The sequence below is a fragment of the Bufo bufo genome, chromosome 10, assembly GCF_905171765.1.
Source record: "Bufo bufo chromosome 10, aBufBuf1.1, whole genome shotgun sequence".
In the NCBI taxonomy this organism is placed as follows: Eukaryota; Metazoa; Chordata; class Amphibia; order Anura; family Bufonidae; genus Bufo; species Bufo bufo.
The window spans coordinates 131,657,135-131,761,303 of NC_053398.1; the positions used below are offsets into that span (position 1 = coordinate 131,657,135).

Genomic DNA, 104,169 nt, shown 5'->3' on the forward strand with positions numbered 1-104,169 from the left:
CACGTGCTTGGCAGTTACACACACTGATAAGAAACAATCCTTATAGCGGTACACCAGTTTCTTGGTGCATTGCCCATGACTTCTGGCACCCAGAGGACTATACTGCACCACAGGTCCTCTGGTGGGATGACTTTGTGCCACCAATACGATGTTCTACTTGGAGTCTAGTCTCTAGGCCAACACATGGTCTACTCAGCCCCAGCTCACTAGGGAAACCACATCTTGGGAGCCATGCCTTGAAGTTAGTCTGTACTTGCTGTGAGCACACTTGTGGCACATGTACTATCGATGTCTCTGTACTTTCCGTTGGGCAGGTAAAGGGAGGGGTAATTCTCTTGCTCAGTCTCCCTCACCCCAGCAGGATTTGGATAGGCACAGGGTGCAGTGACAGTGCTCCACTACTGCTGGTTTTTACCTGATCAAACCTTTTCTCTTTGAAATCCCTTTGGTGCCTCAGTTCTCACTCTTCTGTTCAGTTCCCAACTGGGTCTAGCTCCATTTTTCGCCTAGTGGTACCAGTTAAATTGGGCATCTTCACTCCACAGGCTTTATTGCTACCGGCCTTACCATATCTTGCAAGAACTCTCCCTCAGACAGCTGACCAGGCCTCCGATTTTTCTCCAGTGGGTTCTGACTTGAGTCAGGTTCCATCTCTTACACGATCCTCACTCTCTAAAGGTGCCTAAACTGGACATATGAAGACACAGTACAAACTCCTCGCAGCAGACGTCACGGCTCAGCTCATTGGCGCCACAACGTCCCCTCTTGAGATACCAGTGAAGGGTTCCAAAGTCAACGGCCCCCGCAATCTGACATTGCCCCCTGGAAGATGGCGGACAGAAACTGCTTCCTGTTTTCTCATCGCACACCTAACAGGAGGTGACATGCCAAACAATACCCCGCACATATAACGTGCAGTATACATTAACACAACCCAAGGCATTCATCTGCAAGAATGGGTAGAAAAACGTGCCTCCCACGATGCTCCGACTAGTTGGGTGCGGTTAAAATCTCAAAAGAAAAAAACATGTGGAGTTCAGGGTGTTTCTTTTGTTTATTTAGGACAAAGATTTTAAATAAACTACAACTGCATCGAAAACACCCCAGCAAAAACAAATGTGTTATTTGGCGCATCCAAATATACCCTTAATCTACCTGCACACAAATCTGCTGAAAAAATGTCCATAAATCTATTTATCATTTTATAGTTTTTTTATTTGTTTCTGTTGTGGATTTTCTTTTTATTTTAACACTATATTAGGTGCGGAATCTCACAAAGAACTGACACGCTGTGGTTTTTAAAATCCACAGGGCAGGCCGATTTCGGCGCCTACAAAATACGCAACATGTGCATGACATTTGGCAGATCTCAATCACTTTGCTGCTACTGGTATGTCGTTGCGTGAAAAAGTGCACGTAATCCGCAACATGTGTAGGTAGCCTTAGGCATATTTCCCACGAGCGATACGGATTGTGTCAGGAAAAAAATCATAGTTTTGCACACAAGTTTAATCAGTTTTGTCAGATTGTATCTGGATTGAAAGCATTTTTCGTGTGTGAAGAAAAACTGAAGAATAACAATCTACATGTCGTAGCCACCATTAATGAAAAACGCATTGCATCAGGATGTCTTCTGTTTTTTCAGGCAAGCCTCATTCACTTCTATGGAGCCAGAGCTGCGTGAAAAATGCACAATATTGAACGTGCTGCCATTTTATTTATTAATTTTTTCCCGAATGCAAAGTGATGTGTGAAAAACATGTGCTGTGCGTTCAATACACGTATTGCATCCAGATGGAAAATCGCTCGTGCGAAAAAGCCCTTAAAGGGGTTGTCTCACTTCAGCAAATAGCTTTTATTATGTAGAGGAAGTCAATACAAGACACTTATTAATGTATTGCTTTATTTGCTGGCTGAATTCATTTTTCCATCACATTATACACTGCTAGTTTCCATTGTTACGACCACCCTGCAATCCATCAGTTGTTGGTCGTACTTGCACACTATAAGTAAAAGCGCTAGCTTATTGGCGCTTCCATGGTCCCAGCCACCAGAGAGCCCAGTGATTTTTCCTATAGTGTGCAAGCACGGCCACCACTGATGGATAGCAGGGTGGTCGTAACTAGAGATGAGCAGATTTCAAAAAAATTCGATTTGGTTCGATACGAAATTAATTTGCGGCGAATCGCATTAAAAAACGTCTATTTCCTGGCTGCAGAGAGCCTTTATAGAGGTATATAACACCGTACCTTGCAGTAACACGCATAGGGAGTCTGTTGTGGTAGTGAAATAATACTGTGAGTATGACATGCAGATGACAGGCGTCGCTCTTAGAATCACTGCACACTTCACTTATTTGGGCAGTCACGGGGCCAAAACTGACCAAGCCTTAGGCCTCCTGCACACAAACTTGTGCTGCCCATTTCCATATTGTGGACCGCATTTGCATATCCGCAATACATGGGCGCCGTTCCGTGGGCATTCCGCATCACGGATGCGGACCCATTCACTTCAATGGTTCCGCAAATCCGGAGATGCGGAATGGTGCGGAACGGAAGCACAGAAGGGAACCCTACGGAAGCACTACGGAGTGCTTCCGTGGGGTTTCGTCCCATACTTCCATTCAGAAAAAAGATAGAACATGTCCTATCTTTTTGCAGAATGGGCGGATCGCGGACCCATTAAAGTGAATGGATCCGCAATCCGCTGCGGCTGCCCCGCGGTCGGTGTTCGTGCATTGGGGAATCTCAAAAAGTCCAGCAGTGTTGAATGTTCTGCTATTCTGCAGTCATGCCTGTTTTGCGAGTCTCGCTGCCACCCCATTCAGTTCTGCTATGCATTATCCATTATGCAGTATGCATTTGGAAGATGTGGCTGTCTCCATTTTGGTCGTGCACTCCTAACACACACATCTTTCCACAGGATGTTGTAAATTAGGGCAATGCATAGAGCCATAGTCTTCTCCCCAGCACAGAGAATGGCGCAGACACAGTGGGGGTCATTTATTAAGACCATCATTTGATTTGATGGTCTATTTTTCTTCCATTGATGTGGCGTTGCTGCTGGAAGATGCACCTCATTTATGTCGAGATGTGCGCCTTGACATGAATTAGGCGCATCTTTGGTAGTCAGGGCGTCTGGCTGAAAAACTACACAAGCCAGTAGTTTTTTTGGCAACTTTTATGCCTTTTTTTGCAGTCATAAAATTAGTAAATTTGCCATGGCTGGAGTCTGGGTCCTGGCCTGGTCCCCGCGACTCCCTCGACACTCCTTTGTGTTAAATGTATCGTAAAAACGCCAATGTGACAAATATCGTTGCATAGGCATTTAAAAAGTTGCAAAAAAGGGTCCACAAGACACTTTTGCACCAAGACCACCAGCTTTTTCATTCATGCCTCTGACACTTCTTTGTGTTGAATGCAGCTTGAAAACACCTGTGCGGCAAATATTGTTTTTTGTGTTGCAAAAAAAGGGGTTGTGCGACAATTTTACACCATAAAACTGTTAATAAATTACCCCCAGTATATATGTGGGGGTCTGCTCTCCCAAACTTAAGAGGCCAGTTGGCACAGACAGAGATATCATATTGAGTAGGTTCCCATCCAGGTTGAGGTCACCTTGACGTGGTGGATGGAGTAGGTTGCCATCCATGTTGAGGTCACCTTAGTGTGGTGGATGGGCACAAATTATTTTGATCAAAATATATGAATTATATAAAGTACTTCCTATTCATTTTAGTGAATATAGTATCAGTTTTTATATTCTGAGGGGCACATTTACTAATGGAGTTGTGACATTTTTAGACTTTCCTGTCTGGTCGTGTGAGACAATTTTGGTGGATGGCCAGTTTGGCGCCTTGTACACCAGTTGGGCATGACAAAGGAGGGGCATGTCGAGGGGCCGTGCTGGGGCTGGGACTCCAGCCCCGGCATGGAAACAGGCGCAAATGTAAGCTAAAAACTACGCCAGCCAGGGGCTAGCATAGTTTTTACTCCGGGCTCACAGACTGCCAAAGACATGCCTAATTTATAAATTAGACATATCTAGCAGCAGCACAGAGGGGGAAACTAAGACCGGTGTAAAAAGCCTGTCTTAGGCCTCTTGCACACGAACGTTGTGTGCCCATGGCCGTATTGCAGCCCGCATATGGTGGGTCCGCAATATACAGCCACTGGCCCGTGTGCACTCCGCATCACGGATGCGGACCCATTCACTTGAATGGGTCCGCAATCACGGAGATGCGAAACAGAAGCATGGATCGGAACCCCATGGAAGCACTCTGTCCGTGCCTCCGCACCGCAAAAAAATAGAACTTGTTCTATTTTTTTGCGGTGTGGACGAATCACAGACCCATTTAAGTTGAATGGGTCTCGATCCGTCCCGGCCGCCGCACGGACGTTGCCCGTGCGTTGGGGGAACGCAAATTGCGGTCCCCAATGCACGGAACGGATGCAAAACGTTTATGTGCAAGAGGCCTTAGTAGATGTGCCCCTATGTTTGCAGAGTGCTGTTGCTACACAGCGATCTTTGGTCGCCCAGACTAATACTACTTCCACTCCCATTCCCCTGCTTGCAGTCAGGGGTCCTTACATGAGGCACTAATGAGCCCTCCACTCCGGTCCCATCCCTTGAGGCCTTGCTTGGAATACTCCACGGTATGCAAACCAACATTTCGATATGTTTTCCTGCCGGCTTGCACGAAAGCGCCCTTAGAGTTAATTCTCTTTTTTCGATCTCTTCGATATGTTGATATCCGCCGGCTCGTCTCCAGCTCTGCTGAGATCCGCACATTAAACAAACTTCAGGAAGACTGCTTTATACTTCCAGTCGTCAAGTTGCTTGTTAAAATCAAACAGATTTAGAGCATCTTGTGAGGGCCCATGAAAAGCTGTTCACATCTCCTCGCCTTCCTTTCAGCCGAGTAATTTGTGCAGTCATTGTGAAATAGTCTGAAGGAGCCGAGGATGAATCTGTTAATCTACTGGAAGCAGAAAATGACAGGACATATGTGCGAGTGCGTTATTAATGCAAGGCGGCTTCGCGGAGGCTGCGAGTCAGCATTCTATCAACAGCGCGCAGATATTTAAACCAGAAGCCATTACAATCCAGAGTCTATGGCTCTCTATTGTATAGATAGAAATGATGTCCTGCTGTCCTCTCACCAGAATGTTAATTAAATCCTCTGAAATATAAGTAGCTCAATATCTGCCGGGTTATGGGGAGGTTAGTTTGTCAACCGGGAATAAAAACATGGCCGTATTGCTACCTAAATCTTATTCTAAAAAATGTGTCAAATTAATAATGAGATGATTTGCAGAAAATATATTATATTGCTGTAAACCTCCGACGCTAAGTGCTTGTGAGCTGACAGGTGTGTAAGTAGCTAGTGAGGGGGGTTCATCTCAGCTTGCTTTTATGTATTAGAAAGTGGCAGAGAACAAGGTCACTAGCAGCACAGAGTATTTCAGGTACCTAAGTTGTCACTATTCCACCAAGTTCCAGACTGGCTCTAGCTCCATCCCCCACCTAAAGGCAGCCAATAAATCTGACGCTTTCACTCAACTAGGAGCACAGAGTACTTCAGCAGAGGAGATACTGTAGACCTACTTGGTTGTGACAGGCGCAGCACTATGAAGTGCATTTTGCGCTGTGGCATTAGAAGAATTTTGATATCTCTGACTTTTAGTCTAACCAGACTTTCTATTACTCCATAATTCCTCTAGCGTCGTTCTATGGAAACAGTAGGTTTAAAGAGCACACCAAATGCTTTAAATAACTTCTTTATTACCTTCAACTTTTCTTCATATATAACACTGCCGCCTCCGCTGCAGATAGTCCATGTACATAACATGTGTTGAAAAGATATCACAAAATGGCGGTATGCATAAGATGGTGGTTCAACTGTTTAATCTTGTCATTCAACATAAAATGGTGGATATATTTCTCTCTTGAGTACCTGTACTTTCACTTTAAGTTATTTAAGCACTTTATTGTGATCTCTCTGAGAGGTATATCTGAGGTTAGCCAATAGTTCACTTGCTCTACTTGATTTTCAGTTTGCTCTAGCCTCTATGCAATTGCTTATGATCTGGTATGAGCAGTTCGCATTTGTATGCAATTTGTTTGGATTGTATGATTGTATGGCTCAGTAGTTCGTTTGTATGGTTGCAATTGTGAACTTTGTGGTTTGCATTTTAATTTGTAGTTTGCAATTGGTGGAACTGTAAGTAAACACATATATAACTAGTTCAGTATACAGTTCTAGTCACTATAGTAACAGTAAGAACATTATATAACTGTTTTAAATACCTATTTTGGCCTCTCTGCTTCCATAAAACACAGCTCTTAGTGGAGTGAATGTCTGTTCAGCTTCTCTCCTCTGGTGTAATGATTCTAGCAGCTCCTGCTAGGGGAATTCTCCACACAGGCTGTGTGTGAGGCTGGCTGTGATTGGTCAAAACTCTTGCTGTGTGTGAGGCTGGCTGTGATTAGTCAAAACTCTTGCTGTGTGTGAGGCTGGCTGTGATTGGTCAAGACTCCTGCCCAGCAACAACAGTTTAACTCTATGCTTTCTGTTGTTTCTGCTGTGTCATTGAGCTTACCTTACATTATATAATGAATCTTAAAGGCATATTATCTTTTTTGCTTCTGTGAACAATATATATAACAGTTATATGACATCCAAACATGAAGTCACTGTAAATAACACACACAAACATAGGAACTGTATTAAGGTTATTTGCAGGTTTAGCTGTATAAACATATAAGCTATACTAGCAACCTAGGACAGGTCTAGGACAGCTACATTGGTGGATCACTAGCAGCACAGAGTACAGTATTTCAGCGGAGGTGCCTAAGTTGTCATTATTCTACCAATTTCCAAACTGGCTCTAGCTCCATCTTTCATCTGATGGCAGCCAAGAAATCTGATGCTTTCACTCAACTAGGAGCACAGAGTATTTCAGCAGAGGAGACAAACCCATTTGGTGGATCACAAGCAGCACAGAGTATTTCAGCAGGTGATGATAAACCCATTTGGTCAGAACAGAAGTAGCTATTCCACTGGCTTTATCTCTTCTACCTCACCTAATTGCAGCAACTAAATCCAGCACTTTCCCTCCACAGCACAGAGCATTTCAACATAGGTGAGAAATCCTCTTGTTGGCTCACTAGCAGCACAGAGTATTTCAGCAGAGTAGAGAAATCCCCTTGGTGCCTATGTTGGTGGAGAGAAGGCGCGACAGGGTCAGTGCCATGATGTGAGGAAAGATCGTAGAGTAAGGGCTCATGCACACGAAAATATTTTTTTCCCGTGCCCGTTCCATTTTTATTTTTATTCTTTTGCGGACCATATGCGAAACCATCCATTTCAATGGCTCTGCAAAAAAACTAAGATACTCCGTTTGCATTCCGTTTCCGTATGTCCGTTCCGCAACAAAATAGAACACGTCCTATTATTGTCCACATTACGGACACGGTTAGGCTACATGCACACGACATGTTAGGCTACATGCACACGGTCCGCAAATTGCGAATCCGCAAAAAAAACGGATGACATTCTGTATGGCATTCGTTTTTTTGGCGTATCCATTGTAATAATGCCTATCCTTGTCCGCAAACTAGAAAAAAAATAGGACATGCACTGATTATTTTTTTTTTGCGGGGCAACGGAACGGACATACTCATGCGGACAGCACACAGCATTTTTTGCGGACACATTGAAATGAATGGGTCCGCATCCTATCCACAAAAATAATGGAACGGACACGGAAACAAACAACGTTCGTGTGCATGTAGCCTTAGGACTGTTCTATTGGGGGCCAGCTGTTCTGTTACGGAATCCACATGGACGTCATCCGTATTTTTTGCAGATTCGTGTTTTGCAGACCGCAAAATACATACGGTCGTGTGCATGAGCCATAAAAAAGTAGAAGGGAAACTGTTGGAGAGCAGCACAGAGCATTTCAGAGTATCCTTCCCATCTGTGCCATTACATTTATCTATAGATACTCAAAAAAGCACAAATATGCAGAATTCACAGAACATAAGATAACTGAGAATTCAAAGTCAGTTTGACAGGCTGCCATAGATCAGGAATTATTGCATTTAATGTATAGAATAGGAGGGATGCAGTAGAGCAGAGCCCGTGTAGGATGTTTGAAGCTTCAGTGACTCTGTGACTAAACAATTGCTCCACAGTGATTAAAGTCGCTGCCAAGACTTTCTATTTCTTGGTTACGATTACAAGAGGAGGAACGATTAGGAGCAGAACTTGCTGATATGGGAGGAAAACACGGCACATAGCGATGGAACAAGAGGAGTTTAGATTTTTGAGCAAAGATGTGCCTCAATAAAACCCAACTGGGAATGAGCAGAGACGGTAGAATTTCTGCTTGTTTTGCAGCCGCAGTGTGTCCTCAGCAGAATCACGGCTGTAAAACGCAGCATCTACAGGGTAATACATTACTGAGTAATTCACATGTGGTCCTATAATACTGAATCCCACAGCTGGCCCCCAGCATTTAGGCGAAGGGTTTGTGTGATCCCTCAATAAAAAATAATGTTTTATAGGCAGTACGCTATAGATCTGGTCCAAAACGGTGACAGATCATTTACATTTTACCTAAAGAATGGGTTATGGATGTGGGTTACCAGCAGCGGCCCCCACCAATCTCTGCCATGATGATTAGCTTACCTCTTATCTCTATCTATTTGGGCCATGTACATAAGTGATCATCCATGGAGCATATTTGCTGCTTCGGTCATAGAGAGGGGTCTAGAGGGTTGTCTGGTTTCAAGTAAAAATGGGGCAATGGCTGCCAATGCAGTAAAATAATAAAAGGTGTATAATTTACCAATTGGATCCAGCGTCGCCGTCCCATTCTGCCAGATAAGCTTGGGTTAAAAGGATTCTGCCATGACAGATGTAAGAAATGAAAGTCACACATAATACAATACATGATATTTTATTTCTAACAAAGCGAGAACCAGCCCTGTACCTCACATGGATCCCATTGCTAGATACTCTTCAGGCTGGCAGCTCAGAGGTGTGTCCTGTTGCAGGGGCTGTGTCCTTTCTGCAGCAGCTCTATCTCTTTCACAGCTCAGGAGGCATGTCCTTTCTTCTGCAGCTCTTTCCATTTCACAGCTCAGTAGATGTGTCCTTTCTGCAGCAGCTCTTTCCCTTTCACAGCCCAGGTGGTATATCCTTTCTGCCGCAGCTCTCTCCCAATCTCAGCTCTGGGGGGCGGGGCATGTCCTTTCTGCAGCAGCTCTCTCCCTTTCACAGCCCAGGTGGTGTATCCTTTCTGCCGCAGCTCTCTCCCTATCTCAGCTCTGGGGGGCGGGGCATGTCCTTTCTGCAGCAGCTCTCTCCCTTTCACAGCCCAGGTGGTGTATCCTTTCTGCCGCAGCTCTCTCCCAATCTCAGCTCTGGGGGGCGGGGCATGTCCTTTCTGCAGCAGCTCTCTCCCTTTCACAGCCCAGGTGGTGTATCCTTTCTGCTGCAGCTCTCTCCCTATCTCAGCTCTGGGGGCATGTCCTTTCTCAGGCATGTGTCATTTCTGCTGCAGTTCTCTCCTATAATTCAGCAGACATGTCCTTTCTTTTGCAGCTTTCTCCCTTTGACAGCTCAAGAGGCATGTCCTTTCTCAGGGAGTGTATCCTTTTTGCTGCAGCCTTCTCCCTATCTCATCTCAGGGGTCATGCCCTTTCTCATGAGGCATGCCCTTTCTGCTGCAGCTCTCTCTCTATTACAGCTCAAGGCTTGTGTCCTTTCTGCTGCAGCTCTCTCCCTGTAACTGTCACATGCCTCCTCTGCATGGCTGGTGGTAACTGAAGGATGGAACTGAGCATGTGCAACCACCTCAGTAGGTGGACGTGCACATTACTACACAGATTAAACACCAGTGGGCGCTATTATAATGAAGTAAAGAGAATATCTCACAGCTGGAGCCTATTTGTAACTGCTAGTAAATTACATAAGTAACTAGATATCATCCTGAATTATAGTAAAATAACATTTAATGGAGGCAAAATACCTTTAGCCAATAAAAAGAAACATTTTTTGCTTCCCTGTCTACAGTGTTGCTTTCCATATTTCTTAGACTTCAGCCATCGGGAACATTTCTGCTGTGTTTTCAAACTAAACGGCCCCTTTAAGACCTGAAATGGGAAAGTGTATCATAGGGTTAACCTTGAGCTGTCAATCATGAAATGCCTCTTTTCATCCTTCCCTGCAGGATTAAGATAAACAAATCACACTTATTTTGTTCCAAGTCCCCCGTACGCCAATCGAATGCACAAAATATAGGAATGTCTCTGGATTCAAGAAAATGACCCCAAAATGCCAAGGAATGTCCTATCTCCTCAGACACTATTCCCTAATCACAATAATGCAGAGTATCTGCGGAGCGGGAGGGGCTCTTTAACACTTGTCAGGAGCTGTGCAGCCGTCTCTGTTTGACTACGTTTTATATACAAAGCTGTCACTTTATGTTTCAGCTCCAATGTCACTTCTATCATTTCCAGCAAGATGGCAAATTCTGCATCTGAAACACAATATCGATCGTATTTACATTGAGTCAATCAGACCCCAAATCCCATCTAACACCAAACTAGGCAAACATATTTTCTCTTTATTTCACTGAAAGATCCAATATCTATTCTGGAGGTCACCCAAGATCATTAAAATCCTGCTTTACAGGGGGCTTATCTACTTGCATCTTCCAGATGCAGCCTCTGGACGGTAGTATACAGCATGGTTGAAAACTGCGCAGCAAAACTGGATTCTATTTTATTGGGAATTCTGGTGGGTTTCTAATGTGATACTTTCCATGTTTCCTTGTTTGAGATCTTATACTAAATTAACATGTATAATTCTAAATGTTCTCTTTACCCTAGAAAGTTTTAATTATTATGTCACCCTCTGTACAAGAATATATACTACAATACTACCTCCTATGTACAAGAATATAACTACTATAATACTGCTCCTATGTACAAGAATATAACTACTATAATACTGCTCCTATGTACAAGAATATAACTACTATAATACTGCTCCTATGTACAAGAATATATACTACAATACTACCTCCTAGGTACAAGAATATATCTACTATAATACTGCTCCCATGTACAACAATATAACTACTATAATACTGCTCCTATGTACAAGAATATAACTACTATAATACTGCTCCTATGTACAAGAATATAACTACTATAATACTGCTCCTATGTACAAGAATATAACTACTATAATACTGCCTCCTATGTACAAGAATATAACTACTATAATACTGCTCCTATGTACAGGAATATAACTACTATAATACTGCTCCTATGTACGAGAATATAACTACTATAATACTGCCTCCTATGTACAAGAATATAACTACTATAATACTGCTCCTATGTACAGGAATATAACTACTATAATACTGCTCCTATGTACGAGAATATAACTACTATAATACTGCCTCCTATGTACAAGAATATAACTACTATAATACTGCTCCTATGTGCAAGAATATAACTACTATAATACTGCTCCTATGTACAAGAATATAACTACTATAATACTGCCCCTATGTACAAGAATATAACTACTATAATACTGCTCCTATGTACAGGAATATAACTACTATAATACTGCCCCTATGTTCAAGAATATAACTACTATAATACTGCTCCTATGTACCAGAATATAACTACTATAATACTTCTCCTATGTACAAGAATATAACTACTATAATACTGCCTCCTATGTACAAGAATATAACTACTATAATACTGCTCCTATGTACAAGAATATAACTACTATAATACTGCTCCTATGTACAAGGATATAAATACAGTAATACTGCTCTACACTCACCTAAAGAATTATTAGGAACACCTGTTCTATTTCTCATTAATGCAATTATCTAGTCAACCAATCACATGGCAGTTGCTTCAATGCATTTAGGGGGGTGGTCCTGGTCAAGACAATCTCCTGAACTCCAAACTGAATGTCAGAATGGGAAAGAAAGGTGATTTAAGCAATTTTGAGTGTGGCATGGTTGTTGGTGCCAGACGGGCCGGTCTGAGTATTTCACAATCTGCTCAGTTACTGGGATTTTCACGCACAACCATTTCTAGGGTTTACAAAGAATGGTGTGAAAAGGGAAAAACATCCAGTATGCGGCAGTCCTGTGGGCAAAAATGCCTTGTGGATGCTAGAGGTCAGAGGAGAATGGGCCGACTGATTCAAGCTGATAGAAGAGCAATGTTGACTGAAATAACCACTCGTTACAACCGAGGTATGCAGCAAAGCATTTGTGAAGCCACAACACGCACAACCTTGAGGCGGATGGGCTACAACAGCAGAAGACCCCACCGGGTACCACTCATCTCCACTACAAATAGGAAAAAGAGGCTACAATTTGCACGAGCTCACCAAAATTGGACTGTTGAAGACTGGAAAAATGGTTTCTTGAACATGACAATGAGTTCACTGTACTAAAATGCCCCCCACAGTCACCAGATCTCAACCCAATAGAGCATCTTTGGGATGTGGTGGAACGGGAGCTTCGTGCCCTGGATGTGCATCCCTCAAATCTCCATCAACTGCAAGATGCTATCCTATCAATATGGGCCAACATTTCTCAAGAATGCTATCAGCACCTTGTTCAATCAATGCCACGTAGAATTAAGGCAGTTCTGAAGGCAAAAGGGGGTCCAACACCGTATTAGTATAATGTTCCTAATAATTCTTTAGGTGAGTGTAAATACTATAATACAGTTCCTATGTGCAAGAATATAACTACTATAATACTGCCTCCTATGTGCAAAAATATATCTATTATAATACTGCCTCCTATGTGCAAAAATATATCTACTATAATACTCCTCCTATGTACAAGAATATAACTACTATAATACTGCTCCTATGTACAAGAATATAACTACTATAATACTGCCCCCTATGTGGAAGAATATAACTACTATAATACTGCTCCTATGTACAAGTATATAACTACTATAATACTGCTCCTATGTATAAAAATATATAACTACTATAATACTGCTCCTATGTACAAGTATATAACTACTATAATACTTCTCCTATGTATAAGAATATAACTACTATAATACTGCTCCTATGTACAAGAATATAACTACTATAATACTGCTCCTGTGTACAAGAATATAACTACTATAATACTGCTCCCATGTACAAGAATATAACTACTATAATACTGCCTCCTATGTACAAGAATATAACTACTATAATACTGCCTCCTATGTACAAGAATATAACTACTATAATACTGCCTCCTATGTAGAAGAATATAACTACTATAATACTGCTTCTATGTACAAGAATATAACTACTATAATACTGCTCCTATATACAAGAATATAACTACTATAATACTGCCTCCTATGTGCAAGAATATAACTACTATAATACTGCCTCCTTTGTACAAGAATATAACTACTATAATACTGCTCCTATGTACAAGAATATAACTACTATAATACTGCCTCCTATGTACAAGAATATAACTACTATAATACTGCTCCTATGTACAAGAATATAACTACTATAATACTGCCTCCTATGTACAAGAATATAACTACTATAATACTGCTCCTATGTACAAGAATATAACTACTATAATACTGCTCCTATGTACAAGAATATAACTAGTATAATACTGCTCCTATATACAAGAATATAACTACTATAATACTGCTCCTATGTACAAGAATATAACTACTATAATACTGCTCCTATGTACAGGAATATAATTACTATAATACTGCTCCTATGTACAAGAATATAACTACTATAATACTGCCTCCTATGTACAAGAATATAACTACTATAATACTGCTCCTATGTACAAGAATATAACTACTATAATACTGCTCCTATGTACAAGAATATAACTACTATAATACTGCCTCCTATGTACAAGAATATAACTACTATAATACTGCTCCTATGTACAAGAATATAACTACTATAATACTACTCCTATGTGCAAGAATATAACTACTATAATACTGCCTCCTATGTACAAGAATATAACTACTATAATACTGCTCCTATGTACAAGAATATAACTACTATAATACTGCCTCCTATGTACAAGAATATAACTACTATAATACTGCTCCTATGTACAAGAATATAACTACTATAATACTGCCTCCTATGTACAAGAATATAACTACTATAATACTGCTCCTATGTACAAGAATATAACTACTATAATACTGCCTCCTATGTACAAGAATATAACTACTATAATACTGCCTCCTATGTACAAGAATATAACTACTATAATACTGCCTCCTATGTGCAAGAATATAACTACTATAATACTGCCTCCTATGTACAAGAATATAACTACTATAATACTGCTCCTATGTACAAGAATATAACTACTATAATACTGCCTCCTATGTACAAGAATATAACTACTATAATACTGCTCCTATGTACAAGAATATAATTACTATAATACTGCCTCCTATGTACAAGAATATAACTACTATAATACTGCTCCTATGTACAAGAATATAACTACTATAATACTGCTCCTATGTACAAGAATATAACTAGTATAATACTGCTCCTATATACAAGAATATAACTACTATAATACTGCTCCTATGTACAAGAATATAACTACTATAATACTGCTCCTATGTACAGGAATATAATTACTATAATACTGCTCCTATGTACAAGAATATAACTACTATAATACTGCCTCCTATGTACAAGAATATAACTACTATAATACTGCTCCTATGTACAAGAATATAACTACTATAATACTGCCTCCTATGTACAAGAATATAACTACTATAATACTGCTCCTATGTACAAGAATATAACTACTATAATACTGCTCCTATGTACAAGAATATAACTAGTATAATACTGCTCCTATATACAAGAATATAACTACTATAATACTGCTCCTATGTACAAGAATATAACTACTATAATACTGCTCCTATGTACAAGAATATAACTACTATAGGGGGCGGAGCCTGGCTGCAGACCTAGCAGGACACATGTAGGAAAGCTCTCCTCCTTACCACTCTGCTAACTGGTAAATTCAGCGGTCTAATTTGCTCAAGAATGGGAAAAGTCGGTAGATATATACCCAGAGAGAAACCTGAAGTCAGCAAACCGGAGCGCGGTGCCTCAGATATGGATAAATATCTCAACAAGAAAACCACAGCTCCTGTGCCGGCCGGTCCTAAGATGGTGCTGCCGGAACTAGATGACTGGGGCAGGGATTCGGAGGGAGAAGATGAAGCTGCTGCAGAGCACACAGCAGGCCCCACATCACAAAGTGCTGCCCCGATATCCAGGCAGTTCCTGCAGCAGGCTTTATCAGCAGCCCTGGCCCCAGTGGTTCAGGATCTGCAGGAGATTAAAGCTGACCTGAAGCATATCGGCACGAGGGTGGAAACACTGGAAAGTAACCAGGCGTCCATCTCGAATTACATCAGAGCTGCAAGCAATCACACCATGGCTCTGGCAGCCTCACTGGACACTGCATACTCCCTCATAGAAGACCAGGAGAATCGGAATAGGAGGAAAAACCTCCGGATCCGCGGCCTGCCTGAAAGCACCCCACATGAAGGCTTACCAGAAGCTGCCGGCGCCATCTTCTCCCTGCTCCTGGGAAGCTCCAGAGCGGCCGAGATTCAAATAGAAAGAATCCATAGAGCGCTCAGGCCGAAGCCAAAAGAGAGAGAGAACCCCAGAGACGTGGTATGCGGTCTCCTGAGGTATGTGGACACTGCTGCCCTAATGCAGGCTGCCAGAAATATGAAGGAGATCATATATGAGGGGGCTAAAATCTCTATCTATCAGGACCTGGCATCCTCCACATTGAATAAAAGGAGGGCGCTGCGGCCCCTCACTGACCATCTGCGCCATCACAAGGTGCCATATAAATGGCTATTCCCCTTCGGCCTCACATTTGCTGTAGATGGGAAGCGCTGCACCATTCGCCTGCCACAAGATCTCCAGGCGGCCTGGGAGCTGCTGCAAACAGATCCACTAGATGTACCATCATGGCTGCCGTCTGCTGAGATTGGAACACAGCTGCCAGATCTCCCAGAGGCCTCAGGATGGCTTAAAGCTCCACAGAAGAAGAGGAACCAGCACAGATCAAGAGACACTTGAAGTCCTTGGGACTAAACAGACGTCCTTGCTGAGTCTCTGTTGTGTTTTTTCACAAATATCATAGAGGGACAGGTTCTCATGCGCTTTGTTCAATCACAAGTCCGCAAGTATACCTGTCTGTCATGTGCAATGTATAGCTCCTGTTCTTGTTGTAACCTGCGGGGCAGATATTCTGCTTTGCAATATAAATTTATTTGCATATTTTTCTAGACCAAATATGTAAGGTGCTATTTCGCACCAGTTCAGCAGGTGGCGCAATGTGGACACCATTATGAAGATATGGTTCCACTTTGTACCCCCCCTACCTACCAGGGTTATCTTGGCACAGACCTTGTACATGTGCCTGATTAAATGGCTGCTCATGCCCGCTTCACTGCAGCTAAGTGACCTGCTGCGGTGTTGCTGGCATGGGAGTCATTGCACTGTTATACTTGTCATGTTGACAGAAACTTCAGTTATGATGTTACTAGTTCATTCCCCAGATGCGATGGAGGTGAATAATTTGAGCTTGCTGATTCCAAAGACACCAAGTTTTCTCAATGTTGTCGACAATTAAATGTACAACGTACAATGTAAGGGGCTTTAATACCCCACAAAAGCGCTCTCAGGTCATCCGTCTGCTAAAAAAGAACAACACAGATATTTGCTTCTTTCAGGAGCTGCATTTTAGAGAAACAAATGTACCTAAAATTCAGAACCCATACTTCCAACACTGGTATTTCAGTGCTTTTGAGAAAGCAAAAAGAGGAGTGGGTATTGCAATTTCTAGAAAAGTACCATTTACATTGATATCTACCCTGACGGACCCTGAGGGCCGCTTCATATTTGTGAAAGGCCTCATTGGTACACAAAAGGTCACACTCGCTAGTTTGTACAGCCCTAACCGTGGCCAGAAACAATGGATCAAGGTTACACTAAGTAAACTAGATCTGTTTGCAGAGGGGATTAGATTGATCGGGGGAGACCTCAATGTCACACTGAATCCTTTGATTGATGCTTCTGACGGCTCCTCCCAATTGACCCAATCAGCACTGGGGTGCATCAATAGGTACATATCAGACATGAACCTGCTGGACGTCTGGCGACTAGCCCACCCAGATACTAGGGACTTCACCTTCTTCTCGGCCCCACATAAATCACATAAGAGGTTAGACTATATCCTACTGTCCAGTAATGCCGTAGATATGGTGGACTCGGCTGACATAGGTGTTGTGTCCGTCTCTGACCACGCCCCAGTCTCTGCTGCCCTCAGATTTTCCAGCTTGCCTGCCTCAGTTAGACAGTGGCGCCTAAATGAGACGCTGCTAGATAGACAATCAGATATCTCAAACCTGAAACAAAAACTAAATGATTTCTTTAAGGATAACGCGACACCAGGTATGTCTCAGACGACAATTTGGGAGACACACAAAGTAGTTATCCGTGGGGAATTGATAGCCTTAGGCAGTAAGGTCAAAAAAGAGAAACAAAGGATCCTCCAAGATCTTTTGGTTCAGATAGCAGACAAAGAAGCGGTCCATAAAAGGTCCAGAGCAGTTAAAGTTCAGACTGAACTGACCCAACTAAGATCCAAACTAAAAGACCATTTAAACATCCAAAACGCAAAAGCCTATCAATATGCCCAATTTAAACACTACTCCCACGGGGATAAAGGATCTAAATTGACATCCTCCCTTATTAAACAAAGGAAGGAGTCCTTGTTCATACCCAATATTAAATCTAGCAATGGAAATATGCTGCATAAAACAGCGGATATAGCAGAGGAATTTCAAAAATTTTACAAGCAACTTTATGGCCTGACAGACCCCAAACATCCAGATCCATCAATATCAAATGCAACAGACCTGTTTTTGAGAGGTCTCAATCTACCCCAGATATCTTCCCAAGAAAGTGACACCTTATTAGAGTCAGTTACTGAAAAAGAAGTGAAAAATTTACTGTCCTCCATGCCAATGGGTAAAAGTCCTGGCCCAGATGGCTTCCCAGTGGGATACTACAAAAAATTCTCAGATATACTAATACCCCACCTGGTAACGTGGTGCAATGCACTCCTGGATGGTGAAACCCTTCATAAACAATCACTGGAGGCCACGGTAACCATCCTCCCCAAACCAGGGAAAGACCCCCTTCTTTGCGGTAGTTTTAGGCCAATCTCGTTACTTAACGTAGATATAAAAATATGGGCTAAACTCCTAGCGACACGCCTGGGACAACTTCTCCCCAAGCTTATACACCCGGACCAATCTGGTTTTGTTCCAGGGAGGGAAGGGAATCATAATTCCTGTAGGTTGATCACAGCAATACAATGGGCTAAAAAGAAAAACCTCCCCTTGGCGCTGCTCAGTGTGGATGCGGAGAAGGCCTTCGACCGGGTGAGCTGGGACTTTATGAAGAGGACTTTATTGAAGTTTGGAATCCCGACGAGATTTCAGGAGGCAGTCATGTCGTTGTACAAGGACCCGAGTGCTAGAATTAGGGTCAATGGCACATTGTCCCCATCCTTCCCTATTTGTAACGGGACACGTCAGGGCTGCCCCCTATCTCCTGCCTTATACATAATGGTCATGGAGACCCTTCTTCAGGCCATTAGGGATCATGTACACATACGTGGTGTGAAAACAGAAAATAACGCCATAGAATACATTAACGTGGCATATGCTGATGATCTACTGATCATGGTCTCTAACCCGGTCGAGGCCTTCCCGCATCTTTTGGCATTGTTCGAGGAGTATGGTAGGCTATCAAACTACAAAATGAATTATTCCAAGTCAGAAGCTTTAAATGTTAACCCTCCAGCGAGCTCAATTGCCATTTTGAAATCGAACACGCCATTTAAATGGCAGTCCTCCTGTGTCTCCTACTTAGGAGTTAAAATCCCTGCTTCCACGGAAGATTTATTCAGACTTAATTACACTCCCCTATTGACAGAGGTACAAAACCTGCTCCAGTCGCTACGCCTCCCTTATTCTTCATGGATGGGAAGGAAGAATATCCTAAAAGCGTTTGTCCTCCCCAAAATCATGTATATACTACAGATGTTGCCAATATTTTTACCTAACTCATATTTCACCAAGATTCGCAGACTTTTTTCAACTTACCTATGGGGCGGTAAGAAAGCTAGGGCTTCTCACCAGAGACTGATACTGGGGCGTGGTCACGGAGGTATAGCACTGCCGGATGTCCAGACATATTACAGGGCCATACACCTGAAAAGGTGGTTGCAGCTCCATTCCCCTGTCTACCGCACATTGGGAACAGACCTGGAGCTAATGCAGCTCACCCAACCACAGAAAGCAGCCCTATGGGGTCAAGCAAATACGTCACTCCATTCACATGTCCTTCTAAAGGGTACTAGTCTAGTCATTAAGCAGCTCAACAAGGAATATGGGCTCCTACAGAACCCCCCTAGTTTAATGCCAGCAGATCTCATACCACACTCGATTCAATCTTCAGGATCTCATGTTTCGCAGATTTGGCACAGATTAAGAGGTTTTTCTACAGCTGAATTTATAAAAAAGATAAACAACACCTTGCCGGATCAACATCCCCTTAGCTTGGCCTGGGGTACGTTTAACTTCTTAGATCTAATATCCATAAAGTCTGCAGGGAAACAGCTAACCACTCAGAAGCCATGTGTAATGTCCGAGACATGGTTTGAAAAACTAGCAACCCCCTCTTCACCCCAACGCAAACTGATATCAACTATATATTTGGCCTTGATCACACCAATACGCCGTACGACCCCACAATATGTTCAAACCTGGGCTAATGACCTTAAAACCAACTTTTCGGAAACGGATATTCTCCGTATGCACGCAAACTCGCATGGCTTCTCACGATGTGTGAAGATCCAAGAACACTCTTATAAGGTCCTCACACAGTGGTACCTTACCCCTAAACAATTATTTCTCAGTGGTTTGAGCGATCATGATAAGTGTTGGAGGTGTGGGGAGGAGAGCGGCACTCTTCTGCACATCTTTTGGTCGTGCTCCAGAATAAGAGGATATTGGGATGACATCTCACAGGCCATTAACAAAATACTAAACACTAACCTGACATTAACTCCAACATTGGTTCTTTTATGGCTTCCAACAAAAGAATTGTCGCCAGCAAAGAACAAATTGGCCACACACTTGATTCAAGCTGCACGTCTACTTATTCCCCAAAAATGGTTGAGTAAGGATCCCCCCACCACCTCTCAGTGGTTAAGCAAATTGGATCATGTGCACCGCATGGAAGAGCTTGCAGGTTGGGAACTTAGGGCACACGAGAAGCACAAGAAGCTATGGGCCCCCTGGATTGCATATAGACACGCGACCAATACACCAACACCTTAGCGATCTCTAATCGACAATCAAACTTGAAAATGTCCCCCAGATGGGACTGACACATTAGTGAGTATAGAAGGTGTTTAGCCTTATCTCTCCCTTTGGAGTCATCATAAGATATCTTAAATAACCTCCGATCGCATATGTCCAGTTCTAAGGACACATTCACCCCTCCCTCTCCTCACCCCCCCCCTACTCTTATGTTTGTTTGACCTAACTACCTCAGGTCTCATGTCAAAAGTTAAATCAACCAGTTCTAGATGACTGTGCCTTGAAGATCCGCACTATATATATGTCCTATGTAACATATGCATTATAATGTCAACTATGCTCTAGACATGTCTGTACTCATTCATCTTGAATTGTGCACTATGTATGACTACAATTTTTTATGACTTGCTGTTTAATAAAAAGAAATTTGACAAAGAATATAACTACTATAATACTGCCTCCTATGTACAAGAATATAACTACTATAATACTGCTCCTATGTACAATAATATAACTGCTATAATACTGCCTCCTATGTACAAGAATATAACTACTATAATACTGCTCCTATATACAAGAATATAACTACTATAATACTGCCTCCTATGTACAACAATATAGCGTTTATACTACTGCCTTCTTTGTACAAGAATGTGTGCCTTATAATAAACTCTATGTGTATGTAATATATTTTATTTAGCATTCATTTCTTATCTTCCAGCATTTAATCCAGGAATGTGTTTATGTTTTTCAGGAAAAGATTGGTATCTGATTCATCTACAGCTGACTGTCACTGACGTCAATGATGAATCCCCACAGTGGACAATGCAGCCATATCCTTTCTTGGCCACCGTGTCACCTCTGGCCACAGCTGGAACATACGTGTACAAATTACACGCCATTGATAAAGATGAAGGTATCAATGGAGAAGTAGAATATTTCCTTTTGGAAGGTGAATACTATGTTTGTCTAAACCATATGAATCCATAACAGCTAGAATTTTAATACTGTAGCCATGATGGGCAAAAGCTTAGTGGATGTGGATGTCCCGTGGGACACTGCTAGTATGAGGAGGACCACACACAGTATGTACAGTAGTGCTTTATGTTGGTTGTACGTTTTTTAAGAAATAATAAAGGTCTCATTGATGCATGGTCTTGAGAAGCATGTTAAAGGGTTTCTATCACTTCGTTTCACCTATTTAGCTTTCAGACACTAGCGATCCGCTAGTGTCTGCTTTATCTAACCATCCTAATATAAGAGCTTATTGTCCTGCCGTTTAGCTAAAAAAATAACTTATATAGATATGCAAATGAGCCTCTAGGTGCTATGGGGGCGTGATTAGCACCTAGAGGCTCCGTCTACCTTAACAAACTGCCGCCGCCCAGCGCGTCCCTCCAGCCCGCCCATCTCCTCCGGAATGCGATGCTCCTCGTATTCGGCGCATGCGCAGTGAATGTCTGATCGCTTCCCTGCTCAGACATCTCCACTGCGCCTGTTCCTCGGAGCACTATGACGTCATCGGCGCAGGCGCAGTGGAGATGTCTGAGCAGGGAAGCGATCAGACATTCACTGCGCATGCGCCGAATACGAGGAGCATCGCATTCCGGAGGAGATGGGCGGGCTGGAGGGACGCGCTGGGCGGCGGCAGTTTGTTAAGGTAGACGGAGCCTCTAGGTGCTAATCACGCCCCCATAGCACCTAGAGGCTCATTTGCATATCTATATAAGTTATTTTTTTAGCTAAACGGCAGGACAATAAGCTCTTATATTAGGATGGTTAGATAAAGCAGACACTATCGGATCGCTAGTGTCTGAAAGCTAAATAGGTGAAACGAAGTGATAGAAACCCTTTAATGGAAATGTTTTTTTTTTTTGTTTTACTTGCATGTTTTTTTAAGAAAGTTGGCGAAATTAGGTTCATTTTGTCATAGTCACTTAATTTACATAATTTGGGGAAAAAAACTTGTTAAGAAAGAATTCCTTCTAAACCATTTTTAACTATTATACAGGCTTTATCTGCAGCCTACTGACGTTGATTACTTTACTACAGGTGGTGACACAAGGTTTGAAGTGGACAGAAGCACTGGTTGGATACAGACCACTGGACAAGTCCTGGAGGAAGGTGTCGAGTACCTACTCACTGCTCAAGCAGCTGATATATTTGGAAAGAAAAGCCCCCCTGTTTTAGTATCAGTCATTGCTGGTGAAAGACCCCCGCAGTTTACAAATATCTCTTATATAGTCTATGTACCGGAGAACACTCCTGCAGGACATGTGTAAGTCACCAGAAAAATATTATTTTCTAATAAAGCAAAAGGAACGACTTGTAATTTATTTGATATGATTTATCACAACAAGTAGCGAGAAGTGACAGCCTGGATCACAAATGAAGCTCTCAAGTTTCAAGTCTATTTAGATGACCTTTAGATATTGAAATTAGTTCACAAAAATGTCACTGTTATAATACTGCCTCCTATGTATGCAGCCAGCCTGTCGCGGGGGCAACACGTGAGGTGCACGGTGGACCGATGAGGGGCCAATAATAACACACAGTTCATCAGTTTACTCCCGGTTAGCAGAAAGCCTCCCTGGGCCGGCAGCACAGTGTTGAGGTGGACAGCACGAGATCCTTCGGGGCACGCTCTGTGGTAGGAAGCATCAGCCAAGATGGTGGTTGAGGTGCCCTTGATGTTAGGGGTGCTTAGGGTGCTTGTTGCGGCTGAGTCCCTTGATGTTTTTTGTCGTGACGCCAGTACCGTAAATGGTGGTACAACCAATAGTTGTAATAATGAGGTAGACAGTGGTAAGATGCAACTCACAACTTTTACTGTTGATGACTTTGGTTGCAGCGGTACAAAAATGCAGTCTCTTGATGTTAACAGAGTTGATTCTGCAAATCCACTGTTTCTAGGCTTTTCAGGTTTGACTTGGAGCAGTGGGTTCGGTGTACCTTGTTCCTGTTGATGTTCTCAGTCCTATTCCTTGTCCTTTCCCTACAAGCTGAACATTGGGACAGGTAAACTCAACTGTCTCTCAGAAGTTTGGTGTGGCTGCCAGAAGCTAGAAGTCCTCCACCATGCGCAAAGGTGTCTGTGGCCCTCAATAATGGCTCTTATCACCAATGATTCCTTAGGGAGCTTGTTTCTATTCCAGGGAGGCAAACTCTTCTCCTACTGGTCAGGGATGCAAGTCTATAGTCCGGCCACAGAAGGAAAACGCTCTTCTGCGCCTCACATCTTGGTACCACCTCATGGCGAAGTTGGCTCCACTCACAAATCTGTGCCATGGAGTCTTCACTCTACATTCTCTCCCACTAATCTGATCTGACTTCCTCAGATCTGCTCTTATCTCCTTTTTTAATTCGAATCCCATTCTCATCTGACTAACTAGGCCTGACCTAGGCATATATATATATATATAAGACCTAAGTTTTATCCCCATCTAGTGGTGGGATGTATAAATGACACCTAATCTGCCTGGTAACAGGGATTTTGCAGATACATTAGTACAAAGTACCACAATACAACATAATGCAATTGACAAGGTAAAAAGTGCTTTTAAGCAGTGCCCACACACACGTAGTGGGACGCTGCATGTACAAGAATATAACTACTATAATACTGCCTCCTATGTACAATACTATAACTACTATAATACTGATCCTATGTACAAGAATATAACTACTATAATACTGCCTCCTATGTACAAGAATATAACTACTATAATACTGCTCCTATGTACAAGAATATAACTACTATAATACTGCCTCCTATGTACAAGAATATAACTACTATAATACTGCTCCTATGTACAAGAATATAACTACTATAATACTGCTCCTATGTACAAGACTATAACTACTATAATACTGCCTCCTATGTACAAGAATATAACTACTATAATACTGCTCCTATGTACAAGAATATAACTACTATAATACTGCCTCCTATGTACAAGAATATAACTACTATAATACTGCTCCTATGTACAAGAATATAACTACTATAATACTGCCTCCTATGTACAATACTATAACTACTATAATACTGATCCTATGTACAAGAATATAACTACTATAATACTGCCTCCTATGTACAAGAATATAACTACTATAATACTGCCTCCTATGTACAAGAATATAACTACTATAATACTGCTCCTATGTACAAGAATATAACTACTATAATACTGCTCCTATGTACAAGACTATAACTACTATAATACTGCCTCCTATGTACAAGAATATAACTACTATAATACTGCTCCTATGTACAAGAATATAACTACTATAATACTGCCTCCTATGTACAAGAATATAACTACTATAATACTGCTCCTATGTACAAGAATATAACTACTATAATACTGCCTCCTATGTACAAGAATATAACTACTATAATACTGCCTCCTATGTACAAGAATATAACTACTATAATACTGCTCCTATGTACAAGAATATAACTACTATAATACTGCCTCCTATGTACAAGAATATAACTACTATAATACTGCCTCCTAGCTGAGAGGACGTGTGTAGGTGGTTCTCCTCATGTCAGGAGCTAGCCCAGGGAGGGGTCACCCTGGGCGGGGATACTCCCCAGGCAAGGCCCCTGCTCCAAGGCCTACTCTGGGAAACAATTCCCAGACATCTCAACCTGTGGATGAAAATCCCAAAGTTCTTGTGAAGAAAATGAATGTCAGCGGTAATGTCGTCAGCGGTCCAAGTCAAGGTGTCAGCAGTCTTTATGGAGGAAGAAGCCAAGAAGTAAAGAAAGTAACAGCAGAAAAGAAAGCAGCCGCAGTAAGTAAGAGTGTGATGAAGCCATCGACCAGTGTGAATGTGCAGCGTCCAGAATACCCTGAGGGAAGAGGCCAGCAGATTGTGCAGGAGGTGAAGACTCCATTGCGGCCGGAAGGTGTGCAGCCCTCACCCTCCCCATGCAGACAGAGAAGAACTTCTCTGGAGAGACAGACCATACAGCAAAATCTGCAGCAAAATGTCCTGATAACTTCTGACCGTACGAGATCTGGGAGCAGCAGCAAGAAAGATGCAAAAAGTGTGGATGAAACCAAAGAAGGTAAAGCAGGAAGGTTACCAGGTGCAGCCACTGGAGAAAACCTGGGAGCCGGTCTCCAAACTGGGGATTGTGCCCCCACCGCAGTGACCGCAACAAGTCCAAAGCCACAAGTGTCTTCACCAGCAGTGCAGAGACCTGGGCTGGACACAAGCGGGGCCACTACACCTGTGAGTCCACAGCCTGCAATACCCAGCAATGGACAGTCTGCTGGAGGGGGAGAGCGCGCACCTGAGCTGAGCCTCGCTGACAAAATCCCAGCACTGGTGCAGAGAATGGAGACTCTGAGAAGAGAGAAACTGCAGCTTCAGAAGCAGATAGACTGCATGTACAAGCTGAAGGCAGTAAACCCTGACCACCAGGAGCTGCACGACCGCAAGCTGAGCTCCCTGGCCATACAGCTCGCTGACACCGTAAGGGAGATGGACTCTGTCCTGGAACAACTAGGACCAGTTGGAGAGACTTATAAGAACCAGCAGCGCTTTGTATCAGATTTTTTCCAAGATGGCGCCCGGCAGTCCCATGGAAAACCCTTACTGCAGCCAGCAAGTTTTTCCTTTAAAGAAGGAAGTCTGTACAAAGGGGAAGCAAGCGTCCAGCAGCAGCAAGCACCTGAAGCAGTTCCTAGCATGGCACTACAAGTCCCAGCATCCACTACTCTGCAGGAGGAATGTGGCCTGTTACCTGAAGGTAACCCTGTAGCAGCAGTGCAGTCACCACAAGAGTCTGGGGGCAGCACTGAGCACATGGACTGTGGACTCCTAACAGAAGGTAACAGTGCAGCAGCACATGAAACTGCTATTACTGAACCAGGTCCTCAGGACTGTGCTGTGCAGGGCGGTACTGCTGAGGACATCCATGTACAGGACAGTACTGCTGAGCATATTCAGGTGTCTGAGGATACTGCTAAGAACATTCAAGTGTCTGATGATGTTGATGATACTGTGTGTGATAATACGCTATGTGATACTGCTCTGTCAGGGGAGGGTGCACCACAGTCTGTTTGGGATCTGGGATCCTCTGGGGAATCAGGCCAGTCTGTGGATCCCTCTGTTAATGTTGGTGACACTGATGGTGTGGAGGGGTCAGTACAATCTAATGTACAGGAGTTTCCCCCGTTAGTTACACAGACAGCACCAGAACCCCCTAGTACAGGAGGCCAGCAGCCTACACAAGGCTCACAAGGACAGCAAAATAGTGGACCTGGTCACACCTCCTCTGGGAATGCCTGGAGCCGTGGCTCACCATCATTTAGGTCAAACACCAGTTATACCGGCCAGGCTTTTAAGAGGAGGAACGTGGTCAGGTTCAAGCATAGAGGTTCCAAGGAAGAGCTGCCCGATAGGAGGTATGTCATCAGAGAGCTGCTATGTAAGCAAATGGGCTTCCAGCCATCCAACATCCTGGCTGTCATAAACCTCCCGGACAGGCAGGGTTTTGACATCAGCTTTAAGCTTATGTCTGATCTCGATCTCTTCTGGGCTAGCTTCACCAGGTTCAGGGAAGAAGAAGGCTGGAATAAGTTCAGTTTTATCCCCATCTCTAAGCCAGATACTGTTAACGTCACCATCATCTTCTGGAATGAGTCGGTTCCCCACCAGGACATTGTAGTTTGGCTGAGGAGACATTGTGACCTTATGTCCGAACTCACTAAAACCAGAGATGAAGACGGTATCTGGACTGGGGGGTGGAAGGTCTTGGTGAAGCTCCATCAGCACCACAATATAACCCAACATCTGCCCAATTCTTTCTTCATTGGCAGGGAGAAGGGTGTGTGCTTCTACGCGGGTCAGCCTAGAAAGTGCTTTAAGTGTGGGAAGACCGGTCACTTAGCGAGTGCGTGCACCATGGTGAAGTGCAACCTGTGCGGTGAGATTGGTCATGTCAGTGCCAACTGCCAGGTCATTAGGTGTAATTTGTGTGGTACGATTGGTCATTCCCACAGGGACTGTCCCATCGCCTGGCACAACATAAGCAAGGACTTTCCTGATGATGACTTACCGGAAGGGATAGATGACCTAGAGGAGGACACGTTGTTATCGGGGTCAGTACCAACAGGGCCAGAGCCTCAACAGGACTTACCAGACAGTGATCCAGTACAAACCCAACCCCAGTCGGATATCTTTGAGGGGAACATGGAGGTGGTCACACAGGCTGTAGACACAGAGGCTGTCTCTTCTTCTGCTCCAGTGTTCACCACTGGGGAGAATAAGCAGCCTAAAAGAAAGAAAAAAGATAAGTCCAGCCGTAAGCCTGAGGGTGAGTGGACCACTGTCCGAAAGCCAAGTAAGGTGAAAGTGGACAGTAGACCAGATGGGACAGTGACCGCCAATAGATTCAGTGTCTTGTCGGAGTCAGACGCAGAGGCAGAAATGGAAAGTGAGTTAAAACGTATGATGGCCGAGTATGATGAGGACCCAAGTGATGATCCTCCTTCTAAAAAGAGACCTTTTCAAGTTGAGGAACAGTATGATTCAGACATGGAAACTGGTGGGGGTCAGCGGGAGTGCTCAGACTCTGATATATGATGATGGGGTCCATCTCTCTGTTTCTTCCACTTTGTTTTATTTTAATGGCTGATTTTTATATTAAAGTCATTTCCAGCAACGTAAATAGCATGAAAGTGAGGAGAACAAGGCATGCTGTGTATGAACATCTGAAGTATCTGGATGCCGATGTCTTCTTCTTGCAGGAGTCCCATCTAAATACTTTGGGTCTAGTACGGGAGGCAGAGAGAGAATGGCAGTCTGGTCCTTCCTTCTGGTCGCTGGCTGTGGAACCATATGCTGGGGTCTCCATACTGTTTAACACCAGGGATGTGACCATACATAGATTAACGGAGGTTTCCATGGGAAGGTGTCTGGTCCTGGAGGTCACAATCCGAGGTAGAAGGCTCCGATTCATCAATATCTATGGTCCACAGACAGTGACTGAGAGGACTGACCTTTTTAATGAGGTAAAGCCATACCTGTTCACATCTTTTCCTGTGGTCATGGCGGGGGACTTTAATGCTGTTATGATGCCCAGTGACAGACCTACTGACAGGCCGCTTACTAGAGATTCTAAGGTCCTGAACAGGATGATTCTTCAGGCTGGTCTGTCCGATGTGTTTGCATGTGGTGGTAGAAAGCCAAAGTTCACTTATTCTTGTGCTGGCAGAAGTAGTCGGATAGACTTAGCTCTGGTGAGTCCTTCTGAAAACATCAGTGAGAGGAGAGAGAAAGTTGTCCCTTATTCTGACCACCTAGCTTTGTACTTCTGTTTGGGAGCCACCAAGCGCCCTGATCTCGGGAGAGGGTCATGGAAACTCAACTCCAGCCTCTTGGATGATCCTTACATCCAGAGTTGCATCCACTCCCTTCTTGAAGATCAGCTAGAGAGAATGGATTTTTACGAAAACGTGGCTGACTGGTGGGAGGACGTCAAGGATGAGATCAGATCCCTCTTAAAGAGACTGTCTTTAAAAAAAGGGAAGAGTAAATATAGCCAGTATCTCAAGCTGCGGAAAGAATTGGAGTCACTATATTCGGCAGATGGGGGGGACCAACGAAGGATAAACCGACTGAAATCTGAGATGAGGCAGTATCAGTACAACAGGTACACCTCCCTGGTTCTTGAACGGGATTATGGGACCTTAGGGTCTCCTGATCCCTTTGAGAACTGCCGGGAGCGTGTGGCTAATAAATCTGTTGCAGGTCTCACTGATTCCCAGGGTGTTTTGCAGGAATCTCGGGAGGGTATCCTGGGGGTGGTGAGATCCTACTATGCTGACTTATTTCAGAAGAAGGTTTTGGATAAAGAAAAGATGGCTCAATTCTTGGAGGCAACTCCAGGCCCTGATACTAAAAATTTGGACTTTTCTCCTTTAACAGCAGAATTAACGGTGGAGGAGGTTAAAGAGGCCATTGATCAGTTACATCTGAAGAAGGCACCAGGTCCAGATGGTATTACCGCAGAATTTTATAAGAAGTTCAGAGACCACTTAGCTCCAATCCTCGTGGACGTGTTCAAAAATTGTCTAGAAAGTCACCTGATGCCTCCGTCCATGAGGGTGTCCTCCTTAATTCTGCTGTCTAAAGGGAAAGAGCCTAGTGATATCAAGAACTGGAGGCCGATTGCCCTCTTGAATGTCGACAGGAAGATTCTGGCGAAAATTTTGTTCTCTAGGTTAGTTTGTTTGTCCCAGGCACTGTTGTCAGGCTGTCAGTTCGGCACAGTAAAAGGGCGGAACATCTCTGGAGCAGTCATCTCGATAAGGGAGATGTTTGAGAGATGTAAAGCCCTGAGGTGTGGGAGATATGTTGTAGGTCTGGACCAGGCTAAAGCTTTTGACAGAGTAGACCATGAGTATCTATGGGCCACTTTGTCAAAGTACGGTATTCCGGGACAATTTATCGATTGGCTGAAGACTTTGTACAGAGAGGCAGAGAGCTTTCCTCTGATCAATGGTTGGCAGGGGGGCACGTTCAGGGTTGAGGCAGGGGTGAGACAGGGTTGCCCGCTGAGTCCACTGCTGTATGTGTTTGCCTTAGACCCTTTCCTGAGGTCACTGCAGGAGTGTGATTTTCAGGGGGTGCCGGTCCCCCACTGCCTGCCCCTGAGTGTTGTCGCCTACGCGGATGATGTTACTGTGGTGATATCTGAGCCTCATGAGGTGAAGATGTTGTCTGCAGCCATCAGAAGCTACTCGGAGGCCTCAGGGTCTCTGGTCAACCTTGAGAAGAGTCAAGCTTTCTGGACACTAAGTTCTGATCCAGACTTTGATCTGCCACAATTTACGAAAGCCTCCATCTATATTAAGATCTTAGGGGTTAAATTTGGGAGGGACGATAATGCCAGGATAAACTGGGAAGATAAATTGGAAGCCGGAAATGCAAAGGTTCAGCGATGGAAGAACTGGAGGCTGACCTATAGAGAAAGGGTCAAAATGTTAAAGACTTATCTGGTCCCTGTCTTCTTATATATATCTATCATTTTTCCTTTGCCAGAATCTTTCTCGGCTAGGCTCTTTAGCCTGTTCTTCCAGCTTCTTTGGGGGAACAGGTTGAACCTAATAAAGAGGGGTATAACATACCTGCAGAGGAGAGAGGGTGGGCTGGATATGATAAATCCAAGGGTGTTCTTTGACTCCATGTTTCTAAAAGTCAATTTTGGTGGCCTGGACTCGGAGAACAGCTCCCTGTGGGTGAATAGTGTCAGGGATTGGATATTGCCTTTTGCAGAATCTTGGGTGCGAGGCGACAGTCTCAAGAGGAGGAGAAGGACGAGTGACTACCTCCCCCAGTACCTGGACTATGCCCTGAAGTGTGTCAGGAAGTGGAGGCTAGAGAAGTCTTTCATCATGAGTAAGACCAGGAAAGAACTATACAATAAGATATGTAGGGACTTCTTTTGTTCTCCCCTTGCTCTGAGGGATTGTCCGACCACCACACGGCAGGAAAGTCTGAGGTTCCTCAATGGGAAGAGACTTCCTGCTAAACTGTATGACATTGCCTGGTTGTCACTACACGGGAGGCTCTTTGTCAGAGGTAATTTGAAGTACCTATCTCAGTCAGATAGGAAGTGTCCTCTGGGATGTCCACAAGAAGAGACCATGGAACATTTCATAATGGAGTGCTCGGGAGGAAGGAAAATATGGACAGAAGTCTCTGGCAATTTAAGAATCCCAAGGTTGCAGTCCCTAAAGTATCCTGAGATTATCTATGGTATTCCATCTACTAATGGTAACATCGACAAGGGTACGCTATATATAATAATATCCACCATTAGGTATTACCACTGGCATGCAAGAACTCGAGTGTCCCTACACAGTGAGGCCTTCCAACACACAACAACAGTCAGCCAAATACTGTCTGAACTCAGGTGGATCAGGTCATTGGAGATAAGTAAGAACCAGAACAACAAAATATTGTGGAGAAATGTACATCTGGATTAGAAATGGTTCTCTTATTGTTCGGTTGTACTATAGGATGTTTTTTTAAGTTAAAAATGTTTTTGTGTTTTCTATAGTGGAGTAATCATTTACGAACACTGAATGTAATTTATGTTTTTGAACTGAAGTGAAACTTTGTTCATGTAACTGTATTTGTCTTGTTTTTTACAATAAAAATTGCCTCCTATGTACAGGAAAATAACTACTATAATACTGCTCCTATGTACAAGAATATAACTACTATAATACTGCCTCCTGTGTACAAGAATATAACTACTATAATACTGCCTCCTATGTACAAGAATATAACTACTATAATACTGCTCCTATGTACAAGAATATAACTACTATAATACTGCTCCTATGTACAAGAATATAACTACTATAATACTGCCTCCTATGTACAAGACTATAACTACTATAATGCTGCCTCCTATGTACAAGAATATAACTACTATAATACTGCTCCTATGTACAGGAATATAACCACTATAATAATGCTCCTATGTACAAGACTATAACTACTATAATACTGCTTCTATGTACAAGAATATAACTACTATAATACTGCTCCTATATACAAGAATATATCTACTATAATACTGCTCCTATGTATAGGAATATAAGTACTATAATACTGCCTCCTATGTACAAGAATATAACTACTATAATTCTGCTCCTATGTACAAGAATATAACTACTATAATACTGCCTCCTATGTATAAGAATATAACTTCTATAATACTGCCTCCTATGTACAAGAATATAACTACTATAATACTGCTCCCATGTACAAGAATATAACTACTATAATACTGCCTCCTATGTACAAGAATATAACTACTATAATACTGCCTCCTATGTACAAGAATATACCTACTATAATACTGCCTCCTATATACAAGAATATAACTACTATAATACTGCCTCCTGTGTACAAGAATATAACTACTATAATACTGCTCCTATATACAAGAATATAACTACTATAATACTGCCTCCTGTGTACAAGAATATAACTACTATAATACTGCCTCCTATGTACAAGAATATAACTACTATAATACTGCTCCTATGTACAAGAATATAACTACTATAATACTGCTCCTATGTACCGGAATATAACTACTATAATACTGCCTCCTATGTACAAGAATATAACTACTATAATACTGCTCCTATGTACAAGAATATAACTACTATAATACTGCCTCCTATGTACAAGACTATAACTACTATAATGCTGCCTCCTATGTACAAGAATATAACTACTATAATACTGCTCCTATGTACAGGAATATAACCACTATAATACTGCTCCTATGTACAAGACTATAACTACTATAATACTGCTTCTATGTACAAGAATATAACTACTATAATACTGCTCCTATGTACAAGAATATATCTACTATAATACTGCTCCTATGTACAAGAATATAAGTACTATAATACTGCCTCCTATGTACAAGAATATAACTACTATAATTCTGCTCCTATGTACGAGAATATAACTACTAAAATACTGACTCCTATGTACAAGAATATAACTACTATAATACTGCTCCTATGTACAAGAATATAACTACTATAATACTGCTCCTATGTACAAGAATATAACTACTATAATACTGCTCCTATGTACAAGAATATAACTACTATAATACTGCCTCCTATGTATAAGAATATAACTTCTATAATACTGCCTCCTATGTACAAGAATATAACTACTATAATACTGCTCCTATGTACAAGAATATAACTACTATAATACTGCTCCTATGTACAGGAATATAACTACTATAATACAGTCTCCTATGTATAAGAATATAACTGCTATAATCCTGCCTCCTATGTACAGGAATATAACTACTATAATACTGCCTTCTATATACAAGAATATAACTACTATAATACTGCTCCTATGTACGAGAATATAACTACTATAATACTGCCTCCTATGTACAGGAATATAACTACTATAATACAGTCTCCTATGTATAAGAATATAACTACTACTATTATACTATAATGCTGACGGTTTTAGACAAGAATAGAAGCCTGAATTGGAAGGTGAAGTTTCACACCTCTACAGAATGGTGCATGTACTTTTCCTGGCATTGGTTAGATCCTGCATATTAACGTCTACGGTATTCTAAGTTTGCCTCTCCTGACACATCTGTTTAGTAAATACTTCTTTATGTAATATTAGTTCAGAATTTTATTTTCTTAGAGCTGTGCATTGTGCCTTCCTCTGTTATTTCTACTAAAAATGTATAAATAAATTGACATCTGGGTTTTTCCAACTGGGGGTGTGTCCTCACACATATTATTAATATTATTATTATTATAATACACAGTCTGACATTGGTCAATCACTTTTGATAGTACCAAACTGTGGTGGCTCTCTTTGACAAGGGGGAATAGTGACAGTTACTTTTTCATGAACTCCTGAATTTCTAGGAGGAATAACAGTGGAACTGCACAGTGCAGAATTGTAAGTGAAGATGCTCCAGAATTGTCATTTCACAAGGATGACAAGTCTGGAGACTTGAGAAATCCTCCGTACTGATGGACCGGACTAATGAACACATTTAAGGCAGTGACCATATTTTCATTTATTTGCAGTAATTCTACTGACCACTTTTTCTGTATTATTTTGTTATATTTATTATATTATATTATTTTTTTTAATATATATTATATTATTCTATTATATTAGACTGTTGGCAGTGACAGCGAGGTCTCATCAGAATCGCCCTTTAAGCTACAGCCTGGTCAGCAACCCATACAATTTATTCAGTATTAACCAGCAAAGTGGAGACATCAGGTTGACCAGAAGTGTGGACTTTGAAACCGAACCCAGCCAGTTCCTCTTACTGGTGAGAGCAAGTGAAGACTGGCGGCCGCTGAGCAGCTCAGTGGAGGTAAACGTTCAACATGCATGTTTGCTGGCGCGATGGTATATGATATGTACAGTAACATGTCTGCACTAGGTTTTTGTGGTTGTTTCTATGGCTTTTTTAGTGCTTTAGAAGTATTGGGCGGGAGATGCATCTTTATAGTCTATATCAGGGATGGCCAACCTACGGCCCTCCAGCTGTTGCAAAACTACAGCTCCCAGCATGCCTAGACTGCTTACGACTATCAGCCTACAGCAGGGCATGGTGGGAGTTTTACAGCTGGAGAGCCGCAGGTTGGCCAGCCCTGGGCTATATAATAAGTTGAGTATTATGTTCGCACTGGTGAGATGGATCTGCTAAAGGCCCTATTACATCTGAAGATTATCGCTATGAACGCTCGTTAGCAATGATCTGGCATTGTAAATCCGCAATTACACGTCCGTGGCCATTATGTAATCCATGAAAAGGTGGTCAGTGATGCATCCGTGAAGCTGCCTGCGAACGATCCCTGTGTGGTCCGTTTTATGCTGTCCGTGTGTCATCCGTGTTTTACTCACCCTGCACAGCTGAATTTTTTTCCCCCAAAGCATCTCTTCCTAAAGATCCATGAAACACGGATGGCATCCGTGTTGCATCCATGGTTTTCACGGACCCATAGACTCAAGACAGACTCATGGACGGACAAAATAGAGCATGCTTTCGTGCTAAAAACACGGACCCACGGACCGTGGTAAAACACTGATGTGTGAATACAAACATTAAAATGAATGGTTACATGTGCTGTTCGTAGAGAACATGTACAGCACACGTAAGTGAAACACTGGCGTGTGAATGAGGTTTAATACTGCCGCCGATTACACGATGAACTTTCATCGAATATTTAAAATCTTTTAGCAGGTTTAAAAATCCTCGTTTGTTGGCGGCAGATTGTGCCATGTAATCAGCGCTCTGCTGCCGGCAAAGAGTGATTCAGTATGAGGACGAGCAATGGAATAAGCGATCGCCCTTCTTCATACTGTGGAGGAGATTGCAGCATGTAATAGCAGCAGTTTCCTCCTCTAGCGAGCAGGCGATTGTTGATAAGGAAGCGTTCCTTCCCGACAATCGCCTGCTTCAGCTGCAGGTGTAGTAGGACCTTCACGGAACAGCAGGTCTTATACAGCACTGTCAGGAGGCAGGGAAGAGGGATGGATACAGAAGGGTTAGGAAGCTGATGTTGAAGAATGATGTCACTGAGCTGGTGACGTAGGAGAACTGGAGAACCAGCAGAACTGTAAGTGCAACCAATTGGTAGTGTAAGAGAGGCAAAGATGTTATAAAAGTCAGTGGTGTTGCATATATGTTGCACAGTTGTTGGTGCAGCAGGCCTGATGTTGCATAGCGAGTAGTGTAGCAGAGCTGACGATAATGCAGAGTTGATGAACACACTGCCGTATCAGAGTAAATAGGCAAGCTGATAGCTGGCTAGCAGGGACAATTAATACTCCCTTAGTAAGTCAAGTGGCATATGGCAGCCCAAGCCAGGGTTAAATGACCTTGTGAGATGACATCACTGCTGTGTGTCAGGTTGCCATGCGCAGGGGAAGTAACTGAGCTGGGCCAAAGATTGGAGAAAGGCAGCATGCAGGGTAAGAATCAGGGCAGGTGAGTAACATTGAGTAACTGCAACTCATAGTATAACTTCTTTTGTACTGATTCAGACTTAAATCCTGCATTATACTCCAGAGCTGCACTCACTATTCTGCTGGTGGAATCACTGTGTACATACATTACATTACTTATCCTGTACTGATCCTGAGTTACATCCTATATTATACTCCAGAGCTGCACTCACTATTCTGCTGGTGGAATCACTGTGTACATACATTACATTACTTATCCTGTACTGATCCTGAGTTACATCCTGTATTATACTCCAGAGCTGCACTCACTGTTCTGCTGGTGGAATCACTGTGTACATACATTACATTACTTATCCTGTACTGATCCTGAGTTACATCCTATATTATACTCCAGAGCTGCACTCACTATTAACAATAATAATAAAATGTATTTATATAGCACCACCATATTCCGCAGCACTTTACAAATTCATAGGGTTCATGTACAAAACAAAAGTAGCTGGCTAATATGCAACTGAAACACTAGAAGTCAGGGCCCTGCTCGCAAGAGCTTACAATCTATGAGGAATTGGGGGTGACACATAAGGTAGTTGATTGTGATAAGTAGGATTTGAGCCATTATTGAACTGACATGAGTGGTGCCGGCCAATCTGCTTGGGGTTTGGGACTACTAGAGGATCGAGTTTAGGCCAGAGGAGTTGGTGGGGGAGAGGTTTAGTCTGGGAAAAGTCATTTTAGGTAGCATGATAAGCCTGCCTGAAAAGATGTGTTTTTAAGGCACGTTTGAAGGTGGAGAAGTTGTGAATTGACCTAGTATTCCCGGGCAGAGTATTCCAGAGAGTAGTTCCAGCTCGAGAAAAGTCTTGAAAACGGGAGTGAGAGGTACGAATTATGGAGGTTATTCATCTTAGGTCGCTAACAGAACGGAGAGCATGAGTAGGGTGGTAGATGGAGATGAGGAGGAGATGTATGGTTGTGCAGCATTGTGGAGAGCTTTGTGGGTGAGGGTGAGAAGTTTGAACTGTATTCTGTGGTGTATGGGCAACCAGTGAAGTGACTGGCACAGACTAGTGGCATCAGTGTAGCGGTTGGATGGATAGATGAGCCTGGCTGCAGCATTTAGGACAGACTGAAGGGGGGAGAGTTTAGTGAGAGGGAGACCGATTAGTAATGAGTTGCAATAGTCAAGACGAGAATAAATCAAGGTAACAACAAGAGTTTTTGCCGTTTCCACCGTAGGAAAAGGGCGGATTCTGGCGATATTCTTGAGGTGCAGACGACAAAAGCGTGTAAGTGATTGAATATGGGGAACATAGGAAAGATCGGAGTCAAATGTGGCCCCAAGACAGCGGGCATGTTGCACAGGAGTTATCATAGTCCTACAGACCGAAATTGAAATATCAAGTTTAGGTGGGTTAGTAGATGGGGTAAAGACAAGAAGTTCAGTTTTTGAGAGGTTCAGTTTTAGATACAGAGAGGACATGATGTTAGAGACAGCTGCCAGACAATTACTGGTGTTTTGGAGTAAAGCAGGGGTGATGTCAAGGGACAAAGTGTATAGTTGGGTGTTGTCAGCATAGAGATGGTATCGAAAGCCAAATCTACTGATGAGGAGTTTATGGTCTACGGTATCAAACTCCTGCAGAAAGATCCAGCAGAATCAGTAGAAAATAGTCACCATTTCTTTTTGCTGTTAGGAGATCGTTAGACACTTTAGTAAGGGCAGTTTCTGTAGAGTGACGAGGGCGAAAGGCAGATTATAAGGGGTCAAGAAAAGAGTTTGCAGAGAGATAGCTAATTAAGCTACAGTAGATAAGACGTTCAAGGAGTTTAGAGATGAAGGGGAGGTTAGAAACAGGTCGTAGTTAGCAGCACAGGTCGGGTCAAGAGATGGTTTCTTTAGTAGTGGGGTTATAATAGAGTGAAAGAGGAGGGGAAGATACCAGAAGAGAGAGAGAGAGGTTAAAAATTGTAGTTAGGTGAGTGATGACAGCCGGGGAGAGGGACTGGAGGAGGTGTGATGGAATAGGATCGAGAAGAAGAGAGAAGCCTGGAGACTTCATCCTCTGTTATAGGGTCAAAAGAGGAGAGAGAGCATGTGGAGGAATTGGAGGGAGGAGGATTGAAATTATTTGGGGACTGGGAGATTATTTCCTGCCGGATACTGCCAATCTTGTCTCTGAAGTAAGTGGCCATGCCATCAGCGCAGAGGTCAGTGACAGTTTCGGGAACTTTAGGGCTTAGAAGGGAATGAATAGTGTCAAAGAGTCGTTTTGGGTTATTTGAGAGTGAGGAGATGAGAGAGGTGAAGTATTTTTGTTTAGCAATGTTGAGAGCCGAATTGTATGTTTTGAGCATAAATTTATAATGGAGGAAGTCTGCTGATATTCACGATTTTCTCCATAAGCGTTCTGCACATCTGGAGCAGCGCTGGAGAAAACGTGTTTCAGGTGTGTGCCAGGGTTGCCGTGTTCTGTGTCGAGAGGGTCGGATTGATATCAGAGCAAATTCATCTAGGGTGGTTTTGAGGGTCTGGTTGTAATGATTTGCAGCCGTCTGGATTGGGGAGGGAAGAGATTGGGGTAAGAGCTAATTGTAGGGTGTTAATAAGTTCCTTGCAGTTAATGTGTGTAGGTTTCTGTAAGTGTGAAAAGTAGGATTGTCATGAGAAAAGTGAGAGATCTTTATGGTAAATGAAAGAAGATTGTGGTCAGAAAGTGGGAAGGATGAGTTACTAAAGTTTGAGACTGAGCAGTGACGGAAGAAGACTAGATCAAGTATATTGCCCTGTTCATGCGTGGCAGAGGAAGTAAGTTGTGATAGGCCAAGAGAGGAGGTTAAACAAAGAAAGTGAGCGGCTGATGGGGATGTAGGATCATCAATGGGGATATTAAAATCACCCATAATAAGAGTTGGTGATTCAGAAGATAGGAAGTGAGGAAGCCAAGCTGCAAAGTGATCCAGGAATTGGTTAGGGGGAGGCTGGGGGACGATAGACAACTGCAACTCTCTGGGGGAATAGATGGAAGAGTCTAATGGTGTGAACCTCAAAGGAAGGGAATGTGAGAGAGGGTACAGGGGGAATGACCTGAAATGTGCACCGTGGAGAAAGTAATATGCCTACTCCTCCACCGTGCCTGTCATCAGGTCTGGGGGTATGGGAGTAGTGAAGGCCACCATAGGATAGGGCAGCAGGGGAAGCAGTATCAGAGGGTTGAAGCTAGGTTTCTGTAAGGGCTAGCAAGTTCTGAGAGTGTGAGAGGAAGAGATCGTGGATTGTGGGTAGTTTGTCGCGAACCGACCGTGCGTTCCAGAGTGCGCAGTTAAAAGAGACTGTAGAGAATGTGCAGTGAACATTAATCAGATTTTTGGGGTTTCTGTGTGTGGCAGAGGAGAAGTTAGCAACAGAGGGAGGGCCAGGATTTGGTGAAATATCCCCTGCAGCTAGTAGCAGGAGAACAGAAAGAGACAGCAAGTGGTTGAAAGATTTATGTTGGTGTTTTTTATGCTGCACCGTGGAGGAAGATGGGTCAGGGTAATGTATGAGGGTATAAAGTGTATGGGAACTGAACAAGGGTGAGGGAAGGAGGGAGGGACTGATGTGGAGAGAAGGGACAGAGGGTGGAAGGGGTGGTTGATTTTGAAAGTAGACGAGATGAGAAGAGCAGCCAGAGCCTGAGTTATACAATATTGTAGCATACCTGTGCTGCGAGTAGTACACATATCATCTCCGTCTCCTGCTCTATTCTGCTGGTGCAGTCACTGTGTACATACATTACATTACTTACCCTGTACTAATCCTGAGTTACATTCTGTATTATACTCCAGAGCTGCACTCACTATTCTGCTGGTGCAGTCACTGTGTACATACATTACTTATCCTGTACTAATCCTGAGTTACATTCTGTATTATACTCCAGAGCTGCACTCACTATTCTGCTGGTCCAGTCACTGTGTACATGCATTACATTACTTCTCCTGTACTGATCCTGAGTTACATCCTGTATTATACTCCAGAGCTGCACTCTCTATTCTGCTGGAGGAGTCACTGTGTACATACATTACTTACCCTGCACTGATCCTGAGTTACAGCCTGTATTGTACTCCAGAGCTGCACTCACTATTTTGCAAATTGCCAGAACAAGCCCTTTGCAGACACCAAATAGGCAGAGATTTCAGCTCTGAAGTGTAAATGTTGTTTTGAACTATAATACAGTCTGTAACTCTGAATAAATTGCTAAGTAATTTAATAGATTTCCAAAAAAGTTCAGCTTTTCATGTAGATAGAAAGCATGTGGCTCTTAGTTCATGCTGGGAGTTGTAGTTCCCCAACCGCAAGAGAGCCACAGGGGACATGTTTTAGAACTTTCATTCTTATAAGCTGTAGCCTTCGGGCAGAGTGTGGGAGCTGCCCCTGGATACAGACACTGGCATGTACTATACATGTATTAAAAGGGCAAGTTTATGACCCAAGCATAATGCTGATCTGTGGAGGGGGATTTTATGACTGAGCGCGAGAGGCGGGAGCACGCTGAATCATTTTTATATCAAGATATTAGTGTCCGTTTTATTGCGCTCCGCTGAAACTCTTACGTGGTTAATGGAAATGTCTTGCAGGTGGTGGTGGTGATTATAGACATAAATGATTGCACCCCAGAATTTCAGCAGACAATCTATAGCAGAGACGGCGTCCCTGAGACTGTGCCCGTGGCAACCTCTCTCCTGCAAGGTTAGTATATCCTCGTTATACGGCTGAGGCGCTATAAATTGTGCCCAAAACCCGTCTGGGAAAGCGTAACTACTGCTGTTTACTCAGCGCAGTCCATCAAGGCTGGTGTGGAAAGGTTTAGAGGCATCAGGTCACATAGACAAATGGTTAACACCGATCCTGTGGAAGCAGGAAACCAAAGTTTAGAGTTAGACCTAGAGGGGTAGTTATAGGGTTCAGAGTTCTCGATCACATAGGGACTGATGTACCTTGAACCCATCTATATGTCCATAGATATAGAAGAAGGGCGTGTCTTCTTTTGCAAATTGTCCTGTCGAACCCTGGTCCTCCATGCTTGAAGGAGCCCAAATATCAGATCCTTTTACGACATTCCTTATGAAATGCAGAATGGTTGATATCCACAAGACCTTTCAGCAAACTCAACAATTTTCCCCATCCAGCTTGGCCAAATCTGCCATATTCCTATGGAGGAGGTTAGTATATAACTCCAGTGGGGCCTTCCATTGATTCTGCCTCACACTTGGAGTTCAATAAATTTTCCTAGACTTTCTATGGTCATCCATCTGGGTCTACTGTGAGTAGTCTTGTGTCTTTGACCGACGTCCAAGAAAAATATGCCCTCTCAGAACATATAGAAAGGAATCTTTTCTCTCCCGTGTATGGGTCGGTTGTCCTGATTCTCTCTTGACAGCGGGTGGACGCGGAGAGTTGGATTTCTACACGCATGTGCCTTTCAGGAGAGCGGTTTGAAAAAAACATGCATCACGTAGGTGTAGGGTAGTCTTAAAGCTTAGGCAGCCTCTTCTCTCAGTGGGATTGAGGAACATCAACCAAAATAATCCAACCCAACTGATCACCCCCAGGTTACTGGCCCATCGTTACCCAATAGCACCATTAATTTTTTTTTTGTTTTATCCATCTCTCTGTGTTGAACATTCTGTACATTATCATCTAACATGGTCAATAACTGCATTCAAACATGGCGGTTCATCCAGTTACTTGGTTCTACTCAACCTGGCCCAACATCTGCACGGAGCTTGTATGTTTTTCTCAAGTTCTTTTGAATTTTGGGTTTGTGCCAAGTTTTAAACATCCTCTATCCCCACGATATAGGATAACAATCTAATTGGAATCCCAGTGGTCATGAGCACAGGGGGTCCCATGTCTTCCTGTTTGAGCATGTGCACCTCTGCTGGTGGAGATAGGCGAGCATTGTAGTCAACTTCCCTTCGGCACTGTCATAGAGATGGATGGAGCGGCAGTGTACGTGCTTGGCTGCCGAACCATTCATACAGGTACACACAATACCCCCATTCTAGTAAACGGTGGGAGTCCTAGCAGTCATACCCCACCAATCAGACGAATCCCCTATCCCGTCTATAGGTACAAGCCCTTTAAAGAGCCCTTTCCCACAGTCAAATCGTTTTCGTCACTACAGCTTTTGCACGCCCCATTGGTCACAATTTTGAGAAAAACCCGATTAGACCCTAAAACATACTTAAACATACTGGTGCGAGGTCAGTTGCTTTCTATAAAATCAGAAGCTCTGCTTATGAGATGGCGAAGTAGGTTATGGGCTCCAGAGGACAGGCACCTGCAGACATTGACATTGCACAACAATAAAATAATTTTCGTAAAAATTAGAGATTTCATCTTTCAAGTCTTTTGAAGTGCTAAAATGTCGACTAGCGAGAGCCCAGAACAAAGGCGTGAAATGATGTGACTGCAGGCAGCACGTATGTTCTCAATAACAACGGCATAATTACCCCGGCTTTATGCTAGCGGTCCCCTTCTCCCTTTAATAACACGGTGTATTGATGTATCACTTGTGCTAATTGTCCTCCTGTATCAGCAATTATTTTCTCTTTATTTTTTTCTCCTCTCTCATCAGTGACAGCCACTGACTGTGACTCCGGCGTCAACGGGGAGTTTTCATACTTCACTCTCAGCCCCGATTTCAACATATCCGCACAGGGCACCATTAGCCCAGCAAGGCGCTTGGATTACGAGAGACCCAGTCATCTGTACGAGTTTGTCATCCTGGCAATAGACCACGGGGAATCGCCAAACACGGCGACGGCCACAGTCAGAATCCGGGTGACTAATGTGAACGATGAAGCCCCAGAATTTTCACAAACCATGTCAGTAAATGTCTTTTTGTCTTGTGCATTGATTTTTTTTTTTTTTTTTTTTGGGGGTGGTAATTTAACCGGTAGGGGTTATCATTATAATGGCCATCTGCTTTAAAAATTAAGCTCTTCCCTGCGCTCAACATAATTTATCACTTCACATGCATTAACCCTTTTCAACACCTTCTTTTTCAACCGGTAATGGGAAATGGTTATTCATTTTTTTCCCCTTTGAAATTTAAAGGAGTTGTCTGGTGGAAACTCTTTTTCAAAGGGCACTGTGTAATACTTCATATGCCCTGCGGGGGAGCTGTAGGGAACATGAACACTTGCTGTTAAAGAGTTTGATCCATCTCATACATTGGTGGCATATTGCTAGGTCATGCCACCAATGTCAGATAGGTACGGGTCCTCTGGGATTGGGGCCCCAAAGGGTCCTTTCACTTCTATGGGAGCGCTGGCTCAGCTATGTCCCAAAAACTTTCATAGAGGTGAATGGAAAGGTTGGTCGCACTTGTGCGGTGCGCTCTCCATTCACTTCTATGGGAGTTCCGTAAATTGCTGAGCACGCTCAGTGAATGGAGAGGTGGCCAGATATATACGTGGTGCACTCTCCGTCATTTGGGGGGGCCTCGCTCCTAGAGACAGGTGTGGGTCCCAGAGGTGGGACTCGCCCCTATCTGACATTGGTGGCATATCCTGAGATATAACAAATCTTTGTTGCACACCGTGAGGTTGCTGTAGGTAGGGGTCCAATTTTTATTTCATGTTGTGAATGTATCTGCGACCAAAAAGAACATGGTGATTTACATTTTTGTTTAATTTCACTTTATTTTTATGGTTTTTTTTTTAATACGGGCAGCGTCTGAGGAAGGCCTGTGTGCCGAAACGTAACATGAATATTGCCGTACGTTGAATAAAGTCTCTACTTTCAAAACTAAAACCTACAAGCTGTGGTTGCATCTATTATATCCTTAGATATGCCACCAATGTGTGTGATGGGCTAACTAACCCCTTTATGTTTCTTGGAGACCTTCTGATCAGCTTATTATCAATTTTAACCAAAAAATATGGTTTGGCAAAATCTGTCAGATCCATTAATATCTCAGCACCTCATTATTAAAAGGGTTTTCTGGGACTGTAATATGGCTGACCTAGGCTTAGGAAAGGCCATCATTTTGGCATCCCCACCGATCCGCTGTTTGAATAGACTGCTGTGCTCCAGAACAGGCACTGGAACAGCACAGCTCCATACACTGGTTAGTGGTCATGAATGGTACTGCGGCGCTGCTCCCCCATTAATGCACAATCCTGTTCTCTCCATGTAAGGCTACTTTCACACTCGCATTTTGGCTTTAAATTTGTGAGATCCGTTCAGGGCTCTCACAAGCGTTTCAAAATGGATCAGTTTTGCCCTAATGCATTCTGAATAGAAAAGGATCCGCTCAGAAAGCATCAGTTTGCCTCCGATCTGTCTCCATTCCGCTCTGGAGCCTGTCTGCAGCGTTTTGCTGTCCACTTGACAAAACTGAGCCAAACGGATCTGTTCTGACACACAATGTACCTAAGTCAATGGGGACGGATCCGTTTTCTCTGACAGAATCTGGCACAATAGAAAACGGATCTGTCTCACATTGACTAAGGCCTCTTTCACACGGGCGGCATGTTTTTGGCCCGGATAAGATGCGGGTGCGTTGCGGGAAAATGCGGCAAAACATTATAATGCGTTTTGCACACGCGTGAGAAAAATCGGCATGTTTGGTACCCGAACCCGGACTTCTTCACAGAAGTTCGGGTTTGGGTTAGGTGTTGTGTAGATTTTATTATTTTCCCTTATAACATGGTTATAAGGGAAAATAATAGCATTCTTAATACAGAATGCATAGTACAATAGGGCTGGAGGGGTTAAATTATTTTTTTTTTGACTCACCTTAATCCACTTGCTCGCGCAGCCGGCATCTCTTCTGTCTTCATCTTTGCTGTGCACAGGAAAAGGACCTTTGATGACGTCACTGCGCTCATCACATGGTCCGTCACATGTTCCATCACCATGGTAAAAGATCGTGTGATGGACCATGTGATGACTGGAGTGACATCACCACAGGTCCTTTTCCTGTGCACAGCAAAGATGAAGACAGAAGAGAAGATCAAGTGGATTAAGGTGAGTTAAATAATTATTTTTTTTTTTTAACCCCTCCAGCCCTATTGTACTATGCATTCTGTATTAATAATGCTATTATTTTCCCTTATAACCATGTTATAAGGGAAAATAATAATGATCGGGTCCCCATCCCGATCATCTCCTAGCAACCGTGCGTGAAAATCGCACAGCATCCGCACTTGCTTGCGATTTTCACGCAGCCCTATTCACTTCTATGGGGCCTGCGTTGCGTGGAAAACGCACAAAGAGGAGCATGCTGCGATTTTCACACAACGCACAAGTGATGCGTGAAAATCACCGCTCATGTGCACAACCCCATAGAAATGAATGGGTCCGGATTCAGTTTCGGGTGCAATGCGTTCAACTCACGCATCGCACCCGCGCGGAAATCTCGCCCGTGTGAAAGGGGACTAAGTGATAACATTAAATCTTAGTTGTCACCTAAGATAAATTCCAGTTGTTGCTAAGCAACTGCCCCAATAAATGATCACAAAGAGAAATTCTAATTGTTTTGCCAGAGTTTCCTTTAATAGCTTTCAGTTTCAGAAAATGTGATGTACCTGTTTCTGGGCAGTAGCAGTGGAGAGAGCAGGCGGAAGCCTGGGAAGCCACTTTAAAGTGACCTTGAATAGGAAAAGGCTGGTGTCTCAGTAGTCATAAAAAATCCTGCAGTTTGATTGGCCAGTTCAAAATATTCCTGGCTGCTATGCCTATGTTTTGTCATGCATTCTTCCAGAAATAGCGCCACACCTGTCCACAGGTGACATGTGATACTGCAGCTCAGCCTCATTCATTTCAGTAGAGCTGCGCTTCAATACACAACCACTAGATGGTTGTGTTTCTAATTCTGGACATCCCCTTTAATTAAAGTCTATGACTGGAAACCAACTGCACTGAATATGTGATGGCACACCACCTTCAGTGATAACAAGCATGATCGTGGGTGTACCATAGACTGAAATGAAATAAAAACGGGATACTGATTGCAGACAATTTCAGTGGCATGGTCACGTTACTGTAGATCGCCCTGGAGCTCCAGCTGTGACATTGGTTTCATGTGGAATAGCTCCTAATGCCTGGTTTCTACCAGGATGCTGATTGCGTTCAAGTATAAGTGGGTTTTACATGAAAATGCTCTGTAAATTACAATAGCCTGGTGTAAATGGGGGAATAATGGGCCTGTTCAGGTATTGATTACGATATTTTCATTCTTCACTTCTCCTGTACGGTATTGATCAGAGTCATTGCCTCTCAAACACTTGGCCTGAAAATAGGGAATGGATGGAGACTCGAATCTCAAATATAGAAATCTAAAAGAAACTCAATAGAAACTGTAAGCTGAAGCGAAGCTCCGCCATGTATTGATTAAGTCTATATTATGGGGGGAAAAGATGAAAATTGATCGAAAACATTTGCAATTAATAACAGGTTCAACTTTATAAACCTTGTTTTTTTCAGCCTCAGTAAATATGCAATTATTGCAATGTTCAAATAATTTAACATTTGATGGAGTGTTAATCATTTTTTAAGAAAATTTACATCCTGTATTATACCCCAGAGCTGCACTCACTATTCTGCTGGTGGAGTCACTGTGTACATACATTACTTATCCTGTACTGATCCTGAATTACATCCTGTATTATACTCCAGAGCTGCACTCACTATTCTGCTGGTGGAGTCACTGTGTACGTACATTACTTATCCTGTACTGATCCTGAATTACATCCTGTATTATATTCCAGAGCTGCACTCACTATTCTGCTGGTGCAGTCACTGTGTACATACATTACATTACTTATCCTGTACTGATCCTGAGTTACATCCTGTATTATACTCCAGAGCTGCACTCACTATTCTGCTGGTGCAGTCACTGTGTACATACATTACATTACTTATGCTGTACTGATCCTGAGTTATATCCTTCCTGTATTACACTCCAGAGCTGCACTCACTATTCTGCTGGTGCAGTCACTGTGTACATACATTACATTACTTATCCTGTACTGATCCTGAGTTACATCCTGTATTATACTCCAGAGCTGCACTCACTATTCTGCTAGTGCAGTCACTGTGTACATACATTACATTACTTATGCGTTACTCATCCTGAGTTACATCCTGTATTATACTCCAGAGCTGCACTCACTATTCTGCTGGTGGAATCACTGTGTACATACATTACATTACTTATCCTGTACTGATCCTGAGTTACATCCTGTATTATATTCCAGAGCTGCACTCATTATTCTGCTGGTGGAGTCACGAAGTACATTTATTACATTACTTATCCTACGTTACATCATGTATTGTACTCCAGAGCCGCATTTACAGTTCTTTGGAGCTAAAATCTCCCAGGATCCCCTTCTTGTTCAGTGTTTTGCATACAGCTTACTCCTGTACATTATAAATAATGCATTTTTTCTTTTTGTTTATCTTGATTAATTTTATATATAAAAAACATTTGAATATTGATCACAAGTTGACAAAGCCTTTATCATGTTTTTTAGCTTGTGATTGTTCAGTCCTTCCTTTTTACGCCCTCTTCTACCCTCTGTAAAAGTGGCTAAAAGTGGTCGTTAAGACGGACTAGAGTAACTAAAATATTCCAGAATCAAGATCATTTGTCATGTTCATTCTTTTTTCTTAATTTTGGTCACGTACTTTGCTTTGCCCTTTAACTTTCAAGCATGGAGTTTTTCTTTAAAGGGTTCCAATCAATTAACCAGAATATTGAATGGGAAACTCAAGCTTTCCCTGGACTTTCCCCATTGGGAATGCATCCTATGACCTGTGGCAGACCATTGGCTACGTAACTCCAGAAGTGCAATGTCTTGCATTTTGATTGAATGGTCAAAAAAACAACAACTTAAGCCTCGTTCACACTTCAGTGTTTGGTCAGTGATTTCCATCAGTGATTTGTGAGCCAAAACCAGAAGTGGAGCCTCCACAGACATGAGGTAGAAGGGAAAGATCTGCTCCTGTTCTGTGTTTAAAGTTGCACCTGGTTTTGGCTCACAAATCACTGATGGAAATCACTGACCAAACACTGAAGTGTGAACGAGACCTTACAATAGTCCGGACCATGTGCCATCACACTAGTCCTAGGCGTGTCAGATGATGGGAATTTTACCGCCCTGAATTTCTTACGCTCCCCTGTCCTCCTCCGCTCCGAGGAGCTTCAGTTTTGAGCCTTTAAGTTCTTATTTTTCCCCTCGATTAACGCACAGATTTCTGTATTCTCCATACCTCCCCCCCCATCACCCCTGCAGCTTTCTGTACACTGCTCGCTATAGATACGATGGTGGCCTATTTTTTCTTAAAATCCTTCTGCGTCTTCAGAGACCTCTCCGTGTAATGTTCAAACCTCCCATCTCTCTGTTCTTCTTCGTTTTACGGCTTTAAAACTGTCAGAGCTGGAATCGATTTGCTCGTTAGACTCTAGGCTAAGACAGTGGCCTCAGGGCTGTAATTTATTGTTGAGTGGCTGAACAAAATCACAGCCTTCCCATCCCCTAATCTAGAGCATTAAATGAGACTCTCACAAATAAATATATATATATATATTTCCCAGTCTCTTTCGATTTGCAGCGCTGCGGCGTAGACGGAGCGGACGTCTACTTACCATGACCGTTGGTGAAGTTCTTGATTCCTACAGGCTTTCATGTCATCTGCAGTTTAATTCTTTTTTTCTCTTTTGCAATATACTTTTATATTCATCAGCCGTAATATAAAAGGGAAAACCGGATTCCATTTTTCTTTTATTGAAACAGACATAAATGTGACATGAAGAGAAGGAAAATCATTTCTCAAGACTTGATGGAGGAGAGGATCTTTGTGTATTCCAAGGCCATAAAAGATAGTCTGTGCCGGATCGGCATATACTTTATATTACAATTATTTTTTTTATTGTTTTACAAGTATTATCTTTTTCAATATAAATGTCACCTTTAAATGGAATTATCCAGAATTGTATCTCTTTTCTGGGGTCTGCTCTTATCTTTTTGGAAAATTCAAGTTTTAAGTGCCATAATATTTTTAATCATAAATATACAGATATTTTCAAATACCCTGTTAGGGAATTCTGTGTCCCCCGTTCAGGGCTCTCATCTATTATCCGGGGCCGAGAGCAGCTAAAAAGAGCATCTCTTGGTCTGGAGGACCCGACAAGTCCATGTATTACATGAAATTAAATCCGTGTAATACTTTCTTGCTCCTGTGGTGGCGCTGCAGGGAAAGTGAACACTTATTACCAAGTTCCTCTATCTTGCATGTGATCGCTTTGATCAAAACAATGTCAACATCCCTTTAATGACCTTCTTAAAGTGGATTGCTCTGTTTTTCCCACATTGGAGTGTCGTACAAGTTTATTTTTTTTACTAATTATTTTGTACACTTGGATTTTTTTCCCCATAGTGCACTAGTTTAAAGAAGAGAAACTGAAAAAAACAAGCTCCTAGACAGGTGATGACAATATCAAGCTCATGGACAGGGGAGGAGTATACAAAGTAGCTCATACCAGCCAAACCAGAGACACCCATCTGTAGACCTTTATTGTGGGATTTCTAGCCCCTTTTCAGTACAAAGCAGGGTGCTGGTTGGTGGGATGTTATGCTCTGTACCTATGAGGGGCAAGAACCCCAAAATAGTGTTGCCCAAAGATCGGTGCCTCTGATTTGGCTGGTATGGGCTGATTTGCATACGTTTTCCCATGGAGCATTGCATAAAAAATAAGACTCCCTTCACCAAGTCTCTTCAAGGGGAAAGTAGAAGTAACATAGTTTGAAGCTGATTTTCCTCATTTTAGGTGAAAAAATTATTTCCCGACTTCAGTCAGAATAACTCCCTGGACCAACGACCCCTCTCTAGTAGCTATATCCTGTAATATTATTACCCTCCATAAATACACCCAGGCCCCTCTTGAACTCTTTTGGTGAACTCTCCATCACCACCTCCTCCAGCAGAGAGTTCCATAGTCTCACTGCTCTTACCGTAAAGAATCCTCTTCTATGTTTCACAGTCCTGGGAATAAATAGATGATGGGAGTGATCTCTGTACCGACCCCTGATATATTTATAAATAGTTATTAGATCTCCCCTCAGTCGTCTTTTGTTCTAAACTGAATAGCCCTAATGTTGATAATCTTTCAGGGTACTGTAGTTGCCCCATTCCAGTTATTACTTTAGTTGCCCTCCTCTGAACCCTCTCCAGCTCTGCTATGTCTGTCTTGTTCACAGGAGCCCAGAACTGTACACAGTCCTCCATGTGTGGTCTGACTAGTGATTTGTGGCATGTACATCTATGCCCCTTTTGATGCAACTCATTATCTTATTGGCCTTGGCAGCAGATGCTTGACACTGGTTTCTACAGCTTAGTTTGCTGTTCACTAAAATTCTTAAAGGGCTTCTGTCACCCCATTAAACCGTTTTTTTTTTTTTCTTTACTAATAATCCCTACACTGCGATCTCATCATACATAAGCTAATTAATGATTTTCGTTCAGTAGAATTTGCTAAAAATCGATTTTTATAATATGTAAATTACCTTGCTACCAGCAAGTAGGGCGGCTACTTGCTGGTAGCAGCCGCATCCTCCGATCGTAATGACGCCCCCTCCGCTTGTTGATTGACAGGGCCAGGGAACCGAATCCTTCTCTGCTGGCCCTGCCTGTTTTGATTCAATATCTGGCGCCTGCGCCGCGGCCATACCTCTCTTCAATCTGCGCAGGCGCACTGAGAGGCGGCCACTTACTCGGCCGCTCGCTCCTCAATGCGCCTGCGCCGGGTGTAGATGTGACGTCATCGGCGCAGGCGCACTGAGAGGCGGCCACTCACTCGGCCGCTCCATCCTCAATGCGCCTGCGCCGATGACGTCACATTTACTTATTAGTAAAGAAAAAAAAAAAAACGGTTTAATGGGGTGACAGAAGCCCTTTAAGTCCTTTTCCATGTCAGTGTTACCCAGTGTTTTACCATTTAGTATGTACGGCTGACTTGCATTATTCCTTTCCACGTGCATAACCTTACATTTCTTAGTGTTAAGCCTCATCTGCCACTTCTCTGCCCAGAGGACACTGTTATGGGGGATCTGTGGAGGACGCTGTTATGTGGGGGATCTGTGGATGACGCTGTTATGTGGGGGATCTGTGGATGACGCTGTTATGTGGGGGATCTGTGGAGGACGCTGTTATGTGGGGGATCTGTGGAGGACGCTGTTATGTGGGGGATCTGTGGATGACGCTGTTATGTGGGGGATCTGTGGATGACGCTGTTATGGGGGATCTGTGGAGGACGCTGTTATGGGGATCTGTGGAGGACGCTGTTATGGGGTGGATCTGTGGATGGCACTGTTATGGGGTGGATCTGTGGATGGCACTGTTATGGGGTGGATCTGTGGATGGCACTGTTATAGGGGATGTGTGCTATAACACATAGGGCCATGAGGGGGGCCAGCATAAGACACACATATAGCATCTTATGCTGGTCCCCCTCATAGCCCTATGTGTCCCCTCATGTGTCCTAAACTGCGCACATAACTCTCCTATTGATAAATAGCCAGCCTCAGTCTGTACTCACTTTCACTATGAATGAGCGCTGCGGCAGCGAGCGAGCCTTCCGGCGCGTGACTGACGTCACTGTCACGCTACTCCCACTTAATTCAGGAAGCAGGATCGTGACTAAGTGACGTCAGTCACGCGCCGGCCGGCTCGCTCGCTGCTGCTCGCTGCAGTGCATTCATTGTGAAAGTAAGTAACATAGAAACATACAGAGGCTGGCCATTTTATCAATAGGAGAGAGGCCATTTTATCAATAGGGGCCCCTTCATACAGTACAGACCAAAAGTTTGGACACACCTTCTCATTCAAAGAGTTTTCTTTATTTTCATGACTATGAAGGCATCAAAACTATGAATTAACACATGTGGAATTATATTCATAACAAACAAGTGTGAAACAACTGAAAATATGTCATATTCTAGGTTCTTCAAAGTAGCCACCTTTTGCTTTGATTACTGCTTTGCACACTCTTGGCATTCTCTTGATGAGCTTCAAGAGGTAGTCCCCTGAAATGGTCTTCCAACAGTCTTGAAGGAGTTCCCAGAGATGCTTAGCACCTGTTGGCCCTTTTGCCTTCACTCTGCGGTCCAGCTCACCCCAAACCATCTCGATTGGGTTCAGGTCCGGTGACTGTGGAGGCCAGGTCATCTGGCGCAGCACCCCATCACTCTCCTTCATGGTCAAATAGCCCTTACTTTCAAAGTTTTTCCAATTTTTCGGCTGACTGACTGACCTTCATTTCTTAAAGTAATGATGGCCACTCGTTTTTCTTTACTTAGCTGCTTTTTTCTTGCCATAATACAAATTCTAACAGTCTATTCAGTAGGACTATCAGCTGTGTATCCACCTGACTTCTCCTCAACGCAACTGATGGTCCCAACCCCATTTATAAGGCAAGAAATCCCACTTATTAAACCTGACAGGGCACACCTGTGAAGTGAAAACCATTTCAGGGGACTACCTCTTGAAGCTCATCAAGAGAATGCCAAGAGTGTGCAAAGCAGTAATCAAAGCAAAAGGTGGCTACTTTAAAAGAACCTAGAATATGACATATTTTCAGTTGTTTCACACTTGTTTGTTATGTATATAATTCCACATGTGTTAATTCATAGTTTTGATGCCTTCAGTGTGAATCTACAATTTTCATAGTCATGAAAATAAAGAAAACTCTTTGAATGAGAAGGTGTGTCCAAACTTTTGGTCTGTACTGTATATAATCGTGGCATTTTCTGGTCGGCCGAATCGCCATATCGCATTTGGCGATTATCGCGATTCGATTATTTTTGCAATATATCGTGCAGCCCTAATATACAGTATACTGTCCTCTGTAGTATATGTATAGTATAATGTCCTCTTCCATGTTAATTGCTTTACACAGCTTAGTGTCATCTGCTAAAAAATTTTTTTTACTATGCAAGCCTTCTACAAGATCATTAAAAAATATATTAAAGAGAATAGGGCCCAATACTGACCCCTGAGATACTCCACTAGTGACAGTGACCCAATCTGAGTGTGTACCATTAATAACCACCCTCTGTTTTCTATCACTGAGCCAGTTACTTACCCACATACAGACGTTTTCTCCCAGTCCAAGCATTCTCATTTTATATACTAACCTTTTATGCAGTACAGTGTCAAATGCTTTGGAGAAGTCAAGATATACGACATCTATTGACTCGCCGCGGTCTAAAACTTAGTTTGACATGACCGATCCCTCATGAAGCCATGCTGATACGGCGTTATTCGCTTATTTTCATTGAGGTACTCCAAGATAGCATCTCTTAGAAAACTTTCAAACAATTTACCCACGACAAATGTTAGCCTTACTGGCCTATAGTTTCCAGGCTCAGTTTTTTACCCCTTTTTGAATATTGGCACCACATTTGCTAACCAGCAATCCTTTGGAACACTCTCTGTCATTATAGAGTCCTTACATATCAGAAATAAAGGTCTGTCTATTATTGAACTTAATTCTCTTAGGATGCGGGGTGTATGACATCTGGACCTGGTGATTTGTTAATTTTAATATTTTTAAGATGCCTCTGTGCTTAGACAGGCCACTTTTAATGGGGAGTTTCTTTTGACATTTTGCACTTCATTCATACAGTTCATTTTCTTCAGTGAATACAGTGCAGACAAAAATATTTAATAGGTTTGCTTTCTCCTCATCTCTCTCTACAACTCCTCCCTCATCATTCTGCAGTGGGCCAACACTTTGGTTTAAACTTTTTACCATTTATATAATCAAAGAACATTTTAGGGTTGGTTTTACTCTCCTAGACAATGAATCTCTCTGTCTCCCACTTGGCCTCTTTTATCTGTCTTTTACATATTCCATTTTTTTTCTTATAGTTTTTCAATGCTTCCTTGCTGCCTTCCTGTTTTAGCTATTTAAATGCTTTCTTTTTGCCATTTATTGCTCCCTTTACATTTCTGTTTACACACGTTGTTTTTTTTCTTGTTCCTTTCCCTTTTATTTCCATACTGTATGTACCTCTTGCAATTGGAGTTTATGATGCCTTTAAAAATATCACATTTTGTGGGTGCATTTTTATTTTTGAGGACAATATCCCAGTTAGTGAAGCTAATGGCCTCTCTTAGCCGGGCAAATTCTGCCTTTTTTACCTGTGAAACTGGCTGACCTGTAACATGTACACTTGGCAGCTGAAGGCATCTGTGTAGGTCCTATGTTCATATGTGCCCACATTGCTGAGAAAAAACAAAGTTTTATTATATACAAATGAGCCTCTAGGAGCAACGAGGGCATTGCCGTTACACCTAGAGGCTCTGCTCTTTCTGCAAATGCCATTCCCTCTTTACTTTGATTGACAGGGCCATGCAGTGAAAACATCATCACAACTACCTGGTCCTGCCAATCAAAGTGTAGAGGGGGTGGCAGTTGCAGAGAGAGCAGAGCCTCTGGGAGCAACGACAAAGCCCCTGTTGCTCCTAAAGGCTCATTTGCATATAATAAAACATCATTTTTCTCAGCAATACGGGCACATGTGAACATGGGACCAACAGATATGCCTTCAGCTGCCAAGTGAACATGTAACAGCTCAGCCAGTACAAATCTTCTGACAAATGCCCTTTAAAGAGAACCTGTCAGCAGGATCATCCCTATTAAATCAGACATACATAAAATGATGCCTGTCTTCTGAAATTCGGTTGTAGCGATTACAAGAATAAAGACTTTTATTCCTTATACAAATGATTACAGTCAGGATTCCCAGCAGTGGGTGGTATACGCGAAGGATTTACATGAATTATATCAGTGTTTCACCTGTGCACAAAATGTCTTATCTATCGTAATGTATCTTCCAGTAAATAAAACAATAGAATTTCATGGAAATCCCTGTGTTTTATAGTGCAACATAATGACCATTGCCATCTGCACTGCACCTCTTCATCCAAAATGTCTTCTGCCTTGCTGTTACTAAATAGAGGAGCACATAATCTGATAATATTACTAATACCAAGTGTTTGTGTATATAATATATGTATCTATATTTGGCAAAGTGACTTTGTAACTTGCTGCACGCTCTATGGCCCCTCTTCCAGATATCGAACATTTGTATCTGAGGATGCAGCCCCCAACACCTTAGTAGCCACCGTGCAAGCGTTCGATCCCGACGGAGACCGCGTCACGTATGAAATATCAGGAGGAAACGGAGAGGGAAACTTTCTTATTGATCCTCAGAAAGGTAATCATGGCTTCCAGAGTCAGACACTACAGTGTTTACAGCCTGAACCGAGCTTCTGAACATACTTATTGATTAGACCCACCATCATCTGCCTAAAATCAATCCGTGTCATGGAGAGCTCGGTGGCGGCTGTCAAGGACATGTGTTTTTGTTATTGTGGGAAGACCACCGTCCTCATTAGAAGCGATCAGATTCAGGAACCTATTAAACCAGGAAAGATAAAACTCTTTGAATACAAATGAATGATTAACCCACATTATCCCATCAGGTCTTATCCGTCTCGGCTCATCCCCCCTTCCACGGCTTCATGGGACAGAGTATGTGCTCTATGTGACAGCCACAGATGACAACTTATCGGGGGGTCCTCACAGCCTGACCAGCACCACCACCGTCATGGTCCGAGTGGATGACATTAATAATAACAAGCCCATTTTTTATCAGGTACGTTCTACATACTTGTAAAGCGCGGTTCAGTCTCATTGTAAGATGGGATCATTAGAAGGGTGACATTTACTTCCTTCACTGAAACCCCTTTTATCCAATTTAGTGTTCAGATTATAGCAAGAACGCCTCTGTCCTGGAAAACCAGCCCCTAGGAACGTTTGTGCTTCAAGTAGAAGCCAAAGATGCCGACTCCGGCGTGAACGGGCAAGTGAAATATGGGATTATGCACAGAGAAGGCTCCCTACCTGCATTTACAATCCATCCAGAAACAGGTGACCAGGAAAAATAACTCACGCTGAACATATATATATATTTTATATTCTTATCATCGTAAGTGCGAGATTTTGAGTGCACCTTGATATTATACAAGTATTTCCAGTTAATGATATGATTTGCATATATTTGTAAACCCTTCATGGAGTCCGTATTCACTATAGAGCCTGCCCCTAGCTTAAAGGGAACCTGTCACCAGTTTTATGGTGTCCTAACTAAGGGCAACATAAATAAGTGACTGATTCTCTTATTAAAATGCTGGGTCACTTTCTTTAATTGACCCAGTCAATCTGCCAACATCTTGTATTGAAAAGCTCCAGCTAATAATGATGAGTCCTGAATATTCATGAGCTCCTGACACTCCCCGCCTACCTGCTGCTGATTGACAGTTTTTTTCCATATGAATCAGCAGCAGGTAGGCAGGGGAGTGGCTATAGCTCTGAATTAAATATACGCTGGACTCAATGACATCACGCTGGACTCAAATCAGCTCATTAGCATGCGGCATGCGGCATCTTTGTTTGTACATTATGAGGTAACCATCTGTCACACCAGTAAGTGAATACATCTAAAGTACTTTTTAGTAGTAAATGATTGTATATAATTAGTTAAATTATAATCAAATATCCACATGACAGGTTCCATTTAACTTAGTTTGGATCACCTAGATGGTCTGTATGGTGGGGGACCGAGTCAATGTGGCTATGTACTACGTGCAAGTGCTGCCATTATGTGCCTTACAGAGGGCCACATACATTAGATGTTTCTTTGTGCCGGTTCATTGTGGGAGGGCGGGGGAGGAGTATTACTATCTTCTTATATTGAGGAACGCTGATGTGATTTGAACCCATGTTCCCAGTACTAACCATATTACTGACCCTCAAAAGTACTGTCATTTTAATTACAAATAAGTGCAATAAATGGAAAAAAAATCTAAATCCTTTTAAGGACAATCATTCCCGTAAAGCTGCACTTTAAAGGGATTCTGTCATCAGATTTTACCCCTATAACCTAAAGATATCCTCATGTCCGGACTAATAAGAAGAATCCTAAGCTGGCCTTATTAAACCTCACTGAGGCTCTATTTGTCCAAAAAACAGGTTTTTATAACCTGCCAATCACTTACTTAAGGTGCCCAAGGGGAGGTCCGTTAATACAGGGTGCCCGGCCGCACCCCTCGCCGTCCGGTGCCCAGCGCTGCCTTCCGTCTTCATCGCCGCCTTCCCTGTCTTCAGCGCCGCCTTCTACAGCTCAGCACCACCTCCGCAATCCTCCCGTCCCTTTGCCAGATCCCGCGCTCTATTTTTGGACAAATAGAGCCTCAGTGAGGTTTAATAAGGCCAGCTTAGGATTCTTCTTATTAGTCCGGACATGAGGATATCTTTAGGTTATAGGGGTAAAATCTGATGACAGAATCCCTTTAAAGCTCTACTTCTTCCTCCTCGTTGAGCATGGTCTTTAAGTTGCTTCAACATCAAACATTGCCTTACCTTACAAATGTCACATAATGTGTCGGCGCAGACGGACCAGGCTGCAGATACTGGAATCTAAATCTAATGCATTTGAAATGCTGCAAAGAAACCTAAAACTTTTACCAAGAAACTGGGAATCTCATAAGAAAGCTAAAGATGTCCTGACGGAATATATTTCCCCAAACTCAGTTACAGCAGAACGTTACAGAGGTCTACAATGTGTTGCTGTCCATGGTGCTGGACTCTTATATTGGTTGCACTAGTCTACGGGGGACTGGATATAATGGACAACATAGAACCTGCCTGGATGGAAACTATGTAGAAAACATTGGAAAATGAGACAGTGACATGTTAATTGTTACAATGTGAATTTGTATCTTCTCTATAGGAGTCATAACTACCTTGCAGAGTTTTGACCGTGAGAGAGAGAAGGAGTATCCTCTGACTATAAAAGCCACGGACCAGTCCACCGACCCTCTCATTGGACTCTGTCAGATTAATATAGCCATCCTGGACCAGAACGACAATGACCCGAGCTTTGAAAACAACCGTTACGAATGTAAGTGAAAATCTTGTGTTCTGTTTATGAGATTATATGTTAAGTTAGCAATTGTGAAATCAATAAATTACAAGGGTTATATGCATGTATAAAGAACATTTGTAACTGGAGTCGCCCACTGCAGTGTATAACCCACAGAAGTTACTTGGTTTCTATTATTTATTTTATATCTTGCTGCTAAGAAGACCAATTTTCGATGAGAGTCAATTACGCAACCCTTGATCTATGTGACCCTCTTATACAGTATGTCCTGTAACCATCAAGATGTAATAGAGATAGACAGTGGAGAGTGTCATTTTCTTCTAGATTTCCTGAAGGAGGACACACCTGTGGGCACCAGTTTCCTGCGCATCGCGGCACACGATGAAGATTACGGCACCAACGCAGCACTTTCTTACTCTGTCACAGGGGACGAATTGCCTGTGTTTCAGATCAACGGTACAACAGGATGGCTGTATGTCAACCAGCCTTTGTTAAGGGTATGTGGCCATTCTTAGGGGACTATTATATATAGTGATAAAGGTGTCAAGGGAAACGGGTGCATAAGTTGGAAGGGCTCATGGGGGCTTCATTTCCACTTGCAAATGATGTGGCAGAAACACTTTTCACTCTGATGACCAGAGGCAGAGATTTCATACCCAAGGGCCTAGTGCGTAGGAGGACCTAGAGGAGCAAGGGACTGAGCTACCAAATTTTGTGGCTTACAATTACTGGTGGCGTGTAAGACAGTAGGGGTACTCTGTGATGAATCATTAGGGAGCAAGAGGCCATACACTGTTCTATGTCACTTATGTCACTGCTATGGGTCTATGACCTCTCTAGAGTCACCCTCGGTACCGAGAATGATTAGATGTCCTTGGCAACCCTACTGGCTGAATGGTCTGTAGGGTCAACTTTACAGTAATTTTCCAGAAAGCTTTAGACCAATTGGGTTTAAGAAAATTATTTGTATATTGGGATGCATATACTTAAAAGAAGATACAAAGACCATATGAATATATTCCTTCAGCCAGTGCGGGCAGCTTCTAGTAAATGACAATAGGCAGATTGACATATATGAAGATAGGAACAATAGCCTGAGGTTTGTATGTGCTTTGTTCCTTCCATATGCCCTGTTGGAATTTCCTCTGATACACGAGATGACCAGTAGCTCTTATGACAGATGAAGACACATCTTGAGAACATACAACACGGAGATGATGCTCCGTTCTTGCAGCTGATGCATTTTCTACGAGTTTAGAGGACATTTTAAGATCTCACAGCTGGTGACCTGGAGACCACATGACTTCTAGGATTTGAGGACAGTCAGGAGGCTCAGTTATTCTGTCATGTTCAGTTTTCTTAAGATCCAGCATCTCTAGAGCTAGACGGGAACATCTGGAGTTGGAGTTGAAACTATGCAAGGAGGCAGATGTTAGATATACGAATGCTGAAACCCAAGAAAGAGCAAGTGGATGAATTCTGCTGGTCTTCAGCTGCAAAATTAATTCTTACGTCTACAGGGTTTGCTTGGACTTGGGGGGTCTATGTAACCCAGGTTTTATAAATATTCGTCAATCCAAATATAAGACTTTAAGGACCATTTAGTTTCTATAGCAATCAAATCAGTAATCTTTACTAATGCCTTTTCTTTTTTTAACCCTTTAGAAGTCCTTAATCACGCAAGAAGTAATTGTGACAGACGGAGGAAACAGGAGCACGAGGGTTGAGGTCGTCATTCGAGTAACCAATGCCCAAAATCAACCACCAATATGGGAGAAAGAGAGATATGAAATTGTCATCCCTGAGAATACTCTAAGGGATACACCTATTGTGGTATGATTTGTGATGTGTCTGTGTGTTACTATGTATCGCATGATTTATTATAATTGCGCTACTGGGATGCCTGAGCTGCTTAATGCAATGACATCTCCTCGGGGGTGGTCTGACAGGAGACTCCTCCTCCTTTCCAGCATTTGATTGGATAGATGAAGACTCGTGCTTAAATCATGTAGAAAGGACCTACTTTACTGGAAATAATCACAGCCATAATTCCATCTGGAATGGTATTTGGTGACCTGATTATATTTCCATGGGTCATGGAAGTCCACAAGTGACACTTGTCAGGGCAATCAATGGACCAAACCTATAAAAAGCACAAGCAGTGAAGACAAAATCACAATTTGTAATAAGGGCAGGGTGAAGAAGCAGTGTGTTATGCAGACCCTGGGATTGCACTCTTGCTGGGACTTTGATGGCACCGGACGGGGTTACAAGCAAAGTGTACCTGGCTTGCATGCTGACCTGCATTCCCTGGATTTTATGTGGCTGTCATGGCCCATGAACAGGTAGGAACAAGAGTTAGGGACCACTCAATTGAGACGACCTTGACGCGGTGAGTGGCTTACTATGCTTTGGCCAAAATATAAACCAATGTCTCATCCAGCATGGAGGGCAGAGTGCTGGATGTAGTGTGCGATCACATTTGCATTTTCCGTTTGTATATGTATTTCGCCATAGCGATCTGCACCTGCAGGCAGGTTGTGCTGACTAAACCACCCACTTTTTTTCTTTGTCACATACAAAATAAGTAGAAAAGACCAAGAGCAAAATGCTCAACATATGAGGGCACATATACTGGGCAGTTGGTGGCAGCCATGTACAGCAGATACTATTGTTGCACAGTTACTCTCACACTACCAGGGCTCCCATCCAAGTTTCATTCCTGTGCACAGTCATCATCTTTCTCTACCAAGGAGAGGACCCTCCACCCACCTCATGGCCACCCTCCTTCCTCAAGGCACCCCACAGCAACTGCAGCCTTTTGTAGCTCCAAGAAAAAGGGCATGTAGCATGTCTGACAGTGGTTCTCACACCGGCTAACCCTCCACCAGATGGAGTCATGGGAAACTCCTTGAGTCTTGTGGACATGAGAATGCAGACCGACGGGGAAACCCTCCTCCTCATGATGCTATGGGGCTCTCCTATTACCAGCCCCCGTCCACTCTCTTTACCGTCTTAAGGACCTGCACAACAAGTTCATGTTACCAAAGGTCCTACTGCAGTGCAGGTTCTCCCTCTTTCAGCTCCACCAACCACCACGTATAAGCACAAAATGATCAAAACAGATGTACTGTACATTGACGGTCATACACAGTAGCAGGTGTATACACACACCGCAATTTAAAGGCATACACATCAACATATATTTGAAATCAAAGCAATATGAACACGCCTAGATGGGGTGGCAGTCCAGAAGGGGACCATCCTGTCCTGAAAAGCATAATAAAAGCTCCACAATTAAAATGACCACGAGAAAAGTCTTCCTGAACCACGTTATTATTTTTTTTTGCATTTCCCTTTTTTTTTTTTTTGCATCTTATCAAACAGCAAATGATGAAAATGCAGGCAGCCGCACCGCCCTACCACCCACAGGACCTCAGGACACCCCCGCTGTTTGGAGGGGTTCACGGAGGATGTTTTACATGCAGAACGTTCAGCCTGGAATGAAAATTTCATTTATTTTTGCTCATAAATCAAAATATTCACTGCACAATGTGTGTTACCATATTCACACCTCTCTGAGAGCGCACATTTTACGTGTCCTTTAATGCATGAGAAGCACAGCAGGAATATAACAAATTACATAAATGTGGTTCACAGCTCTGGCTTCCAGGCTGCTAATGTTACATTTCACATTTTATTCTGCATTATGCCGCACTTTTTTTTTTTTACCCAAAGTAAGTAGGACTGCATTTACTTGTACATCAATGATCGGGTACAGAGCTGCGTCATACAGCAGGACCATAGAAAACAACATTTTTGATCCATTTTAGTCTAATTTTTCCCATATATGCAACATTTTGCTCCATTTTAGTCTCATTTTTTTCCCATATCTATCATAAAGCCACAGTAACACTGAGTGGCATCTATTGCTCTCTGTTATCAGCCATTTTTGTATAAGCTGAGACTGACGATAACATTCTGAAAATAAAACTTCACAGTCAATGTCATTTCCATGCAGACTGTCAAAGCTAGATCCCTTCTTGGAGACCCCCGAGTGACATACAATTTGGAGGAAGGACTGGTTCCCGAGAGCAACATGCCCGTACGCTTTTACCTGACCATGAATCGCGAGGACGGTTCTGCTTCCGTGCTGGTGGCGGAGAACTTGGATTATGAAACAACTAAGAACTTTGTCCTGAAAATCCGGGCTCAGAATGTGGCTGCAGTGCCGCTAGCTGCGTTCACTACAGTATATATCAATATCACAGGTAAGATTGCATCAGACGTTGGATGTTGGGTGTGGTAGTTGATGATTGGATGCTGACCTAATCTGTTGAATTTCCAGACGTGAATGACAATGTCCCGTTCTTCAGCTCATCTATATATGAGGCGTCAGTGACCGAAGGGCTCGATCTAGGAACCTTGGTCCTTCAGGTTTCTGCGTCAGACCAAGACTTGGGTCTAAATGGCAAGGTAAGTGGAATTCTGAAATTTTAAAAGCATCAGTCGGGAGAGGAGGCAGGTCCTCTTTCCCCTCTTTTTTGTTTTTTAAGAAAAACATCTTTATTTTGGTCCTGGTGGGCTAGTGGCTGATGGCAAAAATGATCCTGGTGTCCCAGGGGATATTATTATTATCCGATTAGTGGCTGGACCCACTGAGGTCCTCCTGGCAGGATCAGTTATTTTCCGGCAGAGAACAGCATTGCTAGATCACCACCGGATCCCCATTGACTGTAATGAGGTCCGGTGGTGATCTGGCGTCTTCTTGGCATAAATGCAGAGTTTCGTCCCCGCAAATACTACTGCATGCAGCGGTTTTTGAACAGCCGACACCCAGCATTTATGCCGCCTCAGGAAGCCCGAACACTTTTGATCATGTCCTATGTATATTCCAAATACTAAGAAGCACAGGCCATCATGATGAGGACCTAAGCGTTGTGGAATTTTTGGATACAGATTTCAAGATGGCGATTGCTGCATCATAAAGAGATTTCCTCAATTTGTAATTTTTATACGTATCCTCCAGATCACCTATTCGATCTTAGAAGACCGCAGTGGGGACCATGCCCTTTTCCATATAGACCCCCAGACAGGCAGCATCTATACTGCCGCTGTGTTTGACAGAGAGGAGAAGACGTCATACCTGCTGGAGGTGAAATCAGCTGATGGATCGGAGTCCGCTAGACCCGGAAAACATGGGCAGCCCAATTCTGGTGAGGGTGTATGTAGTAAGACCCGGGAACCTGGTGCCAGGGCAATGATTAGACTCCTAGGGGCCACAGATACATCTTCCTAGGGCAGAAAACTTCAGATCAGAAATATCTTATAGTCAGCAAATGTAAAATCTAATATATTTGTAATTTACCTTCATTAATGCCTTGTACATGGAAACCATCAACATGCTGGTGATGCTGAATCTAATCTTTTTTTCCCCAGTATGTTCTTTTTATTTTTTATTTTTTTTTCATTATTCATGGTGTAAGGCTGTGGATCTGTGTAATGCAAACTCTACCCTGGCTTTTTAATGTATGTATGCCTAATACAGTATTTGCATATGTAAACCCCTTTATTTAGACGACCATGTGCTATTGTGCTTTAGTGACACAAAGGTTGAATTCCTGGGCATCTCCACAACCCATAATGAGATCTCAGAACACCGACTAGCCCTCTTGCTGATGGTTTCCAAGTATTGTATTGTATGGTTTCCAAGCAACTGATTTCTATACTGCAAAACGAGTGCATATGTCCGAAAATACGATAAAGAAATTAAAAATTTTCTTGATTTTACAATAGCTGACATTTTCTAGTGGAGCTTCACATTCGTTTTATTATTTGGTCTTGCAATGCACCTAATTGTCTTAAGAAAATAACGAGGAGATGAATTCTTCTTCCTAAGGCAACCAAATGTATTCTACCTGTTAGCATTATGTCCGATATTCTATGGCAGGAATCAGCAACCTTTGACACTCCAGCTGCTGTGAAACTACAACTCCCAGCATGCAAACACACTCGGCTGTTCTAACTTTGTGGGGGTTGTAATTTCAGAACACCTGTAGCGCCAAAGGTTGCTGATCCCTGTTCTATGCTGATCAATTTCTTAATGCGTCTTTACAGTGGTCAGCGCTCCTGTTTTCTGATATACAGAGCTCTAAATCCCATAAGATTCTCCCTGCCAGCTGCCACCACCAGGGGGAGCTCACCGAATACAGTTTTGCTGCTGAGTTCAGTGCACTCCTTGTATGCAGACAAACTCCCAAGCTTCCTGTAGGATGACGGAATTAATGTGCTGCTGTGCATATTGCAGTGGATTTGGAGCTCCTTATCAGAAAAAAAACCTTACATTTTGTAGGGAAGTTGTGCTTTTGTGTGTGTGTGCAGCTCATATCCTAATGGTTATCAGTACTTTGTATATGGAATGAGAAGGGACTCAGCAATTTTATAGCCTCTGGCAGCAAAACAGCAAAGCAATCCCCTGCAAATAACACTTAATGCACGCTGCACAATAAAAAAAGAGCCATTAAAGCGGTATGTATGGCAAGTCGTATTCCTATAATAACAAACCTAATAGGAGAATATATATGTGCAGACAGCAGAGTAAATGTGGACCATGCAGGGCTGCAGGCGATACAGACAGTGTGAATATATAATGAATGATAGCTGAAGGGATCGGCGCTGCCGATGAAATGGTCGCATTGGGGGCTGAGACCCAAACTATCAGCGCCAGTGACATCAGAAATCAATTATTCCCCTGTTATCTGTTGAGGAGAATTGATGCTGACGTTATATTCATCTTCAAGAGATTTGGAATAATGTGCTTGTGTAAATTGTTGCCAGCCCCGGGGGTCGGTTCCTGTATCGTCTGCATATTAGTTTTCATTTAATGCTCGCCCCGACAGGCTAAGGAATTGTAGCTGACAGAAATGGCTCATTCAAGCATTTTAATTTCCTGCCTTCTCGTCTCTCCAGACACTGCCTACGTGCGCATTTTTATCCTGGATGTCAATGATAACCAGCCGTCGTTCACTCAGCGCGCCTACTTTGTAAGCGTGGATGAAGATCAGGACGTCGGATACGTGGCGGTCACCGTCAGCGCCAGTGACCCAGATGAAGGTACAGGGGGAAAAAAAATCGTATTTAAAGGGTAACTCCACCTGATCCCCATCATTGCCATGTAACCTTGGCAGGTTGTCATTGCCCAGTCTTTGACCTCCTGAGGTCTAACCCTATATAACCCCTTTCCTAAATTGAAGAGTCTGACCCCCTAGATGTAAACTGAGTCAAGACCTCCCAGTATATTATTAAAGATGATGGGATCCCTATGGGTACATCCACAGGAAACGGAAAAATCCACTGGGGATTTCACCCCAAATTCCATAGGGATCCCATCATCTTTATGTTTTGATGTGACCCTCTAATAATATACTGGGAGGTCTTGACTCTGCATGCAGATTTTGCTGCGGATTCTCAGTGGATTTGAATGCAGTTTTGACGCGCTGCGGATTGTATATATGCATGGCAGGTAAATTTCATTAAAAATCTCATCCATTTTTCTGCTACTGTAATTTTCCACCTCTATATCTGGTTGAAAAATCTATCAAATATCCACTTCATGTGAACATGGCCTAAAACCCATTTTGGTCATAGATTTTACCCAAATTTGCACTTCTGATACTGTGTCCATGGTATAGCGCCATTGATTAATTTTTTGGGGCTGCAGTAATATTTGCAACTGGCATCAAATGCAGAGCGATAGCTAGGTTTTCTAACACTCAGGGTAAGGGTTTAGTTTGTTGCCCTAGCCTAGTATCTAAAAAAACAGGACACATTGGCTTGTTGGTCCTTGCACATAGCACCGAGGACAGATGCTCCTATCTGTACTCCCTTACCAAATGGGTGCTGATGCATCACAGAGCTCTCCATCCCCTTCGTTTCAGCTGATGTAAAGTTGGAAGTGGTGGCATCCACAGATGCAGAGATCAATGTGTTTATTTCATAGGTATGAATGCCAACATCCGATATCAGATCACAGCTGGGAACATTGGTGGAGTGCTAGATCTGAACCCAGAGACTGGAGCTATTTTAATTGTCCACCCCTTGGATTACGAAGAAGTAAAGGTCTATGTGCTCACCCTGCTGGTGTCAGATGGTAAATGGGAAGACTTTGCCACAGTGACCATCAATGTGTTGAACAAAAATGACGAGCCACCAGTCTTCTCGTTGAATGAGTACCGAGGAAGCGTGACTGAGGAGTTAGCTGAATTACCAGTGTTTGTTCTGCAGGTAAGCGCAGACTACAAGGTAGGTCTTTCACCAAAATGTGGACACCAGTAGCTTAACAATGAGATGCAATGAACTAGGGTCCCTAGGCCTGGTAGTGACCCAGAAAGCCCCAAATTGCATCAATGCATTCTAAAGTTGTCCTAAAAAGCTCCTTCTCCTCATTTCATCAGGTCTCAGCCACTGATCCAGATCGTGATCAACCAGGAGGATTAAAGTATTCTCTTCATGGAAGCGGTGCTGAGGACATATTCACCATTGATGAAAAGACGGGAAGTATCTTTGCCATGAAGCCACTAGATCGTGAGGAACATGCCATCTGGAGATTTGTGGTGCTGGCCACAGATGATGAAGGTGACGGACTCACCGGATTCACGGATGTCGTAATTTACGTGCAGGACATAAATGACAACACTCCTCAGTTCATCTGTTCTTTTAACATGTGCAATGCTAGTGTAGTAGAACATGCACCACCAAATACTCCCATTATGGAGATGTCAGCCGTAGACTTGGATGATAAAAACGATGGTCTGAATGCTATTTTGACCTATTCAATACTGTCCAATCCATATGATGAGTTGGGTGTTGAACTGTTCAATATAAACCATAATACTGGAACAATTTACACGGCCAAGGGTAATCTTGATAGGGAAAAGAACGATTCTTTCTTAGTTCTGGTGGAAGTTAAAGATGGAGGTGGTTTGTCGTCCACTGCTACAGCCACCATTACAATTTTAGACACCAATGACCATGCACCAAAATTTACTCAAGAAACCTGGATTGCTGCCATCTTGGAGACCACTGAAGTCAATTCAACTGTTCTCCAAGTCTTTGCAGTCGATGAAGATATTGGTGACAACTCTTTGCTAACCTTTAGTATCTTAGAAGGGGATCCAGATCAGAAATTTTTCATTGAAAACAGAAAAAAAAAACATCAGGCAGATATCAAACTTAAGAAGAAGTTGGATTATGAAAGTCCTCAAGAACGTTGGTTTAACCTGCGCATAAAAGTAGAAGATAAGGACTTCTCCAGCATCTCCCAATGTGTGATAGAGCTACACGACGCCAATGACAACCCTCCAGTCTTCAGTCCATCACTGATGAAGGTGGATCCTTTTTATGAAAACATAACCATTGGCACCATCATCGCCAACGTCAATGCAACCGATGGCGATTCTGGAAAAAATGGGCAAATTATTTACAGTATTTTACCAGACTCCGATAGTTTGGAGGAATTTTTTGTTGACCAAGCCGGTTCTATAATGGTATCTAAATCACTGGATAGAGAAGTCCAGTCTGCATACAGCCTGGTCATTCTGGCCACTGATGAAGGTTCTCCAGCACAAACTGGCACGATGACTGTTCTCCTCAACCTGCTGGATGTTAATGATAATGGCCCCATATTTGATGGCATATACTTGCCAGTGGTCTGGGAAAATACCAACTTCCCTGAGATCGTACGATTGAATGACAGCTCTTATTTATTGCATGCTGTTGACCTGGACTCTCCAGAGAATGGTCCACCCTTTAGTTTTTCTCTACCATTGAACAAACAAAATTCTACTGACTTCCAGTTGGTTGATCACGGTGATAACACGGCATCAATCCAGACTCTGAGAGTATTTGATAGAGAACAGGAAAAAGAGTTTCACCTCTGTGTAGTCATTACAGATAGTGGACGGCCACCAATGAGTGCCACGAATACACTGACCATAACCATCGGTGACGAGAATGACCATGGTCACAAAGCTGGACACAAAGAAGTCTACATTTATGTCCATGGCGGTAAGAGAAACTTGTATTGTATTATTTCTGTTGTGCATTTGTTGGGGATTTACCTTCTTTAATACAGAGATGATGGGACTTTCTAAAGTTTTTCAAAAGGTATATCACATTGTCTTTTGGAGTATGATGCAGTCTAAAATCTACCTACTTCCTGATCAGGGGCTCAGATGGTTGCTCGGTTCCTTCTCCATGCTTTATAATGCAGTTCTGCTTGTTCACATTGGCTTAAAGGGATATTCCAATCTCAATAAGCCATCTCATACGATGTATCATGCAAAGTTACAAAGAACTTCAAGTATCTTTAGTTACTTACCTTACACCTTTCTCTGTATATCCGTCTCTTGTTTACGTCTGGTATCCATTGGATATAGCCACCTCTGCGGTCCTGCGGTGGTGGTCATGCTTCTGCACTCTCATGTCTGCATGTTCCTATTAAGCTGGCCAGGTCCTCTGGAGTGCACATTGTTGGATGACGCACAGTAGCTCCCAGGCGGGCAATCTCTGTCTGTGGCTTAACACTGGAATTTATTTGACACCAACTCATATTTTGAGTTTTGCAGCATTTTATTTTAAAAAAATGCACAGTTGTAATGTGTGAACGGTGGTGGTGGTGGGGGGTTGGGGGTGCAAGTGTTTGGTGTGAATTATTTGAGGCCATGATCCAGATGCTGGTAAATGTCTGGGTCATGGCATCAATACATGACCTAATTAGGCCCAGAGAGGCGTTTAGATCAGCAACTCCCATCTTCTCGTTACATTTCTGGAAAAAAAAAGACTCCCATATATATCAATCAGAGAACAAGTATGCTATCTGATAGGGCATAATGTGATAACATGCACAGAAGTCCATGTTACCCCACCCCTAGAGACATCTACAGTTAAAACTCGTTCCATGTCCGTTTGACGTCAGTGGAAAATTAGTCTGTGAATCCATGTTTGGTCTGTGTGTCCGTTTTTTGCCCTCAGTGTGTCATACGTATTCCATGGACACTGCTTTTAGATGAAAATTAATTTCTAGAGCATCTCCTATCATTGGTCCATGAAACAGTAACAGAACACGGATGCCACTTCAATGGGTGTGTGTGGGCTGCATCACGTAGTGCTTGTCTCAGTGATTTTTATCACAGGCCCACAGTAAGGGGAAAAACTACTGACTCAATTAGTATAAGTATCCATGGAAAATGCGAAAAAATGGAAATGTGAACAAGGCCTTATAGACACGGAGGAGGCTTTATACCTCTCCTCCTCTCCCTGATCAGTACATTCTCCCCCTGAGATCATAGCCAGCTGAAGAGGGGGTGACATTTTAACCTGCTCTCAGGTTGCTCAGCAGTTATTATCACTCCCGACCTGGTTTCTAAAGGTTATATCTCCCGCTTTATGGAAGCTAACTTTTAAAGCTTATGGGGGTCATTTATAAAGACCGGTGTTTTAGATGCCGATCTTAATAACCCCTCTAGCCGTCGAAGTTATGAAGAGGTGCCGGCCTCTCCATAACTTCGTCATATCCAGCGCCAGTTCCGAGCTGTCTTACATTAAGACCATTTGCAATGCATAAACCAGGCGTAGAAAATGATGAATGAGACGGGCCTGCCGGTCTGTACCCTTCCCTGCCCTCTTTCTAGACCCGGCGTGGGCATGGTAATGTCGCATAACTTTTGCGCCGCAATCTGCACCAGAAATATGCCTAATACAGGTGTATTTCTATGTTCTTAGCTTTAAATCAAGACCAGGCTCATATCTCCAGCTGCTATACAGCCTGAGATAGAGTCATTAGTAGGTATTTGATACATATGACACCTACTTGACTCCTGCAGGGAAAATTGCCAGCAATTTTTAGATCTGGCCTCGCAGTGGTAATACCGGCTAGGCCCTTTCAGTGAGCAGCCGTCTCTCCGACGTGTATAATGGTGGTGGCAGCATGAACCAAAACAAGGTGCATATTTCTATTAGGTTAGCCATGTTCTCGGTAACATGCGCAGTTTGATCATGCGCAGTAACTCCAGACAGCCATCTCTCTGCACCCATCGGACGGGTCCTGGGATTGTGCACTAGCCATGGAGCCCGTCTTATACTGCTGCTGACTGGATAGAATGGTTCCTGGGCATGCAGAGCCTTCTAATGCTGAAATTACCAGGAGGGCATACATAGAAAGCGGCCTTCCCTCCATGATAGTGGTGGCAGCAAAAACCAAACCAGAGAGGTGATCCTCACTTCCACAAAGGGCCCCTTTTCCTCTGCCTCAACTGAATCCAGATTTATTTTCTTTTTTTTGTTCTTAGAGATTCCTTCAAACTGTAAGAAGTGGAGGAATCAGCGCCGTCTCTCCTACACATTTTTAAAAAAAATTGATATAAAAAGATCATAAAGGAGTATTCGCTTCCTTGTAGGATCCGACCAGACACGTTCATCCCTCACTGCGTGCAGCCTACATCCACCTGGCATTTCATATTAGATGGCTTTTTTTTTTCCTTGCCTTTTAAATCACCTAAAATAATGACTCCCTCATCCCGTTCCTCTCCGGCTGTTGCTCTACATGTCAGTAAAATGCCATTAATCCTGTGTTCTGCCTCTCGTTCGGTGTCCCCGATGCATTATTTTGCATTTATTGGCATTCAGATGTAGCGGTCAACCTTTTGCTCATTTCTCTAATTTACTGAAGCCATTAATCTTGATGTTTTGCTCCCCTGGAACGTCAGCCCTGCTGGATGGATATATACTCGCTCTAATAGCCGGAGACTGCTCTAATGTTATGCAGCTTGGTGTGGCAGACTTGCAGTTGATTATAAAGGGCGCTAACGCGGCACGGTGACAACATTTACTCTTAAGATAAAGGTCAGCCGGCAAACGTGTTTGTTTTTTAGAAATGCAAGAGGCGCAAATGGAGCCGTTCACATACAGTAAATAGATATTTTAGGTTCGGTCACAACCGCTGCTGTCTCCTGTGCCTGAAGCGCGTTTCAGGTTGCAATATTCAGAGCTGTGCGGCTAGTTGGTAGATGGGATCATAAAGGCATGCTTCCATTCTCTACGGCTGTGGTCTCCAACCTGTGACTCTCCAGTTGCTGCAAAACTACAACTCCCATCATGTTGTAGTTTTGCAAAAGATGGAGAGCCACAGGTTGGAGACCACTGCTCCAGAGCATCCCTGGAGCAAAGTCTAAAGTTTGGTTTGCCAACTATTGAGAAACCACTACTCCCAGCATCCCTGCATGGGAGTCATACTTTCATCACATCTGAGGGGGCACTTTTCCACAGCCAGCATAGTCGGTCAGGTCTCCTACATCTCCACACTATTCCGGATGTACAGAGGTAGCAGAGCTGAGCTTCCTTGTGAGGGCTACCTAGCACTAAAGGTGGGTGTATTATGTACATGGGGCCCCTGAAAAATACCAGATGCTGTGTATAGTAGTGCTGACTGTTCAGGTACAACTGCATCCTCTCTGCCCCCCATAAGTACACCGCTATCATGTGGACCATGCACCATTATGTGATGACCACAGTGGCACCATCTGCAGAACAGAACTATGGGACGAGCCCGGCTTCTGCAATCATCCTTATCTTCAGTTTGTAAATGAGCGTCTGTGATTTATTAAAAAAATTTTAAGTGAAGTCATTTGCGGCACTAATTTCATCATTTTTAAGTAGGTTAATGACATGTAAAATATACGAGCTAATGTACATTAGATCACTATGAATCTAACAGGGTCCTCGCACGGATTGTTCGTGGCAGTGCTGGCCGGAAGAAAAACCGTGTCTCTGCTCGACATTGATAGGAGTTAATAGCGTAGAATAATGCGCGCGGCTTTCACGCTTTGCTGCGCTGCAGATTTGGGAGGTAGATTTGTTATAAACCAGTACTTTAGTATTACTGTAATCTGCCAATAGTCTGTAACTGCATGTAAGTTTATATGGAATCGTATCAACGTATGTTGAGCTGGGAGATCACAGCAGCAAGAGAGGAGTGTGTTGGTCTTGTAGAAGGCAGTGACCTAGCCACTCATGGGATGATGGCCGTGAGGATAGGGTTGAGTGATGTCAGAAAGGGAATGGAGACAAGTGGTAAATGAGACAGTCTTATACAGTGGAAGGTGCGGGGTCCCCGACAGCGGGAGAGGAGTGTGCTGATCTTGTGTGAGGAAAGTGACCTATATACTCTATGGGGGGAATTATCATAAGGCGAAAATCTGAAGTCAGTTTTTCTTGAGTCTGCGTTGGAGTACTTTATGCCACATTTATCGAATGTCTCATGTTTAGTGTTGAGCAAAGTTATTAAAAATTTGATTCGGCTGCTTTGCCGAATTTCACTAAGAAATTTGCTTTGTGATAAATAACTTTGTCACAGAAGGCATTTCTTTGTATGTAGCAGGCACAATGACTGGGAACGGCGATCATATCATTGAACCCCTCAGATGTCGCGTTCGTCGCTGATCGCAGCATCTAATTAAGGGTCCATCCACACGTCCGTAGTGTATTGCGGATCCTGGCTCCCCCATAGAACTGCCTATTCTTGTCCGTGGACAAAAATAGAACATGTTCTATTTTTTTCGGGAGCCGCGGACCGGAAGATCGGGGCCTCGCTCCGGAAATGCGGATGTGTGCTGTCCACATCTCTTCCGGCCCCATAGAGAATGAATGGGTCCGGATTAGTTCCGCAATGTTGCGGAATGGATCCGGGCCCATTCTACGGACTTGTGAATGGACCCTAACTTTGAGGGCTTTCAGGGGTTAATCCGGTAAAAAAACAAATAAATAAAAATACTCCCCTTATCCATTTGATCGCGTAGAGGCTGCCGTGGCCATCTTTATTGAAGGCACCACGCAAAATCTCGCGCGGTACCTTGATGATGTCATCATGCCAGACGATTTTGCGTGGCATCTTCAATCAAGATGGCTGCGGCACCCTCTTCGCGCGCGGTGAGGTGAGTATGTATTTTTTTTGCCATTTCAAGGAAGAATGATTCATAAATCTGGAGTGAGTGGTGTAAAAATGCAAAAAAGTAAAAAAAAAAAATTGTGCAATCGCTTAAATTTTGTGTAAGTGCAAAAAGTCTTAAAAGCCCTATTTCTGCGACTTTTTGATGCCAGGATTCTGGAGTGAAAGTCTGATAAAGCAGCACCTATGTGTTGCATACTGAAAGCAGCGAGGCCCACAAGCAGCACAGGGTATTTCAGGACAGAGCTAGGCTGATGGGAGGGCTCAGACTGAGAATGTACATAGTGGAAGAAGCAGCACAGAGTATTTTAAGAGATAACTATGCTAACATTTTGGGATGACAGAGAATTACATAGTAGAAGGAGCAGTGTCCCCAGCAGCAGGTTAGGAGTATGTAGCTCTTGTGGAAGGAAGTGACCTATGCACCCATGTCATGAAGAGAATGAGAGTGGTATGATACCAGGAGGAGAATGTGAACAAGTAGTAGAGTGGAAGGAGCATGGCGAGCAGCGGCAGAAGGTGTGTTGCTCTTGTGGAAGAAAGTGACCTATGCACCCTTGGGATGATTTCATGAAGGGGAATGGAGACACGTGGTAGATCAGAGTGTTACATGGTGGAAAGTACAGGGTTCCCAGCAGCAGGAGAGGAATATGCTGATTTTGTTTAAGCAAGTGACCTATGTACTCTATGAGCATAGTGAAAGAAACAGGGCGCAGCAGCAGCATAGGGTATTTCAGGAGAGTGCTATTCTGATCTTGTTGGAGGTCACAGATTGAGAATTTACATAGTGGAAGGAGCAGGGTCCCCCTGCAGCACAGAGTATTTCAGGTGAGAACTATGGTAATATTGTGGGAAGGCCTAGACTGAGATTGACGTAGTGGAAGAAGCAGGGTCTCCAGCAGCACAGAGTATTTCAGATGAGAACTATGGTAATATTGTGGGGTGGCATAGACTGAGATTGACGTAGTGGAAGAAGCAGGGTCTCCAGCAGCACAGAGTATTTCCATTCATCTATTCATATAAAGGATTTCAATATTGAGTGGCACTCTACGGCCCATGCTTTAGATTTTTTAATAGTCAATATGCAGAGTTAAATGTCCTGACAATACAAGTCCGTGCTTCCTGCGTCTGTATTGTAGATCTCGTATTCTGCGATGAGCGCAGCCTCTTATTGCCCTGGACCTGTGTTATTACAGAGATGATTGACCGCATTATTCTTGTCTTGTCCCCTGAACAGAGTCTCGGTCACCAGTTGATGTTGGGAAGGTCTTCGCTCCGGATGAAGATGACTGGGATAATAAAACATTCACCGCCATCTCAGAAATGCCAGCGTAAGCTCAGCGTAGCAAATCACAGACTAACCCGACAGCGGGCGTATTTTATGAGGACAGATGTCTTGCACATCACTGTCACGGGCCGCGTGTACACGATCTCAATGATGGCCACACTTTGAAGGGCCATTAAACCTAATGTGGCGGCTTATAAAAGCACAGCAGCGTTCTAACACGCATGGATGTCAACGTCCCTGGAGATATGTGACATAAAGTAGTGATTGTGGGGGGGGGTGCACTTTACTCATCCCATTGAAGTACACTACAGTCTGATGCTGGAGAGCGGGTTAAGAGTATATGGGGGGGGGGGGTCATTATTGGGGTTGGATAACCCCTTTAACATGTTGCAATTTCAGCCCTGCTACATTGTATCTAAAACGGAAATTTGAAGAGGAGCTGTTCCCTCTCCTGACATGTCTGCTTTACTAAATACATGAAATAACAGCTTCAGATCATCATTTCTTAGAACCATGCTCCTCTGTTATTCCTCCCGAAAATGCATGAGTAATTTGGGTTTTACCATCCACCTTGTTATTGAAGTGTGCGTCTGCATAGTCTACATAGTGTCAGGCTGTAAGAACGCACCGCAGTGAGGAATGGGAGCACCCAGCTGTCGAGTTATTTATACATTTCCAGGAGGAATAACAGTGGGACACAGCATTCCAAGGAGGGAGATGCTCCAGCATTGTCTTTTCATGGGAAAGGCAAGCATTTATAAAAACGGATGCGTCAGGAGCGGTGAGCGCTCCTCTTTCAGAGAATTTCTGCTTTTATACAACTAAAAAAAGACTTTTCATTTTTCCTGCTTGTTGTAACGACGACGGCAGCCCCCAAGGAGGCACCCAAGGAGGCAGCGTCTCCAGCCCCTTTATCTTCCCCTTCTAAGCTGACGTTTTATCATTTGCATTAACCCTTTCTTCCCCTTAGGCACTTTCACCTGGACAATAACACAGGAAATCTACAACTTGCGGAACAGTGCGGCCAAGGAACTTACAATCTAAAGGTGAAAGTCTCTGACGGTGTCTGGCCCGATGTTGTATCCACCATGAGGATCCATGTGAAGGAGATACCGAGTGACGCCATCTACAACTCTGTGTCGGTGATATTAGCCAGTACGTATATAATGACCGCATTATTACAGACCGCTCCTCATCTGTCAGGACGTCAGATATTCTACTCACTAGAAGCTTCCTGTATCTGTTTCTAGGAAAGTCGAATGACAACCAATATGGCGTTCATTCCAGCTTGTCACCCAGCTTTCTTAGGCCCCTGTATGACAGGCCTGTCTGGGTGTCCCTCTGCTTTGCTATTCCAGAATATGGGAAAGCTGGGTGAAACTGCTGTGAGAGTGGTGATGGCAGCCATTTTGTACTTACTTTACATTTTGCACTTTCTTTTACTGAAATAGTATTTTTTCCCTTGTAGATGTGACTGCAGAAGAGTTTATAGTGAAGGACAATCTAGGAGTCAGCAAAGAAGAGCGACTGCGGAGGGTCCTGGCGGAAGTAATCCCAGCCCGTCCGGACAACGTCCAGATTTTCAGCCTGAGGGGTGAAGGGCGATTGACAGAAGTGAGGCTGACCGTCCTGGGCTCCTCTTCCTCTCATTACAAAGCTGAGAAGTTGCAGAGTTTGATTGTCACCCATAGAGATGAGGTAGGTATCACTGTACATACCTGACTACAGTGCGTCCTACCAGTATCAGCCAGTAATAGTTCCAGGAAGTAGCAAAATGGCTGCAGCAATGGAACTGTCCTTTAGTCACAGGGTCACCCAGTCTTCGCAGGCCGGCATAGCCCCTGCTATCTCCTCCCCAGATCATCCTGCTGAAGTCAGCGCAATGCTTATAGCAGCTGCAAAATCAGGTAACACTATGGACCTCACTATAAGGCCTCCTGCACACGAACGCGTGCTCCCCGTTACCGTATTGCGGATCCGCAAAACACGGGCGCCGTTCCATCACGGATGCGGACCCATTCACTTTAATGGGTCCGCAAATCTGGAGATGCGGAATGGTGCGGAACGGAAGCCCATGGAAGCACTACGGAATGCTTCCGTGGGGTTTCGTCCCGTACTTCCGTTGCGCAAAAAGATAGAACATGTCCTATCTTTTTGTGGAATGGGTGGCAGATCGCAGACCCATTAAAGTGAATAGGTCTGCGATCCGCTGCGGCTGCCCCACGGTCGGTGTTCGTGCATTGCGGCCAGCAATTTGCGGGCCACAGCACGGCCATAGGGCGCACACAAACATTTTTTTTTTCCGTTTCCGTTCCTTGCATTCCGTATACGGAACCATTCATTTCAATAACGGACATAAGGATGGTACATAACGGACAAGGATGGTACTGTTCTATCAGGGGCCAGCTGTTCTGTTCCGCAAAAAACGGAATGCACACGGACGTCATCTGTATTTTTTGCGGACCGCAAAATACTGAAAAGGCCATACAGTCATGTGCAACAGCCCTAAGGCCGTATTCACACAGTCAGGCCCCGTCCACATTTCCTTTCCTGTCCGCACAGTTCCCTTTGATTGGAATGTGTCTGTTCACACATCAGTATTTTTTACTGACCATGGGTTAGGCTACTTTCACACCTGCGTTCGGGTGTCCGCTCGTGCGCACCGTTTGAAGGGGCTCACGAGCGGCCCCGAACGCATCCGTCTGGCCCCAATGCATTCTCAGTGGAGACGGATCCACTGAGAATGCATCCGCCTGCCAGCGCTCAGCCTCCGCTCCTCTCAGTGAGCGGACACCTGAACGCTGCTTGCAGCGTTCGGGTGTCCGCCTGGCCGTGCGGAGGCGAGCGGATCCGTCCAGACTTACAATGTAAGTCAATGGGGACGGATCCGCTTGAAGATGACACTATATGGCTCAATCTTCAAGCGGATCCGTTCCCCATTGACTTTCAATGTAAAGTCTGAACGGATCCGCTCAGACAACTTTCACACTTAGAAAATTTTCTAAGTTTTAATGCAGACGCATCCGTTCTGAACGTCTGCATTATCGGAGCGGATCCGTCTGATGAAACATCAGACGGATCCGCTCCGAACGCTAGTGTGAAAGTAGCCTTAGCGACATGCACTACTTTGGTCCATGATGCGGATTGAAATCTATGGGTCCATGAAAATCACGGACACAACACGGATGGCATCTGATAGGAGCTGCTTTGGAAATTAATTTTCAGCTGAGCCGCATCTGTGGATTACAGGTGACACACAGAGGGTACAAACGGACACACGGATCAGGAACAGATCCTTCATGGACGAAACACGGATGTTTTTTTTCACTGAGGTAAAACTGACATGGAAATGTAGATGAAGCCTCAGTGTTTGGTCAGTGATTTCCATCAGTGATTGAGAGCCAAAACCAGGTGCGGCTCCAAACACAGAACAGGAGCAGATCTTCCCCTTATACCTTGTGTCTGTGGAGGCTCCAATCTCCGACTGTGTGAATAAGGCCTTACCTTTACATTACACCTGCAGGTTTTGTTGTCAGGAGGGAAGCGTTCCTTCCCGGCAATCTCCTGCTTGCTAGTGGAGGAGACTGCTGCTATCACATGCAGCGATCTCCTCCTCAGTAGGGGGAGAAGCGATCACTAATGTCACCGCTCGTCCCCATACAGAATCATTGTTTGCTGGCCGCAAATGATGATCTTTATACCTGCTAAAGGATTCCAATTACCGATGAACGAGCGCGTTCTTGGCGGCAGTATTAGGCCTCTTGCCCAAGACCGTATGCCCTCCGAGATATACAGTCCGTGAGCGGGCCATATGTCCCGGAGCGCACAGCATCATAAATTACAATAATACTGTGCACATCGGGTGATCATATGAGTGCGGGACAATAGCCCCGCGGGCGGCCCGACGTGCACAGTATCATTGTCATCTATGATGCTGTGTGATCCCGATCAATGCCGCTCCGGGACATATGACCCGCTCACGGACTGTATATCTCGGAGGGCATACGGTCGTGGGCAAGAGGCCTAATACTGCCAGAGCATCCCTTGTTAGCGATGACCTCCAGTATTATCTGCTGGTGTAATATAAGCTTTAGTCAATGAGATCTATCAGGATTCATATCAGTCATGACAGAAGTGTGAAAAGAGCCTAAGGTGTAACAATGGATGGCCCCCACTGCATTTGCCGGCAGATGTTCCTTACAACACTTGCATGCTTGGTTTGGCTGAGCATGCGTGTGTTTTCATAAGCAAGAGAGGAGAAAACGGCTACTAGACATTTCTGGTGGTGGCTTATCTCCTTCCAAAACCTTCAACTTGCTTGATGCTTCTTCAGCATCTGTGAGGGGGAAGCGCCGGGGGCTCCCCATACATTAGATAGTCAGCCAGTCCTGCTAAAACTGCGCGGTTCAGCTCATGATAATCTAATATGTATCTGCAACCTTTACCGCCATTGTATCCGCACCGAGCTGCTCAGCAGTGTAAACGTTAAGGGGCAACACAATCACTGCAGAATAAGTCCATTGTGGTTTTTATTTTTTTCAAATCTGGTTGTCCTATGCGTATCTGCCATGACGGAGAACCCGTTGAGGCTGCTTTCACACTTGCGGCAGAGTGATCCGGCAAAACGTGTGCCAACTGATGGATATTTGTAAGACTGATCAGGATCCTGATCAGTCAGAAAAATGCCTGATCAGTCGGAGAAATGCATTAAAATGCCGGATCCGTCTTTCCGGTGTCACCCGGCATTTATTTTTTTCACCTTTTTTTCGGTCTGAGCATGCACAGGCCGGAAGGACGGATCCAGCATTCCGGTATTTTGGCACTAATACATTCCTATGGAAAAAATGCCGGCATTCAGGCAAGTCTTCAGTTTTTTTGGCTGGAGATAAAACCGTAGCATGCTGCGGTATTATCTCTGTCCTGATCAGTCAAAAAGACTGAACTGAAGACATCCTGATGCATCCTGAACGGATCGCTCTCCATTCAGAATACATGGGGATAAGCCTGATCAGTTCTTTTCCGGTATTGAGCCCCTAGGACGGAACTCAGCGCCGGAAAAGAATAACGCTAGTGTGAAGGTAGCCTTAACAAATTAGCTTTCTGCACCGGAGCGGTGACTACTTGCATTCACCGCGCTGTACGTGTTTCTGGACTAAATGCTCTTTAAAAAATGATGTTGCCCCACGGAATACGCTGAATTCTACAGGAGGCTTTAGAACCATGAAAATCTTTTAAAGGCTTCGTCTACCCACCCCCAGGCTACAAGTTGCACATCTATGTAACTGGTGATGGAGAGACGGTTAATCCCGTGTGATGGGTCCACGGTACCTGGAAGTGAAGTTTACATGTAACATAACAGGCAGCAGGAGACGTGGTGACGTGTGCGCTGGGGCTAGACCCAGAAAAGTTCTGCTTGTCACATGAATAATGGATCTGACCCTACATAGATGTGCACTGCAACACCATTTATCTGCGGACGTAAAATCCATCTCCTCACTCTGATGGCTGCCGCCCCCCTTCCCTCCTTTGCTTCTTCTCCTTCAGATCCAGGCGGCTGTGAAAACGGACGTTTTCCCTGGAGAGGCCGAGTTCTGCCTGAGAGCTGTATGTCTGAGAGGCGCGGGGCGCTCCTGCCACAGGGCAGTGCCGGACTGGCCAGTCCTGGTAGATGCGGGCAGCGTCTCCTTTGTTTCAGTCATCCACAATGTGAGCGCGGCATGCAGGTGTCTACAGTCAGGCAGGTCCCGACACTACTGCGCTAAACTTCCCCAAAATCCGTGTCTAAACGGTGGGACTTGTGTGGATACAGCAACGGGATACAGGTAATTTAGGTGTTGTGTCTCTTTAAATGGAAGATTTGAATAATGTTTTTATGTTTAACATATTTTTACAGAATGTTTGGTGATGTTATTTTTAATTTTCCATGTCAATATCTACATTTGAACAAAAACCATAAAATCCTGCAGTTTGCGCACTGGCCACTAAGCCTAATACTATGCGCCACTTCTTGGTCTGTACAGATCACTTTACTGCAGATATGTGCTTATCATTACATGCAGGATTGCATTTACAGATATCACCTATATATAGATAACACCAGCTTCACCTTTCACAATTGCTGATATCACAGCTTATCTACTCCCTCCTGACCTCTGCACAGGTCACAGAACGTGCCTAGAACGTGCCTCACATATAGAGGTCAGTGAGGTCCCCTCCTGTCCATTGTAACTATGGCTCATGATGGCTGCTGGACACATCTGATTTTAACTGGAAGAAGAAAAAAAATTGGTGACATTCCCTTTAAGTCGTTTATATCATTTTATAGGTTGGAGCCACTCCATTTATAAGTCCCAGTATCCAAGTGTCCTTAAAGGGGCGATGTCCAGGATTAGAAAAACATAACTGCTTTCTTATACACACTGCGCCACACCTGTCCATAGGCTGCATTTAATATGGCAGCTCAGCCAAATCTGAAGTGAGTAGGGCTGAGTTGTAATGCCTCATACAACCTGTGGATAGGGGTGGTGCTGTTTTTGTTTTTCTGTGCACCCCCTTTAATAGTTCCTGTAATCTGCTGACAATCTCCACTGCTGCCTGGTTTTCTTGCACAATTGCCTTTATTATACTTCAGAGATATACTCACAATTCTGCAGCTTCAGAGGTAAAATCTCCCAGCATCCCCTGCTTGCACAGCATCCACAAATATCTTGCTTCTCTGACTTGCATATTTGGAAGTCTAATCTGGGATGTATCAAAAGTAAGATTATGAGAATCCCTTTCAGAAGTGTCATCGATACACCAGACTCTGTGCAGTCATCTGAGGTAGGAAAGCAAACTATCCCTTCAGTACAATACTGCAGCTTAGCTGTTCAGGGGAGCCTGTCAACAAGCTTACTGGCTGTATCCAAAAGCAACCATCAAATGGTGAGTTCAGCTCTGAAGCTATAACTCAAGATCAGTAGAAGATAAGTAAGGTAATAAATGTACATCGTGACTCCACCAGCAGAATAGTGAGTGAAGCTCTGGAGTATAATACAGGATGTAACTCAGGATCAGTACAGGATATGTAATGTACAGACATGCGCACAGTGACTCTACCAGCAGAATAGTGAGTGCAGCTCTGGAGTATAATACAGGATGTAACTCAGCATCAGTACAGGATAAGTAATGTATGTACACAGTGACTCCACCAGCAGAATAGTGAGTGCTGCTCTGGAGTATAATACAGGACGTACAGTCAGGTCCATAAATATTGGGACATCGACACAATTCTAACATTTTTGCCTCTCTACACCACCACAATGGATTTGAAATGAAACTAACAAGATGTGCTTTACCTGCAGACTGTCAGCTTTAATTTGAGGGTATTTACATCCAAATCAGGTGAACGGTGCAGGAATTACAGCAGTTTGCATATGTGTCTCCCACTTGTTAAGGGACCAAAAGTAATGGGACAGAATAATAATAAATCAAACTTTCACTTTTTAATACTTGGTTGCAAATCCTTTGCAGTCATTTACAGCCTGAAGTCTTGAACGCATAGACATCACCAGACGCTGGGTTTCATCCCTGGTGATGCTCTGCCAGGCCTCTACTGCAACTGTCTTCAGTTCCTGCTTGTTCTTGGGGCATTTTCCTTTCAGTTTTGTCTTCAGCAAGTGAAATGCTCAATCGGATTCAGGTCAGGTGATTGACTCGGCCATTGCATAACATTCCACTTCTTTCCCTTAAAAAACTCTTTGGTTGCTTTTGCAGTATGCTTTGGGTGATTGTCCATCTGCACTGTGAAGCGCCGTCCAATGAGTTCTGAAGCATTTGGCTGAATATGAGCAGATAATATTGCCCGAAACACTTCAGAATTCATCCTGCTGCTTTTGTCAGCAGTCACATCATCAATAAATACAAGAGAAGCAGTTCCATTGGCAGCCATACATGCCCACGCCATGATACTACCACCACCATGCTTCACTGATGAGCTGGTATGCTTAGGATCATGAGCAGTTCCTTTCCTCCATACTCTTCTCTTCCCATCACTCTGGTACAAGTTGATCTTGGTCTCATCTGTCCATAGGATGTTGTTCCAGAACCGTGAAGGCTTTTTTAGATGTTGTTTGGCAAACTCTAATCTGGCCTTCCTGTTTTTGAGGCTCACCAATGGTTTACATCTTGTGGTGAACCCTCTGTATTCACTCTGGTGAAGACTTCTCTTGATTGTTGACTTTGACACACATACACCTACCTCCTGGAGAGTGTTCTTGATCTGGCCAACTGTTGTGAAGGGTGTTTTCTTCACCAGGGAAAGAATTCTTCGGTCATCCACCACAGCTGTTTTCCGTGGTCTTCCGGGTCTTTTGGTGTTGCTGAGCTCACCGGTGCATTCCTTCTTTTTAAGAATGTTCCAAACAGTTGTTTTGGCCACACCTAATGTTTTTGCTATCTCTCTGATGGGTTTGTTTTGTTTTTTCAGCCTAATGATGGCTTGCTTCACTGATAGTGACAGCTCTTTGGATCTCATCTTGAGAGTTGACAGCAACAGATTCCAAATGCAAATAGCAGACTGGAAATGACCTCTGTACCTTTTATCTGCTCATTGTAATTGGGATAATGAGGGAATAACACACACCTGGCCATGGAACAGCTGAGAAGCCAATTGTCCCATTACTTTTGGTTCCTTAACAAGTGGGAGGCACATATGCAAACTGTTGTAATTCCTACACCGTTCACCTGATTTGGATGTAAATACCCTCAAATTAAAGCTGACAGTCTGCAGGTAAAGCACATCTTGTTCATTTCATTTCAAATCCATTGTGGTGGTGTAAAGAGCCAAAAATGTTAGAATTGTGTCGATGTCCCAATATTTATGGACCTGACTGTAACTAGGGATCAGTACAGGATAAGTAATGTAATTGTCACGGACGTTCCCGCGACAGGTGGCAGGAGATCGGTGAGACTGGCAACACATGGTTTGATCTGACATGTTTTCCGTTTGGATCAAATGACGTCTGTGGTGTTTCTGGTGCTTAGTACACCTTCTTTCCCCAGGTGTGGCTATTAGGGTCATTTTACCTTCTCTATCTATAGTTGCTTCTCCCACAATGCTGTGCGGTTTACAGCTTCTGTTTGGACCTTTGGATAGATTGTGGTTGGATCTCGGCTGAGTTCCTGGTGCTTCCATTGCTCCTTTGAAGTTGTCTTTCCTTTCCCTTTTGTATTTTGTTTGGGTTCTGTGTGTTGCATTTCCCTATTGTTTGCTTTAGGCCTGAAGTTGACTCCTCTTCGTCCTTCCTTTTGGAGGAAAAGATAGTCTCGTTCTTGCCATTAGTACCAGAGTCCTATAGGGCTAGATAGGACTCTAGGTATTCCTGCGTATGAACTCACCTACCTTTGGGGTCTATTCATACTGGTAGTCAGTCAGGATTTTGGTTAGAGTTTTCACTAGGAAGTGTCCATTTTCCTTCCCTAGTTCTCAGGCCTGATTGCCTGTCACCCCCTTCCCTCTTATGCTCGGTGTGGTGTTTCCCTCCCACACCGAAGCGTGACAGTAATCTATGTACACAGTAAGTGCACCAGCAGAATAGTGAGTGCAGCTCTGGAGTATAATACAGAATGTAACTCAGGATCAGTACAGGATAAGTAATGAATGTACACAGTGACTGCACCAGCAGAATAGTGAGTGCAGCTCTGGAGTATAATACAGGATGTAACTCAGGATCAGTACAGGATAAGTAATGTATGTACACAGTGACTCCACCAGCAGAATAGTGAGTGCAGCTCTGGAGTATAATACAGGATGTAACTCAGGATCAGTACAGGATAAGTAATGTAATGTATGTACACAGTGACTGCACCAGCAGAATAGTGAGCACAGCTCTGGAGTATAATACAGGATGTAACTCAGGATCAGTGAGTGCAGGATAAGTAATGTATGTACACAGTGACTCCACCAGCAGAATAGTGAGTGCAGCTCTGGAGTATATAATACAGGATGTAACTCAGGATCAGTACAGGATGTCTGGTGCTACCTGGGTTCCCTTATGTGTCTTGTGCTGCCACCAGTTCTGTCTTTCTACAATGTCACATTTACCGTATCTTCCTCCTTTTCTCCAAATTCCCTGTAGCGTCGACCAGATGGATTAGAAGCCTAAGTCTTATCGCACAAACTCATAATGTTCTTCGTTCCCCTTGTAAATAATTTTCAGCGGCCCCTTTTGTTTATTTTTAGCAGACCGCTCTGCCGTGCGAGACTTGGAGATATGTTTTATTGAAATCTGAGGCAAAAAAAGGATTAGAGGGAAACTGACAGATGGAAGAGTAATTTTTATTTATTAAATGCCGCGTTACAAGAAAAGATGCTTGTGTAACGTATGCAGCGATGGCATTTATATAATCCTGCCATAAATCTGATTGCAGCAGCTTAACAAGTTGCTAACGGGAAATACAATTCCGTTAAATCTCATTTTAGCATATTCGCATGTAAATGTCTGTCTGAAAGTGTGAGGGGGGTGGGCAAGTGAAAGACGGAAATGTCTCGGCGCCTCCAAATTGTAATCAGAACTTCAGCATGTTTTCTTTTTCACCATATTTTGCCTCTAGGTGTCACTGTGCATCGCAGTTCTATGGATCAATGTGTCAGCTCACGCTGCGCACTTTCCAGGGTGAAGGATTCGCCTCTTTTCCTCCAGTCCGATTGTGCGCTGAAAACCACCTTTTTATAGAATTTATAACTGATGATCCGGATGGGATTGTGCTGCATCATGGACCTCTGTCTAGTCCGTCCCCAGGAAATTTAGAGTATTTCGTATCCATTGGTAGGTCTATTTGTAGTCACGTGTCATATAGTATGGTATGTATGCATACACCCAGGGTTGGACTGGCCCACCAGAGTACCAGAGTACGGCGGGCCCAGTCTATGAAGCCATAATGGGCCCCAAATGTCCAAGAGAAAAATTGCATTGGGAGCTGCCTTTTGAGCTAATCACCGTCCACTAGGGTCTATGTCTTAGGTTTTGAATCAATTAGATTATATAAGGATTGGACCCAGGGAGTATTTTCATATGGTGGGCCCACAAAATCCCATTCCAGTGCTGCATATACCAGTAGATACTGTGCGGTCTATGTATATCACACCTTAGAGCACACTACACGTCTCATGTAACCTGCGCTTGGCGGATAAACGTCCGGTGCTAGGTGCTTTTAAAGGGGTTATACAGGAAAAGATATTTATGACTTAGGCTGGGTTCACACCTGAGCGTTTTACAGCGCGTTCCTACGCGCTGTAAAACGCTCAACAGGCAGAAACCAATGATTCCCTATGGGCATGGTTCTCACCTGAGCGTTTTACAGCGCGTTCCTACGCGCTGTAAAACGCTCAACAGGCAGAAACCAATGATTCCCTATGGGCATGGTTCTCACCTGAGCGTTTTACAGTGCGTACGAACGCGCTGTAAAACGCCCTACGCCCCAAGAAGTACAGAAGCTTCTTTGGGGCGTATTGTCGCGCGTTCTCGCACATAGACTTAGCGGGAAAAGCGCGACAATGGGCGTTTGCTTGTTTCCTCGCGCGTATGTAAACGCCCGATAAAAACGCCTGTAAAATTTGCATACAGAGTACGCTCAGGTGTGAACCCAGCCTTATCCTCAGGATAGGTCATCCATATCAGATCTGTGGTGGTGCGATATCCAGGAGGCCTACAGATCAGTTGTTAGATGATTGCCTAGCCTGAGGATGTCATCATTATCTTTTCCAGGATAACCACTTTAATGGATTTTGCAAGACATTTGGTGATAACTCCAATTTACCACTGGAAAGATTTAGCACCTACTACTGGACAGTTGGGGCATAGCACATCGGCTGCTGACAATTCACACGGACTGGAATACATTTTACGGATTTGTATTCTTACCATGGAAGACAATAAGACTTTAAAAAGTGACTTCCCGGACACAATCCCAGTAAGCCTAGCCTATATCCACATGTGGTCCGGTTGACCTCACTGCTATGAGTGACATGATAACAGACTTATTTAACCAATCACTGGCAACAGGAGTCGTCCCAGAAGATTCGAAATTAGGAAATGTTGTGCCCATTCACAAGAAAGGTAGTAGGGAGGAATCGGGCAACTATAGGCCAGTAAGCCTGACATCAATAGTGGGGAAATTAATGGAAACCATACTTAAGGAGAGGATTGTGGATCATCTAAAATCCCATGGATTGAAAGATGAAAAATAGCATGGGTTTACTTCAGGGAGATCATGTCAAACTAATCTTATAGATTTTTTTGATTGGGTGACTAAAATAATAGATGGCGGAGGTGCAGTAGACATCGCTTATCTAGACTTTAGTAAGGCTTTTGATACTTTCCCACATAGAAGGCTTATCAATAAATTGCAGTTTTTGGGCTTGGACTCCCATATTGTTGAATGGATTAGGCAGTGGCTGAGGGACAGGCAACAGAGGGTTGTAGTCGATGGAGTATATTCAGACCAAGGTCTTGTTACCAGTGGGGGACCTCAGGGATCTGTTCTGGGACCCATATTGTTTAATATGTTTATCAGCGAAATTGCAGAAGGCCTCGATGGTAAGGTGGGTCTTTTTGCTAGTGACACAAAGATTTTTAACAGGGTTGATGTTCCTGGAGGGATACACCAAATGGAAAAGGATTTAGGGAAACTAGAGGAATGGTCAAAAATCTGGCAACTAAAATTTAATGTTGATAAGTGCAAGATAATGCACCTGGGGCGTAAAAGCCCAAGGGCAGAATATAGAATATTTGACACAGTCCTGACCTCAGTATCTGAGGAAAGGGATTTAGGGGTCATTATTTCAGAAGACTTAAAGGTAGGCAGACAATGTCATAGAGCAGCAGGAAATGCTAGCAGAATGCTTGGGTGTATAGGGAGAGGCATTACCAGTAGAAAGAGGGAGGCGCTCATGCCGCTCTACAGAGCACTAGTGAGACCTCATTTGGAGTATTGTGCTCAGTACTGGAGACCATATCTTCAGAAGGATATTGATACTCTAGAGAGAGTTCAGAGAAGAGCTACTAAACTAGTACATGGATTGCAGGATAAAACTTACCAGGAAAGATTAAAGGACCTTAACATGTATAGCTTGGAAGAAAGACGAGACAGAGGGGAGATGAGAGAAACTTTTAAATACACAAAGGGAATCAACTCGGTAAAAGAGGAGAGAATATTTAAAAGAAGAAAAACTGCTACAAGAGGACATAGTTTTACATTAGAGGGGCAAAGGTATAAAAGTAATATCAGGAAGTATTACTTTACTGAGAGAGTAGTGGATGCATGGAATAGCCTTCCTGCAGAAGTGGTAGCTGCAAATACAGTGAAGGAGTTTAAGCATGCATGGGATAGGCATACGGCTATCCTTCATATAAGATAGGGCCAGGGGCTACACATAGTATTCAGATATATTGGGCAGACTAGATGGGCCAAATGGTTCTTATCTGCCGACACAATCTATGTTTCTATGTTTCTACTGTACCGCCAATGGCGGCTAAGGCTCACTGAGCTCTATATTTGATGTTTTGAAATCCATAGAGCTCTGTTCACATGACAGAAGACATAAAGGGGTCCTTGCATTGAAAAGTACTGCTGACTAGCCTTTCCTATATTGAGGGTCACTGCAACAAAGAAATATAGTGCGGTATGGGGGAGGGGGGCTTACTATTTAAAGACATGTTAGGACGATGACTGTTGGTAGCATGCACAGAAAAGAGAAGGCTCCAGAGCAAAATTCAAAATGTGCCCCCCATTTTAGTAGACCAAATCCTCACCCCCTTGTTTGTCTATAATACAATTCCTCTACAGGTTCGTCCCAGCCAATAGTAAGGAAGGTAGGACCCACCTGGGCCCCAAGTGCACCTTAGCAGCCACATGGTCACCCTCTGTGCTATGTATACCCTTAATGTTGGTCTGTGAGGAACAGCTCATCCGAAAGGTGCATGGAAATGTAAAGATTTATTTAATATAGAAGAACATGGATCTGTGTTCTCACCATAGAAGTCAACAGAATCAGTGGCACCAAACTTCTAATTCCATGGTGATGACCTGCAGATACCACTGGAGGGAGCAAAAACACATTTACAGCTTCCACTGAGTTCAATGAAAGCTGTATATATTCCTATGCACTGAGCTCCCTCTAGTGGTGGCTGAAGGGAAGCAGAGGGTATAATGCTGTTATATGGAGAAGATTTCTGTATTTACCCCACTTGTCTAGTATAACTACATTGAGAAACCTGGTGATCGGACTGACTGCCACATTGATAAAGCACTTGATCTGATTTTCTCTGACACAGAAGCTGAGGAACATGGGAGAAAGCATGATTTTTTTTATTTTATGAAAAGATCTCTCTGCAAATAAAAAATAAATAAAAATTTGTCAGAAATCCCACTCTGGGCCCATACAAAGTTTTGATATTTTGTGTAGTAACCTAAACGATGCCCCCTGTGACCTCTGTGGGGAGAATATGGAGGCGAGAAGCCCGGTTCTGTTCAGGATTCCATTGACTAATAGCTTAGATTTGGATTTTGATGCAGAATTTTCTCTTCTTGTGTATTGTGAAGCTATAGCTCAGGGCGTCCCCAGCCTGAAGATTGGACAGGTCGATGATTACCTCCATTTACAACTTCCTGGCCAAGTGAATGTAACCGATGGAAAGTGGCATCGGGTCGACGTGAGAATGAAGAAGAAGGTCGGGATCTGCTTCATTATACTGAATATTGTGCATTATGTTCATGACTTCTTATATTGGATTGATGTTTTACGTTCCAGCCTTACTTGGCCTTTTGTACGGTGTTGTGTAGGGCAGTGGTCTCCGACCGGTAGCCCTCCAGCTATTGTAACACTACAACTCTCAGCATGCTCTGACAGCCTTATGGTTTGCAACAACTGGAGACCGCTGGTGTAGAGTACTTTAACTATAAGGTACTAAAGACCTACTGGGTTCAGATGTCTTAAAGGGGTTTGCTGAGTGTTTGATGCTGATGGCCTAACCTCAGGATAGGACACCACTATGTGATAGGTGGGACTCCGACATCTGGCACCCCCGCTGATCAGCTGTTTAAAGAGGCTGCGGTGCTCCGGTGAGTACTGTGGTCTCCTTGCACAGCGCCGTACATTGTATAGTGGCTGCGCTTGGTATTGCAGCTGAGGCCCGTTTACTTGAATGGGACTGAGCTGCGTTCAGGTCATGTGATCGATAAATGTGACGTCACTGGCCTAAGAAGAGGCTGCAGCGCTCACTGGACGGCCTCGGCCTCTTCAAACAACCGATCAGCAGGGGTGTCGGGTGTCGGACCCCCACTGATTAGATACTGATGACCGATCCTGAGGATAGGTCATCAGTATAAAACATTCCGACAACCCCTTTAAAGAGGAACACCAGATAATCTGCTTTCCTTGCTGGTGGTCTAGTTGCTTGTAGTTTAAGATTTTCTGTCCTTGATGTAATGGAAATCGGCTCCATGTATCGCTGGGCTTGTATGATGTATATAGTAGTGGAACAGTCAGAATGTGCTTGTACATAGCAGGCATTCTAAACGAGCATAGCAGCAGTGTAAAGCATGAAGAAGTAAAATAGCCTGGGAGGCAGCATGGGCATTCTGATTACGGTAGATTGTGGAATTCACATTAAATACATTGTTTCATTTTAGTTTGGTTCCATTATTTCTTGCAGGAAGTAACATTCACCCTGGACCGCTGCAGTGCTGCCATTATCGTTGAGAAGGAGGGAATCGGCAAGAGGCTATTATCAGAGGATCGGACGGGATGTGAAGTCGGAGGAGTGATGACCAAGGAGTGGAGGTGATGCATGCATTGTGTGGTCTATGCCCTTGGCTGACACATGTCTGGTGCTAGCTGGGTTTAATGGGTTACACAAGACATGCTATTAAAGGACTGGGCGCCCATCAGACCCCATTCCACTTCTCTATGGGTGGAGTGAATCAGCGTAGATCTCGTGCGTTTACGGGGTGTTGATGGGTAGCAGCTGCACCCAGGCCCTAGTGCCTGAGAGAGCCCGAAGACCCCTCAGTCATATCAATGGCACCTGGTAGGCGACAGATATTTTGCATTAGAGTCCGGGAGCTCCAAGTTCCACAGATTACGGGGGCAACATCATTAATATCATCACAACATCAGATATGAATTATGCAACTTATTTTGTCTTTAAAGGGTGTGGAACCCCCATCATGTTCTCTGGTTGGGGGGGATTAGAGCATCGTCTCCTCCGGACTCCACGCAGATTCATTTCAAGGGATGTCTCCGCAATCTCACCGTTAACAAGGAGGTCAGTGACAACCTGCGATGTGAATGTACAGCATCAGGACACCACAATTGTCAGCTTCCTCCAGCACTGGGCTCACCTTGCATAATCAAATGTATAATGTGCCTCCCTATTGCTATATAGAACATATATATCGGGGTCAGAAAAATGTTAATTAATGGAGTCACAGATGTAGCAGAGCTGAAGCTTTGTTGCAGATCTATGTAACATGGAGACGTTCCACGTGACCCTGCTGGAAGCGGATGTCTTGACAGTCACACATCACATTAAATCTGGGATTCTCCTTATCTAGATGTATGATCTCGGGGCCCCTATAGAGTCTGTCGGCAGCTCCCCCGGCTGCGCGGCTTGTGATGCCATGAGCTCTGCCTCCTGTGAGACGAAATCTCCGTGCACTGCAGAATCTGGTGCCTCCAGCTCCAGTCAACAGGAATGTGAAAAAGGTATCGATGTCCAATGCTGATCAGTCCGACAGGTTGCAATAAGATTTCACCAAGGTAGCAACTCTGCCTTCTTAACTCTCACATCTCCTGGTTTCCTGTTCCCTCAGACGCTGCAGAATACTTCTTCCAGTCCGGAAGCTTCATCCAGTATAAATTCTCCCACGCGCTTCATACACAAAGGACGCATTTCCAGACCATGGTGAGAACGCGTCAGCCCAACAGCATTATCCTGAGCGTGTCCTCACAAGACCAAACCGAATACATCATCCTGCAGGTAAGAGGGGGTCGCCTGGAGCAGGTGGACAAAGAAATAGTGGAAAAAATGGGGGGTGATAGCCACTGCAACAGCGTCAAACCCTCTAAATTGGTAAAACGGCTAGCTGCTAGTGTTGATTGAGCACCAAAGTGCTCGGGTGCTCGAGTAGAACACTTTGCGATGCTCGGGTGCTCTACAGAGCACCCGAGTACAATGGAAGTCAATGGGAGAAACCGAGCATTAAACCAGGCACCCCCTGCTCTGAAGAAGGGAGGGTGCCGGGTCCCACTGAGGTCTATGCAGAAGATTGCTGTACGGTGAGGGAATCCCCCAATGTGAGTCCGCAGCTTAGGAGTCCCTGTTCGGACTCCATATCTGGAGTCAGTGCTTGGGGACACCCAGTGTATTTAAATCTAATTAAGCCTCTATTTCTGAAAAGTTTCTGCCGGGATTTGAACTCACAACCTTCTACATTAGAGGCAAGGACTTTAACCACTCAGCTATAACGCTGAATGATAAACTATGTCAGAAAAACCTCATAGTAGTTTGTCATGTAGTAAATATTCCTATACAGCAGAAGTATCATTTCATATTTCAGTGCAGGTTAACATGTAGCTGTATAGCGTAGTGGTTAAAGTTCTTGGCTCTAATGTAGAAGGTTGTGAGTTCAAATCCCAGCAGAAACGTTTCAGAAATAGAGGCTAAATGGGGATTGGTTCCAGATTTACCTAACAATTGACGTCATTACCAGTAATAAAAATGGGATATATATACTTGTGTGCATCCATTTGCTTGTTGTCAGTGAATGAAGACATTCTTGTTTACATTCGAAAAACAAAAAAAAAATTAACCAATCTTGGCATCATTTTTAGCACACAGGTGAGGGTTTATTACATTGTAAGAGCAGGAGATTTCTGTTGATGCTGGGATGATTTCACAGAGGATTGCTTGCATTTTACATTGTGTACTGTAACAAACTCTCGATTCTGGGCAGTTCCCAGTCACTGACAGCAAGCAGAAATCTAGAAGGGAATTAAAGGGTTTTCTTTTCTGAGACTTATATATTGATGATCCATCCTCAGGATAGGTCAACAATATCAAATTGATGGGGGCCCAACACCTGGCACCCCGACGATGAGCTTTTTGGGGTATGGAAACTGTACAGTGAACGGAGCGGGAAGCAGAGGGTTCTGTCCAATGTGTCGTAGCCGGTGCGGGGTACTACAGCTGAGCTCTCCTTCTGCTTCTGGCTCCATCCACTGTATAGTTCCCAGCACTGGTAGCTACCTGAAATGGGGGTGCGGGTTGTCGTACCCCCCTATATCGGGGATAAGTCCTCAATATCTAAGTGCTAGAAAACCCCTTTCAGACTAAACAATACGGCCATTGTGTATCTTGAGAGTAGACAGACGTCTTATTCAGGTTCCCACGATATCCTGTACTCCTCAGGTAACACATGGGATGCTTGCGGTGTCCTATAATATCGGTGATGGCGATTTTGTAGTTCGACTTCCCAATCACAGGGTCGATTCTGGGGAATGGCAGGAGATCGCTCTGGAGAGGATGCAGAATGAATTCTCTTTACGTGTGAACGGAGGGGGGGAGGACAGAGAGATCACAGCGGCACATGGGACCTACAAAGAGATTAAGGTGGATCCCAGCAGCATCGTTCTTGGAAGTGGCAACCTCCATGCCCTCAGCTTTCAAGGTAAACGGCCCAAGGGATTTATAAAGAGCACTATTGGTAACCAGCATTCCATAGAAAGTCACAGCTCCGTCAGGAGCATTGGCGGAGTCTCCCCTTAATGTATTTCTTCTCAATGTCAATAGGCTGCATAAAGGATGCAAAGCTGAATAACTACAAGCTGCCCATGGGAAACCAGTCCAGCACGTCAGTATCCATTATTAGGAAGCACGGTATAAACAAAGGCTGCCTTTCTGAAGTTTGTAAAAGTCAGCCGTGTGATCGGGGATTTGTCTGCACAGACCACTGGATGATTCACGAATGCAGGTAAAATTTTGTAGACGTCTGGAGCTAAAAAATTCCCCAATAAATAGGCCAAATGGCAGCCCGGTACTTAACAAACCATCATCCTGAAGACACACCTATACCACAACGCCCCGCTGTAGGCTGATACCTGTAGGCTGTCCGGGCATGCTGGGAGTTGTAGTTTTGCAACAGCTGGAGGGCCGCTGTTTGAGGATGCCTGACATAGATGCTACAGGTAGCCATTCCATTAAGATACTGTTTAGCTGGAGGAACCATATCTACTGTGAACAGGGACACAATTCAATGTGACAATATACTAACCTCCCCTCGACCCCCTTCTACTCCTGCGCAGCTGCCCCCCAGGATTCCTGTTAATGGAGAATACCACCGGCCAGTGGTGCCTGTACAGCGTCTGCATGCAGAGCCCTTGCAAGCATGGAACTTGTATCCCACAGACGCAGGCGGAGTACACCTGCCTGTGTCCCCATGGGTATGGGGGCAGTAAATGTGAGGTCCTGCTGCATGGTCTGGACCCTGGATTAGGACTCAGCACCTTCCTCATCATCTGCATATGTTCTACAGCACTGATAGGTAAGAAAACTAATCCAGCCTGATATATTCCTGACCCCTCCTCGCGGTATCTGGTATTACCTTCCAGGTTTCTTATTTGTCAGGATTCTTGATAAACCAGAGTATCCAATAGTCCAGCAACGGTCATATTATAGTTTAATGGCAGATGCAGTTACTCCCCATAAACCAAGGATGCACAACCTGCACCTCGGGGGGCACAGGTGTCCTGCAATGTTATTCTTTATGGCCCCCAAACATCCGGATGCAGTCGTACTTGTTTGCGCCTAGACAGTTCAGGAAGACACAGCTAGGCTTGAGCGAATCGACCTTAAAGAGGTTGTCGGGGCTTTTTCTATTGATGACCTATCCTCAGGATAGGTCATCAATATCAGACTGGCGTGGGTCCGACCCCCGCCGATCAGCTGTTTTCAGTGCGCACGCACCGTCTCTCTTCTTGCTCGCTGCTGTATGTCTATGGGACTGCAGCAGCGGACAGGAAGAGAGAAAGAAGACGGCGCGTGCACACTGTGACCGCGCCATCTCCTCAAACAGCTGATAGGCGGGATGTGCCAGGTGTCGGACCCCCGCCGATCTGATATTGATGACTTATCCTGAGGATAGGTCATCAATAGAAAAATCATGGACAACCCCTTTAAGTCGATTTATTCAAATACTTACATTTTAATGCTGTATCCGTACAGCATTAAAAGGTATTGGCTCCGTGGAACCAAAGTTCCTCTCCCCCTAATTCCTACCGTATGCATATCTGCGTATTGAAAAAACAATTAAAAATAGCAATCCGAAGTGGGCTTTGGTACCAAGGTACCAGCCAATACCAAAGCCCAGTTCGGATTGCTAATTTAAATGGTTTTTCAATACGCAGATATGGATACGGTAGGAATTAGGGGGAGAGGAACTTTGGCTCCACGGAGCCAATACATTTTAACGCTGTACGGATACAGCATTAAATCGTGAGTATTTGAACGAAACGACTTTGGATCTATGGATTTGAACGAAACGACTAATAGACCGATGCAGAGAATGCAGCCCCATCACTGGAGGTCAGCTCTGTTCTGCTCTTCCATCACTTCAGGATAGAGGACACAAGTGAGCGCCCACTAGTGGCTGCTCATGTGTAACACCCATTTCAGAAAGAAGAGGAAGGATGAAGAGCAGGGCATACCATGAGAGCAAGGACGGGTAGTAATGGCACGCTCTGGCTGGCATTAATAAGAGGGCACCGTGTGGTTGGTGGGTCTGTATTTTAAGCAACTTAAAGGAGCAATTCAAGAAAAACTGGCACTGTGTTATGCCTAGTGCTGGCTTGAGTGCACTGGTATTCACCCATTGGTGCTCTGTGATCCCCACTGCCATGTAGTGCCCCTCCTGCCCTGAGCTAATGGCGGGCATAAGAAGCTTGCCTCCGCTGCAGGTTACTGACTACATACAGTTTATATTAGTGGATTCTATTCTTGGTGTAAAATGAGCAGAATATAAAATAATGCACAGTGCCAATCACAATGTAACAGAAAAGTATGCCCGCCAGTCACAATGTAACATGCCCGCCAGCCACAATGTAACAACTGCAGGGATGCGTGAAGTCCTGTCTCACCAGGGCTCCTGTCTCTTGCAGCGCTGATTGCAGGCGCCGTCCTCTTCTCTCACTGCAACAAGAAGAGGAGATTAAATGAAGGTGTCTATCATGTGTCTGCATACAAGGACGAGCCCGAAGACACCCGCCAAAATATCTTCCATTACAATGAAGAAGGAGGAGGGGAGGAGGACCAGGTGAGATTGGGGGTCGTCAGTCTATGTTCATACAAAGCTCCAACTGCAGAACGAGGGGGTCTCCTAACTGGTAGCTGTGATTTGGTTTGTGTTTCCCCCACAGACTTTTACCTTTCCAGGGGTCTGTGAGCAGAGGGGGCAGAATAGTAGAATTGATGCTAAGCTTTTGCATACACCCAAAAAAATTATAGAAATGAATCAATTAAGTAAATCTCCCCAAAATACCGCTACTGAAAAATACAACTCGTTCTGCAAAAAACAAGCTCTGATACAGTCACAGTGACCGAAAAAAGTCATGGTTTTTGGGACGGGTCGATTGAAAAAAAAAAAACAATTAAGGGGTTATGCCCAAAATCTATTTTGTTGGGGAGTTAAAGGGGTTGTCCACTCTGGACCATCTCTTTTTGGGTTCCTTAATGATGATCACAGAGTATCTCCTGGTAGGGACTCCAACCAATCAGCTGTAATTTGTAGGGGATACCCAAGTGTTCATTTTCCCTGCAGCGTCCCCACAGGAGAATTGCAGAATTACACATTGAAATCGGTGAGCTGTCTATGCAATGTATGGCTATTCCAGGACGTTCTTTGTAATCGCCTTCCTCTCTAGATGAGGACCCTGAATTGGTGATGCTCAACCTGCGGCCCTCCAGCGGTTGCAAAACTACAACTCCCAGCATGCCCGGACAGCCTACAGCAGGGCACGGTGGAGGGTTGTAGTTTTACAACAGCTGGAGAGCCGCAGGTTGAGCGTCCCTGATATAGGGAGTGCTTTTAAATGAAGAAATCCATCATATGAATTAGTGGGTCTGCATTTTTTTTTTATTTTTGCACCAAAACCGGTTTTCAGAGCAGAAGGGTTAACAAAAGTTGCAGTCTTTCGCATTCAGAGTAAAAGTATGTGAGTTGCCAATCAGATTTAATTCTAATAACTGTTTACGGCAGGATGCATTCAGCATGACAGATCTCCAGCTGTCCCTTCGGAGCAGCCCGGCGCAGTCTCTCTGCAGGAGGATGAGGGAGCAGCATATAAATGGCCCCTTAAGCTGCGACTACGACATGTCTGACAGCCAGAAGGTAACGTCACATGTGCCAGCGCCAAAGAGACTGAGCTGTTCTTTTACCGGTGGAGATTTTGAGCAATATTTCTACGACGTCTGTCAGGACGCTGCTTACATGCGCGCGTCATGCGACAGCTTAAAGGTATACGACACCGAGGGGACAGGGTCTCTTGCCGGAAGCCTCAGCACGCTGGCCTCGTCTGGACTCGACTCTGACTTGGAGTATGAAGATGTGAGAACATGGGGGCCAAAATTCAGCTATCTGTGTAAACTGTACTCGTACACGGAGGACGATGATCCATAGTGATGCCTATGGAAAGACATCGTGTCGCCTCCATGAATTGCCGGATCTGCACTGAACAGACATCACTGCTGGGTCTTGCTATTGATGTTGTCACCCACGCTGGCAGCAATGCTCAGTCACCCACAGAGCTTACACTCGTCAGTGCAATGTATACCGCCACCACACAAATCACTGTGAAGTTCTCTAGGACTTTTGTAATGTATGACACCCGTCCCCCATCCCCTTCTTCTTCTCCCATGGACCCTTTTCTAGTGATGAATTTTATGCACCCCTCTGTGACGTCCCTGTTAGATGTGGTCCGGAGAGGAGACAAGGCTCGGGGGTTATCCTGTGACTTTTGTCATGGATTTGGGGGTTTTGTGAGGAGGGCAGAGTAAAAGCAATATACTAATGCACCGCCTCACCTCGGGGAAATGACATAGAAGACAAGACGGCACAACTCTTACCGCCTGCAAATCAGTTCTCCATAGTGATACTGACATCTTACTGCATGGGGTTTACAGGGCAGCCCCCCCCTTCTGTAATGTGAAAATCCCTTTATCCTTCTACTGATCAAGTACCAAACCATTAAAGGGACACTCCAGGATGAGAGGAGGCAGCGGGGCTCCCGACCCCTTCTTCTCCAACAAATACAGTTTGGGGCTTTGGTCTTGAAAATATGCAGAAATAGAAAAATCAGGTTTCCTGTCTTCACCTCCCTCGAATTATTACCAAGAACTTTTTTTTTTTGTATGTAAATGTGCCTTACTTTGTGCATGCTTGACCCACTACCAACCACCTCTTGACTTTTTTGCATTGAACTTTTTTTGGATATATGTAAAATGCAATTTTATAAATTTCCTATTGTGGCATCGATTGCTTCTGGACACGGATATGAATGGGGATGTTGAGAAAAAAAATAAAAAAATAATAAAAAATAAATAAATGGAGATCAGCGTCATCTACTTCCATGTTGTCTTTTATATACCTGGTTGTGTGCTGCACTGCAGGAGTAGCTGGGCAGTTAGATCGCCTTGATCCAGAGGATCCTTTGAAAATGGATCCTATAGTACTGTAAAAGTCTATTAGTCCAAAATAAGATGGTGTGGAAATCTTGTAATGTGACTAAAATAGTCCCTTATTCCAGATGAGCAGATATTCCAGTGGTGAAGCGCTGCCTATCAATATCCATGCTGAGACCCGAGGAGGAGTCTAAGGAATATAAAAAACATACAAAAAATAGAAAAAATCTCTCTCTCTCTTGGTTCTATATTGTTTCATTTTACCAATTAAAATGAAGAAATGCCAGAGCTCAGCCGTGTCCTCCCCACCTTCCTGGCTGTAAGATAACTGGCTGCAGCAGGAGCCTCCGCCCTCTGGAGTTGTACAAAGAATGTTAAAGGGGGTTTTCGATATATTAACTAATGCCCTATCCTCTGGATAGGCCATCAGTATCTGATCTGTGGGGGTCTGACACCCGGGACCCCCACCGGTCATCTGTTTGAGAAGGCACCGGCACTGGCGGTAGCACCGCAGCCTTCTCTCAGCTCACAAAGCAGAGCACCATATCTTGCATAGTGGCAGTGCTTGGTTTCACAGCCCAGCTGCATTCACTTCAATGGGGCTGAGCTGTGCCTAGGCCATGTGACGGATGAACATGACGTCACATGTCCTAGGCTAAGCTGCGATAAGACCGCGGCACTACTGCAAGCCTTCTCAAACAGCTGATCGGCGGGGTTCTCAGGTGTCGGACCCCAGCGATCAAATACGGATGGGTTATCTGTTAAAAAACGCAAAAAACAAAACAAAAACTTAAGCCTATCCCTTTTTCTCAAGCGAGGGTTACTACAGTATATTCAATTTTCTTTGTCTCACAGTTCTACTGTTTTTTTTTTGTTTACTTCTACATAAAAATATGTAGCAACTAGGAAAGAAAATACAGCCATTTATCTGGATTATCTATAGATTTCAGCCAAATTTATGAAGTGGAGCACAAAAATACCGCCACTCCCTGTAGCAGTGTGTCGGGAGGGTGTTGTGTACTGATATATGGCACTTGCTTTGTTGGAGGGGGTGTCGTTGGCCTTTAATATAATGCAGCAGTTTGTCTCCTACTACAAGGTATTTGATAACAAATATTAAAATAGTTTATGACTAAGTCCTTTAATCCCGGCGGCAGCAGGAAGCTGGCGTATAATGCCGTTCTGCTCCAGTGGCTAGGATGGCCTGTTCTGCTTCCCGGCTAAAGCCTTCATAAATCCAGGTATTCTCATTACTTCCAGGCTGTGATTTAACAGTCATTACTTCCAGCTCCTGAGCAATAGGAAGGATGCAGATGACACCGGAGAACAGGGCAACAGCGCTGACAACCACAGACAAAGGTGACAACCATCTTCTTCACTGTCTCATACATCAGTATGGATACTGGATAATCAGCATTTGTAAATTATCAGACTAGAAAGCCTTCCTTCTCCTGCAAGTTCTTCACAGGGCAGTATTATACTCCAGAGCTGAACTCCTGCATCCCAGCATTAAAGGATAACTGTCGTATTATTATTATTTTTTTGGAGTATTGGATTGTGGTGATTAATATCACCTTGGTGGCCCAATTTCAACTTTTCACTGTATATTCAATTACCCCTTAATTCCACATTTTTGTCCCCTGTACTGCCTACTTTTACCTGTGCTTAAAATAGGGTTGCTAGGCATGGTCTGAGCAGTGCAGGCAGCGTGCAAGGTCACATTACTGACAGCCAGGGACTGTAGGTAAATGATTAAAGCCAGGTCCTCCCCAGCAGCTGATAACAGTGCCTGGGCTGTGTGCACTTCTCCCTGTCCCTGCGCTTGGCAGACGCTCCCTCACTCAGCAGAGCTGGAGAATGCAGAGTTGAAGCAGCGCAGACCAGGGAAGGGAGATCGGCCGTCTGCTCAGTGTATAAATGAAAGCAACATGTGGTAAGAGGACCCCTTTGTGCTGCAGGAGATTAACCCTTTAGGGGGGGGGGCTCTGGTTACTGACACTTTTGGGGGGCTATTGTTACTGGCTAGTGAGGGCAGGTGGGATTAGCCTCAGGGTGAGGGCAGTAGCGGCCATCTTAACTGAATAGTGAAATTGCAGTTTTATGCAGACTGCTTGCTAAGGGCTGAATCTTATTAAATATGGGGTAAGTCAGTCTAATAGTAACTGATTCTGGAATATCATGTTATTAGCAACTACATATATGAAAAATGAAATTAGGGTCTAAATGTGACAGTTATCCTTTAACTACTTCTTCATTACCCACACAGAACTAACTTCATGATCTGACTTTTGTACAATCATCTAACATCGAAACCACATACCGTAGCTATACATTATAGGAACTGTTAGTTGTCACGTTGGTGGCCCGTGCCCACCATTGCCCCGCTACTTCAAGCAGGTACGAAGGTCGCTCCACTCACCCTCCCTGTGTCTCATGCAAGTCCAGGGCTCTGGCAGCAAGCTACTCCACGAGGTAGCGGCCTGGTGGATCCCCTGCAGCAAAGTCCAGATCCCTGTACAGGGGTTAAAGGGTCAATACCAGGGGACTGCCAGGACAACATCCTAAGGTTTAGCCCAAAGTCAAACTGGTTGGTAAACACAGTGGTTCCACACCCGCTGATTGTAATATTAGTCAAGAAACTTGGTGTCAAATATGCCCCCATTAACAATTAGCAGAATGCTGAGTATAGATCTGGAGTGTAATACAGGATGTAACTCAGGATCAGTACAGGATATGTAATGTATGTACACAGTGACTGCACCAGCAGAATTGTGAGTGCAGCTCTGGAGTATAATACAGGATGTAAGTCAGGATCAGTACAGGATAAGTAATGTATGTACACAGTGACTGCACCAGCAGAATTGTGAGTGCAGCTCTGGAGTATAATACAGGATGTAAGTCAGGATCAGTACAGGATAAGTAATGTATGTACACCGTGACTACACCAGCAGAATTGTGAGTGCAGCTCTGGAGTATAATACAGGATGTAAGTCAGGATCAGTACAGGATAAGTAATGTAATGTATGTACACAGTGACTCCACCAGCAGAATAGTGAGTGCAGCTCTGGAGTATAATACAGAATGCAACACAGGATCAGTACAGGATAAGTAATGTATGTACAGAGTGACTCCACCAGCAGAATAGTGAGTGCAGCTCTGGAGTATAATACAGGAGGTAACTTAGGATCAAGACAGGATAAATGTTTACAGAGAGACTTACTTTCATGTGGATTTATTTTACATATAAAATGGTTTTCAAAGGTGAACCTGAATACCAGACACAATCTATGGATAAGAATGGTGCTCATATAACACCAGTAATCTTTGTAAAATATGTTCTGAATCTTTGTCTTTTTATTTTCCACCATTTATGTTCTTTGCTTGTTTCAGTGAATGAAAACGTTAGTTTTTTATATCTAAAAACCTCATGCACACGACCGTCCCGTTTTTTGCGGTCCGCAAAACACAGAAGCCGCCCATGTGCCTTCCGCAATTTGTGGAACGGAACAGGCGGCCCATTGTAGAAATGCCTATTCTTGTCCGCAAAACGGACAAGAAGAGGACATGTTATATTTTTTTTGCGGGGCCACGGAACGGAGCAACGGATGCGGACAGCACACGGAGTGCTGACTGCATCTTTTGCGGCCCCGTTGAAGTGAATGGGTCCACACCCGAGCCGCAAAAATTGCGGACCATAACAACGGCCGTGTGCATGAGGCCAAAGACTGAAAACCTGTCCAGGTCTGGATTTAAACTAGAATGTTCCCAAACAATGACAGAAAGCGAAGATTGTGAACATTCTGAGGAACAGGACTGAGAAGGCGCAGGACTCTTCATTATACAATGATTAAGCTTCATATAAACAGGACTGGCCCTTTAACTGGTTTCTGTTGAATCAATGAGCTGAATATTTTATCTCATTCTGTATCAATGGAAATGAAACAGCCAGAAAGTACAGAGCAGACATGAAAGTACAGACAATGAGGTCACCACAGATAACAAAGTATAGACCATACAAGAATATTACTGATGATGACGAACACTATACGGATGGTTGTCTGTATGATCTATATACAGTAACGCGGCACTTGTTTCCAAATGTCCATGATAATTGGGAATTTCCTAAGACTGAGCAGAGAAAACAGAGTGCTCATTGGGGGGGACACAGAAGACTGTGGGTATAGCTGCTGCCACTAGGAGGTGTAACCTCCAGCATAGCTTCCCTCACCAAGGGGCAGCACAATGAAGGAGGTGACTCAGCTGAATCTGGGGCAGGAGACATCGGAAGGTGAGTATTCTTCTGCCAGGCAATCACATTACCCTTAGGCCTCATGCACACGAACGTATTTTGTTTCCGTGTCCGGTCCTGTTTTTTTTTGCGAATAGGATGCGGACCCATTCATTTCAATGGGTCCGCAAAAAATGCTGTGTGCTATCCGCATCCGTATGTCCGTTTCGTAACCCCGCAAAAAAAAATAGAACATGTCCTATTCTTGTCCGTTTTAGGCATTGTTACAATGGATCTGCAAAAAAAAAAAACAACGGATGGCACACGTTTTTTTTTTAGGAGGAGTAATTGTACTCTCGCTAGATTTTTTAGGTAGCTAGCTGGCTATGTTCTGTCGTGCACCACACTGCCCCCTTCGCTTGCACCGTTTCTGACAAGCTTAGTCCATCCGTACATTAGGCAGCCAGTACCCAGGCTGGGACGTTTCTCCCTCGTCTTGGCAGATAAATGGCACTTTTCTTGGTTAATCTCTGCCATGTACCGGTCAGTTACATTGCCTTCCTACATGATCTTTACGGGTACAAGACCCCATTCGTACTCTCTTCATGGAGGACTAATGGTCTAGTTCTACGGTTGGTAGATGCTGTCTTGGTCAAGCATATACTGTTTCGCCTTTTCATTGGAGGGAGGCATTCCCTCCTTCAATGGGCAAAGTCTTATTTCGGTACCCCTAGATGCGGCCCCCCTGGGTATTCTCAGTCTCGGAGGTTACACAAGGCAGTGGTATGACTTGTCATTAGATGCAATCCATGTGTGGCTGCTCCTCTCTCTATCATGGCTGGATAATCTATCTGCTGTGTCTGAACACGCTCCCTTTTTATATGTGAGGTAATACGTGTAGCACTAGCCGTGGTCTCTGTCTGCACTGCTTACATATTGCAGGCAGCCACACGCCACCATTATAAGGGTGAGGTCTGGGCACACATCAGATATCATATTTGGCTTGCTACTCCTTTATTGCATGCACCCCCGCCTCCCTCCCAGAGGTGAGATCATGGTACTGTAGCTGGTCCATTTGCATTACACAACTTCTGACAAGTGATGCAGTCTTTGGGGGATCACTACACGGTGCGGTTACCTGCACTATTGTAGCCACTGTACCCACCATGTCTATGGCTAGCAGGGGATGGTGTTCTACTGGTCTGGTTCGGAAAGCTAAGCGGACTTGAGTCCTGTCCTGGATACAGGTCACCGGCATGCAAGCCACTGCTGCTCCCAGGCTTTTTTCTCTTATGCAGTACTCATGGGGTTGGAGAGCATATTTATTTTGCAAGACAATATACAGTGTCTTGAAAAAGTAGTCATACCCCTTGCACTTTTCCACATTACACCCACAAACTAAGGCTACTTTCACATTAGCGTTTAATTTCGCTATTGAGATCCGTCATAGGATCTCAATAGCGGAAGAAAATGCTTCCGTTTTGTCCCCATTCATTGTCAATGGGGACAAAACTGAACTGAACGAAATGGAATGCACTCCATTCCTTTTGGTTGGCGTCCCCATCACGGACAGAAAAGCGCTGCAAGACGGATCCGTCATGGCTATGTTAAAGATAATACAACTGGATCCATTCATGACGGATGCATGCGGTTGTATTATTTTAATGGAAGCGTTTTTGCAGATTCATGACAGATCCGCAAAAAACGCTAATGTGAAAGTAGCCTTAAATGTATTTTACTGGGATTTTATGTGGTAGACCAACACAAAGTAGCAAGTATGTGTGAAGTGAAAAGAAAACTATACATAGTTTTCAACATTTTTAATAAATAAAAATATGAAAAGTGTTGTGTGCATTTGTATTCAGCCCCCCTG

General features: G+C 43.8%; 1 protein-coding gene across 1 annotated transcript; it reads left to right on the forward strand.

Annotated features, from left to right (window-relative positions):
* The first annotated feature begins 18,765 nt into the window (after positions 1-18,765).
* On the forward strand, positions 18,766-97,067 carry LOC120980084 (neural-cadherin-like). Its single transcript, XM_040408955.1, has 30 exons — positions 18,766-18,940; positions 21,281-21,478; positions 22,579-22,804; positions 34,258-34,462; positions 40,678-40,789; positions 42,681-42,930; positions 55,193-55,335; positions 55,604-55,776; positions 55,883-56,051; positions 57,913-58,083; positions 58,390-58,562; positions 59,731-59,898; positions 62,087-62,336; positions 62,414-62,541; positions 63,095-63,281; positions 65,035-65,178; positions 66,065-66,348; positions 66,519-68,130; positions 74,304-74,397; positions 75,325-75,509; positions 75,823-76,052; positions 90,050-90,177; positions 90,547-90,661; positions 90,951-91,101; positions 91,209-91,375; positions 92,807-93,101; positions 93,188-93,274; positions 95,551-95,705; positions 96,648-96,779; positions 96,867-97,067. The coding sequence occupies exons 1-30, from the start codon at positions 18,766-18,768 to the stop codon at positions 97,065-97,067; spliced, it is 6,708 nt and encodes a 2,235-aa protein (XP_040264889.1).
* The last annotated feature ends 7,102 nt before the right edge of the window (positions 97,068-104,169 follow it).

Coding starts and splice junctions, on each gene's coding strand:
- LOC120980084 (XM_040408955.1), top strand. CDS start 18,766: ATGGTCATGGAGACCCTTCTTCAGGCCATTAGGGATCATGTACACATA. Junction 18,941..21,280: donor GGCATTGTTCGAGGAGTATG/GTAGGCTATCAA, acceptor TATGTTTTTCAG/GAAAAGATTGGTATCTGATT. Junction 21,479..22,578: donor AGAATATTTCCTTTTGGAAG/GTGAATACTATG, acceptor ACTTTACTACAG/GTGGTGACACAAGGTTTGAA.